This window comes from Heptranchias perlo, chromosome 4 (genome assembly GCF_035084215.1).
Source record: "Heptranchias perlo isolate sHepPer1 chromosome 4, sHepPer1.hap1, whole genome shotgun sequence".
NCBI lineage: Eukaryota > Metazoa > Chordata > Chondrichthyes > Hexanchiformes > Hexanchidae > Heptranchias > Heptranchias perlo.
The window spans coordinates 33,728,566-33,872,744 of NC_090328.1; the positions used below are offsets into that span (position 1 = coordinate 33,728,566).

Here is a 144,179-nt window from a genome sequence, read left to right on the forward strand (position 1 = left end):
TTCCTCCTAAATACTGGATGTCATTTCCAAATGGACAGATTGAGATTCTGTAGAGGTACAATTTTTGATGTAGCAGATGCAATAAATCAATAAAACCACGGAGGTTTATAACACTAAAGGAAGTTATTTGACTCATTGGGGGTGATTTTAACTTTTGACAATGTTGTAAAATGGATCAGCTGCCCATTATACACCCCGCCCGATTTTCCTCTCAATTGAAGTCAGTAGAAAGGAAAATCGTGCAGGGTGTATAATATTTATGTACTCTTCTCTTAAATAATGCCTCAACTATTCCCTGTGACAAGGTATTCCATGCTCTAATGACTCTGCTTAAAGAAATTTCTCCCAATCTCTCTACTCATTTTCTTGGTCATAACTTTAAATTGATGACCCCTCGTCACTTAATTCCCAACCAGAAGAAATAGTCTTTCCCTATTCACGCTATCAAAAACGCTTCATTATTTTACAAACCTATATTAAATCTCCTCTTAGCCTTTTCTGCTGCAGTGGGAAGTCCCAGTATCTAAAGACTCATCAAAGCTATGATATGTCATCCCTGGTATCATCCTGGTGAACCTTTGCTCTACTACTTGCACTGAAGTGTCAGCTTAAACCCACAACTTTTTGACTCAAGAAGTAAGTGTGAACAAGTGAGCCAAGCTGGCGCAGGTCAATTGTAATCAAATGTTACTCTATGGCCTTTCTGTAATGGGGATAACTGCACACATACTTTAACTGTGCTATAACCAATGTTATGTATAAATTCATCATTACTTCTTTATACTTGTATTCTGCCCCTATTTATAAAACCCAAAATTCTATTTGCCTTTTTAATGGTTTCATCAACCCACACTTGCACTTTCAGGGAATTCGTTGTTTTGAGCTCCTAGGTCTCCCTGTTCATCTGTATCATTCAGTGTCTTTCCATTAAACATATGCTTCAATTCCTTGTTTTTTCTCCCAAAATGTATCACTGCACATTTATTCACATTAAACTGTATCTACCACCTGTCTGTCCATTTTGCTAACCTGCTATCTATCTCCTGAAGTCTTTTACAGTCATCTCCACTGCTTGCCAAAACCCCAGTTTTCTCAGCTTTTCTTGAAAAGGTGTTAACTCATGCTGGCACTTCCATAGACACTGGCCACATGTCAGTACCTTGTCCAAATAGGCATTCCTCGTATGTGATCCTAGTCAGTGGATGTTGGTAGATTTTTCAACCATGGGGTCATCACAGCCAAGCCCATTTTCTGCCCTCACCTGACATTGACCCTGACTGATTTCTTTCCCTTACCAAGGCAGTAAGGCCAATTGTGTGGCCCCTGCTGTCACCCAGTTGAAATCAAATTTAATAATATGTTTCCACCTCTTGCCTCCAAGTCAGAAGTTCAAGCCCCACTCCAGGATTGGAGCAGATAATCTAGGCTGACGCTTCAATGCAGTACTGCATTGTCAGAGATGCTGTCTTTCAGATCAGATGTTAAACTGTTGCCTTGTCTGCTGGTTCAAGTGGCTATAAAAGATCCCATGGCACTTTTTCAAAGAAGAGCAAGGAGCATGCTTGGTGTCCTGGCCAACATTCATCCTTAAACCTATGCCTTCAAACAGCAGGTTTACTGGTTATTCATCTTATTTGCTGATTGTGAGACTTACAAAACAGCAAAGACTACACTTGAAAAATATAGTTGGCGTGAAATGATCTTAGAATAAGGGACTATATAAATGCAAGTTCTTTCTTTTAATGCAGTGTGTAAGGTGTTAATGGAATTCTCCTCTTAAGGATCTGTAATGGCTTTATCAGAAGTTTATTTCTTAAAATCATAACCCTGTTCTCCTGCCAGATAGGGTTTAATGCACTCTATTTATTCAAATATGAATATATATTTAATTTTCCTGTGGTCAGTCTCTAACAGAGCATCCACACATCACACATTTAGTGCCGGTGTGAAGCTGCATAATTTGAGTGTGAAGGCCTGAACTGGCTCCAAAAGAATTTCCTCCTCCAGGGAGTCTCATTCTGCTTCTTCCAGTGTCATGTCGGACCTGGACTCTGATTTAGGCTGCATTTAGACTGTAATTGCAGCATCAGTGCAATGTCAAACCACTGCACCGACGCTAAATGCACCATAAGTGGAGCTGCCAATTTGTTTTCTCATTTTAGAAAGTATAGGCTACTTTAAACTAATGTAACAGTCAGCCAGATCTGCTAGTCTCCCAATTGCTGACCAAATTGGAAACCTTCTTACAGATATGAAAAAATTGTGTCTGATAATTGCTTTTTGAGGAATTCCTGATTTATTTTTTGGTATATTCTTGCTTTTTTTCTATGTAGGAAATTAATTTTTAAAAATTATTTTTAGTTGTGTTATGTTTTCAAAGCTGTGTGCTGCAATATCACCCTCTAAAACAGGAAAAATGGCAGCTTCAACTGGGAACCCAAACTCAGCCAAGTAAAACCTATATTTTTTTTATGTAGATGGCGTGCTTAATATTCTTTGAGGAGAATTCAAGGTTATAATTGAGCTTTTGGAGTCGGCCAACACGAGTTGTCAAGACTCGCACGTGAATATTGTCCACTTGGTGAGGTACCAGAGGGCAATTAACATGCTCCAGTAAGGGCTCAACATCTCCAGGACAGGAAAAGAAAGAATTTGTGTTTATACTACATGTCCTCAGGACATTCTAAGGTGTTCACGCAGCCAATGCGTTACTTTTGAAGTGTAGTGTGTATGCAAATGTTATAGCCAATTTTTTGAACAGTAAGGCCTCACAAACAACAAATGAGATAAATGACCAATCATCTGTTTTTGGGGATGTTAGCTGAGATATGAACCTTGTCCAGGACATCAGAACTAATGCTCTTCTTTGAGTAGTGCTATGAGGTCTTTAACATCCACCTGAACAGGCAGGTGTGGTGTCTATTTCATATCTCATCCAAAAAAAGGCAATTCACACAATACAGCACCAACCTAGATTATGTACTGAAGTCCTGGATTGGTGCTTAGAACCCACAACTTCCTGGCTCAGAGATGAAAGTGTTACCAACTGAAGCAAACTGATACTTTGATTTAGATGGTAGCACTCTTTGGAGGGGAGGGGAGAAAGTTGGCAAGAGAAAGGGGGGGAAAAAATCAGCTGACTTGTAAAGTTAACTTAAGCATGTTCAAAAAAGGAGTCCTGCTTGCTAAGTAGTGCATAACTTTTAAAACATTTTCCAGTAACTGATGGTTGTGATGAATCCCAAGCATAGCAACACTTGCTGCTGGCTGCTTCAGGAATTCAGAAACTGACTGAACTTTTCATGGAAATTATTTGATAATTTTGATATAGTTTGTCATGTATGAATCACTAGCAACCATTCTAATGCGACAATCATTTTCTAATTTAAGTGATGTTACAGGCCACTTTTGTAACTGTGTTTAATGACTGGGAATGAACAAAGGAAATGTTTTCCTTACTTTAATTTGCATGGCATCTCTAACAGCAGGGTCTGGAATTATTGTTTTACCAATCCTGCAGTCACAGCAACAAGCACTTTCCTATCCCTTCATCCCCAACATTATAATTTACTCATTTGTCATACAGCTCACTTCCCTTTCTACCTCCATGAAGTTGCCCATACCCATATGATCTTCTGTGTCTTTAAGGTACAGCTGTTTATGGGCCAAAGGCAGGTATATGGAGTTAGATCACATCAGCCATGATCTTATCAAATGGCGGAGCAGGCACGAGGGGCTGAATGGCCTACTCCTGTTCCTATGTTCCTATGACTGAGATTGCACTTTGTTTTTAATTACATGGAATACTCCTACTTTATTATATGTAGAATAACCTCCAGTTGTATGTTCAGACATGCTAATAGCATGGCAAACCACCAGAGTGAAATTGAAGCAATTTATGGATTCCATTCCGAATTCCAAAATTGGGTCACAGCCTATTGCCACTCTTCTATATGCTGTTTAGCTGCCTAGGCCCTAAGCTCTGGCATTCCCTCCCTAAACATCTCCGCTTCTCAACCTCTCCTCCTTAAAACCTATCTCTTTGACCAAGCTTTTGGTCACCTGTCCTATGTGGCTTGGCATCAATTTTTTTTTGATAATGCTCCTGTGAAGTGCCTTGGGTGGTTTTACTATGTTAAAAGCGCTATATAAATGCAAGTTGTTGTTGTTAAATATGTCTTTTCAGAAAGGAGAATTTTATAGTAACAAGTTTAAGGCACTGTGCAGTGTTTTGAAGCCATGGTAAATTTAGAAACATCCTGCAACTCTCTCCTGTGTTAAACAGCTGTACCTTAAAGACATAGAAGATCATATGGGTATGGGCACCTTCATGGAGGCAGAAAGGGAAGTGAGCTGTATGACAAATGAGTAAATTATAATGTTGGGGATGAAGGGATAGGAAAGTGCTTGTTGCTGTGACTGCAGGATTGGTAAAACAATAATTCCAGACCCTGCTGTTAGAGATGCCATGCAAATTAAAGTAAGGAAAACATTTCCTTCGTTCATTCCCTGCATAGAATATTCTTTTTTTACATGGAACAAAGTGATTTGATGTGGAAATTAGCATCTACCTGTGCACTGGGTGAAGCTGAGAGGAAAGAGCCATACATCAGTTAAAAAAGAGCACAAGTACCTGTGTCAATCTTATCTCTTACCCTCCCATAATTTCTCAGCAGGAAAATGGATCAGTATATCTTAAAATGATATTCACAGTTTTGTTTAAACCAGCTCATGGCTGCTTCTAGAATCATTATTAGTACTAGTGTTGGCAGGAAAGCAAATGGAATGTGAGGATGTTGCTAAGAAAACATGATACCGTCGGGGGCATGTTTCCATTGTGTGGTCTGTGGAGACCTATTACTGCCCTTTTTTTAAAAAAAGAAAAACATTATGCTTATGAAGATGAAGATTGACTTTGCAGCCAATTGACAGTAGGAGGTCAGGATTAGTATCTACTACCTCCGTTTACTGAAGTTCACAAATCTTGGGGCACTTCAGTGCTGAGTTGTGTAACATTCCTTGGACAACAGCCAGCAAATGTTGCATTCAGAGTTTAACAAGTTATACACAATTTTTGAAATCTAATGAAACTTGTATTTACATTAATCCTAAAAAGCAATTTTTTAATAATTTGGCAAGAGATATTCTGAGGCACAGTAGAAAGAACTTACATTTGCAAAGTGCCTTATCATGTCCTCAGGACATCTCAATGTACTTCACAACCAGTTTTATGCTAATTAGTACGTTCTTCATAAATGAATGAACACGCCTGTAATCGTTTTCAGAATGAAAATGCAGATAATTGTATTGCAGTACATTTCCCATTGAGGAAGGCAAATTTAATTTGAAATTGTTCACTGACTTTCACTAGTGAATAGATTTTTAAAGCAGATAAAGCAAATTGTGCTTTCTTAAAAGGAGAATTTTGTCTGCATCAAAATTGATCAAGCTATGCTTAAAATTAATGCATATCTATTTTGATGAGGTACTTTAATTGAAAACCTTTGTGGATTTTTGCATAATTGTAAAATGAAGTTATATTCTTTACAATTACTCATTTCAGGCAGACATTTTGCATAGAAACTCTCTCTCAAATGACATCAGCAGGTTCTAATCCAATGATATGAATATGAACAGTGGGTTGTGGATAGTACTTGCATGATGCCACCTGAGAGGAGTTCCACACAAAGGGCTCGATTATAACTCTCGGGTGGGAACACAGCAAAGCGAGCAGCCGGCCCATCTAGGAGCAGTAGCAGGCAGGCTTGGCCGATTTTAATGGCCAGGCCTCATTAACATGCCACTTGCTGACTTCCTGACCAAAAGGGCCGGAAAGTCGGCGAGAAGCGATTACCCAACCATTAAAATCACATGACAGGAAGCTGCTGTAGGGCACCCAAGGGAACAGTCCTCGACGCAAGGTTGGTGCTTTAGTGGGGTATCCAGGTCAGGGGAGATGGAGGACTCTGGGTCGAAGGAGGCTCAAGGTTTCCTTGTGGGGCCTGGAAGAGCATTCTCCTGCTCCCCCTGGCCCACAAGGAAACTACAAAAAAAATGAAAACTTACTGTGCTGGGCCTCATTTAGTTCTTGCTCCTGTTCCTGGCCAGTTTGACCTGGAAGGGAAGCCACCACTCCTGCCCCACTCAGGCCTTAGGTTAAAATAGCAGATTGGGCCCTGATGACATCAATTAAAAATTTTAAATTGCAGTCAGCCAGATCGGGGCAGGAAAGGAATGAGTAAGTCCCCCACTCAATTTGAACTGCCCTCCGCCTGGTGGAAGTTAAAAACAATGCCAGCCTACTTTTACCCAGCAGTTTTAACAAACAGAACAAGGTAACTAAGAAACATTGATAAGTGCACATGCCTCTGTCTTTATTATCTGAATTATGGGAACAATTTAGTGAATCGTTTTTCCTTCTTAAATAAGTTAGTGCAACACCTACTCACTCCAAATAGGTCCATACACAAACTCTGTAATTGTTTTAATGTAAACTAAAAGTGAACTGCACTATGTAACATAAATTTGTTGTGTAGTTTTGTTAGAAATGAAACAAACCACAAGATGCATGATATCACAGATTCTACCCCTCCCCTTGTAATTTGTCAAAATTAAGTAAATGTTGGGAGACCTACGCTCAAAAATAATGAGAACAATTGCTAATCCTTTAAATATGCAGCTGTGATTGTTTTTAAGAGTAATACATTAAAATAGAGTCTTCCTGTAAATTATTTAGAATTGACAGGGTTGCATATTGGACAAGACAGAAGTGCAAGTGAAACTTTGTGATTGCTGCAAAATTGCTTTACAACTGAAGTAGTAAGAGTTACACAGCTCAATTTGACTTAAATATTTATCTTCAATTTGTTATAATGGTTTAGACTGTGATTATGCCAGAATATAGCTCTAAATAGAACAGTCAATAAATAATTCTAACCAGACACCATTTAATTCTACCAAGGGTACAACCTCATACAATTAGGGTTAGTCTGTTAGCACTGGGCTAATGTGAAATTCCATGCTGCAGAACAGTGAAAGCACTTGAATGATGTGTCTTCTGTAAGAGCACGAGGTGACCACTTTCTCTTCAACTGCCAAGTTAGAAGTGACGTGATTATTTGATGTCTAACAGTATGCGTTTCTGCTGAGGGCCCAATCCCATGTTTATTGAGGACAGTGTTGAGTTAGGTCGTCAACCTTTGCAATATCATATCCCTACCTTCCCAACTAGGTTGGCCTGTCCCTATATCATGGAGTGAGACATAGACAATTGGCCCATTCAATCTACTCCCTTCCAAAGACAATGTACAACCTACTCTATCATGCAAAATCCACATTGTTCATTCATAGTCACATCTCCATTGTTTAGCCTGTCCTCCAAAATTCCCCCGCCCCCCCACCCTGAGGTGCAGGATCGATTGTCTTGTGCAGAGTTTTTTTATTATCTCAATCTATGCCGATGATACTTATCCACCTGCTTTTAATGAATTTAATCCACTTGGTATCAACTGCTTTTGTTGTTCTCAATATTTACTACTGTGTAAGGAAATAGTTTCTAATCTTGCTAATTTTAAACCGGTTGTCTTCTAGTTCTGGTCTCACAGTCCAAGTTAAATGGCCTGATTGTCTAGGTCTCATCATCTAGGTCTCTCGGCAATTCAAAAATTCAGATCAGGTCTTTCAATTGTCTTTCCTCCAATGAAAGCAAGCTTAGATTGAAGAGTGTCTCCTCATAACTTACAACCCAAAGTCGCGAAATCAACCTCATTCCTCCTCTCTGAATCCTCTCCAACATCTTCAAAAAGACATTAATATGAAACCCTAACATGTCCTCAGGACATTCTCAAGCACTTTTTTTAAAGTGTAGTTACTGTTATGTAAACAAATGTGCAAAGTCACACAAACAAGACATCACCAGTTAATCTATTTCTGGTCGATGCTGGTCGGGACAACTCCAGGTTGTTCTTCCATGCAATCGTTTATAGTCACCTTAACAGGCAGGCTGGGACTCGGGTTAACATCACATCTGAAAGATGGCACCTCTAATCATCATTCGCTCAGTCCTGCACTGAAGTGTCAGCCTAGATTACGTTCTCAAGTCCTGGAATATAGTTTGAAGCCGCAACCTTCTGATTTAGAAGTGAGAGTACTACCAGATGAGCCAAATTGACAGATTAATACAGAGCTATTGCACACAATAAGTGACTGTCCTAACAAAGAACCTCAAATTACACATACTAATCCAGGTATGGTCTCACCAGTGAACAAGGTTAGAATAATTAGTTTCAACTTCTAGTCAAAGGTCCTCAATGTGAATCATCTTTAAAACCCTCAACCTCACTCCCTGCCAGATAATTATATTGTTCCTTTTTAAAGAAGTTAATCATCTCAGCTTTAGTTGCTCTTAAATGTAATTACATTAATGGAAAATACAGTAGCATGTTTGTTTTCATTAGGTCTGATTATATTCCATTTAGAATCCTAGACGTTCACAACACAGAAGGGAGGCCATTCAACCCATTGTGTCTGTGCTGGCTCTTTGCTAGAACATTCCAAATCCCACCTCACTGCTCTCTGCCTGTAGCCTTGAATGTTTCTCTGCTTCAAATATTTATGCATTGCTTCTGTAAAAGATGCAATGGTCTCTTCCTCAACTACTCCCTGTGGCAAAGCATTAACTTTCTGTGTACAGAAATTTCTCTCCTCACTGTGACAATTTTAAATTGATGACCCCCCTCATCAATGATTCCCCAACCAGAGGAAAATATCTTTCCCTATTCATTCTAGCGAAGCCCTTCATAATTTTAAAAACCTCTATTATATCTCTTAACCTTCTCTGCTCCAGTGGATTTAGCCCCAGTATCTCACGTATCTCCCCGAACTATAGTTTCTCATCCATCTCTAACCTTGTTTAGCTCACCCTCTCTAACATCCTTTCTATAATGGGGTGTTGAAAACTGCACACATTACTCTAACTGTTGCATTACCATTGCCTGGGACATCAGATAGGAAATGTAATTTGCTCATGCTTGTTGCACATCACAAAAACATTGCTGAGAAAAAAACAACACAATTGTCATATTTCATTTTATTGTGGGTTTTAATTTAATTGTTCCCTTTACATCAAATACTCCAGTGGCAGGGGATATTGCACACAATATCTGAAAAGCACTACATAATACTTTCACTGAAAACTAAGTTCTACATTAGATATGACTGGATAGAATTTTGCAGGATTATAAGACATAAATACCATACATAGCTGCAGTTTGACACATAAAACATTATTCAGATAATGGGAGGATTGTGAGTTGCTGCTCAGCCAGTTGTAAGGCTGGTGCTTTCCATATCTGGAAGATAAAACTGCATGCAAGTGTTTAAGCAGATTCTTTATGTTCGCAGTCTATTCATTTTTACAAGTCATCAGCGGAACTTCTGTGAATTAAGGATGAGAGTAAATTTGGACAGTCACAAGGTTGGTTGCAGTCACTTACCAGGGCATTAGGCATTAACAGTTTTTGGTCACTATTACTTTGTAATGTCACAAACATCCCATAAACAGCATCACTTAGTAAATCAGCTGAAGTATCATCAGGTCACAGCTACATAATGTGGTGTCACACACATAATTCAATGTGTCAAACACTTTTACAATGAGATTTGTTTTAGAAAAACACTCGAAACCCCAAACACCCATTCATTCTCATCTCTAAAAGTGAGCAAGTTCCCTCACCACAGTTGCTATTCCAATTTTAATGTACTCAATTTGTTTTTAATTAAAACAAACTTCACAACACATACCTTTTGATCCACAGACTACCATAACAGGTACATGTTTGTGGTAAGGTGGGAATGAATTGCATTGCAACCTTTAAACCTGCAAGTGGATTGTGAACAATTGTTTCACCAGAACCCAGTACGTTAGTTTGGAATACAGTATATAAATCTGGAAGAAAATTAACTATGGCAGGATATCAGTGGATTGTCTATTTCAAAAAAAAGTTGTTTGTCGGAATGTAACAGGTTCAAACCCACTTAGTTATGGCAATTCATCATGGCTTGTTCTTTGATCCTCAAGGCCCTTGGAAACCATCAGAAATAAGTACGCAATCATTTTCACCTTACTGACATTGAGAGTTTGAAGGCATTTAAAAATACCACACAAAAAAAATGTACAATACATTGCCAAATCCAGGTAAACTTGTTCCACAAAATCTACCATAGAGGTTCCGTGCTGGCCACAGCACAGAGTTTGACTTCTTACCAAGTTCCTTTAATATTGACATTTGTTACCACAGTGCAATCTCACAATTACACAACGTGATTTGTCCAACTCAGTTTGTCTGCAGGAAATGTAAACATGAAACAGGAAACAAACAGGGGTGCAATCATCAAATGCAAATTGCACATTTTTTTTTAAAAAGCACACTTTGACCATCCGGCCTTTACCTCCTCTTCCATATTTGCTGCCCCCACCTTAATTCCAAGTTTTGTTACAGCAATTTAACACTGTTCTCTGAAGGCCAGATTTTCATGTTTTATTTTTTAAAACATTCTATCACTATTCAGCAGAGATGACTGAAAAAAAAGAGCTGGGGGAAGGGACCTGTGGAAAGGTAAGCTTTAAAAGTGCAACAATGCATTTGAAGAACTGCACCCCTTGTCAAAAAGCGTGTATCATTAGGAGAAACTAAATACCACTTCTTGCATATATGCACCTTGTTCTGGGCAAATGACATGCCTCTTCAATCAGAACTATTTGAGAAGGTGTAATGACATAATCAAAGGAACTTGAAGCAAGTCTCCATAAACATTTTACACAGGGACACCAATAAAACAGCATGCCACGTGCACATTCTCTCAGCACTCAACCCATGATAACACAACTATCTGCTTGAGGTTTCATTATGGTTTCAAAGAAGTGTAGGGAAGGGCAATTTATCAGAAACAGTCATAACAAACTCCTTCACATAAACATAAATTTGAACAGCTTATCTTACAATATTTTTAAATTCAACCATTGGCTCTAGACTAGAATTATAGAATCATAGAATCATACAGCACAGGAAGACGACATTCGGCCCATCGTGCCTGTGCCGGCTCTTTGAAAGAACTATCCAATTAGAAAATGGATTTTACAAAAAAGAAATCCGTTACTTTGATTTTACAGTTAGTAATTTTGTACAGTCAGAAAGCTATGGACTAATATGGAACTAAATCTTCAAAAATATTCTTGTACCAACATAGTTGAACACAACAAAGTTACTAGTGTCAAGAAACTGGAGGGTTTGAAACCAGGGCAGTTACATTTTTCATTTTTGTCTGTCTTCAGAGCTGTGCTCGGGACGTTCCTCTATGAAGAACCATTCAAATAATTTTCTTGAATCTTTTGAATTTAGTTGTTTTTGTATCTCTCCATAATTCTAGAAATAAATGCTACTCAGCAACGTAGTGAGCACAAAGAAAGAAGATAGATGGTATGGCATCACATTTGGACCTTTGTAAGATGTCTGAACCACACGCCGCCCCCACCCACCCCTACTATATGCTCCGAGCCTCTACTATGTTGCTCGAGCCAGCTGGTAGGAGATGTGCAAGAGTGGCCAAGGGCTTCATTTATTGATTTTTAAAAAAAAAAATCCTGCCTTGTGGGGAAGTATCAGAGATTTCACTTGGGCCTTCATCCTGACAGTGTGTCTGATAATAGGACCACAGTACATAGAAGCTGAATTCTGCCATCCTGTAGTGTAGTTTGTTGGAGGACCATGACACAGCAACACCTTGCAGTTTCTAACACCAGCAGCTTTGAGCAGCTCAAACAAACCCAATATAAAGTACATGGTAACTGATTTTTAAAACTTCTATATAATTATAATTAGGGTGAGGTCATCCTATAAAGGTACAGTCTTTAATTTAGTTGGCATTAAACCATACAGGTACAAAACAAACACCTCTAGAGTATCTAAAATTTGCTTAAAATTGAATGTTGGCATTAGTCATAAAAGCTAAAATTAAAAAGGTGTTTTTTAAATAGCAAAAACAAATAATTTAAAACCATGTGCCTCAGTAATGCTTCTTAAATAACCTACTTGGAACAATATCTTGAAATAAAATACCACAATAACAAAACTTTATAATACAAATGTAATATTGCATAAGTTGTGTCTGAAGCAACACAATAAAATTTGATTCTAATGAAGCCTGCCCACATTAGGAAAGCTGTGTACAAGAACAGTGCAAACATAATGGTGCTTTCATTTTCTGTTAAAACAATTTTGCATTACATTTTTGTTCACATAAAGTATTTAAAAATAAAATAATCGGCTTTTAAAAAAAAGTACTATACAAAAATGAGGTCATATCTGTGGGAAGCAGCTGCTTAAGTTATATATCTGGCAAAATTACAATCAGTGGGGTCAAAGGGCATCTAATTCCTGGCTAAGACACTAGATCCAACAGTGGACATGTTTGGACAATGGAGAAGAAAGTTAAAACAGATGTGAAGGGTTACTAAAAAGTCAGTAAGTTTTCACTGTCCACATGCATATTTTTTCTGTGCATTGACCAATCATTCTGTGTCTGGGCAGAAATCCCATGATGTAAATAGAGTAAAGATTCACTCTTGTAAATAACTCTCTCTATAGGAATTCTGGCAGGTGGGGCACAACACTATCTACATGTTATGACTGCCTTTCACCAAAGTAATTGGAGGCCATAATATTTAAACCAATCAAAAATCTCCACAAAGCATCCATAAATCTAAATATGACACATGATACCACAGTTTCAATCCAATGTGATTTCTGATCCTGAACATTCAGCTGGAGGTGGAAACATGCAAGTATTACAGCAAAGAAACAGCTGTCATATTTGGTATAAAAGAAAAGTACATTCTTGTCACAAAGATTTACATGGTATTCTGTTCTCAGCTATAAAGGATTTTTAACTGGAAAAATGCAAGCCTTGATTTTGTAGGCAAACAAGAATGAATCAAGGCTATCAGAAAATAATGGGCTTCAGGTTATCATTAATGCTGCACATTCACATCTTGTGTAGCATTGAGTGTTATCAGATTAAAACAGAACTACTGTTGTTCTCGATGCATTTTACTTGAACATTTAGGCATTTGTTGACTTGTGTTTCTCCCAAAATTAATTTCCCCCATTATGGCAAACAAAATATATTTACTAAAATATACACCAAATACATTCTCAACACAAAAATTTAGTATTCAAAAATATACACAAGCTTCCTTGCTAGGTTTTCTAGCAAAGGTTCACAAGCAGGAACAAACGTCTGACTAACCTTTACAGAGAGGGTATCTGGAATCATTTTAGATGCCTAAATGGCTTATGTGGACTCCAATCATACTGCTGAAAAATCCCAAAATCTTCATTGCCGAGTACCTAATTCACTGATGAACTGCTGGTAAACCATTTGAAAAAACTTTGATTTGAAATAGCGTTCATTCTTTTAGCATTACTTTAGTCTTCAACTAACCAATTATTATCATCATTATCCACATTTAAATTTTTTGTTAAAGGTACAAGTTGATTTCTGAAAACTCTCCAATATTTCCAACAGCACCGTCTCCAATTGGGAAGCCAGTTTTATACAACATGAAACTGCATAATTTATTTGCTCAAAAACATGCACCACACCTTCTGTACCTCAAATAATAAAAAATGTCTTAAGTGCTTCCTAGGTTATGACACTGCATTTCCTCACTTTTCATGTCGTTAAATTTGCTGTTTTTAACCTAGTAAAGCAGCACTGTGGAAAAAATGCACTCAATACTTCTAGATTCCTTAGATGACACAAACACTACAATTCTGTTCACCACATAGTCTAGTACATTTATACTTACACCTGTACAATTTGTGTCTTGTGTGTGGGTTTCAAGGTAAAACAACTCAAGTTTTATAATTACAAATGCCATGCGGATACAACTTATTGAAGAAGATACACCAAAATGTCTTTCCACTGTTGGAACCTTGTGAATGTGAATGAAAACAGAATGAATTCAAATTTGGACTGTACAACATTAACAGTATTACACCCGTGACTGCATATTACCAGACCTAGTCAATCTTGGATGTAGTACTATTAAAGATAAGCTTTAAGGGTTATAAATGAGGATCTAGCAAGATAATTTTTAGAACTATAAATGGTCAATAGTTTAGCTGGTTACAAGAGCCACCACCCTTTCTGTCCAAGTCAAATAATGCACCCAGCTAGTGAACCTTTACTTGGCTTTTTTGGCTGAAAAAAGAAATTAATTCATTTAAAAAGAACGGAGGCAACTTACTGATAAAATATTACATAACCAAAACAAAGGAATAAAACTTTCTGCACATTTGTAGTGATTCTTTTTCCTTACTCCAATTCCACCTGATCCTGTGCTTGCTAAAAACAAGTACTTTGGGGGAAAAAAGTATACATCACATTTGTACATCTGCTATGACTGGTCTCAAAGAAATCATGGTGTCGCATACACATACAAACACATCCACACCCATACACATCACTGCGCTACACAAACTACAGTCCTACATTGATCTTCACTACTGATCCATTGTCTGCCTCATACATGTCCCATTTAAAAAAAAAAGTGCAACCTAGATCACAATACATTCAAGTCACTGTCTAAGGCAAAATGACTAGTATGTGTACTCCCAACTCCTTTGGTCTCTGCTTAAGTATATTAGCTGTCATTTTTTTTAAGCATGCAGTTTTATCAAGGCTTAATGGCAATATGCCATGTTCAAATGCAGAATTAAATCTGTCAAGAAGCTGGTACACAGGGAACATGCCTTAGTTAAATATCTCTGCATATTTATGGAGGGGAATGGGCTGGTTACGTGAAAAGGGTTCAAGATACTTGTGAGTTCAGTACATGTCGTGTCACCATGTGGAGTTTTATGTTATATACTGCCACACGCAGCATTACAGAGTCATTAAAAAGTTACATTTCACACTTTTTTAAGCTATTGTTTTTAACAGTTTGTGGTGTTTTGTTGTTGTGTAAAAGTTCTGCTCCCACAGGTAAGAATCATGTAACTTTCTTTCACTAAATCAGTTTCTTCTAAACACAAAGACCCTGAACCAGGATCAACCACACCACAAATGTAACGGATTCGAAGCTTGGCAGATCCAAGTATTTTAAACCCTGTTGTTATTTTTTTTTTTAGGAATACGAAAGTTTTGCCTTAGCATAGGAACTAAATAGTCTGGAAAGTGTTACACGCTAGTGACCTGTATAACAAATCTATCGTACAGTATTCAGCAGACATTGATTTACATCTGCTTTCCCTCTTTTTTTCTAAATTTCCATTTGAGTGCTTCCCCTTAGACAACTGGTTGAATGTTCTGGTTTTATGGGACTCCCAGTTACAGTTCAATCTTGCACGCAGGGAACGATTCGTCTTGCATGACGACAGTGCTGCTGCTTGCTAGCACCATGATGTTGAGGTCCTGTTGCTTCTCGTGAGTTTGCTGGTACCATTCCCTCATGACTTCGGAGTCATGGGTTGGGATCAGGGTAACCTATAATCCAACATAAAACCATGGTGAAAATCTACTCCATCTACTATCTGCTAAACAGTCAGAGTCACAGTCACTCACTATTCCCTTAGTCATTGATAAGAAGATAACAGGCCTATAGATCAAGTTGCCGGCTCGTGTGGTGAATGCTGACTCTTTGCAAAAGTTCAAAACAGAGCTGAACCAGTTCCTGGCTGGGGCGGAGATCACATATTATAAAAAGGTAGATGAAATACCAGGAAATATAAGCAGGGTTAATGTGGTCTCGTGGATTAGTTTAGATCGCCTAATGGGGTCAGAGATGCATTTTCCAGTTTTTCCCCCCTCGTTGGCTTTAGATTTTTAATTTTTAAAGGAGATTACGTGGTTGCTGGTGGGTAGGGGGTGTCTAATCACAATGCTTCAGGCATCACGACTGTGTACAGCAGGCTTGATGGACCAGGTGGTCTTTTTCTGCCCATCATTTTTGCATGTTTGTAGGTTCGTGTAAATCATAGAATCATAGAAAGATTACAGCACTGAATGAGGCCATTCGGCCCATCGAGTCCATGCCGGCTCTATGCAAGAGCAATCCAGATAGTACCAATCCCCGCCCTATCCCCAAAGCCCTGCAAATTTTTTTCCTTCCAAGTACTTATCCAGTTCCCTTTTGAAAGCCATGATTGAATCTGCCTCCATCAGCCCCTCTGGCAGTGCATTCCAGATCCTAACCACTGGTTGTGTAAAAACGTTTTTCCTCATGTCACCTTTGGTTCTTTTGCCAATCACCTTAAATCTATGTCCTCTGGTTCTTGACCCTTCCGCCCAGTGGGAACAGTTTCTCTCTTTCTACTCTGTCTAGACCCTTAATGATTTTGAATACCTCTATCAAATCTCCTCTCAACCTTCTCTGTTCGAAGGAGAACACCCAAGCTTCTCCAGTCTATCCACGTAATTGAAGTCCCACATCCCTGGAATGATTCTAGCAAATCTTTTCTGCACTCTCTCTAAGGCCTTCACATCTTTCCTAAAGTGCGGTGCCCAGAATTGGACACAATACTCCAGTTGTGTTTTATAAAGGTTCATCATGACTTCCTTGCTTTTGTACTCTATGCCTCTATTTATAAAGCCCAGAATCCCGTATGCTTTTTTAACTGCTTTCTCAGCCTGCCCTGTCACCTTCAATGATTTGTGCACATAAACCCCCAGATCTCTCTGTTCCTGTACCCCTTTTAGAATTGTGCCCTTTCGTTTATTTTGTCTCTCCTCATTCTTCCTAATGAAATGCATCACCTTGCATTATTCTGTGTTAAATTTCATTTGCCATGTGTCCGCCCATTCCACCAGCCTGTCTATATCCTCTTGAAGTCTATCACTATCCTCCTCACTGTTCACTACGCTGCCAAGTTTTGTTCATCTGCAAATTTGGAAATTGTGCCCTGTACACTCAAGTCCAAGCCATTAATATATATAAAGAAAAGCAGTGGTCCTAGTACTGAACCCCGGGGAACACCACTGTATACCTCCCTCCAGTCAGAAAAACAATTGTTCACCACTACTCTCTGATTCCTGTCACTTAGCCAATTTTGTATCTATGCTGCCACTGCTCCCTTTATTCCATGGGCTTCAATCTTGATGACAAACCTATTATGCGGCACTTTATCAAAGGCCTTTTGGAAGTCCATATACACCACATCAATCGCATTGCCCTCATCGACCCTCTCTGTTACCTCACAAAAAACTCTTATCAAGTTAGTTAAACACGATTTGCCTTTAACTAATCCGTGCTGGCTTTCCCTAATCAATCCACACTTGTCCAAGTCACTGCTAATTCTGTCCCGGATTTTCATTTCTAAAAGTTTCTCCACCACCGAGGTTAAACTGACTGGCCTGTAATTGCTGGGTTTATCTTTACACCCAGTAAATGATGCTGGTTAACAAAATCTGTATTGTTAGAAAATACTAAGCAAGATTTATTAATTAGGATTCTTTTTCATCTTTACATTATAGAATCATAGAATCATAGAAGTTACAACATGGAAACAGGCCCTTCGGCCCAACATGTCCGTGTCGCCCAGTTTATACCACTAAGCTAGTCCCAGTTGCCTGCACTTGGCCCATATCCCTCTATACCCATCTTACCCATGTAACTGTCCAAATGCTTTTTAAAAGACAAAATTGTACCCGCCTCTACTACTGCCTCTGGCAGCTCGTTCCAGACACTCACCACCCTTTGAGTGAAAAAATTGCCCCTCTGGACCCTTTTGTATCTCTCCCCTCTCACCTTAAATCTATGCCCCCTCGTTATAGACTCCCCTACCTTTGGGAAAAGATTTTGACTATCGACCTTATCTATGCCCCTCATTATTTTATAGACTTCTATAAGATCACCCCTTAACCTCCTACTCTCCAGGGAAAAAAGTCCCAGTCTGTCTAACCTCTCCCTGTAAGTCAAACCATCAAGTCCCGGTAGCATCCTAGTAAATCTTTTCTGCACTCTTTCTAGTTTAATAATATCCTTTCTATAATAGGGTGACCAGAACTGTACACAGTACTCCAAGTGTGGCCTCACCAATGCCCTGTACAACTTCAACAAGATATCCCAACTCCTGCATTCAATGTTCTGACCAATGAAACCAAGCATGCCGAATGCCTTCTTCACCACCCTATCCACCTGTGACTCCACTTTCACAGAGCTATGAATCTGTACTCCTAGATCTCTTTGTTCTATAACTCTCCCCAACGCCCTACCATTAACGGAGTAGGTCCTGGCCCGATTCGGTCTACCAAAATGCATCACCTCACATTTATCTAAATTAAACTCCATCTGCCATTCATCGGCCCACTGGCCCAATTGATCAAGATCCCGTTGCAATCCCAGATAACCTTCTTCACTGTCCACAATGCCACCAATCTTGGTGTCATCTGCAAACTTACTAACCATGCCTCCTAAATTCTCATCCAAATCATTAATATAAATAACAAATAACAGCGGACCCAGCACCGATCCCTGAGGCACACCGCTGGACACAGGCATCCAGTTTGAAAAACAACCCTCCACAACCACCCTCTGTCTTCTGTCGTCAAGCCAATTTTGTATCCAATTGGCTACCTCACCTTGGATCCCATGAGATTTAACCTTATGTAACAACCTACCATGCGGTACCTTGTCAAATGCTTTGCTGAAGTCCATGTAGACCACGTCTACTGCACAGCCCTCATCTATCTTCTTGGTTACCCCTTCAAAAAACTCAATCAAATTCGTGAGACATGATTTTCCTCTCACAAAACCATGCTGACTGTTCCTAATTAGTCCCTGCCTCTCCAAATGCCTGTAGATCCTGTCCCTCAGAATACCCTCTAACAACTTACCCACTACAGATGTCAGGCTCACTGGTCTGTAGTTCCCAGGCTTTTCCCTGCCGCCCTTCTTAAACAAAGGCACAACATTTGCTACCCTCCAATCTTCAGGCACCTCACCTGTAGCGGTGGATGATTCAAATATCTCTGCTAGGGGACCCACAATTTCCTCCCTAACCTCCCATAACGTCCTGGGATACATTTCATCAGGTCCCGGAGATTTATCTACCTTGATGCGCGTTAAGACTTCCAGCACCTCCCTCTCTGTAATATGTACACTCCTCAAGACATCACTATTTATTTCCCCAAGTTCCCTAACATCCATGCCTTTCTCAACCATAAATACCGATGTGAAATATTCATTCAGGATCTCACCCATTTCTTGTGGTTCCGCACATAGATGACCTTGTTGATCCTTAAGAGGCCCTACTCTCTCCCTAGTTACCCTTTTGCCCTTTATGTATTTGTAGAAGCTCTTTGGATTCACCTTTGCCTGATCTGCCAAAGCAATCTCATATCCCCTTTTTGCCCTCCTGATTTCTCTCTTAACTCTACTCCGGCAATCTCTATACTCTTCAAGGGATCCACTTGATCCCAGCTGCCTATGCATGTCATATGCCTCCTTTTTCTTTTTGACCAGTGCCTCAATCTCCCGAGTCATCCAAGGTTCCCTATTTCTACCAGCCTTGCCCTTCACTTTATAAGGAATGTGCTTACCCTGAACCCTGGTTAACACACTTTTGAAAGCCTCCCACTTACCAGACGTCCCTTTGCCTGCCAACAGACTCTCCCAATCAACTTCTGAAAGTTCCTGTCTAATACCATCAAAATTGGCCTTTCCCCAATTTAGAATTTTAACTTTTGGGCCAGACCTATCCTTCTCCATAGCTATCTTAAAACTAATGGAATTATGATCACTTGTCCCAACGTGATCCCTCACCAACACTTCTGTCACCTGCCCTTCCTTATTTCCCAAGAGGAGGTCAAGTTTTGCCCCCTCTCTAGTCGGTCCATCCACATACTGAATGAGAAATTCCTCCTGAATACACTCAACAAATTTCTCTCCATCCAAGCCCCTAATGCTATGGCTGTCCCAGTCAATGTTGGGAAAGTTAAAGTCCCCTACTATTACCACCCTATTTTTCTTGCAGCTGTCTGTAATCTCCTTACATATTTGCTCCTCAATTTCCCGTTGACTATTTGGGGGTCTGTAGTACAATCCTATCAAAGTGATCTCTCCCTTCTTATTTTTCAGTTCTACCCATATAGACTCAGTGGGCGAACCCTCGGATATATCCCCTCTCACTACTGCCGTGATGTTCTCCCTAATCAAGAACGCAACTCCCCCTCCTCTCTTACCTCCTGCTCTATCATTCCTATAGCATCTGTACCCTGGAACATTGAGCTGCCAGTCCTGCCCCTCCCTTATCCATGTTTCAGTAATAGCTATAACATCCCAGTCCCATGTACCCATCCATGCCCTGAGTTCATCTGCCTTGCCCATCAGACTTCTTGCATTGAAATAAATGCAGTTTAATCTAGACTTCCCTTGGTCTTTGCCCTGCTTTCTCAGACCATCTGTCCGGTCATGTTCTGTACACTCTCCCTTACTGCCTTTTGTTTCTGTCACCATTTTATTTCCCACTGACTTCCTGCATCGGTTCCCATCCCCCTGCCACATTAGTTTAAACCCTCCCCAACAGCACTGGCAAACACTCCCCCTAGGACATTGGTTCCAGTCCTGCCCAGATGCAGACCGTCCAATTTGTACTGGTCCCACCTCCCCCAGAACCGGTTCCAATGGCCCAGGAATTTGAATCCCTCCCTCTTGCACCATCTCTCAAGCCACGTATTCATCCTAGCTATCCTGTCATTCCTACTCTGACTTGCCCGTGGCACTGGTAGCAATCCTGAGATTACTACCTTTGAGGTCCTACTCTTTAGTTTAACTCCTAACTCCCTAAATTCAGCTTGTAGGACCTCATCCTGTTTTTTACCTATATCGTTGGTGCCTATATGCACCACGACAACTGGCTGTTCACCCTCCCCCTCCAGAATGTCCTGCAGCCGCTCCGAGACATCCTTGACCCTTGCACCAGGGAGGCAACATACCATCCTGGAGTCTCGGTTGCGTCCGCAGAAACGCCTGTCTATTCCCCTTACAATCGAGTCCCCTATCACTATAGCTCTGCCACTCTTTTTCCTGCCCTCCTGTGCAGCAGAGCCAGCCACGGTGCCATGAACCTGGCCACTGCCACCTTCCCCTGGTGAGCCATCTCCCCCAACAGTATCCAAAACGGTATACCTGTTTTGGAGGGAGATGACCGCATTAGTTAAATATTTTCTATTACGTCACTGATTTCGAGGCCACAATGCCTGGCTTCATGTTCCACCATGTCCCCTGCCCTAATTGTCATGGTGTGGAATAGCACTCATCTCCAAATACCACCTTTTACTCATTCTTCCAGCTCCTTCTCCACTTTAGAACACTTGACTCTTCCAGGCCTCACACCTCTTCAAGATCCTCCTAGTCTAATGACTCGCAGTTGTCTTCCTCTCAGAATCCTCTTCCCTCATGTCTGCCCTCAATTCTCTGCATCGAGAGTCCTCATCTATGGTGATTTCAATCTCCACCTGAACTCACACTCATTCACCCTAGCTGACTTCCTTGCCCTCCCTTCCATCGTCAACCTCACCCTTCAAACTGACTCCCCCATTGATACATGGTCATCCTCTTTATCTCATCACACATGAGGGGAGAAATTGGACTTGCGCCCAAAACGGGTGGCAAGTCAGCAGAGCGATTGCTCTGCCTTCTGGCTCATACTGGCCTGAGGCCCGAACTGGGCCACAGATAGATCCTTGGGTGGGTGGGCCGGGGGTGGGGGGGGGGGGGGAGTGGAGCCTGAGCACACAGTGGCCTGCAGTTTTTTTAGTGGAGCCAGGAGGAGCACTTCTGCTTTTAAAAAGTTTGTGGCTGTTTTTTGAGTGGCCTCCAGTGATCCCTTTAAAGACTGCTGGTTAGGCCATTTAAGATCGCCAACCTACTCCAACCCTAGCCCTTTAATCGGATGATCAACACCTTTATTTTCAGTAGATCCCTGACAGTCTCCATTGCCTAACATTCTACCTGGTATATCAGCCATCTCCATAGCCTAGTACAACTAGTCCTATAACTAGGACCCCAGTTTGTATAGGAAAGCAGTCTGTTTCAGGTGGGCAGGCTGCTCAACCATTAACAAGCCCTCCTGGCATTTGTCTGATTTACGCTTCTGTGAAGAGCCTGGGGGCATTTTTCTACATTAAAGGCGCTATATAAATGCAAGTTGTTGTTGTTATGATGTAGATCTGTTGTTAAAGGTTAAGTGCTTTAACGGAGAAAAGAACCAAGGCAGGTAAATGGAGTTAAGGTACAGAGCAGCCAGGATCTAACTGAATGCAGGTTCAAGGGGTTAAATGGCTCACCCTTGATCCTATGCTCCTAAGTCGAAGAGGAAACCAAGATTCTTAAAGACAATTTTAGCAGTGAAGATATGGGAAATTCATTTGAGGTTAGAGGAGACAGTGATGCTGAAATTAACAATAGATGAAGAAGGGTTAAAGGTGGAGCCAAAGTGAAGAGTTGTAGCTGTTGATTACATCGAATTTTACAGCACAGAAAGAGGCCATTCGGCCCAACTGGTCTGTGCCGGTGTTTATACTCCACACGACTCTCCTCCCACCTTACTTCATCTAACCCTATCAACATAACCTTCTATTCCTTTCTCCCTCATTTAGTTATCTAGCGTCCCCTTAGATGGAACTATGGGCTATGATTAAGCTGGTGAGAAACATGAAACGGTATGTTTCAGGAATTGAAAGGAACAAGATTTTACTGTCTCATTGAAGGGCATGCAAGAAATCAAGCTACAGCGATTCAGCCGTTGCATTGCAAGAAGACAGGGAGGAAGACTCAATACCACATCATATCAATACAGCCAGCAGTGAAGTTCACTGACATGCTTCTGCTGGAAGTGCCTGTTTGTGCTGATTATAACACAAGTGTTGGCTTTAACTTATCAGCAGTAACATCACGGGAAAAGAGAGTTAAATCCAGTGCAAGTATAAATTTAAAGCATATCCTAAATATATTATTTAACTGCGAATCATTACAAAAATTATTTAAAAAAACAGTAAGAATTATAAAACATATTTTGAAAGGAAGAGCCAGTAACCTTACCTGCATGTTACTGCCCCACTGAGACTTGCCCTCCAGCAGAGCATCCAGCACAGCCCTGCTCGGCTCCTCAGCTGCATGGTCATTTCCACTCACTACATAGTAGGAAGATCTCACTCGTTTGAAAAATTCTGCATCTACAGTCTTGGCACTGCAGTGATTTGGAATGTATACCAGGTCAAGGTACACAGGAGGTCCCGGGGGCACCGATGGCATGCCTGCTGCCTTACTGCCGCTGGACCCTTAAACAGAAAGGATTTAATGTTTCACTATAATGGCATTGCAAAAGTCAATTCCCTTTAAGAAGATTTGAATTCCAAAGTTTTGCTAAAAACACAATTTAGCAACAATACTTAAATCAAATGCATTTTCCCCCAATTTCTCCTTGCTGCTCCTGAAGGCACTGATTCATGTTGGATTTTCTGCAGGTGATGGGAGCCCGACAGTACCTTGGCCAAGTCATTCATCATGTGTGAGCCTAGCTCGTACACGTTGGCAGAATATTCAGCCATTGGGGGTCTAAACTGTCCTCACCTGACATCCACATAAATAGGTGTAGAGGTTTGTCACGGGCATTAGAGCAAAACAGGCGGAGTTGCATTGGCGACCTTTTATACACCTCGTTTCATATTAATTTCTATTGAAGTGAATGGAGCTGAATATAATGGGCGGGGAGTTTGTCAGGTGGGGAGTGCGTCGGGCGGCCGATTTGATATCACCTGTTATGCTCTACTGCCCCCGACAAATCTCTGCCTCACTGACTTTCCAAGATGAACCACCAAATAGTGATTAGGAGTGGGAACCCTGGTTGATTTTTTTTGTTGCCCTCTTTAACCTTGGGCCATTGAAGTCAAAAGCACCCTAACTGCTATCCTAGCAGAGATCAGTAAACTCAACGACCCCCGACCCACGATCTCTCCTTCCCTCCCTCCTCTCCGCTCCCCGGCTGCAGCCTACCAACGCAGGCCTTCCCGCCCGACAGCCAGCCAGCCAGCCTCTCAATCTGGCTGGCTGTCGGCCGGGAAACGGAGAGAAAAAAAATTAAATGTGGTCCAGCCGTTAAATTCAGTAGGGCCTCCCCGTAACCCGCATTTAGGGGTTTCTCAGGTGCTACGATCCCCCTCGCCTCCCCGTAAATATCGGGGCCATTGTTTCAGGTGTAGACAAAGGGTCGGTAACTCTTTTCTCTCCATGGATGCTGACTGACTTCCTGTTTCCAGCATTTCGGCTTTTGTTTTAGATTTCCAGCTTCTACATTATTTTGCTTTACATTTATTTCAAAAACTAACTTTGGGGTGACAGACACTTTAAACAGTGGAAAAATATATGTCCAGATGTATTTCAATTTAAATCACACAGTCAAATAGGCACTTTACAGCTCAGAAAACCAAGATGATTGAGTACTTAAGGCCATTTTTTTGTCAGTGTATTAATCTTGATTGAAAAGTACACATACGCAAACAAAGCTGTGAGGCAGGTAGAAAGTGGTAATAGATTGTTTGTAATGCTACCCAGACTGAGTCCTGCTCCCTTCTTAAAATATGTTCAAGGAAATTAGCAACACAGAAAATACATTTGCTTATTAAGAACTTGTCAAAAGCCAATCAAGAGCAACTTGGTCAGAATTATGCAGCCAGGGGAGGAACGGAGAGAAAGACAAAGGAAAAGTAGGTCCTGAATTCCAGTTCAGAATGGTGTTAATCAGCTGAACAAAGGATAAGATTTCCAAGTGTCACCACAGCAGTGAAAAGTGAATGGTGCAGAGGAGTTTTCAGCTCACAGCCAGTGCAATAGCTATCATGGAGTAAATCTTAATACATCAGGGTTGGAAGAATACGGCAGCCCAGGAACTGTTTGTTTTTTTGTTGAATGTGTATTCGGAGGTTCTGCAGGTAACACCTCTCTGTCTGAACACGGTGATTGCCTTGGCAACGGGCAGTTGCAGGGGCAGTCTGTAAACACCATGTATTATTGTTCAATATGTATAAATGCGTAGGCTTCAAGGAGATCTTGAAACATTTGCCTGAGGAAGGAGAAAATCTCCGAAAGCTTGTGAATTTAAAATAAAATTGCTGGACTATAACTTGGTGTTGTAAAATTGTTTACAATTGTCAACCCCAGTCCATCACCGGCATCTCCACATCAGGAACATAGACAGCAGAGGAGCTCACACCTTGCAGAACAAACACCCCACACAGTAGGTCTACCGCAACCGCGTTAACTACCAGGGGGCTTGGCAAAGGTGCAATGCTTAGATTGAACAGGTCATGATGTGGAGATGCCGGTGATGGACTGGGGTTGACAATTGTAAACAATTTTACAACACCAAGTTATAGTCCAGCAATTGAACAGAGAGGCCTTGCAAGGACAATCAGCTACTACTGGCAGCGAAGGCCACCTGTGCTCTCAACTTCATGCAATAGGGTCTTTCCCAAGCATTTTAGGCATCACAGGAGTCAGCTATTTTGCTAACTGCTGCTACATTAAGGCGTTAACTAAAGGCCTGTTATGCAATGCACCCACTTACATATAGTTCAGTAGCAATTTGCAGCAGAGGCAGCTAAAGATTTTGAAAATGCAGGCTTTACCACGCTACAGGGATCATTCACTGTACACGTGTGGTCATTCGTGTCTATTAACAATTCTATGGCATACCCAAGAACATAAGAAATAGGATCAGGAGAAGGCCATATGGCCCCTCGAGCCTGCTCCGCCATTCAATCAAATCATGGCTGATCTTCAACCTCAACTTTCCTGCCCGATCCCCATATCCCTTGATTCCCCTACAGTCCAGAAATCTGTCTATTTCAGCCTTGAATACATTCAGTGACTTAGCATCAACAGCTCTCTGGGGTAGAGAATTCCAGAGATTCACAACCCTCTGAATGAAGAAATTCTTCCTCATCTCAGTCTTAAATGGCTGACCCCTTATCCTGCAACTATGCCTCCTAGTTCTAGACTCTCCAGCCATGGAAAACGACCTCTCAGCATCTACCCTGTCAAGCCCCCTCATAATAGGAACATAGGAACAGGAGTAGACCATTCAGCCCCTCGTGCCTGCTCCGCCATTTGATAAGATCATGGCTGATCTGTGATCTAACTCCATATACCTGCCTTTGGCCCATATCCCTTAAAGTTTCAATTAGATCACCTTTCATTCTTCTAAACTCCAGAGGGTATAGGCCCATTCGACTCAACCTCTCATCATAGGACAAACCTCTCATCCCAGGAATTAATCTAGTGAACCTTCGCTGCACCGCCTCTAATGCATGTATATCCTTCCTTAGATAAGGAGACCAAAACTGTACACAGTAGTCCAGGTGAGGTCTCACCAAAGCCCTGTACAATTGTGGTAAGACTTCCTTATTTTTGTACTCCAACCCCCTTGCAATAAAGGCCAACATTCCATTTGCTTTCCTAATTGCTTGCTGTACCTGCATGCTAACTTTTTGTGCTTCTTGTATGAGGACACCCAAGTCTCTCTGAACACCAACATTTAATAGTTTCTTACCATTTAAAATATATTCTGTTTTTCTATTCTTCCTACCAAAGTGAATAACCTCACATTTCCCAACATTATACTCTATCTGCCACCTTCTTGCCCACTCACTTAACCTGTCTATATTCCTTTGCAGACTCTGTGTCCTCCTCACAGCTTACTTTCCCACCTAGCTTTGTATCTTCAGCAAACTTGGATACATTACATTCGGTCCCTTCATCTAAGTCATTAATGTAAATTGTAAATAGCTGAGGCCCAAGCCTAGATTCCCCTTTTTTGGGTTCCTAAACAGGAAGGAGCATTGTTGCATACTGACAGTTGATGGAATGCCACCAGCAAATAATATACATTAAGGCATGGTTCCAGGGGTGCCTGCATCATGTTTTAATTATGAGGCCTTCAAATGTGACACAGCCGATTAGGGACAAAAAAGGAAATCTTTTTGGAGGCAAAGGGCATGACTGAGGTTCTGAATGAGTACTTTGCATCTATCTTCACAAAAGAAGAGGATGAAGTTAATGTCGCAGTAGAGGTGGAGGGAGTAGAGATATTGGATAGGATAAAAATAGATAGAAAGGAGGTGCTAAATAGGTTAGCATCACTCAAAGTTTAACAAGTCCACTGGTCCAGATGGGATGCATCCTAGGTTGCTGAGGGAAGCAAGGGTGGAGATAGCAGAAGCTCTGACCACAATCTTTCAATCCTCCTTGGATATGGGAGTAGTGCCTGAGGACTGGAGGATTGCAAATGTTACACCCACTGTTCAAAAAAGGGGAGAGGGATAAACCTGGTAACTGCAGGCCAGTCAGTCTATCGTCAATGGTGGGAAAACTACTAGAGACCATTGTCAAAGACAAAATTAATTCTCACTTGGAGAAGCATGGGTTAATAAGGGACAGCCAGCACTGATTTGTTAATGGCAAATCATGTCTGACTAACTTGATTGAGTTCTTCGATGAAGTAACAGAGAGGGTTGATGAAGGTAATGCAGTAGATGTTGTATATATGGACTTTCAAAAGGCATTTGATAAAGTACCACATAACAGACTTATTCGAAAAACCAAAACACATGGGATTAAAGGGACAGTGGTAACTTGGGTAAGTAATTGGCTAAGGGATAGGAGGCAGAGAGTAGTGGTGAACGGGAGTACAATTTCAAAGTTTGCGAATGATACAAAACTTGGCAACGTGGTAAATAGTGAGCAGGATAGTTGCAGACTTCAGGAGGACTTAGATAAACTGGTGAAATGGACAGACAGATGGTAGATGCAATTTAATGTGGATAAGTGTGAAGTGATGCACTTTAGGAGGAACAATATAGAGAGGCAGTATAATCTAAATGGTACTATTTTGAGGGGGGTGCAAGAACAGAGGGACCTGGGGGTATAATTCACAAATCTTTGAAGGTGGCAGAGCAAGTTGATAAGGCAGTTAAGAAAGTGTATGGGATACTTGGCTTTGTAAATAGGGGCATTGAATACAAACACAAGGAAGTTATGCTAAACCGTTACAAATCACTGGTTAGGCCTCAGCTGGAGTGTTGTGCACCACATTTTAGGAAGGATGTCAAGGCCTTGCAGAGGGTACTGAGGATGTTTACCAGGATGATACCAGAGTTGAGGGGCTATGTGGAGTTATGTGGAGAGATTGGAGAAGCTGGGATTGTTCTCCTTAGAGCAGAGAAAGTTAAGGGGAGACCTAATGGTGGTATTCACAATTATGAGGGGTTTTGATAGAGCAAGGGGAAACTGTTTCCGCTGGCAGAAGTGTCGGTAACCAGAGTTCATAGATTTAAAATAATTGGCAAAAGAATTAAAAGGGAAATGAGGAGACATTTTTTTCACAGAGGATTGTTAAGATCTGGAACAGACTACCTGCAGGGGTGGTGGGATGGGCAATAAATGCCGGCCTTGCCAGCGACGCCCACATCCCATGAACGAAAAAAAAAAGAAGCAGATTCCATAGGAACATTTTGAGGGGGGTGCAAGAGCAGAGGGACCTGGGGGTATAATTCACAAATCTTTGAAGGTGGCAGGGCAAGTTGATAAGGCAGTTAAGAAAGTGTATGGGATACTTGGCTTGTACTTGTACTTGAAGAGGACTAATTTGCAGGGGGAAAAGCTGGGGTGTGGGACTAAATTAGACAGCTCTTTCAAAGAGCTGGCACAGACATGATGGGCTGAATTGACTCTTTCTGTGCTGTAAGATTCATTGACTGTATAACTCCATGAAGGAGAGGAATAATGGATAGCAGGCTCATGGGAGATGTGAGATAGGGTTTAAAGCCCTAAAAAAGGTAATGAAAATTCTAACCACATATGTTGAATGCTGCACAATATTGCTAAGGACTTGGATGAGGAGCTGCAGCTAACCATGGAAGGGCAGGGGATAATGGTGTGGACCAGACCAGCCGATGTAGCTACAGAATCAGGTGCATGAGAGTCTCATTGACTGGTACTTCCCGTGATCTCGAACAACATGGATAAATATACCACGCAGTCTTGCTTCAAAATTTGACTGCCCACTTGATCCTTTTCTCTGTGTGTTCCCAGTTAAGGGAAGGGCTGTGACACTGACCTCATCCTTGTTCAATGATTTGCTAATAGGCCTATCAATAATACTGGCTCCCTCTCCTCCCCTCTTTGGGTGTGAGTATAAAGGGACCATCGCCTGCAGTTCTCAAAATGAAAGGCTAACGGGCCTGGGATAAGACAAATGACCCTCAGTGTATCAGCTGTAACATTCCAGAAGCTGGCCTGTCTGCCTCTAATACATATCTTCAATGACTACAGCTTGTGGTACTTTTTAAAACTTGTGTGAATGCACTATTTTAAAACACAACACAAACACAGCTCAATCCCCAAATCATTTCTGTGAGAAAAAAAGATCAAAAATCTTGAAACGTGACAGTCTCATGACCTGGTATTTCCAGTGACCTCTGCAATTAGTATAGCTTTCTATGGGGCATAATTACTATCTTAGAACAGCTAGTTGCTTTACCTGTTTAGTTTTTTGCTAAGAGCGGAATGGATTCTGTTAGCTTTACTTGTAAATAACTGAGACCTTATGGGGGTAATTTTAACTTTTGGCTATAGTGTGAAACAGGCGGTATCGGATCGGCCAACCAATTTTCCTTTCCATTGTGGAACGAGGGGCTGATCTGATATTGCCTGTTTTACACTATCGCCAAAAGTTAAAATTACCCCGTTATACAATAAAAGAATGCCAGAGTGCGAGATATATTGGAAGTAAGGTAATTTTATTCAGTGTCTTAATACCTGTGATGTATATTTTCAATGTTTTTTCTCTTGTGGTTATCTACTGTGATTTGCAACCACCTGCATGTGCCTTGCATAAGTGCCCTACTCCTAAGTCCTCCCTTAGCTGAGTAAGTAGCAGTGGTGGATTGCTGCTCAGCCAACTACCAAGCCTCAGGAATACACAAGACCCACTACCTCTATCTGCAACTAAACCTGATGTAACAGCACCAATGCCAGGAGCTGCTTTTTCTAGAGTTTCTTCAGTGTTCTTGGAGATACCACCTACGATCGCTTGCAGGGCTGTGTGATGTTGCAGAACTACTGCCGACATAAGTGGCAACTGGAAGCTCCTGTGATTCTCCACACGTGCCATTGCTGGCGGATATATATTCATGAGACCCACTGAACTGTATGAGCACAGAATACTGGGCATCTATGAGTTTCCATGGTTGTCTGTAGTCATTCTCCTGAAAAGTTTAAGCTGACCATGACTGCCTCTTGGAATTTGAACCCTAAACATCCACAGTAGCAGTGGGAGCTTACATGAGAAATGCGCCTGATCCTGTGTTTATAGCTTGTAACACTGAGATCAGTACTGTAGTTGCCACTGGTGTTGCTCCCCACACAATGGTAGATGACAGTACAGACCTGAATAATCTAGTAGTTCACTTGCAAGTGATTGTGCAAGTGTGGTCCGTGTGTAACGACATCCTTCATTGGAAATGAGACCCACTAAAGTACATATCCTGAAACAATCCAGGCAGAATAATCAGCATGCCAACCTGTGCTCTGCATTTGCTATTACCACCACTTCCCCACCACCCCCCCTCAATCAAGTCTCACCTCTGTTATCCCTAAAATACAAGTGCTCTGTGCTTCCTTATCCAGATCAATAGATATATATTGGAAAATATCAGTGCTGCTGCCTACTGTATGTTATGATTGGTAGTGATCTGCTGACTATCCCTCTCTGGCTAAAGACCACTTGATTCTACCTACTGTGTGAAGAAAGCAGACAGGACACTATTTTATCGTTATTACACAAACTATTAAGTACTTATGCACAAATCAGTTTGTATGGATGTGCTGATATAATGTGGTGCAAATCATAGAGTATATGATTAGTACAGTGCACACTACTTGGCCCAACACCTTCAGGAGCCTCCCTTTATAATAAATCCACAATTTTCCCTTCATATTCAGTTAAAGGTTCATTCTTGCAGGTTCTACCACTTGTTTCACTTCTTGCCCTCCTATTATGTGAGTTTTGCCTTTAAACAACGAGTAGTCATGGAAATTTCTTCCTGCAATTGCCATCATGGTACATGTAATATAAATGGCATTAGCCTTTTTATTTACACCTGTACTACCCTCCTTGTTCTACCTTTATTAACAGTTCTCTGTACAAGGTTTTACATATAGAATTTTAATTATCTACCGCTTAAGTTCATTTCTATATCTGTCCAATATTGCTATTTTACAACACTATTCTTGCCGTACTTTGGTGCTCTTTCTCAAACTGTGAACCTCGTTCAGTTGTGACCTTCCTCTAGCTCTTCTTGGCAGTGAATTTAGAGTGCAGATGATCTGTATTACCATTATGCAGTTGACAGGAACCTCCACGGTCCAGTCAGTGAAATGGGCTTCACAAATTTGCTGAGCTATTTCTCAAAAGCTTTACATACTCTACAACTGAAGTAACAAACTTTTCCTTACTTATACTGCTTAAGTGGCCTGATTGCTCTTTGAGAAGTGGTAAAAGGACATTACAAATGGATGTTTAGATAGTTTTAGGTCATTCACACTAACAAATTACGCTGCACAAAATTGCTCATTATGAAATCATGTATCAGCCATTTTGAATAAAGATCATTAAAATCATGAGGAAAGACATTTAGCCTTTTTAAAAATAAGAGGAAAATATGGCTCTTAATCAATAGTTTAACCCTTTGAGGAATACTATAGCAAAAATGCACCAAAATCAAAGTACACTAAAGAGCATTTAGTGCATTCCTTACTTCTAATTAACATTTACAGAAATTGAGGTTATATAAGGTGAGAGAATTTCTGCAGGGTTTAAGGTGGGAGACTTTCCGTAGGGTTCTCCCAATTTCCCGCTGTAACTTCAGTGGAAAATCAGCAGAAACCCTGGAGAAATGGCATAAATTTCTCCTGGGTTTCCATCAAGTCTATGGAGGGAGATCAAGAGAATCCCTGTGGAAATTCCAGGCAAATAAATTTATGTATTTCAAAAGTGCTTAAATACTCAAAGAGTTATGTATCATATTCTGGATCTAAATTGAATTATTCAATACAACAGGTCAGTATACAAAATCTAAGCATTTTACCTGGATTTTTAGTAGTGTGTGTAAATTTAGAATTTGTGGTGTTAGTAGCATTCTTTGCTTCTTTATCATCACCTCGAGTAGCCTTTACTTCTGGGTTAGTGCTAGCTTTGGCTCCTTTGTCAACTGAATCCTTCTTTTTAGGAGAGGCTGTTTTTGTAGTTTTATCAGATGATTCTTTAGCAGATGCTAGTGCACCTGTTCTGGAAGGAGCACTGGAGTGCTTTGGTTTGCTGTCAGCTTTTCTAGCAGGAGAGGAAGACTTGGTTTTCGTGGCCTGCTTTTTGGTCTTTGTTCTCTCTTTGACCTCTTTCTTCAAAGGTTTATCTGCCTTTGCCATGCTCTGATCAGTCGGCAATGCTTCAGGATCTACCATGCAAACATCAGGATGTGGTGGAGGAGGACTAGGGTCCTTTAACGGAGCAGGAGGGGGATCCATTTGTCTGTGTACAAGTGTTCTGTCTGTAGGAAGAGTTTCCGACTCATCCTCGGAGTCTAAGGCAGCATCTGCTGTGATAGAAGGGCATTCTTCTGTTCCAGGAGGAAAATCTGAATCAGTCTGTGATGGAGCTGACTCACTGACTGACGTTCCTGGGGTATCATCACATTGACGTGCCTGCTGCTTTCCACCAGATGGGGGCTGGGCTCCTCCACCTTGTGTCAGTGGTCTTTCAAAATCTTCAAGAGTATCTTCTTGCTCAAAAAATTCTAATGGGCTTGGATTGATGAAAGAAGGGGAAAGATCAGCCATATTGTGTTTAAATGAAGTAGGAGTTTTAAAACATATACTGGCACTATGTTGAATTTCTGTTGGATGCACTGTTCTGGAAGCAAAATGTCCATCTCCAAGCTCATGTATATCTTTGGCTTTATCTTGTTTGCTGCTGAATGTCTCCATTTCTTCCATGTCTGACTGTATTATGGGAATTTTACTTTGTGAGAGAGCAGGCTCTTGTAATGAGTGTGATGTATACACAGCAGATACTTGGTCTGAAGAAAACATTGATGATACCACTGGATCATAAGTTGGAGTCTTCTCCTGCAGCAGACCTGAGCTTGGTGAATCAGATGTGTGCAGATGAGACACTTCTTTTGCAAGTGAAGAAGGCTGCGAAAGATCAAACATCTGTAGATCTTCCTGTTCTTGCAGTGGAGAAGTTGTTTGTGGTGTACGAGCAGATGATACCCTTTCTAAGAGTAATGGCTCTCCAGAAATAATTGGTTTTGCAGATGGGAAGGCAGATGGGACTGAAGTACAAACATCATATTCCTCTTGCAGAGGCGAAGTTGTTTGTGGTGTACGAGCAGATGAAGTCGATGGGGAAGCCTCTGTTGGTGGGGTTGAGCCAAATTGCAAATGATCCCTTTCTTGACTAAAGAATGGTCTGTCAAGTGTAGGCAAAACACGTTGGATAAATCCAGGCTCGTGTATATCCGATGGACTATAATCTACTTCAGTAGGCCCATTTTCAGTTATGTGCTGGAAGCTGCCATTAAATGCAGGTTGTTCAGGAGATTGTCTACTGAAGTCCAAAGCCAAAGACTGTTCAGGTGACTCCTGACTAAACTCCACAGACATTGTTGACTGCTCAGGTGACCTAGCTTCCTGTACAGGGGTTCTGGATTTTGCAGTTTTTGGAGAGACCTCAGGTGGAGAAATTGACATCGGCCTTGGGCAATCCTCTTTAGAAGGTGAAACTTCGGCTTCTTGGAAAGCTGTCGGCGTTTGCACAACAGATACTGAAAGGGATTCATCCACTTCAGTTGAATGAGGAGACCCAACTTCTGCATGTAACGAGGGAGATACATCGTCTGCTGTAGGTTCTGGAAAAGAACTTGTAGCAAGAGATGCTGTTGAAGCTGAAGCAACACCTTCTATATGGGAATAAGTGTCTTCTGCTGCCACCTCATCCACAGGAGTAGCTGATTTGTCCGATGTGGTTCCTTCAGAAATAGACATTTTGCTGTCTTCTTTAATAGAACCAATTTGGCTGAGATCTACCAGTGTTGGGGACAGTTCAGCTGCTGTTTTATGTGGTTCAAAAGGACCGAGTGATGGGAAGGTAGCAATAGCACTTTCCTCCACTTTGCGTTCCTGACTAAAACTATCTTTGGGGGTCAACACTTCGAAGGCTGAGACACGTTCTTTTCCAGGTGCAGCAGGACTGGATGAAAAATCATCAAATGGATAAAGACGGGGGGAAGAAAGAAGTTTAAGTTTATCGCTCTGGAGTTCCATTGCACCTTCAAGAAATTGTACTGGGAAATCGTCTCCATCATTTGAAGAGCTATCAACAGGTGAACTGGAACCCAACATTGGTGGACTACGTAGCGGAGACAAAACCTTTTCTACAGGTGATTCTGAATCGGGTACGGGTTCATCCATTGGACTATACCTTGGACTGGTCTCATCGACTTTCATATCATCAGTCTCAATAATAATTGGTGTTGGGAATTTTCCTGTTAATTCAACTGGAACTTGACGGTCTTTCTCATCTATTGGAGACTGCTTAAATGGGGTGTGACCAGCACTAGGAGGACCAGACTGTGCAGGAGATGCCATCTCTAATGTTTTTTCTTCAGGACTAGCACAATGATCATCTGGAACATCATGGTCCACTTTAGGTACAGATGCCGTCAGATCTGTGGATGCCCTGATTTCTGATGGAGTCAAATCAAAGTTGACATTACGCTCACTTAAAGGTGTCCTAGACTGTGGTGACGCCACAACTGGACTCCTTGCCGGGCTGAGTTTGATTTCAAGATCTTCTAATTGATTCTCCTGCTTTTCAGCCTCTCGGTCTTCCCGTTTTTCACATTCATCATGTTTAGGAATATAAATGCCAGTTGATGGACATTTAAAGTACTTGTCTTCTTCCAGAGAAGATGAAGGAGATATTGTTGAGGCCGAAGCTGGATAATCATCACCTTGTGTCACGTCAGTTTTTGAAGTTTCTAATGAGAGTCCATTGTAAGTGTCAGGAACAGGAGAAAGCTTGGCTCCCTCACGACCCTGAGAAACAACAGTAGTTTCAAACTTTGTCGTGCTTACAAACTCCTGAGTAGGAGACTCAGTTTCTTCGTTGTTGGTCTCATCACTCATAATGTCTCTTGGTGTGGACATTTCATCCATTGGGGTAGGCTCACTAGAAATTTCAATTGTAGATTGAGTAAAACCTGATGTAGCTGTAAATTCTTCTGGTGGCTCTTCATGGGTTTCTTCATCAGAAACTGTCGCTTCACTTTCAAAATCTGTAGGTATTGTCTCATTGTGAATGGACAATGTTTGATCAATAATCGAAGGATGATGTGCAGAGAGTTTATCCAAAGTTGCACCGGAGGGTGGAACTTTTACTTTATCTACCTCAGTGCTTTTAGTTTCACCTATATCTTTCTCTTCATAAATCTCAACATCTTCTTTGCTATCATCTACTACCTCTTCTTCAGTTTCAGCCTTTTCAAGAAGAAAGTCTTCTCGTTCTCTATGATCATCTCCAGCTTCAGATTCTTCTGTCTCTTCAACTGGTTCTTCAGTTTCAATTAATTCTTCTGCTTCAATGTCTTCAGCCTCAACCTTTCTCCCGGTAACGACATGCTCATGTTCAGTAGTGCTTGAAAGCATCTTTTCCACTATATCTTCTGCCAGCTCCTCAACATCTTCAGTCTCTGCCTTTTCTTCATAGTCACCAGGTTCAGAAGATTCTTCAAAAGCAGCACCTTCATCCTCAAATCTTTCTAATGTGACCTTATTTCCAGTCTCAATATACTCTTGAGGAGACTGTTCAAATTCGCCTTCTGCTTCAGTGGTTGTTATTCCTTCATCAGGAGATTCATCTGTCTCTAAAGCATCTCCATGAATTACTTTTTCCACAAGTGTAGCTTCTTGCACTTCATTATTTATTGAATTCTCTGTTGGGACAACAGGTTCTTGGATTTCTCTTTTTCCTTCTTCATTAAGTTCTTCAAAGTCCTTAGTTAAATCTTCTGGTGAAGACATTAGTGATCGTTCAACCTCAAGTTCATCTGTAGTCACTGCAGCCACTGCTGCTGCTGCTGCGGCTGCGGCTACTCCTGCTGCTCCCACCATGGCAACATTTTCAATTTTGGTCTCTTTCTTGCCTGGTTTTGGCTTTCCTTTTTCTTTTGGTTTACTTGGGCTAGTGTCTTCCTTCTTTATTGGTTCAGTTTTCTTTTCCACTTTGGGCTTTGTTGGTAATTTCTTGACCTCAGTTGCAGTCACCGTTTTTTTGGCTTCCTTAGCTGGCTTCTTCAGGTCTTTCTTTACATCTTTGTCATTTTTTTTGATTTCTTTCTTTTCTTCCTTTTTTGCTTCTTTTAGTGGTGTTTCTTTTTTCTTCACTTCTTTTTTAATATCTTTCTTTATTTCTTTCTTTATTTCTTCTTTTTTAGGTTTCTCTTCTTTTTTAACCTTTTCTTTTTTAATAACTGCTTTGTCTTCTTTTGCCTCTGGCTTCGCACTCTCTTTTTTCACTTCCTTTTCCTCTTTTTTCTTGTCTTCTGGTTTCTTTACTTTAACCTCTTTCCTTACGATTCTTTCCTTTACAAGTTTTGGTTTGCTCTCGGACTTCTGCTTTTCATCTCTCTGTGTTTTTTCTTCAACTTCCTGTTTAGCAGTTTCTTCCTTGGCTTTTGTTTCCTTCTCTTCAGGCTTTGATTGTGACTCTGTTTTGGGTTTTTCCTTTTTAACCATCAGTTTTTCCTTCTTCTCTACCTTTTGTAGTTTTTCTTTAACAGCCTCTTGTTGATTAACTGCAGCAGGCTTTGCCACCTCTGGTGCTTCTTCCTTGACATCCTTCCTACCTCCTTTACCAGTGGGTGGCTTAGGAGTGGATTTGAGACTTTCCTTGCTGTCACTCCGTTGTTTCATCTTGGCCTGTTTAACTGTTGGGACAGCCAAGCCAGCTATTAGCTCTTTTTGAGTTACCACTGGGTGTTTCAGGAAGTCTAAATGTTTGAGTTTTTCTAATCCATCCAGGATATTATATTGTGGAGCATTTCCTGGGAACAGGGCACGTACTATTTTTTCAGTTGGATTAGCTGGATGCCATACAATCAGTGAGGATATTGAAGTTAAGTATGGAAATGAAATTTCTGCATCTTTGCCATTTGGCAATACTAGTCCAGTTTTAGCTTTGTTGTTGCTGGACCAATGTTGCATGAAAAACTGTAGCTCTTTGCTTCCTTTCACTGGATTTAAAATGTACATTTCCAGTCTTCCCACACCCATTTTCTGGAACAGTATCACTGGATCAATGACATTTCCTACAGTCCTATACAGGGGCTCTGGTTTTATGGACAATTTGTTTAAGTATTGGAGAGTAAGGCAGGTTTCCTCAGTATTTCTCCTGACCCTGAAATTAGGCTGCAGGTTTGTCATATTTTCTGGGACATTAAGAAATACAACTCCCAGCTCAGGTGAGATAAGATTTTTCATCCAGTCACTGTTAGTGGTGGACCCTTGTGACTGCTCCTCTTCTAGTTCTGCTATTTTACGTTGCAACAAACTGTTGACTCCGGGGAGATTATCAGCACCATTGTGGGTGAGTAGAATTGAGTCGACTCTGTCCAAATGTCGAACCAGTTTCCAGAAGCATGACTTACGATCTGAACCTCCATTTATAAGCATGTTAAATCCATTCACAGCAAACAAAGCAGAGTCCCCTCTCCCACCGGGGAAAATGTAGCAGCAAGGTTTTGATAGTTTCAGGAAACCACCAGATGCTGGGGGCTCCAATACGTCAAAGGATGATGGTACCTCTACCGATTCTGAAAGATATTCAGTGAATTCTGAAAGTCCTTCCATTTCTGGTAAAATGGAGACTGAGTTCAGTTTTATATTGATGAAGTCCTGCAGGTTATGCTTTTCCAAGTTTGTGTTTTTCCAATCGCCTTCCTCAGGGCAGAATAATGTGAGGCTGGCTTTATTGGCTGGATGTGTGGTGCTTAGTAGTTCTCCAATCTGACAGCAGAATAAAAGATAATACTTAATTAGTAGTAATTAGTGAAAGACCTCAATTAACACTGAGTTGCCTTTTACAAATAGATTGTACTACAGTCAATTCCTGCCAAATGAATTATAATTACTTATCAGGGATACTCGCATCAGAAAGAAACAATGAAATATTCGTACCTTCCATTACCAAAATAAATGTAAATAGTTTTGAATTGCTAATTTTAACTTGGAGTAGTTAAGATTACAGAGATAACAGAACTCATAACATGTTTGTGTGCAATGTCACTTTTATCTAAGTCCCAATTCTATTCAATAAATCCCCATTCATTTACAGATGTGTAACAACTGTCTTTTTAATTCACATTTTCACAATAAGTATATGTTAAGGCCATTTTCTTGCCACCTCTTGCTTACTAGACATCCAGAGATGTAAGAAATCTGATTATTGTTAAAGGATGATTAATTTTATTGTAACCTGAAACATCAAGTTTTGTAAGGAAATAAAGCAATACATAAATTTATACAAATAACCCGATAAAATATAGACACCAATTTTAGTCCCAATTTTATACGTGGTGCTAGTAATGTCTTTAAAGGAGAAGTACCCTTTGATTGTTTCTTTACAGTCTGGAATTTCTGGCATGCAAGCAAGAAATTCTTAAATGTATGTAAAATTGCCTGTTCATCACAATCCAAGGTGACAGCACACCGTGAGCTTCACTAGCAACATTTATGGCGCACTTAAACACCAGCTCAAAGTAATTGCTGACTACCACCATGTTAGATTATCCATTCCTACTGGTGATGGACTATTCTACTTTTTTTCCACCTCCAAACGGTTTGACAATACCTCTCCAAGATCCAAAGTAAGTTGGTCAAAACAAAGTTTTACTGCAGACCAGTACTGGCAGTATCAAAGTGCAATCATTTGCTGACTTACCTCCTGATCTGTAAAAATTTCAATGAAGTTCTGAAATGAGAATGAACCAGACTGTAAAATCAGTTCCCCTGTGTTCTCACAGCACTGTCCAGTTAACACCAGCAGCTTGTGTCGAGCAGCATCAGTGATCAAGAGGCGTACCTAACGAAAGAACACGTGGCTTAGAAAGATAGTGCAAATAGCTACGAAGGCACAGCTTACAAATTGGCACTCCCAGTGTGGAGCTTCTCACACTTGAGTCTGTTGACCTCCATGTAGGATTTACCCAATGTCTGAAAGTCTGTGCCAGGAGCATGAGTAGATTTTATGAATTTGATATCCCAGCATTGATCTTCATGCGTTGGGAGCAAAAGCTCGTAAAATCTACCCTATAATAATAAGTCAAGCTAATAATCAGTAAAGGAAGAACAAATTTTGCACAGAACATAACATTCTGCTGATGAACACATTGATTCTCCCGACAAATCATGCCATTCTGTACTAGGATACAGCTTTATACCTGCGATTCCCATACAGAGGGTTCCCAATGGGCATGTCATTAGGAATAGTACTGGCTGGAGTCCTGGTATGATGTTAGCAATGATGTTACAGGTGAAATAAAACATGCCAGATTTATACTATAATAACTGCAAATAAGTAACACCTTAGAATATACAAAAAACTGGGCTGCTAAGCAAGATTGGGATGACTCCATGCAACAATTAGCTATGAAGAAATGATTTCAACTTTGATAAATTTAGCCATTATATTTTCAGGTAGTTTTCCATTTGGTTAGTAAGGCAGCAGGCACTATCGATATGAATAATTTTAGATTGATTTGATTGTCTACTCACTGCATCCCATTCTGTTTATTAACCAAGAGCAATTGCAAGCTACGGTGCCTCAAATTTTAATTTTTTAAACTAGTGGATCTCTCATGGTGTTCCCCACTCAAAGGCAAGACAAGCAAATTTCCTTCAGAATACACTAGTGACGGCTTACGGTAAGAGTATAGGGATCTGCAGCTTCTGAAGCTCCATTTAGTGGTAAAAATGTGCAGCTGCATGACTGTGTGTCGCACAATGGCGATTCCCAAATAAGGAATGTGTGACATATGTAGCAAATTTAATATATTACATATTTATGACTTTTCCCATTACTCAATCTGTACATCTTATTTCCAAAAACTTCCCATTCTTTCTATGTCAGTATTTTAAAGAATAAAGTAAATTAACAGTTGTTCTTAGTGTCCACTGTAAACACCAACTCATTTTCAATGATGATATCAATTATTAATATGATTCAAGTGGAGAGACTGTGCAGAGATATCCAAATGCAGCCTGTGAACCACATCTGACCCCCAAATCCTGACAATCCGGCCTTCAAAAGATAGGTAACTCAATCTTTTTTGGGCTTATGTTTCTTATTTGCTGGTTTATCCTCTTGTAATTTTGTAAGCCCAGAGGCTGAGAAGAATTATTCTTCTCGTTGGTGGATAAATTCTAAATTAGAACACCGAGATCTGTTAGCTTGCGTGCACATCAAGTATCAACAGCTTGAAATATATGAAAGTTAATGGTAACACCGATTTAAACTTCATAGGGCTGATTTTCATGACCATTACCCCTGGTGAATGCTTAGTTCTCCAAGTAAAGCTCAAGAAAAAAAGGGCAGAGACCCTGATTGCCCAGTCTCTGTCCCTTTAATGCTGTCCTGTAGCCTCCCTTAGAGTCCCCACCAACCATAGGGTCCACAGGGTGAAGAATTACTCCACAGTTGAGTTTGACATTTTTCCCCCATGCCGTGAAATCCCATTGGCTGCCAATTGAGATCAAGGTGCCTATCACCCAGGCCTGCAGCTGCCTGTTGCTTTCTTGGATCTCCTCTAGGGCTAGGCCCTGCCGGGGTGCCCCAGGGCTATATAAGTGAGCTGGGGAGATGCACTGCTCCTGTCTAGCACTCGAGAGGCAGCCAAAAAAATACTCCCTTATTTGTGTTCCCCAGGGCACCATGGTGCACACCTATGTGACCCATGAAGACAAAAAAGCTTGGGTACCCCTGACATTAGGGCCAGTTCTGGGCAAATGTGGCCTGTACAAGTTGGAACAGAGCTGGGAACAACGTAACTAGTGCAGTGGGGGAGGGTGTCTGCCATTAAATTGCACATTAGGCAATCTCCTCTTGACCTCAGAAAGTACGGTGGGTTCAGCGGCAGAGGTTCCCGGTGGGTGCATCTGGCACATGCTGGAATCACAGACCCATGCATTTTCATCCCCAAGATTAATGTTCCAAAGTACTGGAGTTAGGATTGAGAAGTATATATGTGAATGCACAAAACATTCAAAACAAAACTGGAGAGTTAGAAGCATTAATGAAAGGAGTGTTTAAAATTATGATGGGATAGGACAGTAGATAGTGATTGAAGATTCTAGAATAAGGGGACATAGATATAGGATTTAGTTCACGGAGCAGGAGATTTTCTTTTATAAACAGAGGGTTGTGAGGCTGTGGAATGCACAACTGGAGTTAGTGATTGGAGCAGTGACCATATCAACATTTAAGAATAAGTCAGATAGGTGTTTAAAGGAAAAAGGAATAAAGGGATATGGGAACAAGGTGATCACATAGGATTAAGACAATTGGTCGTGTGGAAGATAAACACCAACACTGACTGGTTGGGCAGAATGGCCTGTTTTCGTGTTGTAGTTTCTATGTAAGTCTATATAAAAAAAGTTTCTTTAATTTCTTATTGGGGATGTGGCAAAGCCATTTTTATTGCTCATCCTCTAGTTGCCCTGAGAAAGTGGTGATGGGGCTTCCTCAACTGCTGCAGTCATTGTGCTGATGGTGCTCCCACAAGTGTCAAAATCCTGGTATTCCAATGATGAGGAAGGATCGGCAGTATATGTCCAATTCAGGATGGTGTGTAACTTGGAGGTGATGGTGCTTCCACGATCTTGCCTCTCTTATCCTTCTTGGATGTAGAGATCACGAGGCTGATGAAGCAACTGAAGATGATGATCTGAGGACACTGCAGATGCTTCCCTTCCACCTCCCCCATCACCACCCCCCAACTCCTGAAAAATGACCTGAACTAACTCCAATTATGACAGTGAATGGCTGAGAGCATTTAGTGCTATGAAATCTACTCCAGCTAAATGGTATCTAGGTATTGGTATCTAGGCCATAAGATTACTTTATGTACCAACTGGATCATTTCTTGACAAAAGGCACAGGAACATGTTTTCCCCCACACCAGATTTTTTCCCAATTTGTCTTTTGTACACAAGGTGAGGGATGTTAGTGCTGGGGGACCCTTCCTATTTCAGGCATCCAGTGACAGTATCAAGCACTTACAGATGGGGTTCAGAGTAAAGCTCCCTCTGCTCCAGTAACGTGTGTAAGCTTCAACCTCGGAAGTTTCCCAATCCCCATACCAGCTATCTGAGTGAGATTGCTAATTTGTGCTGAATTACAGACAGTTTCGGTACCATTGCCCATTTCACATAGAACCCTTACAGCTAGCAGACAGATTAGATTTACATCCTGTCAGTCTGGGCTATATTTGAACCCAAAGTCCTAATTTTAACTCCAGGCGGGTTTTGGGCAGGTGGGTAGCGAGGTGAGTTACAAACTCACCCGCTGCACAAGAAAACAGGTCCAGCATACTTTAACTCTCGGGACTCATTATAATCTCATGGGCAGGTTTCTCATGCAATTTGTTGATACAAAAGGAAACCCGACAACTTTCAATTTCAATTTCTGGTCAGTTATTTAAAGAGGCCTATTTAAAGCAGGAATGCTCCTCTTAAAGTGAGGTTAAGAATATAAGAAATAAGTGCAGGAGTAGGCCACATGGCCCCTTGAGCACGGTCCACCATTCAATCAGATCATGGCTGATCTTCGACCTCAACTCTACTTTCCTGCTCGATCCCCATATCCCTTGATTCCCCCAGAGTCCAAAAATCTATCTATTTCAGCCTTGAGTGAAGTAGTTGAATCCGAAACTAGGGTCCCGAATCTAAATAAAGGAAATTACAAAAGTATGAAGTGTGAGTTGGCTAGGATTGATTGGGGAACTTTACTAAAAGGGATGACGGTGGATAGGCAATGGCTAATATTTAAAGAACATGTGCAGGAATTACAACAATTATTCATTCCTGTCTGGCGCAAAAATAAAACAGAAAAGGTGGCTCAACCGTGGCTTACAAAAGAAAATAGGGATTGTATTAGATCCAAAGAGGAGACGTATAAAATAGCCAGAAAAAGCGGCAAACCTGAGGATTGGGAGCTGTTCAGAATTCAGCAAAGGAGAACAAAGAGATTGATTAAGAGGGGAAAAATAGAGTATGAGAGTAAACTAGCAGGGAACATAAAAACTGACTGTAAAAGCTTTTATAAATATGTCAAAAGAAAATGATTAGTGAAGACAAATGTCGGTCCCTTACAGTCAGAAATGGGGGAAATTATAATGGGGAACAAAGAAATGGCAGAACAATTAAACACATACTTTGGTTCTGTCTTCACAAAGGAGGACACAAATAACCTCCCGGAAATGTTAGGGAACTAAGGGTCTAATGAGAGGGAGGAACTGAAGGAAATCAGTATTGGTAAAAAAAAAGTGCTAGGGAAATTAATGGACTAAAGGGCTGACAAATGAGGCCTGATAATCTACATCCCAGAGTATTAAAGGAAGTGGCCCTGGAAATAGTGGATGCATTGGTGATCATCTTCCAAATTTCTAGAGACTCTGGAACAGTTCCTGCAGATTGGAGGGTGGCAAATGTAACCTCACTATTTAAAAAAGGAGGGAGAAAAAACAGGGAATTACAGACCAGTTAGCCTAACATTAGTAGTGGGGAAAATGCTAGAGTCTATTATAAAGGATGTGATAACAGAACACTTGGAAGGCATTAACGGGATTGGACAAAGTCAGCATGGGTTTATGAAAGGGAAATCATGCTTAACAAATCTACTGGAGTTTTTTGAGGATGTAACTAGTAGAATAGATAGGGGAGAACCAGTGGATGTGGTGTATTTGGATTTTCAGAAGGCTTTTGATAAGGTCCCACACAAGAGGTTAGTGTGCAAAATTAAAGCACGTGGGATTGGGGGGATATACTGGCATGGATTGAGAATTGGTTGACTGACAGGAAACAGAGAGTAGGAATAAACGGGTCTTTTTCCGGGTGGCAGGCAGTGACTAGTGGGGTACAAACTCACCCGCTGCACAAGAAAACAGGTCCAGCATACTTTAACTCTCGGGACTCATTATAATCTCATGGGCAGGTTTCTCATGCAATTTGTTGATACAAAAGGAAACCCGACAACTTTCAATTTCAATTTCTGGTCAGTTATTTAAAGAGGCCTATTTAAAGCAGGAATGCTCCTCTTAAAGTGAGGTTAAGAATATAAGAAATAAGTGCAGGAGTAGGCCACATGGCCCCTTGAGTGCTTGGGCCCCAGCTATTCACAATATATATCAATGATTTGGATGAGGGAACTAAATGTATCATTTCCAAGCTTGCAGACGACACAAAGCTGGGTTGTAATGTGAGCTGTGAGGAGGATGCAAAGAGGCTCCAATGTGATTTAGACAAGTTGGGTGAGTGGGCAAGAACATGGCGGATGCAGTATAACGTGGATAAATGTGAGGTTATCCACTTTGGTTGTAAAAACAGAAAGACAGATTATTATCTGAATGGTGATAGATTGGGAAAAGGGGAGGTGCAATGAGACCTGGTGTCCTCGTACACCAGTCGCTGAAAGCGAGCATTCAGGTGCAGCAAGCAGTTAGGAAGGTGAATGGTATGTTGGCATTCATTGCAAGAGGATTTGAGTACAAGAGCAGGGATGTCTTACTGCAGTTATACAGAGCCTTGGTGAGACCACATCTGGAATTGTGTGTGCAGTTTTGGTCTCCTTATCTGAGGAAGGATGTCCTTGCCATGGAGGGAGTGCAACGAAGGTTTACCAAACTGATTCCTGGGATGGCAGGACTGACGTACGAGGAGAGATTGGGTCGACTAGGTCTATATTCACTAGAGTTTAGAAGAATGAGAGGTGATCTCATCGAAACATATAAAATTCTAACATGACTAGACAGACTAGATGCAGGGAGGATGTTCCCGATGGATGGGGAGTCCAGAACCAGGGGTCACAGTCTCAGGATACGGGGTATGCCATTTAGAACAGAGATGAGGAGAAATTTCTTCACTCAGAGGGTGGTGAACCTGTGGAATTCTCTACCACAGAAGGCAGTGGAGGCCAAGTCATTAAATATATTCAAAAAGGAGATAGAAATATTTCTTAATGCTAATGGGATCAAGGGATATGGGGAAAAAGCAGGAACAGGGTACTGAGTTAGACGATCAGCCATGATAATTTTGAATGGCGGAGCAGGCCTGAAGGGCCGAATGGCCTACTCTTGCTCCTATTTTCTATGATTCTATGCATTATTCAACCTGTAAATAATTCTATTAGTTTTAGCCTGTATGCATGTTTCAATGAGATAACCTATCATTCTTCTAAACTCCAGAATGTATAGGCCCATTCCACTCAACCTCTCTTCATATGACAACCCTCTCATCCCAGGAATTAATCTAGTGAACCTTCATTGCACCGCCTCTAAGGCAAATATATCCTTCTTTAGGTAAGGAGACCAAAACTGTACACAGTACTCCAGGTGAGGTCTTACTAAAGCCCTGTAAAACTGTAGCAAGACTTCCCTACTCTTGTACTCCAACCCCCTTGCAATAAAGGCCATCATGCCATTTGCTTTCCTAATTGCCTGCTGTGCCTGCATACTAACTTCTTGTGTTTCTTGTACGAGGACACCTAAGTCTCTCTGAACACCAACATTTAATAGTTTCTCACCATTTAAAACATATTCTGTTTTTCTATTCTTCCTACCAAAGGGAGTATCCTCACATTTCCCCACATTATACTCCATCTGCCACCTTCTTGCCCACTCACTTAACCCATCTATATCCTGTTGCAGACTCTGTCTTCCTCACAGCTTACTTTCCCTCCTACCTTTGTATTGGCAGCAAACTTGGATACATTACACGCGGTTCCTTCATCTAAGTCATTAATATAGATTGTAAATAGCTGAGGCCCAAACATTGATCCTTGCGGCACCCTACTAGTTACAGCCTGCCAACCTGAGAATGACCCGTTTATCCCTAATCTGTTTTCTGTCTGTTAACCAGTCCTCTATCCATGCTAATGTATTCCCCCTAACCCCTTGAGCTCTTACCTTGTGTAACAACCCTTTATGTGGCACCTTATCGAATGCCTTTTGAAAATCCAAATATACTACATCCACTGGTTCCCCTTTATCTACCCTTCTAGTTACATCCTCAAAAAACTAATAAATTTGTCAAACACGATTTCCCTTTCATAAAACCATATTGACTCTGCCTAATCATATGATTTTCTAAGTGCCCTGTTACCACTTCCTTAATAATGGATTCCAGCATTTTCCCGAGGACTGATGTCAGGCTAACTGGCCTGTAGTTCCCGATTTTCTCTCTCCCTCCCTTCTTGAATAGCGGGGTAACATTTGCTACCTTCCAATCCACTGGGACCATTCCAGAATCTAGAGGTTGCCTTTCCTTCTACCAGATTGTGCTTTGGAGTGGTGGAGGAAGAAACTGATTCAGCATGTGTTGTAGTCAAGCCCCCAGGCTCTCCGAAGCTCCCTGGATGTCCTGCTAGACGAGGTCAGGGCCAGGAAGAAAGTTCTCTTTCCAGCCAGTGGGAGGAGGATCCCAAAACAGTAAGTCTACCTGGCATGGATAGACATTGTACAAATGACAGGGCTAGACAGACTGGATGCAGGGAGGATGTTTCTCCTGGCTGGGGGGGTCCAGAACGAGGGGTCACGGTCTCAGGATACGGGGTAGGACATTTAGGACTGAGATGAGGAGAAATGTCTTCACTCAGAGGGTGGTGAACCTGTGGAATTCTCTACCACAGAAGGCTGTGGAGGCCAAGTCACTGAATATATTTAAGAGGGAGCTAGATAGATTTCTAGACACAAAAGGCATCAAGGGGTATGGGGAGAGAGTGGGAATATAGTATTGAGATAGAGGATCAGCCCTGATCATATTGAATGGCAGAGCAGGCTCGAAGGGCTGAATGGCCTACTCCTGCTCCTATTTTCTATGTGTCTATATCAGCTCCAGGAGCATCACCCCACAAATTGCTTCAATGACCTCACAAGACTAGCAAGGGTGAGTATAGCTCTTCATTTCTCCGAATCTGTCAACAGCACATGGCAACAGTCCTCTCCCCTACTACTCTGAACAATTCCCTCCACTCCATTACATCCTTCACTACCCAGCACAAGGGCACACTATAGCATGCCTCATTCTTATTCCAAACATACACTCACTTCTTCCTTGCAAAATCCCTGGTTCTGCACGCGTGTCCACAACCCAGCTCCAACTCCCAGCTCCATGGGCACGTTTGGATACGCACACAGTCAAAACCCAGAAATCTGTCCCCACTTAATGCCGGCGGGTGGATCGTTAACGGGGCAATTTACCTCGTTGAAATAGTTAAGGTAGGTTTTTTTTTTAAATTGAATATTACTCACCTTTAAATTTAACATCTCCAGGATGGATTTTCCGCAGCTCTTGAATCACGCCAGGTGAAAGGAGGCCAGAAGGGCCGCATCCATGAGGTAAGTGCCTTTAATGCACTGCTTGTGGGTCAGGAGGAGCAGGCCCAACAAGCTTAACTGCCGCGATCAGACTCCCGCAATCAGCCGACCCCCCCGCCACCCCCGATGGGAGACCCCTCCCAACAGCCGATCCACCTCCCTAACTCCGACTCCTCCCGGCTCCGATCTTCTGCCAACCCGATCACCTCCCAGCCCGTGATCTTCTCCATGGCTCCCCAACACCCATGTCCTCCAGGGCCCATGATCTCTCCCTCCCTCCTCTCCGATTCCCTGCTGCGTTCCCTCCTGACAGGAAGCCAGCCTGTCAATCTGGCTGGCTGTCGCATGGGAAACCCGGAAGCAAAATTATTTACCTTCAGTTGAGTTGCGATCACAGATTCCGACAGACTTAATTTGCTTCCAGGTTTCCTACACGAACATCTACCCACCCACTCAATTCCCGACTCTGTGCTAAAATCATGCCCACCAACTTCTCTCATGGTTCCTTCCTCATTTAATACTCCACACACCTGCTTTCCATCAACACCATCCCATCCTCGCTCGATTTACTTGTCCTCACGGTCAGCATATGCATAATAAGCAGAAGCCCCACACATCTGCACACATTTGGTCTATACTTTCTTTTCGTTACAGCTTCTTAGTCTGCATTGTCAGAAACTCATTGACAGAGGTTAGCTAAATGGTTTGAATGTTCTTTAATGCAGGATCAATGGTGTGGTGAAGTAATAACAAGAACTGTTAACATTGAGGGGTTTTTTTTTTACTGACTTTTCAGGTAGAGAATTGAGTTCACCAAAAGCATTGCTCCAATAACTGCTCCCTCCCTAAAGGACATTAGTGAACCAAATGGGTTTTTTCAAACAATTCAACAGCTTCATGGGCCCTTATACAGATACCAGTTTTTATTTCCAGATTTTTTAAAACCAAATTCAAATTTTTAAACTGCCATGGTGGAATTTGAACTCATTAGTCCAGCAATATTACCACTACACTATCATATTTCATGCCTACGCACTGTATATTATGACCCAGAACCTATCAAGATAGGCTAAACACTGACGCTATGTGGAGGATGCGGAAAGATTTTTAATTAGATTGAATGTTCTTCTCGGGTGAACCTAAACACCAAGTGTCGTAGGCTATTTGACCTTGGAGAACAACCAATATCCACAATCGTCCCTTTCCCAGCAACAATTATTTGATAGTCATTAAGAATGGGAACAAGGTCTGATTTCCAATCCCCTCCCCTCCTTGTTGAGGGACACTGACTTGACTTAAATGTGAACATTTTAAGTCAATGCTTACTTTATGATCAATGATGCAATCAGAATGAAAGAAGAACGAACTTGCATATATATAGCGCCTTTCACTGCCTCAAGACATCCCAAAATGCTTTACAGCCAATGAAGTACTTTTGAAGTGTAGTCACTGTTGTAATGTAGGAAATGCGGCAGCCAATTTGCACACAGCAAGGTCCAACATACAGCAATGAAATAAATGACCAGATCATTTTTTTTAGGTGGTGGTTGAGAGATAAATGTTGGCCAGGACACCAGGAGAACTCCCCTGCTCTTCTTTGAATAGCGGTAAAGGATCTTTTAGGGATCATCTAAGAGAGCAGACAGGGCCTCAGTTTAACATCACATCTGAAAGACAGCATCTCTGACAGTGCAGCACTCCCTCAGAACTGCACTAAAGTACTAGCCTAGATTACTTGCTCAAGTCCCTAGAGTGAAGTTTGAACCCATAACCTTCTGACTCAGAGACAAGAGTGATACCAACTGAGCTACAGCTGAATGAACCATCAGTTTATGCTACAAACTCCACCAAGAGATTTGAACCCAGCCATATCAACTCTATCCCACTGCCACCATGACATCACCTGCACAGCATTATACACTGCATTCAACCTACAAAATCCACCGGGAGCAGGTTATAGCACAGGATAATCAGTGTTACATTTCAATACTCTTCACCATCCCATTCCCCCGTGCTCCCTGCCATCTGTCTAGTTCCTGCTGTTCTCTTACCTCAGTGCTCACTGCCTCGTCTGAAGGATTGATGAGGACAACGGTTTCCAAGACATCACTTCTGTGGTGAAGGATTTTCTGACCTATCACAGAAAAAAAGTGTGTGTAAATAAAAAATCAGCAGAATTCAGTGCATACTAGATAATGAATCCTGTAAGAAAGATTTGCCCCTTCTAAGGCAAACCCACTGCCCACCACTTTACACCCGAATATGAGCACAGTTCCCAAATACAGGAAGAATAATATCAAAGACAAATATATATTTGGATATGACCAGTTATTCATTTGTTGTAGAATATTTTACATTATAAATAGCATTCAGGACATTAGGATCCCTGTGTCTCAAATTTGGATCAAACATTTGTTAACTTTCCAAAACTTCATTAGCATAAATTGTAGGAGCTTTTAAAATTAACAGTATTCTGTTCTTTTGGACTACTTCACTGTACCGTGATAAAAGGGAAGCACAGGCTTTCTCAGTCTTCAACACTGAATCTCAGTATGACTTCAAAATCTGAATATGGTTTATACAAACCATAATATAATACACAGAAAACTAAAGTTTCTGAGAAAGTGTCCACAATAATCACCTAAACCATTGAGTTGAAGGTGTATGAAAACAAGAAACCTGTGTTCTCTAATCAAAATGGTAGTAATTCTTACCCATACTCCTTCCTGTTGGTGAAACTACTATATAAATTAAATGGAAAGGTTTACTTACACTAAGCAGTAAGGACTGAACCAATGAGTCAAAGAAAATGAAAAAGCTAAAAGGGCTTGAAAAATGGAAAGGAGTTGTGGGATGGGGTTCTCCAATAGCTTAGTTGAGAAAAAAAATATCAGTTCCCAAGTGGTAATGTCATTGGTGTTTCTGATTTAATGAATATCTTCCCCCAAAGTACATTAAATAAATGTCAGCAAAGCTTCAGAAAAGCAATAGTAATGATTTGGCATTCAAACATGTTAGGGCTATATATTACTTCAAAAGGGTAAATGAAGCTGAGAAATATTTCCCTTCTTTTATGTGAGCGTCTCCAAATTTAACTAAGAAAAGTCTTCCCATTCACTCTTAAAACCTTTAAAAAAATCTCCTCTTTAAAAAACCAATGGAAACAGTCCCAGTATCACAAGTCTTTCCTTATAACTGTAGTTTCCCATCCCTGCATCATCCTGGTGAATCTACACTGAATGCTCTCTATGGCTTTAATGTCCTTTCTATAATGAAGTGCCCAAAACTGCACACAGTATTCTAACTGTAGCCAACCTAATGTGTTGTATGAATTCATCATTACTTCTGTCCTCTTGTTCTCTATACCCCATATATAAAACCCAAAACTGTATTTTTTTTTAATGACTTTATCTGCACTCACCATCAACCTCCACCAAACCCCCGCACCCAGCCCCCATGATTTTTACCCATTAAAATTTATGGATTAAAAATCACGCCCAAACTCTCAATATGCACTCCTGGCATGTGAAACTCTACCAGGATTGATAGACCCACAGAAACCTACAGCACAGGAGGAGGCTATTCAGTCCATCATGTCTTTGGCAAAACATTCTAAAAATAATCCCACTGCCCTGCTCTCTCCCCATAGGTTAAAAGAAATGACAGGGCTACGGGGAAAGAGCAGGGGAATGGGACTAATCGAATAGCTCTTTCAAAGAGCCAGCACAGGCACAATGGGCCGAATGGCTTCCTCCTGTGCTGTACCTACTATGACTTTTAATAAGACATTTTTATGACTTTCTTTTGTTCTGAATTTGGCCAAAGGATTGTTGTTGATTAACTTGTCAGCCTGGCTCATTAATGGGACCTACAGGGATAGGCCAGTCACTGGAGAGTGGGAATCTTTCCACTTGGCTCCCGATATCCCTGCAAACCAAAGCCTTGATGGGTATGGTGGGCAAGCTGTGGGAAGGTTACCAGTACTCTGTGCTGGTAGGCTGCACATTTTTACTAAATTAACCTCAAGCTGTACCTCTTGCCAAGCTGCAGTTCAACTCTCTGGTTTAGGCAAGTGTGATGTGTCCCTTCAGGAAGAGAGTGCACACTCCATCTTAGGCTAACAGAAACACGACCTGTGCGGACTTTTCGGTAGCTTGGTTTGGAGTCTCTTAATCATGGTATTGAATATCTGTGCATATCAGACACTTGGCTGAACACAAAAATTAAATTGACTAAATATTTATTCTCATCAAAGGATGTTAGCACTGGGTAATGGAATACAATGAGCTACAGCCCCAGTCTCACCACCCCAGCAATGTGACATTTCTTATTCTAGACATCTAGTAGCCCTCTGAGCTCAATATAGTGCTAATTAGTGCAGTTTTGTGTCCATTGAGACTGAATGGCAGAACCGGCTCGAACAGCTGAATGACTTACTCCTGTTTCTATGCCCAAAGTCATTTTATGAAGGACCCTTACCAGGAGATAGAGGAAACTTTCATCCATCAGTCTGGGCTGGATTTGAACTTTGGTCCTTGAGGTTGAAAGACCACTGTCTAACTCAAAGTGCCGACCATTACTTTTAAAAAAAAGTTTTTTAGGTTTTTAAGATTTAAATCTTTCTCCAGAAAGCTACAAAAATGTTTAAGGCATAATTTCTCTTGCGTGTATATACAGGGAATTAAACACAAGCATACAGGGAAAAAAATACCATCATTGGCATTCTCTCCCAGTCGTGCCCTATCTCCTTTTATGATGCTTCTCCCAAAAAACTTGCATGAGCATCCAGGCAAATGTTCCAGTCCATTTTGGTATCACTGAGAATGAGCTTTGTTAAAGCTGCCAGATCACTACCTGAAATTTACTGAACTGTGGTACCTCGAGCCCATACCCCTGTAGAATGCTTACTGATAGGGAGATAGCGGCCTGACGTACCGGCACCATAATATCAATGCATGTCATTGTTAGCGCTGTCTTCCACTGAGCTCTGCAGCATAGGCTGATAAATTATCTCCACCGTGCTGTCACTCACTGCCTCTCTGCTGAGCAAGGACCAGAGATTTCCAAGATAATTGATAGGACATTACTACAAACATACGAAAATGATGGGCAAGAAAAGAACAGCTGGTCCACCGAGCCCACACTCATGATGGCTGTGGCATTACATTTCCTACCCCCCGCAGCTATGTAATCTTCTGGGAGAGGCAAAAACCCAGGGCTAATAAGCGAAAGAAAAAACTCTAGAAAATTCCTCTCAGGTGATCAAAACCAGTTAAGGCGATCACATTCACCATGCGTACATTAAGTTATAGAGTAAGCCCACAGTAAAGTGTATTTTCTCTTATATTCTTATCGCAATGTACTGAACTTCATCTTTTATTTTTCAGTTCCCCTTCCTCCTCTCCTTAAGGTAAAGACTTGTGCAGGACTATGGTTCCATAGCACCAACTGAACGCTGCAGCTTCACTCAAGTGGCTATTTCTCATGTAGGTAAACTGTGTTGGCAGGTGACTCTATTCGAGTGGGGGGTGGGAGAGGGAAGGAGGAGGTGCATACACAACCAAAACTAACAACCTTGTCCTCACCGCACATGTCCCAGCAGGGTCACTGGTTAGTGATCAGGAATGGGAACTCCAGCTAATCCCCCCCCCCCCCCCCCCACCCCTCCTCCGTCCCTCCCTCCCTTCCTTCCTAGTCCAGGGCACTGAATTTAATTGTAATGTCAGAGCTTATCAGCTCAGACCGGAGATCAACCCTGGGACCCTCCTAGTCTCCACTGCTCTGTTCATTAACCATCTGAGCCATTACAGGCACTAGCCCTCTAGTACTTCTTAGAAAATACATTTAAACTTGACATGATGGAGATGCAAATTCTTACATAAATTATTAAATAAAACATGAACTGGGATTTTCCACTCTGGAAGCACCCTGACATAAACTCGATAGGTTGGGTCTTGAATTTGTTCCGTGGCTACACTCCTGACCTTGGCTGACTTTCCAGACTAACTAGAATTTCTTTTCAGCAGGCCCATGACATGGACCCTGCCTCAGTCAGAAAGCTTGCCTGAGGTGGAAAATGGCTAAGACAGGCCTCAGTCACCTTTCACTGCGTAACGTGACCAAGGCTGGCCAAAAACGTGAACAAAAATGTTTTTAAAAATTCTGTTGTACTCAATGCAATCAGTTGCCTTGCAAGGTATCCCTTTAAATTTTAAATCTCCCTTCTGCCACCCTAGCAACCCCGGACACAAGGAACGCACTGATATTCCGGACGCCCAACGCAAATGACCAGAAAAACATCATATGAACTATTACTGTCATTTGCACATCTGTTGAACATGCCCATCGATATTTGAGCAGATGTATTCTACTATCCTTCATCATTTCTAGGAGGAGGTTCTGGAATTGGGGCCCCTGGAGAACCAGTGGAACAGTTCCCCTCCTGATTTTCTGACCCCACCCACTGGAGTTACCCCAGGGAACTGACGTAACGCCAGCAGAAAATCTTGACTATGAAAATTAAAATAAGTGGCACTGTAGAAAAATAATACATAAATAGCATGTTACGTGCTTCTGAACACTCCTCAATTCACACTATGGAAGGATAAAGAAAAAGATTTTAAAAACTGCATAACATGGATTGCATTGGAATGAAAACCCATGCAGTACTGCTTAAATAGAATCAGTCACAACACTGATGCCTCAATTTAAAGAGAACTGATATGAGTGATGCAGAATACCTTCACAATTAATTGTTTCTGTGAACTCTTCAATCCATGTTGAGACAATCCTCAAGGCATTAAGGCAAACTGGCCCTTCAGAAATCATCACAGGCAGAGTGCTGCAGTCAGCATAGCTCTGACACTGGTGCTCTGCATTCCGCATCAATACAAACTGAGCTGTCAGCGCGTTCAGCTCCCGGGAGGCCTGCCTCCAGGTTATATTGTAGATGTGCTCAGCAAATTACCAGGCTGTATAATGAACACGCTACCAGCCAGACTGCCAGCACCACCCACTTGCAAATCTTAAGAGGCAAGAACACTATGCATCACATAGTGTTTATTTGAATACTGAATATTCCTCTCTTAGATTTCCAAACAGCCATATGGTTGTGGTTTCACAAACGTTGATTGATAGATTTTATTCTTGATGTGGTCTAAAGTTTTTCAAATCAAATGAAATACAATGTTTAGGTTTATATAGTACAAGAGCCATAAAAAGAATAAAAGAACAGGCCAATGATGGACTTAAACAGGTTTGCTTACCTCACATGAAGTATTCATCAATAACACAAGGAAACAGTGCTATTTAGCACCAATGAAAACATGTCAAAGATTCCTGAGATTTGCAGCTGCTGCGCCCAGCTAACACCGACTGAGACTGTAGACAGCGTCACTGCAATGTCTTTTGAAGGCAAAACATTAGGGATAATTTCGTGATGCTCCACTGCTGACACAGAAGCTCTTTAGCAGTGAGTGCAGGTTGGAGAATTTGGTCTATGAGTAGGTTTTATGAATTTGTATTCCTAGTATGAAGCTGCCTGAAGCAGGAGCACCTACTAATTGGAGTTCAGAGGTCAGTGGTCCTTGGAAAGTCCAGTGGGACCTGCTAATCCCCATGCCCTAAATTTCAATATATGCATCTGGTACATAAGGCTCCTTGTCAGGAGCATAGATTTGTACAATCTACCCTCTACTGTACTAGTTCTATCTTGGACCTATACTCCCATCTAGCGAGCTCTGCACTGGGACTGCAGCCTTGCTGAAATTGCCCTTAAAGCCCCATCTCTGAGCTGTGCTCATGCCTAGCAAAGCTCTGTACTATTAATAGAGCCTCATAAAATGACCCCTATTATTTTTCAACCTATTCCTTGCTGTATCTGTGTGACTGTGGTGTCTATTTCCATCAGACTTTCTATCCCAGTATTTTTAGCCCACTGTTTGTTTGTCAGCAAAATCCTTGGACAATCGAAAAAAGTAAATGACACAAGATCTTTCATTTTTGGCCAAAGAGTGTTAATAGCATTAACCGATATACTAGAAATTTAGAAGCTCTAGCAGTATTAAAACAGACATCCATAAGATGAGGGCAGAAACTGTTAATGAATGTGCTGTACACCAGCAGAAAAAGGCTCCCTTACTTTGGCAATTATTTATTTTCTGTTGGGTTTAACTTGTTGATGATTGATATACACAAGACCTTGCAGATAAGGTGAGCGGGTTTCTTTAGCACAGATGGATCCTCATCCTGGTTTGCCAAGAATATCTTTGCTTGGATTAGGATTTCTGTAAACTGATTAAATCTTTGATACCAATCATTTTTTCAGCAACTCAACTGAATATATCATATTGTATTCAATAAAATGATATATTTTATATACAAGCGATCAAGCTTCCATTTAGTATGTTACAACCTCAGGTTAAATGTAGCAGTGATTCATTTACCTATCTGTTGCATGCTGAGCATTCAAAACTAGATTGCTTAGTAACATTTTATTCTTGGATCATGACATCGTATAAGGCTGGATTGGAACCTTTATGCAATGGAGATAAATGGGATTTTGGTTTGGTGCATTGGAATTCTCTGCTTGGATTAGAATTATTCTTGGATGTTATTAATTGTATTATAATGAGCTTACTTTAAACCAACTGAATATATAGATCAAATGAATGACCTGTCTCTAAAGACCATTGTGAGCAACACCAAATATCAAATACTTACAATATATCTATTCCTCATTCCTCACCCCGACGACTTTATAAACATATAGTTTCATGGAAGCATAGAAAGGTTACAGCAAGGAAGATGTCATTCGGTCCATCAAGTCCATGCCGGCTCTATGCAAGAGCAATCCAGCTAGTCCCACTCCATTGCCCTATCCCCATAGCCCTGCAAATTTTTTACTTTCAAGTAGTTATCCAGTTCCCTTTTGAAAGCCTGTCTTTGAATCTGTCTCCACCACCCCCCCAGGCAATACATTCCAGACCTTAACCACTCGCTGTGTAAAAAAGTTTTTCCTCATGTCACCTTTGGCAAAAGAACCAATCACCTTAAATCTATGTCCTCTGGTTCTTGACCCTTCCGCCAATGGGAACAGTTTCTCTCTATCCACTCTGTCTAGGCCCTTCATGATTTTGAATACCTCTATCAAATCTCCTCGCAACCGTCTCTGTTCCAAGGAGAACAACCCCAGCTTCTCCAGTCTATCCACAAAACTAAAGTCCCTCATCCCTGGAATCATTCTAGAAAATCTCTTCTGCACCCTCTCTAAGGCCTTCACATCTTTCTTAAAGTGCGGTGCCCAGAACTGGACACAATACTCCAGTTGTGGCCGAATCAGTGTTTTATAAAGGTTCATCATGACTTCCTTACTTTTGTATCTATGCCTCTATTTGTAAAGCCCAGGACCCCGTATGCTTTTTTAACTGCTTTCTCAACCTGCGCTGCCACCTTCAATGATTTGTGCACGTATATCCCCAGATCTCTCTGTTTCTGTACCCCTTTTAGAATTGTGCCCTCTAGTTTATATTGCATCTCCTCGTTCTTCCTACCAAAATGTATCACTTCGCATTTTTCTGCTTTAAATTTCATCTGCCACTCTCATACTCATTATCAACTTGAAAAGTAATGTTGTTCAGCTGCACTCATTCAGTATCCAATTATAATTTTTTCTTCCTAGGGTTGACTTTAAATATTTGAGTATAAATCTGCTTTTGGAACAAGTGCTAACAAACATTTGGCAGTCGTTAAATTCTCTTCCAATAAGCGTCTTAACACGGAGATTATGTGGCATTCTCTTTTTATGCAATCTACTACAGCAGACAAAAAACTTGATTTTTCTTTTTATTTAACAAACAGGCGTTTTAATGCAATGATCTCCATGGGGCTCTGAAAAGCTTAGCTATGTCATTAGGTTAGCAGCGGCCTCCTCACATGATGACTCACATCAGTAATGATTCCCTGTGGTGCTGTAGTAGGAGGCATCCAGACTTGGTACACTCACGCTTTCCAACAGCCAGCATATCTCTACACAGTGTGCGGGTTCAAAGCAATAGGTCTTGCCCCATTGTCCTGCTGGATGAACAAGCACATTGTGACCAGGACTTTGTCTGACCCCAGACATGGTCCACAAGTGCACATTCATCACCTTGGAACAAGCATTGTTCTGTTAATTCAATCAGGCTCTTGTCTATAAATGCACAATCATATGTTTGGTATGAGTGCAGATCAATCAATCCCTTCTTTTCTTGCTGTAGGCTACCAAGGGGCAGGCAGCCTTTAGATGACATCACATTGATTCCCAAGCTCGGAGGAGGATTTACTTAACGCTTTCAGAACTTTGGTAGATTTTAGTTCCATCAATAAAATACTTTGAGCATAAAAATGCTCTGTTGTTCATTATCATTAAGGCCATATTAAAAGAAACTTTTAAAACCCTTTTGTTCTATCCTTTATCTTATTAAAATGAACTTGAAGTTGAAATGAATGTTTCCTACAGTGTTTGTAATTATACATTGAAACATTATGCTAATAATTTTGGTAGCATTCTTTAAAGAAAGGTCCATGGTACTTTGTATAAGAATCAAGTACTACTTTTTTTTTTCCAGTTTTCTTTCTCCCTTCTCTTGAGGGTGTTTATTCTTGATGGGGTAGATTCATGGGCAAAATTAGCTTTCCTGAGCATGCTATCCTCTTTCTCCCCTCACCCAGCCAGGCCATCCTTCATCTTCCCCTTCAGCATCAGGCCCATCCCAATCCCTACTCACCCAATATTACTCCTCCTTACTTTCTCTCCTGCCATCGTCCCAGGCCCAAGTCCATAGTTTTCTTCAGTTGCCTCCCTCAGGATTCTCCTCTGGGCCCATTGCTCCCTTCCTAAGAGCAAATGTCCCATTCTCTATTCTTCCTGACTATGTTGGCCAGAACACTACTCAGGAGTTAACCTCACCAAATTCCTTCTCATTCCACTCACACCAACCTCAATGGCAGATCAACAATCACATCACAATAAGTTGTGAACGAGACCCTTGCCATCCACAACCTCATTGTGGGTGATTGTATTGTCATCTTAGCGCTAACAAAAACATGAGTCATGGGCAGAAACTCACAGAAGCCCCCTTGTCTGGCTATTCTTTTCACCATCTGCTCCAATAAATTAAATTGAAAATCTCCTGCCACACTATCTCTGCATTCTCCTCCAGCCCTATAATTCTAGCCCCCCCCGACTCCGAACTCTCAGTTCTTCTGACTCCAGTCTTTTATGCTTCTCCCCCATCTCTCTTTCATTCCTTCCCTAGACTGTACCTTGATGTGGTGGGAAGGCTTCTGTGCTCCTATGACCTTGAGAGCCATGCTTATGGGAGTAGAACTCCTGGTAGGACTACAAAAGTCAGACACATTGAAAGGCAGGAGCCAGTCTAAAGGCAGTCCACAGTCCACCTGGTAGGGGGTTAGAGTCAGGGTAACGATCTGACCACGCAAAAATGTATTTCATCACCGAAACAACCCAGAGACAAGACAAGACCGTTACAGGCTTTCAAATACAAACGTCAACTGTGGAAAACCACGATCCGCTAGATAGAAGGCAAAATGATACTCCGATCGAAGTCAAGTATCTTGGTCTGGACAGACAGCAGTGCAAGAAATGGATTGCCTTTGCCTAGGCAAAGAAGAATCTAACTAACTAACCACCCAACCAGTGTCCCATTGGTTGTGGAATTTTAAGCCACCTGGGTCCTACTCCCTGGAATTCCCTCCTTAAACTTGTCCACGGCCCTCTTCTTTTAAAAATCTTCTCAAAACTCATCTCTTCAACTAAGTTTTTAGTAACTTTTCCTAAGTGCTCCAGTCATGTCACAGTATCTGTTTTCCTTATGCCTATTTGTGAAGCACCATGGGATAAAAAAAAATATTAAAGGCACTACATAAAAACGAGTTGTTAACACAAGGCTTGGAATGAAAGCTCCAGGACTCCTGGGCACTAAAGGGTCGATTTTAACTCGTGGCGCATTTGAGGCAGGAAGAGAACCCCAGGCGGAGAGTTCAGCCTGATGCCTGGGCCATTTTATTTCCCGGGCCTCATTTCAGTACTCCACCATTACCTCCTGCCCGAAACTGGCAGGGGACCACTGGCCTGTGGTTCTTCAGGCAACATCTCCTCCAGGCCCAATAGTATAGGAACCAATGGCCACCTCCAGTAATTGATCTCAATTTACAATGCTCACTATCCACCAATCCCATACTCAAATAGGGGGTGAAATTGCTGTCATTAATTTTAGCAACAATTTCAGTGGAAATTCCCTTTTGAATTCACACCAAAATTAAAATTAGCAAAGGCAGAAGTTTGACCATATCCCCCCCAACAGATATTTGCCCACCTTTCTTTTTTAAATTGTCTCAGTCCCAACAGTTGTTTTATACTTATCATAACAAGACAGCATTGCTTCAAGGACTAGGTTTAGAAGGTGACATTTATATTGGCCAAACTGCAGCATTCAGATCAGTATTGAGAATGGAGAGGGGACCAACTGCAAAACTTAACAGAATGCTACCCTTACTAAAACATATAGGCCACCATAGAAATGAACACAGGCGTTTTTGTTTGCCTATCTTACTCTTTTCTTCTCTCCCCAGAAAACACAATAGCACAAAAGCAACAAACGCCTCATTAATACAAGGTATGTGCTATGTAGACTACATTTAATTCTGCCTGTTTTTTATTAGGAGACTGTCTACAGCTGACAGCTTCTGAATAAAGATAAACTCATCGGATCAAATCCATTTCACCATCGTGTTATTTTACTGTATCAGATCCCTTTAACTTCAGCATTTTGCCTTTTAGAAATCCTTAAATATTTTCTGATCTTATCAATCAAGAACATATTTGGGTATACAGACCACAGCTTTAGTCATTGCATATTTGGTCATAAAAATCTAAAGAAACATAGATCTTAATGTCCTACTAAGAATCAAGACACAAATCCTCCTATTTAATCTGTACAAATTATGATTTAAACAGTACGATGTCGCAGACTGTTACTCAGACTTGAAAAATAAGGATGAGTTAGGAGTCAGACAATGAATTGATTTGTTATTTTATTAGCAGTAGTTTTCTTCCTTGGCTTACAAAATGCAATGTTGTAACAACCTATTTTCTATAACAGATAGATATAATCATATAACAAGTTCTCAGATGTTGCACATTCATAACCTGAAATAAAATTTCATGTGTTCATAATATTGTTAGAATAGACATAATCCAGCTCGTGCTACGCCTGTCTGATGTTGCTTGGTTATAAGCAACTGATACCTCCTAGAGGCGATGGTGTTCACTTCACTTCAGTATTGTTGCTTATGGAGTGTGGTATCAGGTGTCTATGAGCAGATGAGATCTTTATTAGCAAAGACTTAAAATCAGCTTTGATGGCTTGTGGGCAGATGTGTTCAACCACATGGAAATCAGATATATCTTCGTCAAACGTAAGGCATTTTAAAAAAAATTATATGAGTGCAACTGATTGAAGACATGCATGTCACTGTTCATTGGCTGAACTCCACAGGTTTAATGTCCTCATGCTCGGGGAACTGATGATGTGGAGATGCCGGTGATGGACTGGGGTGGACAAATGTGAGGAACCTTACAACACCAGGTTATAGTCCAACAGTTTTATTTGAAAATCACAAGCTTTCGGAGCTTTCGGTATTGGGGATCCATGATTATGTGGGTCTATGAATAAACTGTCAGATTAAAGGGTGCTAGTTTCAGGAAAATAAATGTAGGGAGCTAGTCAATTAGCCAATACCTAACTTCCTGAAACTAACATAGCAAATAGGTTTCTTTAAACTTGAAAAAAGGTGACTGAGATGGAACCTTATAGAAGGACACAAGGTATTAAATGGTGCAGATAAACCTCTTTATGCAGAAGGGCATGGAGCATAGAATGCTTTTCCACAGGGAATGATTGAGACAGAGACCACTGCAATATTTAAGAGCAAACTGGAGGAATATTTGAAGCAGAGGAAGATATAGGCCATAGAAAGAGTACAGGACAGGGGGATTCGTTTCGGATTGCTTAACAAAGAGCCAGCAAAGACACAATGTGCTGAGTAGCCTCCTTCTGTGCTGTAAACTTCCACGTTCTATGGGTATGGAACTGGCAGGAACACATTAAAAGGGCGAACAATGGAGCAAAGATTAGATTCGTTCAAGATACAGTCAAATGAGGTGATGCAGGAATGTAATTTTTTTTCCTGCATAGTTGAGCCAAATGACCTCTCTCATCTGTATATTTCCGATGCCACTTCCTGTATTGCAGCAGTGATGCAATACTAAAGACCACTGGCTGATCTCAGATACTTGATTTGTTATGCAGGTTACAATACACTGTTTACAGGATACATGTAAGATACTTAATAATAGATGTGACTGAATTAGCAGCTTTTACTCAGTGTCAGTGGTTGAATATGGAGTCATGGTTGCCGGTTGCCCAATCGTGACGAAAACCCATATTCACCCAATCCACAGTGAATGTCTGTTTTGCCAGTAAGTACTGTTTAGAAAGAAGATGAAATGTTGCCAAGTTGCTGGGCACCTGCTGAAAAGACAGGGTAGTGTCTCCCTTTTTAATGTTGCCGTTGCCTGAGGTGGGAATTGTTAGCTGTAGAATCACAAACAATGTTCTTAATGAGATTCTATTGGTTAAATCTGCTTGACTCATTACCATTTTTTTCAAAATGAATTAAAAGCAGATTATCTCCCATTCTGTAACTTTCACTATGTGGAGGATGAGAGAATTGCAGCTGTGTGATTTCGCCTGTCTGCATTTCCTAGGTGATGTAAGGGCAGGTTATAACAGCCTTGACCTAGAGACAGAGAGAGGCAGCTGCAACAGTGAGGATACTGCAAATATTATGTGTAATCAGTTGCCATGGATCAACCAGGAATTCACTGCTTTGTATTGGGATTTATGATCTGTACAATAATACTGCAAGGTTGCAGTGTTGTACTTGAGGTAGGCACCAGCCAATTTCCTTTACATTAGCAACAATTGACCTTCATCTAATAGTGCTTTCAGCCTGCACTGTCTGAGACATAGAAACATGAGTAGGCCATTCAGCCCCTCGAGCCTGTTCTGCCATTCAATGAAATAGTCTCTGATCTGTATCCCAACTCTATCCACCTGCCTTTGCTCCATATCCCTTAATACCCTTGGCTAGGAAAAATCTATCGATCTCAGATTTGAAATTATTAATTGAGCTAGCATCTACTGCTTTTTATGGGAGAGTGTTCTACACTTCTACCACCCTTTGCATGAAGAAGTATTTCCTAACTTCTCTCCTGAATGGCCTGGCTCTGATTTTAAGATTATGTCCCCTTGTCCTAGACTCCCCCACCAGAGGGAAAAGTTTCTCTCTATCTACCCTCTCAATTCCTTTCAAAATCCTAAAAACACTCAAGCAAGTCACCCCTTATCCTTCTATATTCCAGGGAATACAAACCTAGTTTATGTAATCTCTCCTCATAATCTAACTCTTGGAGCCCTGGTAACATTCTGGTGACTCTGCGCTGCACTCCCTCCCATATCCCTTTCTAAGGTGCGGTGCCCTGAACTGTACGCAGTACTCCAGATGTGGTCTAACCAGGGCTTTATATAGCTGTAGCAAAACTTCCTCCCCTTTATATTCTAGTTATAAAGGCTAACATTCCATTAGCCGTTTTGATTATTTCTTGTACCTGACTACTACATTTTAGTGATCTGTGTATAACGACCCTTAAATCTCTTTGGAACTCCAATTTTCCTAGCTACACCTAAAATCCTACAGCAAGTTTGTCTTTCTTCCCTCTTTTTATTTTTCATACCATTTCATACCAAATTTTTAGTACTGTTTAATTCCAAAACTGTAAACGCTCTGATTTCTGAAGAACACGGATGACAATTTACCATTCTTAAGCAGCTGATGGCCACTCTCTGCACTTAGTCAGTGAAGGTGAAGCCCATCTGTTACAGAATGCACTGATGCTGCAAAGAACCAGACCCTTTCAATGTTAAACATTCTCAAAATCCAATTGTGCTTTCTACTTCTGAAAAAATGACTTTTTCCACATTTCTAATGCTGTAGATTTTTTTAAAATAAATGTAGCACCTCATAAATAAAGTAACATATTTATCAGTTGATGCAAAAATGCTATCACAACACACAAAGGGTTAGGACTGGTCTAGACAGAAGCCATTATGATGTTTACAGTAGCTAGGTGTTAACCTTTTTCCCTCATCTCCACCACTCACTCAGAGACAGATGGGTAACCTGCTTCCAGGCATGTGCCTATGTTGCTTTTGGGCATGATGTCAGAAAGTGGACGACAGCAACACTGATTGTGGTTCTCTGATTTTCCTTCTCTCTCTCTCTCTCTCTCTGTGAGGAAGTGCTTTGCCAGAACTGAAGCCTCCCCTTGACTGCCTGTTTCAGATCAGGGACTTAGACATGAAGAACTGCTGGTGCAGATCTTAGTCCTAAAGCTTTATTTAAGGCACAAGACAATAGCACATTAATGTGCTGCACCTAGACCAGTAGATTTCTATACCTATGGGGCTGAAATGCGATGCCCAAAGCAGTGCAGTGCTTCAAGTATCAGGGCCCTGTACTATCAGACAAGGAGGGCTGAGGCCTATCAAGCATCCAGTGTGCTCAGAGCACCCCCATGCAGTCAGCCAAGGCATCGTGCTCTGGGAGCCTGTACAAAATGTGTGCAGTGCTCATTAATACCTCAGAACTTATTTAAATTAAGGGGCATCCCCACAACTTTCTCCTTAATATAGTGTCCGCCTTCCTTGTTGCCACTTTTTGGCCAAATCTAGCAAGGGGACATAATTCCCTCGAAGCTGGAAAAGAAAAAAAAAGTTACAGCAATGTAGCTGTGGAAGCACTGCATCTTCAGCCCTTAAATATTACTGGAGCACCAGCTCAATATTTGAGGAGGGGGAGTGGAGAAACAAAAATGATATGATCAGAACATTTCAACTTGAGGGGGGAAAAAAAATAGTATTTTAAGCTCTGGATAGTAAAAAGAAAACAGCACGCATTTACATAGTGACATCACATCTTTCAGAAATATCTCTGTACTTCATTGTATATGAAGCACTATCACTTGTTATGCAGGCAAATGTTGCACACAGCAAGATCCCACAAACAGCAATAAATGATCGGTTAATCCATTTTTCAGTTCATTGGTTGAAGTAATGTTGGCCAAGAGACTAGGTGACAAAGCTGCTATTCAACACTGAACAGGACACATCCAATTCCTGGATGACAGTGGCAAACCCCTTACAATTCACAACAGTTAAAATTACTCTGTGAGCTAAATGTCAGGAGAGTCAGACATAATCATCTAGCAGCCAGCCCTACTGAGAATAGAAACAGTTGGTTGAGTCTCTGTCACTACCACTTTGTGCAGAAATGCTCCAGGAAAAAGGTTAATCAAGGACAATAATGTTCATTTCCTCTCGAATAAAAAATAATAAAACCGGATACAAGTGATTTCTTGCATGAGCAATCACCTGGTCTGATTATGTGCCATTAATAATTTCTGCCTGATGATGTTAGCACTCTTTTCCTTTTATGACCTTCATCAATAATCCAGAAACTGATTTCAGGCACTTTTGATGAGACTTGTCCTGACTCCCAGCGATCCTTACCTGGTAGTTACAAGCAGAAGCTGGGAGCAAACAAAGTAACACTGGGAGGAGATTTGTCCTGGAGAGTAAAGATACATTACAGAATATCTAAAATTTAGCTTGAAAAAGAACATTAATAAAAAGGTAGAAAAATAAAGGTGATTGGTGAGGGAGGAATAAAATAATGAACTAAATTTATCTCTTTGCAGGTACTGAGGGCAATTAATTCTCAGGCTTCCCCTGAGTTTAGGTTCTAAATGTGAGTGATCTCTTGAAGAGACGTCTCTCTCTCCTCTGAGGCCATTAGGTGATTCACTTAATTCATCACTCATCTGTCCATTTTCACTGGCTTCACTATACAGTTTGATCTGATTAATAGCACTGGGACCCTTCTCTTTCCTGAAGGAGTTTAAGAATTAGACATTTTTGAAAGAAATCATGCAGCATTTCAGAGTACCCAGTTAATTAATAGAATGTTTACCAATATCTTACAGGACCCAGTAGAGCCCTGGAGAACAATGTGAATCATTCCAGTTTCACTTTTGGCATATATTCCAAGACATAACCTAAGCTGACACATCTGTGCAGTACCGAAGGACTGTTGTGCCATCAGCGGTGCTGTCCTTTGGATGAGGCATTAAACTGGAGCCCTGTTCAGGTGGGCATTAAAGATCACATGGTACTATTCGAAGCAGAGCAAGGAATTCTCCTGGTGTCCTAGCCAACATTTCTCCTTCAAACAGCACCAAAGGCACTGGTCATTTATCTCACTTGCTGTTTGTGGAAGTGTGAAAATTGCCTGCTGAGTTTACAACAGTGACAGTAATTCATTGGGTATGAAGTGCTTTGGGGTATCCTGAAACATAAGATTAAGGTGCTATATAAATGCAAGTTCTTTCCTCATTTCAGATGTGTGCCACAGGACAATCTAAGCCAGTTGAGCGTTCTTCATAAACCAAAGTGCCCACTAAATTACAGTGTACTTGTGAGTGTGTTTATTCAAGTACCATTTCAACAATTTGAAGCAATAAATGAGTAAAACTGGAGAACTGCCATGTCATTCATTTCCTCCAGGCTTTCACTTTTTCCTAAGCAGAAAATAATTTCAAGTATTTCAGGGTCACTCCCTTTCAGTAACATGTTGACAACAATGAAAATAAGAAATTAACCAGTTCTATGCATAAATAAACCTCTCATAAATATGATAAAAATAGTGGGGGTTAAATTTGATAATCCCCGAATCCGGGCTCGGATGTCATGGTGCACAACTAACCCGCAGCCGTTGTTTCCGGTGCAGGCAGCACGTGGAATTTGTGCTGCCGGCTCATTACCATGATTTGTACCAGCCAACTGGTTGAGTGACTGCACGCACCAGCAGGAGGCCCGATATACAGCGTGGCCAGAACTAGTTAAAGGCAGCCTGCGCCTCTTAAAGGAGAGGTGCGCAGTCAATACAAGCAGGGGAGGATGACAGGTAGAATGGTTGGAGCGGCAAGAGAGCATGCGCCGAGGATCTCCGACAACGCACTGGAGGCCTTAGTGGAGGGAGTGGACAAACGGAGAGCCATCCTGTACCCGCAGGGTGGCAGGAGACCCTCCAGACACCAGCTGCGGAGGCAGTGGGAGGAAGTGGCCCTGGAGGTGAATGGCAGGAGTATTGCACCACGCACGTGGACGCAGTGCTGGAAGAAGTTCAATGATTTGACACAAGTGGTCAAGGTGAGTGAATGCAAGTGTCAAGTGGCACATCCAACCAACCACAAAACTGCTCCATGCACGACATCCCCCCGCCCCCACCCCCGTCACCCACCGACCAACAAACGCTGCCCATCCATACGCAACGCTGCATCTCACCCTCACACATTACCACACTTGCAATCCACACACCCACCACAGGTCTCACACACTGGCAGCTATTCGACCATGACAGGCACATCACCCAAACATCTTGCAGGACACTTACTGACACACTTCCCTCTGTCTTGCAGGAAAAGGTGGCGCACAACAGGGGGCAGAAGGAGAGACCTGATGGAGGACAGGCACGCCTACACGTCCTCACCCCCATGGAGGAGTCAGTGCTGGGGATCAATGGGAGGGCCATCACTGCGGTCGTGGTCACTGGTGGTGCTGGAGGTCCCGATGATTGGGATCTCTGCATACCTAATCCTCCTTCTCGTTTCCCACATCTCCCACATCCCACAATCTTTTCGGACTCACGTGATGCAGATGGTGTCAGCAAGCTCCTCTCCCCGCTCCACAACTCAATCCGACTCCCTTTGTCATTGCAGATACCCAAGAACTGGAGCCGGCACCGTCCGAGGTGGAGGGGGAGGAAGACAGTGAGAATGAAGCCACACCGTCACTTGATCTGACTCTCACATCCACCAGCTCAGATACTGACACTGCGCATCATTTAGAGGTTAGGTTAGAGAAGGGATCTGCACGTGGTGAGACACAGTGCGCAGGAGCCGGGGTAGGGTAAACGGTTACCACAGGTATCAGCTTGCCAGAGGGCGAGGTCACACAACTGGTTCTGTTGCCAAGGAATCAGATGATGACTTCGATGGGCCAGGCTACAGAAGACAGCTGATGGGCGTACACCATCAAATGCTCGGTGCACTGGAAAGCCTGCCAGAAAGCCTGCGCACAATGTCAAGGGGCATGGAGGAGTCTAACTCCAATTTGGCACAGGGCTTTGTGCAGAGCTTGGAGTCCATCCTTTCCAACATGGAACAGGTGGTCACCTCAATCGGCACACCTGTGGAACCCACCATGATGCAGCGTCTGATGACCGATGTCGCAGCTTCCATTGCAGCACAGACCGATGTCAAAGATCTGCATGCTTCAGCTGAAGCTCAGACTGCTGCTATGGAAGCTCAGACTGCTGCTATCATGGCTCTGGGGACCACTGTGGAACGAGGCTTCCAGAGCGTAACAGCGCTCCAGCAATCTGTTCTCCAGCTCATCACCAGGATTGCTGAGGCGTCGCCCCGTGCGAGTGGCAGTGGCACGTGGCAGTCGAACCTGCTGTCCTCTCTCCAGAGAGCAGCATTCCTGCTCCCACCCCTGCCACTCCACCAGTGCCCTTGCTGTTGCCCGTCAGCCAGCCAGGCCAGACTGCTGCAACCCACGCCAAGATGGTGCAGTCTCAAGGCGGGCCCTCCTGGCCCAGAGTCGCTCGAGGTCGTCCTCCAAGGCCATCTGCACACTCCTCCGTTGAAGGTCAGCAGCCTTCCACCACCCATTCTCCAGCCACTGAGGATGCAACTTGTAGGAACATTAGGAAAGGTAAAGGCACACGAACAACAGGCACTAGGGGAATGCACAAAGGTGAATAGTTTAATGTTTTATACTAGAGTTAATGTGTTATGTTATAAATATGTATTTGAAGTCGCAGTTGGTGGTGGTTTTTTTGTATGCGATGACCTGCAGGAGGAAGCAATGTGTAATCATATGGAGGGTGATTTGATGATCATGTGAGAGAGAACGGGTGGGGAGTGTAGGACAGTTGGTGGCTTAGGAAATGTTGTTGAGGTTACTGATATCGCTCATAAGTTGGGCACGCAGAGCCCTGGCAGACAGGGCCTGTGTACCTTGTTGCCACCTTGCCTCTTCCTCCTCCTCAGCCTCTGGCTCAGGGTCTTGGCGGACAGGCAGTAGCAAGGGCTGTTCCCTCATAAGGGCGAGGTTGTTTGGCATACCACAATGAATCTTGACACCCGTTCAGTGGAGTACTGCAGGGCTCCACCAGAGCAGTCCAGGCAGCGGAAGCATTGCTTTAGGACGCCTATGGTGTGCTCGATGACGTTCCGTGTGGCCGCACGACTCTCATTGCTTGCCTGCTCCACACGTGTGTGCACATGCCTGACCAGAGTCATGAGCCACTTCATGAGGGGATAGCCCTTGTCACCCGGTAGCCAGCCTTCGACTTGCCGAACCAGATCAAAAAGGTAATTGGGATGTTGGACTGCCGCATAATGAAGGTGTCATGACTGCTGCCAGGGTAGTGGGCAGTGACCTGTATGATGCACTGCGTGTGGTCGCACACCTGCTGCACATTGAGGGAGTGGAACCCCTTCCTGTTCATGAAGATGGCCGAGTTGAGATGTGCAGCACTCATGGCAATATGCATGCAATCAATGGCACCCTTCACCATGGCGAAGCCAGCAATGCGAGCAAACCCTCGTGCTCACACGTTCTGCTTCTCTCCGTCAAGAGGGAACATGATGAACCTGTTGAGCAGTTTGTACAGCGCCTAAGTGACCTCCCTTATGCAGCAGTGCACTGCAAACTGCGAGATGTTGCTCACATTGCCAGCAGAGGCCTGAAAGGATCCAGAGCTGTAAAAGTTAAGTGCCATGATTACCTTGACAGCCACAGGCAATGTTATCCTTGCCCCGCTCTGAGGCTGCAATTCTGGCTGTAGCAGTTGACATATTTCCATCATGACCTCTTTCATGAACCACAGCCATCGGATGCACTGATCTTCGCTCATGTTGAGGTAAGAGAATAGTTCCTTTAAAGCCCTCATGGGATATGGCCTCCTGCTCAGTGCCCTGCGCCTCCTCCTCCACCTCCCTCTCCTCGCACTGTGACCTGCTCTGCGTGGCCTCTCTGCATGCTCCCAGTCGTGTTCTATGCCCAGCGGGAGCCTTAGCAGGCCACCCATGGTTGCCAAGAATTTTGTTCAGCACACTGTTGTAAATGACATCAACAGTAATGCAGAAGCTGCCAAACCACTCTATGTACTATGGCAACTCTCTCCAAGTACTGGAAGCTTCAACAAACACCTACAATTGTACCAGCAGCCAGAAGCAAAAATCGAGCAACTAACCCGCAAAACCTGCATGATCCCTTTAAATAGCGTTGGTGAAGGGCCCTTCAGGCCGTCTAAAACATGTTTAGCTGTTTGTGGTTAAGACAATGCATTGACTGGAGAGTTGATTGCCAAAATTGTATCTATCCCTTTAAATCAACGTTGCACACTGATCTAACGCATATTCACCTTACTTTACATGATGCCGGCGTTCGTTATCTGCGCATGCGCAAACGCCTTTACCAAGATGGCGTCCTGCACATGTCGCGCTAGAAGCATGCGCACACATTCCGGACGCCATTTTAGGACCTTAGGAGGCAGCGTAGCACTGTAAAATGGGTGCTACACGGCCCAATTTATAGCCCAGTAAGCCCAATGTGCATTTCTTATCCCTTGTAAGTAAAGTGTCACACTCAATTTTCTGTGTTACACTTCAAAAGAAACAAAGAACCTCTCCAGGAACAGAAAATACTGGAGCCAGCATATATAGTCTCTCAATTCAACTCACCTAGTGTTTACTTAACAACAGAAACGTCTGATCTTAAAGGGTCACACACTCACACTTTACATGTTAAAATTTTTCTGACCTCATAAAACAGCACATTCTCTGAGTTACCAAGAGCTGTGCCATGAGAGATCTGCTATTAATATATTAAAAACAATACGTATCCACATATTTCCTGTCTCTCGCACTTTAGTCACATTTCAAATGTCACATGCAAATTTCTGTGCCCGATTTTTGTAAAACAATTATAAAGAAACAAGGAAACTCTGCTAAAATATTAATGAATGCCAAAGGCAGTATTAGCCATTATCCTATATTTCCACACTACTCTGTCAAGTCTTCATGATAACTAGCACAAAAGTCCAGTTGTTATTGCAGTCACGTGATATCAGAACAGATGTTCTGATTCATCTTCTGAGACAGCAGACAAACCCAGAGGGGGTGATTTTAGGAGGCAATTGTGGATGCATTGTGGGCGGGGGGTGTCTCCGAAAATCACGGAAATCCCGTTCAGGTTTGGAAGCTGGCTCCAACCCGCCGACTTCCGAGTTTCCCTGGGACCCACCAGTGTGCGCGCGGGTGAGCCGAAAACGGAAGTCCCACCGGCAGTTAAAGCCGGCAGGATGACAGTTAAAGAGCCAAATGTACCTCATTGGGGTACTTAAGGCACTTTACCTGTGACAGAGTAGGTCGTTAAGAACGATTTTTAACTTACCTGGGCGGCTTGCCCACCACCTCTGAATGACGTCTGGTGAAACCAGGCGTGAAGGGCCGGATCAGGGAACAAGAAACCAAATAAGTTAAATGAAAAACCATGGAAGGAAGTGAAAACACTAAATGAACCTACCTTTTACACCCCGCTCCGATGTCCGGCATCTCCCGCTCCAATGTCCCCTCTTCACCTCTCCACCTCTCCAATGTCCCCCTCTTCAACCCCCCCGCAGTCTTCCCCCAATGTCCCCCTCTTCACCCCCCCCGACCTTCCCCCAATGACCCCCTCATCACCCCCCCGATCTTCCCCCGATCTTCCCCTCTTCACCCCCCCCGATCGTCCCCCTCTTCACCCCCCCGATCGTCCCCCTCTTCACCCCCCCCCGATCGTCCCCCTCTTCACCCCCCCCCGATCGTCCCCCTCTTCACCCCCCCGATCTTCCCCTCTTCACCCCCCCGATCTTCCCCTCTTCACCCCCCCACCGATCTTCCCCTCTTCAACCCCCACCGATCTTCCCCTCTTCAACCCCCACCGATCTTCCCCTCTTCACCCCCCCACCGATCTTCCCCTCTTCACCCCCCCACCGATCTTCCCCTCTTCACCCCCCCACCGATCTTCCCCTCTTCACCCCCCCCACCGATCTTCCCCTCTTCACCCCCCCCCACCGATCTTCCCCTCTTCACCCCCCCCCACCGATCTTCCCCTCTTCACCCCCCCCACCGATCTTCCCCTCTTCACCCCCCCCACCGATCTTCCCCTCTTCACCCCCCCCACCGATCTTCCCCTCTTCACCCCCCCCGATCTTCCCCTCTTCACCCCCCCCCGATCTTCCCCTCTTCACCCCCCCCCGATCTTCCCCTCTTCACCCCCCCCCGATCTTCCCCTCTTCACCCCCCACCGATCTTCCCCTCTTTACTCGCCCGATCTTCACCCCACCGATCTTCCCCTCTTTACCCCCCCGATCTGCCCCTCTTCAACCCCCCGATCTGCCCCCTCTTCAACCCCCCGATCTGCCCCCAATGTCCCCCTCTTCACCCCCACAGATCTTCCCCCAATGTCCCCCTCTTCACTCCCCCGATCTTCCCCCAATGTCCCCCTCTTCACTCCCCCGATCTTCCCCCAATGTCCCCCTCTTCACTCCCCCGATCTTCCCCCAATGTCCCCCTCTTCACTCCCCCGATCTTCCCCCAATGTCCTCCTCTTCAACCCCCTGATCTTCCCCTCTTCACCCCTTCACCCCCACAGATCTTTCCCCAATGTCCCCCCCTTCACCCCCACCGATCTTCCCCCAATGTCCCCCTCTTCACTCCCCCGATCTTCCCCCAATGTCCCCCTCTACAACCCCCCGATCTCCCCCTCTTCAAACCCCCCCCCCCCGATCTACCCCTCTTCACCCCCCCGATCTTCCCCCGATCTTCCCCTCTTCACCCCCCCCGATCGTCCCCTCTTCACCCCCCCCTCTCTCTCTTTCTCACCCCACCCCTCCTCACGTTGCAGCTCCTGACTGCAGCCAGTCTGTCAATCAGGCTGGCTGCCGGGCGCGAAACCTGGAGAGGATGTTAATCATCATTATCAATCAACATGCAATCGCACCGGAAACGCTAAGTTTTGTTCATGCAGGTTTGCCACACGCACCTTCAGCTCGCTAGCCCCCCACCCCCCGGCGCCAACCCGCCACCATTGCAAAATCGAGCCCAGAGAGTCAGAGAAAATAATCATCACTACTCCATTTTAATCTCATTGTGCATTAAAGGTTACATTTTTTCATTTTGGTATCCAATGTCCAGCTCCAAGCAAAGTAATCCACATGTCTGCTTTACTATCTTGCAAAAATAGAATTAATTTAACTTTAATCAGTTCTTAAAGGTTTTTGAAACTTGAAGCAATCCATTCATATCTTTCAGAACAAAATGCAGCTTCAAGGACTTCTATTACATTGTGTATCATAGAACAGAATTCTATTCGGGTTTAGTTTTGTTTACAAGCAATAGTATATAGCTTAAAAAAGTAATACAATACATTATTTTGGTAGACTATGTTACTCAGATAATTTTACTGGTACTCAGGTGGATTTAACTAACATGGGCCCAATACACCAACTTTAGTCTGACATATCACAAATTTAAATTTAATAAAAATCTAAACAGATTTTGAAAGAATACTCTATGTCACTGAAATCTATACATGGTATGGATTACAAATGCTAAAAACATTAAATGTTATACCCGCAATTTATTTTTGGATAAGGTTGTTGGATTAGCTACAAAACTGTCCTAAAATGGCAGGAAAAAATTTCTAAAGATGGTGAGAAGCAATTATTCAGTGAAATTTGCAATGAAATCTGTTTGAAATATTATTTCATATGGCTATGCTATCTGACTTTTGAGTCATTTGATAAAAAAATGGGTACCTTCCAGGGACCGCAGCTAGAATATGATAAAATGAAGATCGATCTTAGGAAAATAGGAATGTCGTGGGAACAGACATTGGCTATTTTGGTTGATCACAACCCTACCTTCTCATCGTAGCCTCTCAACCCCTTCTCACTGTCGCCTCTCAATCCCTTCTCATCTTCGCCTCTCAACCCCTTCTCATCTTCGCCTCTCAACCCCTTCTCATCTTCGCCTCTCAACCCCTTCTCATCTTCGCCTCATTTATAATTTTTGCTTTAATACAATTATTGGAATAAACTATGTCTCGCTGAACTACGTTAAAGGCACTATATAAATGCAAGTTGTTGTTGAATTCCCTACTTACTCTTGAATTCCTCATCTTTAAAAAATGTTCCCTAGTTTTTTAAATTCTCGCCATGAACTGACACTGCAGAACCACATGGATGTTAAAGGAGGAACTCATGTCTGTTAAAGACACAATGCTAGATTTGTGAACAGAGACATGTGCAGTGGTATGATGACACTGATTGCAGATGCCTTTTAAAAAGTGTTACATTTATATAAAATTTAACTAAAGCCAGGAGAAAGACTAGGAAATAACTAGCCTCCACTACAATGCATATTTACCACATTGACAGACCTAGCCATGTCTCAACTCAGCTTTATGAGCAAGTTATCATTGGCTGATCCAGGAACTGAGCTTGCCTGAAAATTCAGGTAATAAGGGAATACCAAACCTACTAAAAGATTTGGCCAGGGTTTCTGCTCCAGGTGTCCAGTAATTCCTACTGGTGAGTGCCTCTAGTGTTATTCTTCATTACTGTAGACAGTAACCGTTGGCTATTCAAATGTGTAGATATCGCACTGTACCTTACTCTGTCCTCACACACTAATTTTCCAGCAGGAATCACTGGATTGGAGTGGAGCAGGATTCCTGAGTGAATTTTTCTCCTGACCAGCCCAGAGACACTAATGCCAATTGCAGGTCACCATGGTTGAGATCAGCTAACTGAGAAAAGATCAGAGAGCAAACAGGGGCCCTTCCTGATCTCCGTGGTTTAGTTCTACACTAGGCAGTGCATTTACTCATTAAGCCACAAGCAAAGCCCATTGGGAGAAAATATTTAAAATAAATCACCATTATTCAAAGGCAATTTAAAAAAAAAATTCGTTCATGGGATGTGGCAAGGCCAGCATTTATACAATATCATTCTTCTGTGATTATAACCAATGACTTTGTTTATGGACTGTGAATTATACAGAAGTTTTACTCTGAATATATGTTATACAGTACCGCAGCAGTGCACCCTATTGTATATCATAACTGCAATGTTAACTGTGTATACAGCTCTGATTTGATAAAAACAGAGTTCTTTGGTATTGCAATTGTCCATCCAAATTTATCGCGTTTTTAATAAAGGTTAGAAGTTAACTTTTAAACATTTAAAGATGAATTGCCGATGCATTTTTGATCTTTTTTTCTCATAACATGACCAAAAATATATAACAATGCAATCCATTAAAGTAATATCAGTACCTAAGTTCAATGTTGAAACACTACACTATAGCAGAAGAATAGCTCAGCAGCAATTCAGATTCAATTCAAATTTATTATTTGATAATGCAGATTATAAATTGATTTACCCTATTCAGACGTTAAGAAACTCATCAGTGTTAACCACAACTCTGCACAGTTGAAATAAGCCAATTAAAAGCACATCCTGCAACCAGTTGCTACTGAAGCAGTTCAACTAAGATTACTTAATACAGCATTATTGAAGCAACAAAACTTTCTAAAACATTATTTTGAGAGGAGATAGCAAGACGTTCTCCTTGACAGACTGAAGCATTAGAAGATCTATGGTTCCAAAGGCTTTAGGCCACATCTGTGGCTCTTGCTATAATTAAATGTGCCAAGGATAGGGGGCTTATAGTAATTTGGCTTCTCTGACCTACGGTTTTGCTATGGGCTGCGTTTATTTATTGCGTTTTTTTGCTACAGGCTGATTTCATTTGTACAGTCCACTATCAACCTTGGGATGAATTCAAAGTAGCAACTGGTCTCCTGCTTTCATTAAAAACATTTAAGCAGCAAAAACATCAAAAGAAACGATTCCTTCCATATTAATTACATTTGCTCCTTCGTGCAGGGCTTCAGTTTTGTACATAATTCTACTGGCAAAATATCAAATGAAAATTACTTACTAGTTACAAAAAACAGACTCAAATGAAATAAATGCTGCTTAATATACAGAAGAGAATATTTATCCTCTCATCAGGTTCTGTGAAATACCCTGAAAGAAGATCTGCAATTTAATTTAAAAATGCGTTTATTTTACAAATTATTTCGATGTATTTAGAATGCAGCTCACCAATTATGAATAATTCATGAACCTGCCATTTTGCAAGCAGCTTGTACTGTCAGCAGTGCATCCAGAACATTCATGTCACACAAGCTGCAGCTTTTATGCCTTTGCACTCAAAATGGCAGAGTTACCAATACAGAGGTGACGAACTGAGAGGAGCAACTGTCCCATTCAACCCAAGCTCTCCTGTAAATGTTGGTTGGGGATGGGATTAGACTGAAACAAGACCATATGAGCTCTTATAGCTTGATTCAAGCTTTGTAAATTTATTTCTATAATATCGCAAGCAGCTCCACACACTTGGGTTGTTGCACACAGCAACTGGGAATATCACATGGCGGGGGGGGGGTGGGGGGGGTGGCTGTGGGAAGACATTACCTGAGCATAGGGTACAGCAAAATCATAAACCCATTCTTTATAAACTGGTTTACAATTTCACTATATCTATCATACAATGGAAATCGTCACCCAATATTTTAGACCATAAAAGGTAACTGTTTCCTAGGATTTTTAAACGCTTAGAATTTTCCTTTGTGCTGGGACAAGATTTCTGTCCACGGAGTGGGTGTCTGGCAAAATCCATACTTATTTTGGGCGTAAAGCATGAATTTTCTTCAGTATCACAATGGCCTCGACACAGCAGTGCTGATTAGATAAAACTATACAATGGTATAGTGCTAAGATTGTACCTTTGCATTTGACCTTGTGCTCCATGGAGGAATTAAAAAAAAGCTATGAAAGGACTAGTTCTCCACCCTTCAATGTTCTCTACCTTTTTCTTCTTCTTTCCTAAAGGTGGTGACTCATGCAGGGGTCTGGTCCATGGTGGCGAAAAACCCCTGGGACCTTGCCCAGTTGGACATTCTTCAGCCATAAGTCTAACAGTGTGTCAGCAAACTATTTAATCATAATGAACACCATAGCTGAACCTGATCCTGTCCTTACCTGTCATCTGCACACAAACAATTTCAGGGGAGTGGACGGAAGGGGCGATCACTGGATATCAATCAAGAGTGAGAGACCTGGTTGATGTTTCCCCTCTCTAAAGGGGGGGAACATTTATACACAGTTTCATGTGGGGAGCACATGAATGACCTGGACTAACCTGTACTGTTTGTTGACCATTTATACCCAGTATCCAGGACAAATATGATTTTGTCGGGCTGTAAGTGCATAGAAATTCCATATGCACATGCCGATTCATTACTTCACGTCGTAGGATCTAATAGAAAGCTGTTTTTGAACCATGAATCATTTAGTGAACACTAGTGTCAATAGTGATAACATTTCACCATTTTGCTCTATGGTTTTACTGGGCAATGATGTCCCATTAATATATCGGGATCTGCAAAACAAGTTGACAAATACAAATGCGTTAACAAAAAATAATGTTGAACAGCTGCAAAGGATTGACAAAAAATAATATTGTCAGCATTTCCATTTTTCCTGTTCCTCGACCAGCGTCCAGAATGCACCCATTACAATACAGGCCACCGGCACAACAACTTTGGGGGGAGGGGAGCAAAGAAGGAAGCAGATGTCTTCCCCCAATTTCTTTGTCATGTGTAATGCTCTCCTACTGCACTCTAATTACCAAAACTGCCCCTGATGCCACCCTCAATTCTTAATAGATGTTTGTGTCTCTTCACTGCCGCTGTTAGAAATGGCTTACATCACGACAAAATACCAACATTAATTATACAGAAATCCTTTATCATTCGGAAAGCTCACTGAATTCTGATGAGCCTTAAGAAAAACAAGCAAGAATCCGTGTAACTAATCCGTATTCAGCTCCCTTGATGGATCAGTGGGTAAATGCAGTTGCTGATTTATGTCTGAGTCATGCAGGCCAGGAACGTTCCACAATTGATTTCCAGTCTGCGCTGAGTTAGCGGATTGCTGCCAAGACAGTTGCGGAGGTACAAGAATTAGCCTCAGTGTCACTGCTGTGGGGGGAGGGAGGAGGGGGGAAAATCAGCCAGATTTCCTGCTCCTATCCAGTGAGCCTTTTTGTGGCATCTCAATGTGGGGAGGACAGATCTCCACCCCTATTTGAATGGTCATTTGGCTGAGGTGCTACACAGCTGCTAGCACCCATGGAACCATATCCCAGTTTGGGTCACTGATCTCAGGACAGGATTGGAAGATTAGGGGGAAAATAAGGTAAGCAATATTTACAATTAGACATGCAGCATAATAAACAGCAGGAAGTATCTTAAACAAAATTTCATAGTTCAAGTATTAGAATCTATTTGTCTTCTCTGAAACAGGGGCTTTATCCATTTTCTTGACTACTTGTTTTATTTAAACAAATGAGTATCTTTAAAATAATGTTTTTAAATTATAAAAGACAAGTTTAGAAATTAAAACAGTAATAAGGCAATCCACCATTTACAAATCTTTTTCTGCTCCATGAGAAAATGCATTCCAATTGAAATGTTCAATTTTAGGGCAAAGTTTAATATTCATTATAAAATGAAAATGATTAAAGTAAATTAAAAGGTTGTCCATTTGTTTCTATTAAAAATTCCACTGATTCTCCTATATCAAAACACATCTTATCAAATAAGTTGTATAATCTTTGAAAAGAAATGTAATTATTACAACATGAAAAGAGATGATTTCTTCTGGTAGCCATATGTTGGGAAATCACAGGCATACTACTAATGATTGACTGTCCATTAAAATTAATGGTCAGAAAAAAGTCTGATGTGCAGCCAGCGGGTACGTCTCTCACTGACAGTATGAACTCAGAAAAGCAGCCCTTCCTACCATCACAATTTCTGGAAGAATAATGGGCTGGATTTTGCTGGAAAAATAAAGGTGTATTAATGACACATGCCATTGTTAATGCGCAAATCGGCCAGCAAGTTCAGGCGATGAAGAGATAAGCCATGAGTTGCAAATCTCTGTAAATTTTGGTTGATTTACACCGCTCTGCCGTTTTCTTTGCACAAACAGCATCTCGTCCTTAGCCTCCCCGTTATTTTTAAGAACTTGCTGGATTTGCACATTACTTGTCCATTAAATTTGCTGCAGAAAGTTAGGGCTGGTAATTAAGAGCGCAAGTACCCTTTTAATCACGTGATAATTGTTAATGAAATGCCAATCAACCTCTCTGGCACAGAAAGGGAATAATTTAAACTGTTCGGTCTCATTCCTGCATGTGGTAAATTCTTCTTGGAGATTTTAAACATTTTAAATTTTACATTTTTTTCATACTTTTTCTTTGTCATTTTTCTCTCTCTTTTAATCTAATCTTTCTTTCCCTCGCTATTTCTTTCTGTACCTGATTTGACTCTAATTCACACACCTCTTCCGCTGTTCTTCTGTTTTTTTCTCAATCCTTAAATCTCATTGATTAAGGAGATACACTGTTGGTCCCATCATTCACTAAGGTCCCAGATGTCCCGTTGCCCTCACCACCCCATTATCAGCTCGCACTTCCAGCAAGTTACCGCACAAAAAAAATTGAGCTGAAGGATGCAGGAAAAAGTCTAACTGATGCCGTACACAGTGAGGTACCCCACTCCAGCAAGATTTGGCCCAATGAGTGCATTCTAAAAGATGTTTGAGATTTCACTAGAAATAGTAATCAGAGACATTCATAACCTAAACCTTCTCATTTTGAGCCCAAATTGTAAGTCAATTTATGAACTGATTTGAGGTTTTCCTCTAAAACTGTAGAGATGTAGCTGAGGGGGAAAATATTCAACATGGATCTGATTGCATACAGGTATTTATTCAGAAGGGTTCCATTAACAAGAGGTGTGTACTTATAGCTAATTTGGTGTCTATACACTTTTTGTACAGTACTTTTAATGCATCACCTCAAATCACTCTTACCATTACCATCACAAGTACTTCATACCCACCTTAGAGCTCAAAAGTCTTTCTTCAGATTCTAACACAAGTATAGAAAGATACTTTCTGAATATTTCTCCAAGAATAAAAGCTACGACACTCACCCTTACATTTAACTGAATCCCGGTAACAACACTGTAATATAACGATCTCCCACAGAGTGGAATATTAATAATCCGACAGGACAATAGTTCTCACTAACTACCGCATGCCTCTCAGGTCACTGAAATGCATTACCAAAGCTTTTCTTTCTGATTTCAACAAATGAAGTGATGGGAAAAGCTCAAGAAATGAAATAAAGTGAGAGTATTAAATGTACAGTTGACATAATGATAATTAGAAATGTTTGCTCTGCAAATATATGCAAATTTCAAAAAAATAAATGAAATTACTCTACCATATATGCAATTAAATGTGTTCAAGCATGAAGGAAAACTTGAAGATCTCAGGCAACAAAATCAATTAAAAGAAAAAAAACTGCTTATACTGACATCACAAGATTTCTGTTCATATTTCAAGAAAAATAAGATATAGATGTAACAAAGTGGCATTTCACAAATTTTCACAAATCAATTGTATGCCACGACTGAATAATTATTTCCTAATCCTTTGCTAAATGGTACTTAGGCTCCTTCTCGGGTTGAAGCTGATGAGATGGCCCATTTGCTCAGACTAAATTGCCAGTTCACCTAAAAGCAGCTCGCAGCTGGTTTCTATATTTCCATAGGCCCGGAGGCTACATGCAAGCTCCCATCTGTGCCCTGACATCAACACAGGTCACCTGTTCTGACAGCTTCATTTCCATCTCACTGTTTATCTTACAGCTTTGATTTGCACAACTGTTGCATAATTCTTGCTTAATCTGCATATCATAGAAGAGGACTGAAACTCAAAAAAGGTGGTAGGCGCAGATGTTTCAAAGTCTTTAATGCATCAAACACTAACAATGATTCTTTGGACAAAGTCTCGGGCTCGCTAAATAACAGAACACATTTTATCTTACCTTGGATTGCCCACTAATGGAGCATAATTGCATCAGGCACCAAGTTATCATTTTTACTGTTGTTTCCAGATAGGTACATACCAGCTCATAAGTTGCATGTAAATGATATATTCCTAGCAGTTCTCCCATGGCGTTGCTAATAGTAAGTCAGAGAATACACTGTTTTACATGTAACATACAGTGTATTATTCTGCAGCAAAGGGGTAGCTCTTTGTAACCTGGCCTACCCTTGAGGGCTGCACGGTCTAATTGCAGACTCCAGAGTCAATTAGAGCCACTTTTTCTCAACTACTCCTGAAGTCAATTAAAGGCTGATTGTTGCTCTGGAGATTGATGATAGCAGGAAATGACTGGCTGTCTTTCTTTTATATTTTTTAAAAAGATTGTTCTGGGATGATTTTCTCTGTCTGCTATGTGTAGGGAAATCATAAACCTGTTTATGACTTTCTCGCATATAGCACACAGGCTAGTTGAGTAGAACTTTATTTTTCATTCCTATATTTTTTTCAGAAAAGGGAACCATTTTGTTGCGTATAGTTTTATTGCACAGAATTTATAGGAGGATATATTAAATTAGTTGGTATGGTCATGCATCTGCTAGGAGTTACATGTTAGTTGGAGATCAAGATAACTTGGCGATGTCCATGGGGGATTTTGGAAAGGCTGACAAGAAGCAACACCAATTCTGGCTATGCCGCTTCATTCAGCTATTTTGGCAGCAGTCCAGGAGGCCACAGAGAACATGACGAGCCTGACAACTCCTGTCAAATGGGCCTGCCCTCTGGAGAATCGGCTCTAGCCAGGCAACATGTAGGCTGGCACATCTGTCACAGCTAATTGTAGGACAATGTATTCTGATTCGTGGCAAAGTGTAACCCTCCCTGCACAAATATGTTGGTGAAATATCGGTAGAATGGGTGATGTGCTCCATCTGGAGCTCCAGAGGTACCAAACAATCTGTACTGGGTGAGGTGTGCACACACACACACACACACACACACACACACGTTCCACCAGTATCAGCTGGTGATCCAGCCGAAGAGGAGACCACAGGTAAGTCTTTGTTTATTTTTGTCGGACCAGGAGCGAGAATGCTCCTCCATGCTCCATGAAACCAGCATAGGCCGCTGACGCTGCAGGACCCTCCCCTTAGATCTACCTTCTCCCAACCCGGAGGCCAGCCAGGCTGGTCTGGGGCACTTGGTTCTGGCCTGATGCTAATGAGGCCCGGCCCTCAAAATGGACCGGGTCTGCCACTGGCACTCCGCCAGTTGGCTGCCCAATAGTTCAAATCTACGTCATGAATTCTCTACTGTCTTTTGTTACTAATGATTTATCCACCATCTCGTGTTAAAGAGCTATCATTTTGAGCTTGAGGAGGGAGTAAATCCATGCGTCATGTCTACCAGGTGACATCACATGCAAATGATGCAAAAATCCTTTTCCAGGTACAAAAATACAAATGGGCAAACAAACAAAAAATGGCTTGTCCCGCTCATTTCAATAAAAATAATGGGGGTGAACATTCTCGAGGTTTTTCGCACTCCACCACCATAACTCCAGCGGAAACCCGTTTATACACGTAAACGGAGTTTCCACTGAACTTCTGAAGATACGGTGGAGGAATGGGAGGAGTCCTGAGGAAATTCACCCCAATGCCTCTTTAAAAGTAGAGGGACCAAATAGTATATCATTACCACATCTATTTTAAAAGCTCAAATAATGGACACATAATTGAAGCAACATTTTTAATGATGTATGTGCAATATAAAAACAGCAGATTTTCAGTCCAAATAATTTTCTTGAGTGGTTCCACATTTTAACTTCATTCCAATGTATTGACATCTATATCCTATTTTTGGGAAACTTATGGGTAATAAACAGGTGTAAAACTGCTGGAAACACATACTCTAATCTATCAAATTTTATCCAGAAGGATTTGAGCAGAATCTTGTGCATCTTATTGGCTCCCAGTCCATCAGCCAAGTGCATCACAGTGGCAATCAGACTTTGTCAATCACAGGTCAGCCACAGTTAAATCTCAACATTAGTCACCCTGTCCCGTTCAAAAGAATGTTAATTGTACTGACATTGGATGCGTTGCATGGTTGGAAAAGCAAAGCAAATCAATTATAATCGAGACTTGAGTCAGAAAAGTCAGGACTTGAGAAAAATCTATAGCAGTGAAGAGTGAAAGGGACACACAGGAAAACAAGCAAACTCATCAGGACTGAATGAAGAACAACTATCTTTCCTTCCCTGTGTCCCCAATTTCCTCCTAAAGAAAGTGAGGCACACTTCCACAAGCACCTGTTGGCCTCCAGTACCGTGCCCAAGTGGCCATTCTTCATGCAGGAGCCATGGCAGTGACTGGTAATAGGTTATTTAAATATTGAAGGCATCACAACTGAACTAATCCTGCTGTAGACCGATGTCCATAAATGCACACTTTCCAGCAAACATCACAGGGACCTTCATTGATTTATCCCCCTCCCTATGCCAGGGAACAACCTAATTGCTGCCCAACTGAGATTAGTCATTTCAGTTCGGGCCAAAGATTAAACTTGGCACTTTTGGCTTTGTATCACATCCGGCATTACATTTAGCCATTTGGTCACCAGGGGAGTTGAGAGGTAACTTTCAAGCATTCTTTTCTTAAAGTACCTGAAGTGAAACAATACTCCATTGTCCTGGAAAAACCATGATTCCAATTGCAGATGGTCATGAGTAATTAATGTTCTGTGAATTTAAAAAAATAATTCAGGCTGAAATCTTTTAATGCTGAATTACACCAGCAGATACAGGTTACCTAACATAAATACATTTCATTACAATTTGACTCGGATGCCCCTGTGCACTCAAGTACAATATTTGATTTCCATCAAAAGTCAGGGCCTTTGAATGAGGTAAGTGAATATCAATCATGGTTGGGTATCAGAATGGCTTTTAATCACCTAACCACTATAGGTTGCGAGACAGAATACCTTAAAGTTGCAGAGTGCTCCCTGTGAGGGATTGTAGCAGAAGAAATATCAAGACGACTGTTTCTATAGTTGCAACACAGAGTAAACGTGACAACGAAACAGTATAATTTAGACCATCCTACCCTCCAAGCTGAAGGAAACAATGCAGGCTAAAAGTTGGAATATGAAAAACTGGAGAGGTAATGGCTAAATAATTGCAACTTTCACCAGCTGCGTTATGAGATTACGTAATCCTTCTATAATATAAATCTACAATTATATGGATGATGTCAATGAAAAAAGGCCAATTTTATAGTAACATTCTGTACAGAAACTACTTGACCATAATATCATACAAGAAAACCTGTTGGACAAATTAGCAGCAGGTAAATTTTTTCCAACACAGTAGAGGTTAGATTCTTGCTCTACAGCCTGAGGTCATGGTTTCAGGTGTGAGAGCTGCTCTGTCAGCTACATGCGTTGAGTTTCCTCAGTTCTTCACAAGGTTGTGTGGTGCATAAAGTATTGGACTATAGGAGGAAGAAAATATGGACAGTGGCTAAAGCGATTTTGAGCTATTTTGTGCTGAGTTAGTTGACCTCAGCCAGAATGGTGGTCGAGCGCATTTAGTCTTGATGTCCGCAGGCTAGGGGAAAGGAACAGCCAGAGTTCCTTCTCCTGACCAGTTCCATTGGCCCCCGCTGAAAGTCCATGTATCTGGACATTGGGTTAGGAAATGATCAGGCTTGGCTGTGATGGTCCAGAGTTAGTTGAATAGCCTGTCAATACACGCTGTCTAGGCTCACACCTGAAAAATGGTCTCTGACAGAGTATTGGAGGGCTGACTTCAGTAGAGGGGAAAAGAGGGATAGTTGGGGAAAAACAACCAACTGAAGAAAAAGTAGCTGTATGAGGTTCATGGGGGGAATCTTAACCCCAAAGAACGGGTGGGTTGGGGGCAGCTGGGAAGTAAAAATTTTAAATTACTCAAACCTGATCCCAACCCGCCCACGGTTTAACGGAGGCGGGTCAAGGGTCGGGTGATCAACCTGCTCTCAGGAGGTGGTCAGCCAGTAAAATCTTTTAAGGAGGCTGTGTACCTCCATTTTACCCAAATTTTAATTTTAAAACCCATGGAGGCCGGGTTTCCCGGATTGCGGGAAAATTGTCAAGTAAAAGGCGGCAAGAAGGGCTGGATCCATGAGGTAAGTACGTTTACAGCACGGCTTGTGGGCCAGGAGGAGCAGGAGTGCTTCCCCCAGTCCCCCAAGCTAACCTCTTTATAAATCCCGCGATGTCCGACTCCCCCCAACTCCCACAAGATTTCCGACTTCCCCCTGCAACGATGTCCGACTTCCCCCACCCACCCCGCGATCGCTACCCCCATCCAAACCCCGAAGAACCTGACCTCTCCCCAACTCCCCCCCCCACCCCCATCCACACCCCAAAGACCCCAATCGCTCCCCAGCTGCTTTCCCACCTGACGGGCAGCCAGACTGTCAATCTGGCTGGCTGTCGGGCGCGAAGCCTATTGAAAAAATTAAAAAAGACATCCTACCGTCAAAATCGTCCAACATGCGGGAAATCCTTACTTCTGGGTTTCATGACCGAAAATCCTCCCCCCCACTCCCCACTCCCACTCTCTTCCTGGCTCCGAGTAAATATCGGGGCCATTGACTTCGATGGTTCAAAATTCATTATGGTCAAACCTACTCATTCCACCAAAATCCATTTATTATTACTATAGAAAGGGAGAAGTCCAAAACATCACAACATTTCTATTTGATTTAATTTTATAACATCTGCATAATATCACACATTATCCTAGACTAAAACACCTCATCTAACCAAAATCAGGGTGCATTTAGCAAACACCAAAACTAACGGGCCGAATGGTCTCCTTCTGCACTGTAACCATTCTATGATTCTATAAATGTGAAAGTCCTTATTTCATTCCACTGATGCAATTGATAACTCTAATCTTAACATCTCTGCATGCTTTTTTTCCTTGCTGCCCATTTGGGCTCTCGTTCATATATGGCTGGTACCCAAACACAGTGTGATCACTGACTACAATGACTCATGAGAGCCCGAGGCCTAATCTGTAGCCAATCAACATCCACAGCAGAGCTGCAAGCCGATGCAGCAAGAATACCGAGGAGGAGCCATTTCACTGCAGGGAATCAATGGGGCAAAAAGCACTTTTATAAAATATATCTGGTTTACAGTGTCTGACAAATGACTCATCTCTGAATAATTTATCCAGAAGGTAGCTCAGTGCTGGAAGTACTGCATACAGAGTACTGCTGAATATCTTGGGTATCGCCTCAGATACTTGCTTTCCACCATCTGGCACTAGTGCCAATAAAGATGGATTAATGATGTCTCTTTGCAACTTAATATTTAACAATCTCAGGCTTGGCTTCCAAATAGCTGTACCATTTTCATATTCCTATCATATTCTGCCAGTATTTTCATTAAATGTTAAAGAGTTTTACATTGCTTTTGGAATGCATCTGATGTATTATTTTATCTTAGTATATCTTCACAACATTGCATACGACAGCACAGAAATGGTGCAAGGAGAATCAATCCTTTGAAACAAAATTAAGTGAAAACTATCCCCAGTAACCATTACTCCTTCAGACTCTAACAGCTGCACTCAGTGGGAGCTAACAGCAGTTTCCAGATGGGTTGTTATAATTGGTGTACTAACATAATGATAAAAGGTGAGGTCCAACTTTCCAGATGACTATTAATAAGTGGACAAATTCCATGTGTGATGATATTAATCCCCAAGTAAAAGGAATTAAAAGGGAAATCCTCAACCTCAGCAACATGATATTGTGTGCTTAAAGAAAGAGCCTCTCATCCTGATTTACCTTCTAACCATTCTAACCTTCCAATCCCAGAGTTAAAGGGGTGAAACTAACTTGATCTTAAATCAGAAATAACATACCATCTGGATATCAAAATGTTTTGTATCCCTACTCTGAATCCTAAAGTGCACCTAACAATTACAGTAAAGGATCCAGCGCCAATACACAGCAGGGTAAGTGGTGTGGACGGGAACTGAATGTTCCTGGGCCTGCCAGTGCTGTTGAGCCTAACTCTTTAATTTTAGTGTAAAAACAGTGAATTAAAAAATAGTATTTCACAACTTTATACTCACGTCTTTTTGGTTAAAATTAGTAATAAAGGGTTTTTCACCCTTTGTGTGTTTTCTAGCCCAGTTCAGGTATAACAATACTCTGTTTTTCTTTTTTTTTTAACTCTATCAGTCTTCATTTAAAAGGATTTAATAGACCATTAATCACTAACGTGGTTCATTAACTATCGCTTCCAATGTTGTCCACTGCACCAGCTCTCAGTGCAATGCAAAGGTCGTTGCACTCCAGTCTAATTCATTCCATTTTTCTTTTGCATTTGTATCAAAAATATAAAGGTTTCACAAATTTTTTTTTAAATATATTTTTCCCCACACTATTCAAAATGTTTTTGCAACATTACCCCCCCAGTATGTAATTCCGGATAATTTTCTGTCTATTGGTTTAACCGACTACAATCCGGTGATACTGAACAACTCTTCATTCAGCCAACCTGACATGAAGTAGGGTAATCTCTACATGAAATGACATTGACGGGTATCTACATGGAAAAATCTATATTACATTCGCAACAATGTATTACCCCTGAGCCTGTGCTGTAGGCCAATAACCTTTCCAGAAGCACTGTATGCCTTCTCATTGTAGCAACATAAGGGTGCATTATTTAAAAGTTAAAATCATTACTATTGCCCTTAAAGTAACAGGCTATAAAACGGATTAGCAAAAGTGTTATGTGTTTAGGTTTAATACTGTTTCACTTCGTTTTAAAATTCTCAATTAATGCACTTATACCGGAGCAAATATGAAAATTTTCCATTATCTGTTCTCTATGTGGTCACTTGGGAATGTTGCAGAAATGGCTTTTTCTTGTGATGTGACACAAGTAGATTAGATTGCATATGGTTAAAATACAATAACATATAAAACAATTGATTTCACGGCTCACTGTTCAAACACTGCACCTAATTTTTCCAAATAGCTCCTTTACAAATATATTGCCAGATCTAGGCTGTCTGTCTGCTGCTACGGGTCCAGCCATATCTTCCCATTCTCAGCTGATCTTATGGAGAATCATTTTCATGGGCACTGCACTTGATTAATGTGACCTGTGTGCTTTGTGCTGCTCCGATAAGAGCAGGCAACAGGCTCTCTGCAGGAACCAGCCACACAGGTTCAATATATGCGACTACCACCTCAGCAATTTCCAGAGCATAAATTACTCTGGGGGCCCAGCCAATGATTCTAATGCACCATCACTTGTAATATTAAGTCTGCTTCACTTAGACAGTAGCACTCTACATCGAGGAGAGTGATCTAATTACACATTTCAAATTTAATTGAAGTGGTAGTGAGCCATATTGATCAGGAAGTTCCCAGGTCTGTACTGCATTAGTTGATTTCAAGCAGGGTACAAAGTGGGGCTAAAATTTCATAGAATCATGCAGCACGAGGCCATTCGGCCCATTGTGCCTGTGCCAGCTCTTTGAAAGAGCTATCCAATTAGTCCCACTCCCCTACTCTTTCCCCATAGCCCTGCAGTTGTTTTGGTTTCCCAGGGCAGGGAAGAGGGAAAAATAGTCTGGGTTCCCACCAATTGTTATTCAGTAACCTCTAATGGAATGTGAGTATTTGGATGTTGGGAGCAGTCAGGAGTATGAAGGAAGGATAGAGGCAGCAGTCACCTTGGGACAGGCACATTGACTGGGAATATCCCTTTGTTTGAGTTGTTCAAAAGTATATGATAAAATGGCCTGCAGCCACTTACACATCAAGAAGAGCCACTTGGATACTGGAGGATTGTTATCGTGTCAACATTCTTACAGAGGGTAAATAAAGCAGAGGAGAATTTAACTATTATTAAACAAGACCAAAACAAAAGAAAATTAATGGCACCAGTAGCAGAAAGATCAAATAAGATTTACACATTAGACTTAAATAATTCAGATGCTTATATATGAAAGATAGCAGTATTTGTAACAAGATAATTGGACTTGAGACTGTAGTTGCAATTGAGAACTATGATTTAATAAGAATCTCAGAAACAGGATTGACCCCTAATGACGGAGATGAGTACAACATGGAAAGTTTGAGAGTGTTCGTGAAGGCAGAAAACGAGCTAGAATAGCAGGTACACCTGGGGGGGTAAAGGTATAGGATAATCTTCCCAATGAGTTAGTCTGGCCGGAAGTATATAATACAATGGCAATGGTGATAACGAGCAGGATTTATAATGAACCACCTAGTCAAATCAGAATGTAGGACAGGTTACTGACTGAAGAGACAAAAAAAGGTAGATACACATAGAAAGTTCATACTGATGACAGATTTTAACTAACCTAGTTTCTTCACTCAGAGGGTGGTGAACCTGTGGAATTCTCTGCCACAGAAGGCCATGTCATCAGATGTATTCAAGAAGGGCAGCAGAGTTTTGGATGAGCTCAAGATTATGGAGGGTGGAAGATGGGAGGCCGGCCAGGAGAGCATTGGAATGGTCAAGTCTAGAGGTAACAAAGCCATGGATGAGGGTTTCAGCAGCAGGTGAGCTGAGGCGGGGCGAAGATAGACAATGTTACAGAGGTGGAAGTAGGCGGTCTTGGTGATGGAGCGGATATGTGGTCGGAAGCTCATCTCAGGGTCAAATAGGTTACCAAGGTTGCAAATGGTTCAGACTCAGAGAGTGACCTGGGAGAGGGATGGAGTCGGTGGCTAGGGAACGGAGTTTGTGGCTAGTTAACAAGCACTGACACGTAAACCAGGTTCCAAAATGTCAGTGTGAAAGTGATTGGTGACATGTATGAAGAGTAAAGGAAAGGCATAAAGTAGAAAGCCTAGGCAGCATTTATAAGGAGTTTCAGGGGAAGAGCGGTGACCCATGTCGCAGGTACAAGGCTTCAGAGGAATGCAGGCTGAGAGAGCAGATAGAAAGGATTTGGGGGAGGATCCAAAATTTATAGAACTTAAATATAAGACTTAGGACTTCAAGATGTTGGATTCCAGTGGGAGATTGCTTTTATAGTTATCATAGAAACTTTATTATTTTCACAGATTGTTGATTATAAATTTCATTTTATGGCTTTTGAAACCACAACATTATCAATTTGCTTTAAGTTTTTGCTGCAATTTTTTCCTTCATCTCATCTATTATGAATCATTTTTTTGGTAACTTTTGCTTCTGTGATTCCACACATTTCACTTATGCTGAGATTGAAGTGCTTCACGCCATTTCAAACTCATCAGGCCAGCTTAAAATAGGAAAGATGTGATCACACTACTTCAAATACAGCCTCGCTTTCACAGAAATGCTGATGGACTGATTGCAAACATATAAAACATCAGCTTGTACTAGCCCCTTTCACCCAGTACTGGGTACTGATGGATTTTATTGATCATGACTCATTCCTGTACTGGCAGTGATTTCTAAAATTGCAGCCAAGACACACACTGCATTCTCACAGATCTGCCGAACCTGGGCATGTGACCATTCCCCCTGTTGACATAGCCCAAAATCTCAAATTCACTGCCAGCGTCACAAAGACTGAACAGGCTGGGGCACTTTCCTCTAGAAAAGAGAAGACTGAGGGGCGACCTAATAGAGGTCTTTAAAATTATGATGGGGTTTGATAGAGTAGACGTAGAGAAGATGTTTCCACTTGTGGGGGAATCCAAAAGTAGGGGCCATAAATATAAGATAGTCACTAATAAATCCATTAGGGAATTCAGAGGAGCCTTCTTTAGCCAGAAAGTGGTTAGAATATGGAACTTGCTACCACATGGAGTGGTTAAGGCAAGTAGCATTGATGCATTTAAGGGAAGCTAGAAAAACATATATAATTTAGAGGCATGGAAGTTATATTGAACTTTTATAAAACACTGGTTCGGCCACAGCTAGAATATTGTGTCCAATTCTGGGCACTGCACTTTAGGAAGGATGTCAAGGCCTTAGAGAGGGTGCAGAAAAGGGTTACTAGAATGGTTCAAGGGATGAGGGAGTTCAGTTACGTGTATAGACGGGAGAACCTGGGGTTGTTATCCCTAAAGTAGAGAAGGTTAAAGGAAGATTTGATAGAAGTGTTCAAAATCATGAAGGGTTTAGATAAAATAAATAAAGAGAAGCTGTTCCCATTGACAGAAGGGTCGAGAACCAGAGGACAGATTTAAGGTGATTGGCAAAAGAACCAAAGATGACATGAGGAAACACTTTTTTTTAAAAACGCTGCGAGTAGTTATGATCTGGAATGCGCTGCCTGAAAGGGTGGTGGAAGCAAATTCAATCGTGGCTTTCAAAGTGGAATTGGATAAATACTTGAAGGGAAAAAATGTGCAGGGCTACGGGGAAATCAGAATAACTGGATTGCTCTTACAAAGAGCCGGCACGGGCTCGATGGGCTGAATGGCCTCCTTTTGTGCTGTAACCATTCTATGATTCTACATAAGGGAGAAAGCAATAGAAGGATATGTTGATAGGATTATACGAAGTAGGATGGGAGGAGGCTCATGTGGAGCTGTTGGGACGAATGGCCTGTTTCTGTGCTGTAGATTCTATGTAATATTTTTGTTATTAGCAGCCTAGGAGTGCATATACTGCTACCACATCATAATTAAAATAGCAACAACTGCACAAACTTCAAACTTATGGTGAATAAAAGGGTTCTGATCTGTTTAAGGTTTCTTTCAATTCAACCGTTCTGTCTCATAGTTAAAACTTGTAATATTGTAATAATTACTACTCAGAATAATTAATTTAAGTGTAATCACTTTTAAGGTCAGCCTTTACTGTCTTTCATTATGTGCATCAGAAGTGCCAATTTGGGCCTCAGATGATCAAAGAATAAAATTCTGTTCCATAATATGTTATATTATCCAGACTTGCCACCTAACTGAGTAATGACTGTCCTACATACAGGATTACATTTCTTTTTCCCCCAATTTTCTGGCCCCCACTCGCAAACATGCTGATTCGCAATGGGGTACAATTCCATAGTCGCCAGCAGCCCTCAGGTATTTCACCCAAATGGCCACTCTTCATGTACGAGCCTAGTTAGTTAGTGAGTTTACTCGACCATGGAGGGCTTCATAATGGAGCTCAATCCTGTCCTCACTCAATGTGTATTTCCAGCAGGGGTTGCTGAATAGAAAGTTAGGAGTGGGAACCCTGGATGATTTTCCTCAGGGGTCCTAAGGCCAATCACTGAGTTTCTATTGCCGCCCAGCTGAGATCCACTATCTGTACAGGCTGAGGATCGAACCTCAAAACATTCCTGGTCTGTATGGTTCAGTACTACAGTGGGCAGTGCATTTATGCACTAAACTATTGGGGAGCTGCATAATTAAAAAAATAATTGTTTAGAACTTTGTATGTGTCACGGAGTCCTATGACTGGTGACAAGATGGGTTCGCATTTACAAAGGTCTGATTTCATCCTTCCAGGATACCAACCCAACTGCCTTCCCATTATAACATCAAGCGATTTCTTAAATAAGTCCAGTATCCAGGCAGGCCTCAGCCACTTTCCCAGGCGAACTGCTCCAGCTGTTAATCAACTTATCAGTAGAAATATTTCCTGCCGTCTGCCTTAAGTTTTCCTTCGACAACCTTCAGCACTTTTCTCTGCTGTCCTCACATATCTGAAAGTATTATTTCAGGTTTTCTACCCCACATACCTCTCAGTAACTCATAAACCTCTATAGGTGTCTCTTTACAAAGCTGTAGAGACCTAACTTATCAAATCAATCCTCATAGCTCTTCCTGCTGACATTGGAGATCGAAGCTCTCTTCTGCATTGCCTCTAGTTCCTGGATGGCCTTCTTGTGTAAGGCTAATCAGGACTGTAAGGAGTACTCCAAATGCAGCTTAACTTGAGCACTTTACAGCTTCAGCATGAACTCTGGGGATCTCAATTCAGCTGGGAGTCAATTTTAACTGTCCCCACCGGGCAGGAAACGGGCGGCAGCCGGTCAATGGAAAGGAAAGTCGGGCGAGGTATAAAACGGCCCGCTGCCACTCGTTTCCCCCTGGACAGCGACAGTTAAAATCAACCTCCTCATTTACCAATATCGTCCAGCACCCTATTTGCTTTGTTTATCACTACCTCCCACTGTTTAGATACAGTGAATGACAAGTTATCCAACGCCCAAAAGTCTGTTTCAACTCCTCCATTAGTATGTCTGTCCCAACTGTATAGCACATACACCTCCTATTTGTGCTTCAATATATATTACCTTGCATCTGTCTGTACTAAATTTCATTTGCCAGTGATCAGCCCAAGGGCAGACCCTGTCAAGCCCTTTTAGTAAGATCTTGGCTGTTTCCTCCTAGTCTACAGAACCCTAAACTGAGTCTGGTCTGTAGTTGATTTTGTCAACTCAATGTCCATAAACTGAAATTACAAAATGAACTGTAAAGCAAATCAGGCTTATGATTCACAGCAAGTACGTATATTATAAATATATTGTATTACATTTTTTTATTCTATATTTCAAAGTGCTGTGTAATATCACATAGGAAACAACCAGGAGATTGTGATTGTGATCCTGAGTCACGTGTTATGAGCAGCAGAAACCCTTTCTAAACGACGTATAATGAAATCCATCTTAAAGAGCTGGCTGGAGAGGCTGCCTATCTATAATGACCAACTAATGTCAGTCCCAATCACAAATTAGTGACTTTATTTGTCAATAAAGTTAGAAGCCATCTGCAATCAGTTCTAAAGACTGATGCCTATCGACAGGTTTCACCCACAGTCAAATAGTCATTAGTTCAGAGCCATCCAGTGATTTCTGAATCAGGAGAAGTGTTGAAGAATTCAGATTTGAAATGGGTAAATACCAATTCAGCCACCTTCTGCCGTCACGCAACTCAAAGACTGAGTAGCTAAAACAAGATAAACTTGACCTTAATGGGGATAGTAGAAGCAACACTGCAATTGCCAGCAGTTAGGGAAGGGTTTCTGCTACTGATAGTGACGCCAGTTGGATTGCCTGCCAACACTCACTGTCAATGTTCACATAGAATAAGAAATCACAGCACGAGTGGAAATAGTCTCTGGTTAAGGGTCAATGCCTTCAGGAGAGGAGAGAAGAAAATAATAAAAGATAAAACTGATTAGACTTTGCAGGGCTCACTTCCGGTCACACTGCACCACAAACACTGTACCATGTCTGATGTGTGATACAAAGATAATGCATAATGTTTTGTAAGCAAACAACATTTGCAATAAAGAGATAAACTTGTTGACAGAATCATGCTGCATAATTACACTGTGTACATTTTTAGTCATTCCAAAAGTTTTGCTTCTTTGCTCCCCTACTTTAAAATAGTGGAGAAATAAATTTGGTTAGAATGTGTTAATATTTATATAATAAAATCACCAACAGCAATTCCTGTGTAAGTTGTTTGCACTGTCACCTCAGTAGGTTCGATTTGCACGCCGGGATTTGAGAATGTAATCCAGATTAGTACTTCAGTGCAGTACTGAGGGAGTGCTGCATTGTCAGAGATGCTACCTTTCAGATGAGATCTTAAACTGAGATCCGCTTTGCTAGTTGACATGGATGTAAACGGTCCTATGGCACTAAATGAAGAATTACTGAGTTAGAATATTGTGTCCAATTCAGGACACCACACTTTAGGAAGGATGTCAAGTCCTTGAAGGGGGTGCAGAAGAGATTTACTAGACTGGTACCAGAGCTGAGGGACTTCAGTTATGTGGAGAGACTAGAGAAGCTGGGTTTGTTCTCCTTGTAGCAGAAATGGTTATGGGGAGATTTAATAGAGGTGTTCAAAATTATGAGGGATTTTGATAGAGTAAAGAGGAAGAAATGGTTTCCATTGATTAAATTCAGTCAGTATCAGCTGTGGCTCAGTTGGTAGCACTCTCACTTGTGAGTCAGTATGATTGTGGGTTCAATTCCCACTCCAGTGACTTGAGCACATAATCCTGGTGGACACTCCAGTGTAGTACTGAGGGAGTGTTGCACTGTCTTTCAGATGAGGTGTTAAACCAAGGCCCTGTCTGTCCTCTCAGATGGATGTAAAAGATCCCATGACACTATTTTGAAGAAGAACGGGGGAATTCTCCTGGCCAATATTTATCCCTCAACAATCATCACTAAAACAGATTATCTGGTCATTATCACATTGCTGTTTGTGAGACCTTGCTGTGCGTAAATTGGCTGCTATGTTTCCTACGTTACAACAGTGACTACACTTCAAAAAGTACTTCATTAGTTGTAAAGTGCTTTGGGACGACCTGAGGTTGTGAAAGGCGCTATATAAATGCAAGTCTTTCTTTTCTTTCTGATGCGTGGATCAGCAACCAGGGGACACGAGATAATTGGCAAAAGAACTAACGAGGAAATGATTTTACGCAGCAAGTTGTTATGATCTAGAATGCACTGCCTGAAAGAATGGTGAAAGCGGATTCAATCGTAACTTTCAAAAGGGAATTGGATGTATACTTGAAAAGCAAAAATTTGCTGGGCTATATGAAAAGAGCAGGAGAGTGGGACAAATTGAATAGTACTCTTTCAAAGAATCAGAAGAGGCATGATGGGCCAAATGGCCTCCTTCTGTGCTGTGGGATTCTATGATTCTACAATCCTGGCCAACATTCCTTCCTCAACTAACACCACCAAAAACAGATTTACTCATTTGCTTTTTTGTGGAATCTTGCTGTGTGCAAATTGGTCACTGTGTTTAGCTATACAACAGCAGAGATTATAGTTCAAAAGTAATCCCTAGGGACACCCTAAAGATGTGATAAGGCACTACCGTCTAATTTGAAGTTGTTTAATTCAAATTATTCGATAATTCAATTTTTTTAGTACGATAAAAAGCCTTGTGTGCTTTGTTATTTCAATTGCTGAATTCAAACGACTGGACAATTCAATTTTTTAATCCAAAAAATGACCTTGAATTATTAGGATTAGACTCTATAAATTCAAGCTCTTTCTTTCTACCCTTTTTGTAAAGTTGAATCTCTCCAACAGAATAAAATGAAGGTATGTGGAACTCCAAAAATTAAGCAGCAAACTAAAGCTTGTTTCATTAGTCACCATAAATATAAGTTTTAACATGTGCATCACTGCTGTCTCTGAAATAATGACTAGCTCTCATAGGACTGTCCATTTTCTGCTAATTGACTGTAAAGAATTACATTCTTGTCATGGCCTAATAATTAACTTTGATTAAATGTGGGTATTTAAATGGTCCATCAAATTTAAATACCGTCTGATATCAAGTACTAAATAAATCCGTTTATTTGACTAGCACAAGACAGGGTCTAGTTATGAGCAGCCTTCCGTTGTCTCATGAGATCAGTGACAGCGTGATAATGAATGGGGGATGGATACCACAGGCAACAAACATCCACACATTCATTCCCAGCATCCTCTTGATGAGCATACGTGTGCGACAGACAATTTTTGTCTGCACAGTGAGGTTTAACCCTTTGAGGACTGCACCAAAATCAGTCACTCTTGTTTAATTTGAGAATATTTAAAAATAGAAAATAATCACTCATGCTCTACAGTTCTCAAGTTCTACTTTATTAAAAGGTTAATCTTAAAAGGTATGTAAATTATTAAATCAATATTATGTGAAAGATTGCATTTTGAAAACTAAGAAGCTTCTGAACGATTGCAGGATAATCAAACCATGATTCACTAAAATCTTTCCAGTCCATGACTGTCCAAAAAATATTGGCAGTTAAAATGCTGTGTCATTAGTTCTTTCTGGATTACAAGCTGAAAACTCCCAGTTACACAAGATTCTAAATCAGATTGTTGCAGATGACTTCATCCAGCTATCACATCTCTGTAGCTGCTCAGCAATCCACTAGAACATAGCAACAGAATATAAGAGACTTACAATAAAGACTTGTCTTCAGTCTGAAGAAAAAGAGCTTCAGACTAAAGCTTTTAAACAAACATGTTTTTCTGAAACAATACATTGCATATCGGGGTTGTATTCTCTAGAGTTTAGAAGGTTAAGGGGTGATCTGATCGAAGTTTATCAGATATTAAGGGGAACAGATAGGGTGGATAGAGAGAAACTATTTCCGCTGGTTGGGGATTTTAGGAGTAGGGGGCACAGTCTAAAAATTAGAGCCAGACCTTTTAGGAGTGAGATTAGAAAACATTTCTACACACAAACTGTGGTAGGAAAAAAAAACAGCAATTGATACTAGCTCAATTGCTAAATTTAAATCTGAGATAGATAGCTTTTTGGCAACCAAAGGTATTGAGGGATATGGGCCAATGGCAGGTATATGGAGTTAGATCACAGATCAGCCATGACCTTATCAAATGGCAGAGCAGGCTCGAGGGGCTGAATGCCTACTCCTGTTCCTATATTCCTATGTAACAGCACCAGAACATTAGAACAAAGCAGGAAGACAGACCTTAGACTATACAGCACTTGATCACCTCCTCAAAATGTCCCAATAAATTGTTTTTGACGTGTAGTCACTGTTGATATGTAGGGAAACGCAGCAGCCAATTTGTGCACAGCAAGATCCCACAACAGCAGTGACATGGATGACCAGTTTTTTTTTGGTGATGTTGGTTGGGGGAGGAACATTGGCCAGGATAACAGGAGAACTTCTTGCCCTCCTTCAAATAGTGCTGTGGAATCTTTAACATGTACCTAAATGACTCAGATAGGACCCTAGTTTAAAGTTTCACAAAACGGATGGCAGGTCCTACAATCGGACGACCCTGCACTTTCAATCTGGATTTTATGTCAAGTCCTTGGGCCAATAACCTTCTTACTTAGGAGGTGTTGGTGCTACCAACTGAACCTAACTCAATTCTCACAACATTCCAGTTCCTTATTGGTTTGATCAGTACAATGTAAAGCCTTAGTATATCTTCTGTGTTTGTGTATTCAATTGTTCTGCCTGTAGATTCCAGCACCTTTTTTTAAAAATTGTTTCACCACATTGTCTGGTCATTAAAAGTGTTATGTCTACTTTTCTAAGTCTCACTGTGTTAATTCTATTCCAATCATTGTACATTTGACCTACTATTCTTCTCTCACCCACATCATTCTCTTGGTATAGCTCCCACCTCCGTGTCCTAAAGTCTGAGGGCTACCTGTTGCATGAGTGTTAAATATCGTTTGATCATGTCAAGCATTACCACACTCCTTCTCCACACCCAAATCCTCCCACTATTCCAGGATTCTCCTGATGTGTAAGGACAATTCACAACTCATTTTTTCTATAGAAACTGTCACCTCAAAGCCCTTTGCCCATCCCCCTCCACGTTCACCTCTAACACCAAGTGCGAGGAGCTCATGGACCTCTTCTGGGAAAAAGTTGAGACCATCTAACAAGCTTCCTCAGCTGCTGCCTCCTTCTCCTCATCCCTGCCCCAAATCATCCCCCACCCCTCAATCATCATAGACCACCCCACCACTACCCTCTCCGTCACTCTGCAGATTATTTCCAATTCTTCCTCTGCTATTGCCAAACACACAGGAAGATAGAAACAGGGGTATGCCAATTAGCCCCTTGAGCCTGTTCATGACTGTGACTTGTACCTCAACTCCATTTGCAGGATTTGTACATAAAGGGACAGAACAACTTTTGGTGGATATATTTATTCATCCAGAGCAATTCAATGTACAGTAACTTACCAACTTCAGGCATGTCATTGGTGACACACTAAAAGTCCCCCTTCAACACAGTGCAATGTGATATTCAGGCAGACCTACTATTCGTTTACAATCTGAAAGGATATATGCTGCTTCTCCAGGGCAACTGCAAGTAAAAATATCTACGTTGATGAAAGGGCTTGCCCTATTTCTACATTTTATTTTGTAGCATTTTTGCTAAGCTGGATAAACATTTATGACCTTGTGTACTCTGGAAAATTCTATAGTTATGCCAAATGCACATATCAACCTAGTGATAAATTGTACACTTAAGATAGTTTCCATGCAAAATAAAAGACAAATTGAAGAAAGAAAAAAATAAAATTGTGAATTTATGTTTGCTTGCTGTACAGTATTAGGTGGGAAAAGTACCAAGTTTATTTCTTTACAAGGGAATACATATTCTAAAATAAACAAACTAACATGTTTCGGCTTCCATTAAAACCAAAGAGCCTCTCTGACTTTCTGGTATGTATTATTCCCTGCTGGTCCTGCAATGGCATTAGCCTGTCCCACCAGTGCACAAATAGTGGCTCAAGTTGTAATTACAGGGCTTGTAATTTTCATAAGCTGCACAACAAATGTTCTCACTAGGGAGGCTCCAAGGACAAAGACCAGCAACCTCAAGGGGCATTTGATGAAACAAGCAGTCCTTTACTCCAGCTAGAAAAAAAGACTTTAACAGATTATTATGAGAATTGAAATAATCTGCTTCTGCTATTAAAGCACAATTTTGATTGCAAGGAGAGAGCATATTATGGGCAAATACATAGAAGATTCTGAAGTAGAACTATCCTGTTCTCTGGGGTTCCCTGTTTTTCTTGATTGATGGTACTGCTACAGTACCTAAATAAAAGAAAATACTGCTGTTGTCTTTTGTGGCTAGATAATGAATAGAATTTTCTCACATATAGTGAAAAGAATAAAAATTGCAAAATGTTAGATAATACAACCCATTAAAAGTTAAAGATATTGCAGTAAGATCAGTAACATGTATGTAAAAGGCAAAAGATTTATATAACATGAAACTGCAACAGGAGACGTTCATTGTCAGCAAAGTTGACACTTGCACCTACAGAAAAAAACAGAAATATTCATGTCTGTGAATTCTCCTCACATTGTTTCTGTGAAATGATATTTTGTATGTTTGAATATGCAAATTTAGGGGCTCCAGCTATCAATGAAGACTGCACAGGAAATTGAACATGAAATAATACAAATCATGTCACAGATACATCATCTAGGATGTATATGATCAATCCTGCACACAAGGGGATTTTTAAGGCATTATTAAAATGCATCATATATGCGACTTACTACAAGCATGTTAATACAGTACACGCCAGTATTAACAGAAACCACATAAATCATCCTCTCTGCAACACATCTCAATAATAATATTTTTTATATGTCTCCCAAAGGCACATGTCTGTTGTGCTGTATATGCTTCAGAAGGATCTTGACTGTTTTTTATGTGAGGTGCAGGTGGATCCTAGTATAGTTATGCCCTTCCCCCTTCACAGGTAAGGGGCCATTAAAATACATCAAATGCATATAGACAACCACCGGCCTTAAATACAACATTGGGAATTTCTTTCCCCTGCGGAACTGAACATGCTTTTTTTATTGTTACATGTCTTCCCATTTTCTTTTCGCCCAGTAGGCAATTCATATCACATTAAGGCAAAGCAATCTGGTACACTATTTTCATTTTAAGCCAGGTGGCCAGGATGCACTGGAGGCAATTTCATGACATCTTACCTGCCACAATAGTCAACAGCACTTCATAAATCAGCCAACAGGAGACGCAGGTGGTGAAAATGATCCTCGGCAATAGCACAAGACAGGCGGTAATGAATCGGCACTCCATCTAACACACTGCCCAATTTTCCTTTCCATTGACTGCAATGGGAAAGAGAATCGGTTGGGATGTAAAATGGACCATTTTGTGCTACTGCCGAAGACCAATTTCATCCCTGCAGTTTTGTAAGCTGAGCTTGGTGCTGTCAGCTGTTCCTCCTCATGGAATAGAATGTCTTGCTTTGTATAGTGATAAACTAAAAACCTAAGGGATCAGGCTTACCCAAATGGGAGTAAACAGATCTGAGTGACAGAGAATGCTGGTACTCAAAGCTGTGATTTTCTGGTCAAAAGGTAACATCCCTTTTTACTGCTTGCACTACTGTGTTAGAGTTAATAGTGCCTTTAAAGAAAGATTACTATTAAAAGGAGAATTACTGCATTTTGGGAAAGAAAGTTGTCTAACTCGGATTAGTGTATCACAATGAATTAAATCACATTGTAAAGAATGCCAGAGTAATACAGTGGCAAAATCCCTACTAATAACTTTTCAAGAATGATAATGCCTCTTTAAGGCAGCTTGGTAGCACACAGTAATGATGCAACCAATGGTCCATGCTGTGGAATGGTAAAAGGTTCACACCCATAATTTCCTCAGCTATGCAGAGAGTTGTGGCAAGCAAAGGCTGGGTGCTTCCTCTAAGGGAGATCGTGGTAAAACTTGGCAGCCACTCTCGTACATTTCCTCATAACTGGATAAGCAGTCACATCAGCAGAGCCTAGGAGTAGCTGTCTGTGAAAGGATGCAAAGAATAGGAAGGCCCAATAGGGGAGGAGAAAAACAAAAAAACAACAATGAAAAGAATTGGAGTCTGTACCTCTTCTCAGCCAGAGAAGCTGTAACGAGACTTAATTTATCTCAACACTCGTGGATGGGGAGGCAGTGTGAAGAAAAAGCAATCATCCAGGGTTCCTGCTCCTGATAATGTGTGCATGTCAGGCAAGGACTGGACTGGAGTCGACTGTGGTGTCCCCAAGATCAGAATGCCTGCAGACATTCACTGTCTAGACTCATACATGAAGAATGGCCAACTGAGCAAGATGGTGGAGGGCTGCCAGCTACTGTGGAGCCAAAACCAGGGTGAATTATTGGGGAAAAATTAAAGGAAAATTTAAGAAAATTAGAATGTAGTTTGTTGAAGTTCAACAGCTGCATATAAAAATCAAATGGATAATTCTCTGAATTAGAGATTACATAAATTATGTGTAAAAAAAATCATTTAAATTTTACTTAGAAGTATTTAATAAGCTATATATCAGAATGTCATAATATTAATATAAAAAGTGTTATTTGTCCTAGCTCCATAACCTTGTAAGTGCCTCCTCATTAAAGGCCTTTGTCACTCCTATATCTGAATGTCAGGTCACTCACTGCACTGCTTGCTGCACGCATTTTCAAGATTTTCAGCAGAACTGATGGAATAATTTATCACTGCTGTCAGCTGGGACAACACATCCTACATTAAAATAACAGCTGCTTTGCCACCACATTCTGTTCATCTCACTTTGTTTAGATTTAAACTGTAGATGTATTTTTTCCTCTCAGTGACAAATCCTAAAATATAAACCAGTTAAATGAAGCAAAGTTACTTAGATCACACCTGCTTTAGAAAAACTATTTCATCCTGCAATAAACACATAATTAAACACTCGTTTTTTTTTACACTTTATATTTACCCCCCCATTTTGTTTTGGAAAGTGATTTCATTTATCCTTCTTTATATCCCCTTTTGCCACATATCATTTGCTGACTGGCGAGATTGGCAGACAATCTGTATCTGTCCATAGCGCTCTATAACCAGCGAGCAAGAAGGGTTCAGGAGCAGTGCTGGATGATAACCACGCTGATTTTATCCCTCTTTCTGTGTCGAGCCAGGCAAGATTGGAACTGCACCATTTGGTTAATCAGTGGCACAAATCCTAATGCCAATACAACACATTAATACACCAATCTGCTACAACACTAGGATACCACTTTATGTGGATCTGAAGGCACCTAAGAAAAATCATCTCTTTATTGCATTAAATAGAGAAAATGCCATCTTTCAGTCACCTTACAATGTCTACAGTGTTTACAATCCCAGAGCTGGCAGTACAATACATTAATATTGGTCATATATTCAAAGCAAAAATCTCTCATGAAATTCAGCATTTTCAATAACAAATGGCTATAAGTGTGTACAGTTGGTAAGTGGCTTTGCTTAATACTGTATTTAAAATCCTTAAGAAAGCACTTTCTGGGTGACTGCACCCTTAATCCTTGAAAAGCTTCAGTAGCATTTGAACATCAACATTAAATATAGCTTTTTTTCCAAACTTACTTATTAATCTAGTTTTTTTTGTATGTTTAATTCTACCTCTATAACATCAATCATTAATAGTGATCTCAGTTGGCTATTAATGATTTTACCCCCTTCTCATTTTTAAGAAAATTTAGAACACAGGAAAACCATGACTCCTAAATGTCCATTAAAGTTTAAGTCCATATGTATTTTAGTAACACTAAACCAAAATCTGCTTTGTAATTTACGGCAGTAAATAACAATAATAAGACTGTCTTATACCAAAATTTGTTATGTTGAATAAAATCTTGGAGGAAATAAAGATTAATTCCTGGAAAATGTGCTTTTTGTACATTACTATCATTGGACTGGGAGAGTGCTCCTTCATAATAAATTGTCAGTTTGGAACATGAAATAATGTTTTGCAGGATTAGTCAAGTTAAAACATACAATAAATAACAAGAGAGAAGGCTGAAGAAAGTAATATAAACAGAGTCTGGAGAAGCTTAGGAAAAAGCAATAAAACCAGCCAGAAGACTGAAGATTTACAACAGCGTAAAATGTAAATAAGAAGTCTGGATCATCATGAAATTGCCCAATATGGAAGCCCAAGGACGATGAATGTAATGACGGAATCTGACAAGAATACTTAATGTGAGTCTACACGCTCAGAACCCTTTTTTTATTTGTCAAACCCGTTTTTAATTGACCAGCTCCAGGAAATGAGTGTCAGTTCAGTGCTCTTTGCAGACACGATACTGATATATTTCCTTCTGATCATTTCTTATTGAAACTGAATTAAATTAGAGACAGTGATACCCATGCTTTACATAGACCCTCCTATAGAAAGGCACAGAGCAGAACTCTACTATCCTGGCAGGTTCAACTTGGATATCACTCAGGCACATCAGTGTTACTACTAATGCAGGTCAACTCGATTCATGTCCACTCATCCAGGCAAGTGGAGAGTATTCCATCACACTCCTGACTTGTGCCTTGTAGATGGTGGAAAGGCTTTGGGGAGTTACTCGCCGCAGAATACCCAGCCTCTGACCTGCTCTTGCAGCCACAGTATTTATGTAGCTGGTCCAGTTAAGTTTCTGGTCAATGGTGACCCCCAGGATGTTGATGGTGGGGGATTTGGTGATGGCAATGCTGTTGAATGTCAAGGGGAGGTGGTTAGGATCTCTCTTGTTGGAGATGGTCATTGCCTGGCACTTGTCTGGCATGAATGTTACTTGCCACTTATCAGCCCAAGTCTGGATGTTGTCCAGGTCTTGCTGCATGCGGGCACGGACTGCTTCATTATCTGAGGGGTTGCGAATGGAACTGAACACTGTGATGTTAGCTAATATAATGTGATAGTGTCAAATTAAATGAATCTTCACTGATCTCAAATATTTTTTTTTAAAACGGAAGGAATATATTGATTTATAACGGAACAGCAGAACAAGGGCATAAACCTTGAAAAAGTATCAATTTCAATAGGCGCCATTACTGTTGTGGTAACAAGCTGCACCATTGAGCAGTGGGATGCTGGTTTCTTTTCCCACATGTCAATGAATTCCCAATCCCTGCAGGGTGATGCTGAGTGAAGACCAGGCACCTCTTCATGATAGAAGGTGAAAGACAAGGGAGCATCAGTATTGGGTCACTATATCATGCCTCATAGTAATTGGCTGAACAGGGCACAAGGCCCAGGAACAGGCTGGTCTTGGGAGTTTTGTGACCTGACAAAACCAGGAGCTAAAGGATAATCTAATCTCGATGTTTATCTATTTTATAGTTTGTCCATAGCCTTTATCAGCTCCTGCTTTTTATAAATACTTTATAATCTATAAGTACTATTTATCACAGTAAAAAAAGGTAAACAGATTTCTAAGAAACTAGGGTTGAGATCTAAATGAAATTGCAAATCCATATCAAGCCAAATTGCACATTAACTGGGAAAATATCCAATTTTGCCTATAGTTGGATGGTTTGAACGTACTCATTTCTTGAAGAAAATGGTGCAATTTTGTAGCAAGACAATTCTGTCTATTCTACTGCTAAAGCAATACCATTTTGCTGGCATCCTGCAAATAATTTGCATGCCGCCACATTTTGAGTGTTTCTTATGTCAGTAGATAGAAAAGAGCAACTGTCAAGGACATAATTCTCTACTTTTTTTTAATAAAAACGACAGTTTGATATTGATTTAGTCTAAGGTGTCCTAGATGGCCATGCGTCCAAGGATTCATTTCTCTGCTACTCTAAGGCCAATGTCTTTGAAGTTTTGTTTCACTGGTGATCTGGAATCCATTCAATGAGGTAATCTGTCTAGGAAGCTGCCCCTACGGACATGCTTTTCTATTTTTGATTCAAATATATGTCTGCTTTCCATAATAGACCCCAATCTCCATAAAAACTCACAAATGTGGGGAAAAAATGAATTAGAAAGATTTTAAATTTCTCAGTATTGACCTGGTTGAGAAAGTTCAATAATATACATCAGATAACTTCTACAAACCTTGTTCTACATACAACTTTAACTGAATTCACCTTTGTCTGACACTAGCATCTCTACTTTATGAGCTAGTGTAGGTTTTATCCCTCGATTTTTTCTATACACTTTTCCTCAAGGTAGTCAGTCTTGCTCCACAGGCAGTGGTCACCCTTTGGTACCTTGCTTAAACAGCCATTCTTTGCATGTGAGCCTTTTTCTGATTACAGTGTGAAATGCCTTGGGACATCTTTCTATGTTAAAGGTGCGATATAAATGAAATCTGTTGTTATATTAGTAGAAAGTGAGTGTTGGCTGGTTTTTCACCATGGGAGGTGTCACAGTCGTTCTGTTCTCACCAGATGCCCACACATGTGAATTTTCCAGCCAGAATCACTAGATAGCAATGGGAAATGGCAATCCTAGCTCATTTTCCCCTACGTATCACAAGGATGTTGAAACCAGTTGTAATAACCTAACTGTTTTCCTGGTACACACTGCCAGCCAGGCATCAACCCTGGGACCTTCAGGTCTGTTTAGCTTAATGGTACACCGAGCAGTGTTTTCAGCCCGTAAGCCATTAAGGGAACTGCTGTGTGGGGTTTTTTTGGCCACCATGTTCATGTTATATTCATCACAGGAAAATATAAAAAAGGCTTTTAGCTATTCAGAAGAGGATTCAGGCAAATCATAATCATTCATCCTTTAATATAAATAATACCATACTATTAAATGCATGATTTTAGAGACTAATTCATCAACATAGCAAATCTTTCCTGTGGGAGATGCTACTAAACTGGAAGGATGTGGATTATTTTTTCTCCTGCAGACATATTTCATAAATTACATTATATCACAACTGTCACAAAATAAGTGGGTGACCATGGAGTACAAAAAACATTCCATGATTGCATAAGGCACAAGTTTGGGGCTAGTTGTGCCACTTGTCATCCTCATAGCCTGTTTACACCATAAAGATGTTGCAAGCCACTGACAGCATTTTAAAAGTCACTTTTATTCATTTGCTTTTTCATTTAATACTTGGTTTCACAAACTAGAGCAGTGCCTACTACAGCTGGCAAATGGAACTGAACATACCCCCAGTAGCCCCACTTACCATGATAGTCAATGAGTGTTATTCAGTACTTGCAGGCTGTGGACATCTTGATCCTGAAATTCCATGGTCTTCCACCATAAATCCAGCAGAACTCCCAGGGAAATGATGGAAATGGCTGTTTCTGGCAGAGTTACAATGGGAGACCAGTGGCACCCCCGTGGAATTTCAGCCCCATTATGTAAAACCAAATTGAATCCACATACCGTTATTTGCATCATGTGCTACATGATTCTCCAAGAAACCAGTTATAACTGATTAAAAATAAATAATTTCTAAATCATTAATTTGTTTGTTGCTCAATCAAAATACTTGTCATATGGAACTAAACCCAGAGGAATTGGTGAAAAATGAATAGCATTACAGTCCTACAGAAGATTTATATAATTCACAGTCTTGGTGGGCATGGGTTATTGGGTCATGCAATCTAATATCTCTGAATATTCTTTGAGTATTTGCTATAAACATATTTAAATGCTATTGGTATTATAAGAGGTTAGTGCATTTTTGAAAAAACTAAATTAATTTTGATTTTCCTACTGTATCAAATGAACTAGTAAATAATGTGAAGGATTTATCTGTCCAACCTCATGGTTATATTAAACAATCCAAGATAACCTGCCTTATTTTTAAAGTCTAGTGTTTCACAAACAATTACTACTTACAATTCTGGTTGCTTTTGCAACAAGCCTTACCTCTAACATCTGCTGAAAATCTAGCTGAATGGCGTGATACAAAGAGCTTGAGTTCCTGGTCTAAGTTGCAGGCTATCAAGTCTGTGTCCCAGGAACGGATACCTGGAAAGAAAAGCAGCAACATGGGATTATATCTGGCATGTACTAGAATCCATAATAAAGAGCACTCGCATTGCCTTGTCTCTATAATAGATTATATTCTTGAAATGATGGTAACAAGCTGGTAACCCTCAGGTGCCAGACTTAAAGGGATTAGCTTGTTGCAATGGGATCATATAGAGTCCGAAGAAAACTATATTTCCCTGTGACTGCCCAAAAACATGAAAAAATTATGTCATAATACACTGCATTGAGATAACTCAAAAATAATTCATTTACATTCAATGGGCACTGTCCAGTACTGAGCCATACAGATCAGGAAAGTCCTAAGTTTAATCTTCAGTATGTGGTGAGTTAGATGATCTCAGAGACACAACATTAGTCGGAGTGCTACTGCTGGTCTCAGTCTTCCTGCTCTAGGGGGAGAAAAATCAGACAGGGTTTCTACACCTGACCACTAGCCAATTACCATGCTAGTGAATGCATGTGTGTAGACATCAGATCAAGAAAGGATTGAGCTTGGTTCAAATGCCCCACAAGACCAAACAGCCTGGTGAAACTGCCTGTCTTGCTTTACACATGGAGAATGAGCACTTGGCTGAGATACTAACCCCATTGATCCATACTTCAACATAAATCAGTGCCTTCAGGAGAATGCAGAATAAAAGGGGTAAAAATACTTAGCGCATATCATTTCAGTGAGAAGATTATATCCAGTTCAATATCAAACCTCATTTAATATTGATTAAATATGGCGTGGTATCAACAATGCAGCGATTATCTCACATGCATTCATGATCATTCATTGAACATGTGGGTGAGAAACTGAGCTGTGTGGGAGGGGCAGATAAAGCAAGCCTACATTGTTGGCACATACACATGTGGGCTCAGTGACCAGTTGCAAGTATTTTTGTTACACCACTGACACATCATCAGGTGGCACATTTCTTCAAAATAAATTTATTTTGATTCCAGAAGTGAAATTTCCTACTTATTTGCAATAAATACCACTGATCAATGATACTATACAGTCCTCAGCCCCTGGACCTAAAGGAATTGTTGAGAAGTGTTGAGACTCCAGGCATTTTCACAGTAATTCAATTGGAACAAAAAGATGCCACTGTCCTTGACTGGGGGTGCAAAGATAGCTTCCAAGCATCATAACAAGCCAGTACTCTTACTATCCCATCTGCCCTCATGGACCAGAGTAAACAATTCTATAGTGAGTAACAAAGCAGCCAATGTTCAGAAATGCTGCACAATTCCCATTACATCTACTTCTTGCAATTAAATAACTGAAGTTTCTTAATACTCTGAGTTTAACCCATCTCATTCAAGTCTTGATGAAATTCCTGAAAATATTCATTTAGGTCCTCAATCTGTCCAATTTTTTGTGTGTGTGATTGCTCTTTAAGGAAACAGGGGAGAATGTTCCCATTCGATCAAGCAGTGCAAAAGGAATAGTGCACACAATAGTGCCTCTCGCCCTATGAGGTGAACAAATCACGGTTATTTTTGTGCTATCCAAAATTTTTGACTGGCTCCCACAGCCAAACATTAAATTGCTGAATTGGTCCCAAGCCAATAAAATCCAAACCATGGAGTTAATCTACTCTTGTATTTATTTACAGTTAAAGTTGCCTGTGCCAAACTCAGATACATTTGTTTCTACTTGAGAGCCATAAAAGCAGTAATAGGACATTGTGTCTGATTAGTTTAATGTCAAGGCATCAATCCAATTCTTAGCTCTAATCACTGCAATGAAAAGGATGAGTCACCTCAAAAGGCAGTACTTTGGGACCAAAGCTAGTATCTGCTAGGTTATTGCCGTGAATTTTTGTTTGACTGCCCTTATCAGCTGGCTCACAATACTTCCCCGAAGATGGTACCTGCTTCTTTCTCAGCGTGTATCTCCCCCTATCTAACAGCTACAACTGGCTCTCATCACTTCATTTCACCTATGCATTTTAATCCCATATGCTTGAGTGGCAAATATATATCCATATGTCACAAGAGCTATTTATATACCTGTTGAAATGCCATGTTCATTGAAAATGTAGAATATACTGGAAAACATCAAGAAATTACATTTTTTTAAAATTCATTCTCGGATGTGAGCACTGCTGGCAAGGCTGGCATGGCTGGCATTTATTGGTCATCCCTAGGTTTGATACAATCGAATGGCTTGCTAGGCCACTTCAGAAGCAGTTAAGAGTCAACCACGTTGGTGTGGAACTGGAGTCACATATAGGCCAGGCCAGGTAAGGACAGCAGCTTTCCTTCACTAAAGGACATCAGTGAACCAGCTGGGTTTTTACGACTATCTGACAGCTTCATGGTCATTTTTATTGATATTAGCTTTTTTTATTTTCAGATTTTTTTAAAAAATGAATTCAAATTCTCAAATTGTCATGGTGGGATCATTAGTCCAGAAACATGGCCACCACACTAACATACCCAATCCGATAATAATGATGTTGCCAGATTACAAAAAGGTGGACAAGAAAGCTTTGAGTTATATTTATTTTTGTATGAAATATTGTAATTAGTAGGAATTTAATTTATCTCTTATATTCTTCAACACAATTTCCTAAATATGTATTATTTTGCAGCATGATGTTTATTTAGGAGGTACAAAATATGTTCTTTTGGCCATCTTCAATTGACCACACTTTAAATCATGACTGCAGGATTGGGAGGAGTCAGTGATGCTGACATTGTGGAAATGGAGGACAAGCAGGAAGAGACAATACATTACTGTACACTGAAAATATTTCTATTCCATTGATTAAAAATCTATATTTTTATACTGCATTTATGAAAATTAGGGAAATATGATAAGCAAATATTCACAAGGTATGGATATCATAACACCTGTTTCCTGTTACAGATGGAAAGCACTATAATTAAACAAAAGCTTATTTAAAACTAATACAATCATACAAATAAGTTTAAAAAATAATTAGCCCTATTGATTACATTTTTCTTTTGTGAATTGCTCTTTGTAATACATCGTCTCCAGCTTCAACTTGCTTTGTCTGAAGATTGATGGGAATCATGTCTCACTGTCACTCATTTTATTCACGATCGCAAGCATACACTTACAGTTAATACTGTAAAGTACATGCTTCCCTTGTTCTCTGGTTTCAAGAATACTGCTGTTGACTCCACATTCTTGACAGCCACAAATATTCTTTGTCAAGCCACTAGCTGGAGCTTTCTACTCTCAATTGGTGGCAGAGGGGAAAAGGAGGAGAAATTAAAACTAATCCCAACCTTTGAGCAGGCATGTCCCCTGTTGACTGAGCACGTAGTAGCAACCAGTGACTATGGAGAAATCTGCTGCTCTAGTTGCCCCACCCATCTGAATGAACAAGGAGACATGGAGTCCAGAAGCCTAAAGAAATGTAAATATGGAAGCGGGCCAAAGAAAGGTGTGGCTGGGGAAAATGTAAACACAGCAATAATTATTAATATATATAATAAAAATTGAATTATGCCACTATGTTCAATTCAACAGTGGGGAGGGGTGAAGGATGTATTCTTGGAAATATAATTTGCTGTCCATTCTCCCATTAAATTATACCTAGACAATGTTTAAGGTTAAAACAAAGCTGCAATAATCTGTAAACTAATTTATATAGCTTTGCATCTGAATTGATTCACAATCCTGTTTGCAATGCAAGCTTTGTTTCTGGGATTGCTGTAATTTTTCAGTATAAAATCTAAATCTTTTTACACTCACAATATTTGCAAATTATACTGTTACTACTCCTGTCACACTAATTCATCCCAATCGCAGAGGTCGAATCTTGTGAACACGTATTATGCTTGGCAACGGTTCCATTTTTCCAGAACAATCTAATTTATGTGGAATTTCTCCTGTGTCGATCTCTAAATGAACAGAAAAAAATGCACCTCCATCTCTATTAAAAGGAACAGAAAAATTCTGGAGCTCATACAACCTCCCTCCCCCCCCCCCCCCCCTTTAACACACCCTTGACTTTTATGTCTGCTACAAATCACGGTTAAATCAAACGCTTTAAATTCTTAAGTTGCGTACATTAATTTAAAAGGTGCTGGAGCTTTAAGAACATTTTGTGGCCTCATGAAAGTTATAGAACTACAATTCCCAGCAGGCGCCTCGCAGGTTCAGTCGAGCCCAGTGTCCCTCCCTTTGTCTGAATGCTCGTTTACAGCTTCCGTAGAGACCGCAGTGCGGACAGCGTGCCACGCCCACGAGCCGGTACCGGCTAAATGAATGAGAACAAGGCAGCACCAGGGATTGCAAATCACATTTCTTATCATTATTATTCTTTATTTTTTCTTTTATTCAACACTTCCCCCCCCCCCAATCATTAAACTCCCCTGTTTTTTTTTTGGTGCATTTCTTCCTTGGGTACAGAAACCTGCATTTGAAATTGATTGAATGGAATTCTGATACCTCTTCCATACAGTTTCAATTTGAGATTCAATCGCTTTTACAGATCGGGTGGGAAGGACAACGCCTTTAGATTCACTAAACTCGCGCAGCGCCTCGATGTCCCCACTCAAAGAAAAGCAACGAACGCATTGATGCGAAATATCAAATACAACATATTTTAAAGAAACAAATGTGAACATCTGCCTAAGTTTGCAGCAATTACAAAAAAAAAGGTTTCTGCTGCCCATCGTACAAGCCTGGTGGATACATTGTTATACATTCTGGTGAACTGTGCTGATTCAATACCATTTTTGTCGTTTAGCTGCTTTGGCAAAAGATCTACATGCAATGAAGAAATAAAAGCAAATACAAGTGGATTTAATTTACTATTCGATCAAATTTGTCTCTATGTTTGGGACGATATTTTAGTAGTAACTATTAAATAAACATTGTGCACTGGTAACAATTTTATCTGCTCAAATAAGTACGCTTAACAAAAAAAACAAGCCAACGATGCAGATTTCCGGAATTGCCTTTAATGGTAACTGTTAGATCCGCAGCGCCAACAGATTTAATGTGGGGTAGACAGGGAGGGGTGTGATATCGTTCAGCTAGAAAGTATATATATATATATTATCCATAATATAAAACGGCGCCCCTTAAATGCATCGGTGCTGTGCATCTTATTGGTTTCTTCAAGGTTATCTCTAAGTCGCAAATACAGTACAGGCTAAAATTCCCAAAGCAAGACCAGCTAGCCTGCAAATCATTGAGATGTGATTTTTTTATGTTGCAATATTACACTTCTTTGTTACTAAACAATTTCCCCTGCGTTTATCCCTAATGCTCCGCATTATAATATCAGTTAACGCTGCTGGCAAGCCCCTTACCTCGCTCTATATCTGAAATGGCACATCTCAGATGGTCTTCTGTAACAATTTCCCCAATAACCACTAGTAAATAGAACTTATTGTCGAGGAATCGGTGAGTCAGGCTTGTGTTTGATGGCGATGGGCTTAATTTGCTACACGAAGCTTCTGGGTCCACGTCTATGGTCGCCATCCTCAGCCTCTCTGTCCGTACTCGGCACTAGACAGGGAGGGAGTGAGCCTGGGAGGCGAGGCTCGTCCGCTTTTATAGCGCAGACGCTCGCCTGGTCCTGGGGAGGAGAGACAACGGAACTGCCTACTTCACATCGCCAACTGATGTCATCGGCAGCGAATCAGACCCTCCGCCAACAGAAGCTGAACGTCCTAGAGTTTGCAGCAATCATTACATTACAGTGCAGGGAAGATTCCGCCAAGTTTTTGTTTTGGTCTCCTAACAGCACGGTACTGTATTTACTGTCTTTTCCTTCTGTTAGAATGAAATCTACTCGAGGTCAGAATATATCCAGGATTAACGCCTCCGATTTCCAAATGTTTGTGCGGGAATAACTGGGATAATGTTGAAATGAGTCATGACATTAGGGATGTTCCACTTATTTGAACAAGACAACTAAAACTCATAATTATATACTTGAACCATTAACTATTGACTGTCACTCAGTGAACACAGTGATTACACCAGTCAGCTAGCATGGATGTCAACACGACAGTGACACAGAGCGTACTGACAATCGATGTCTGAGCCTTCGTCTTCCATTGGGATACTCCCGGTACAACGTTTTACCACGTGGCGTGGGCAAGGATCCCCAGGAAGAAAGTTCCATTTTCAGGGATCCTTCCTGGCAATATTGGGAACTTGGGTTGGTAAGTGCTGTACGGTGTGGTGGGATTGCACACCTATCTGAGCTACTTTATGGATGTCCTACCCACATGTCCATTCAGTGGCTAGGACAAAACCATCAGGTCAATCCCCTGAGTTGCACTCAAAGAGTGCCCCATGTGGAATTGGGCAAGTAGTCCTGAGCACCAGTGGCTCTACCCTCCAGATTTGCTTTCCAGATAGTTTTTCCTGCTGAATCTTTTGCAATTCAAGACTCCTTTGGTATTGATTTCTAGCCACAGGATTGTTGCTGCCACCAGCTGCCAATGTCAGCTCTAACCACACTGCTCAGCCTCAGCATTTCATTGGCCTGCCAGTGGCAACCACGGGCTTGGAGGAGGAAGAGGAGTTCATGCAGAGGAAAGATAGGCAGGCGTCTGGCAGCAACTCAGAATCTGCTCAGGAACTAAGTTTTCAGATTCAGACACTCAAAATCGGGCCATGTCTGAGGAGACCTGCCTTCACTGCCTCCGCTGCACGAGAGTGGCTGTGATGGAGTTATACCAACTAGTGAAGCCTGGCATTGCGGACTAGATCTAGCATAGGGACAGTCCGGTGTGTTGCTGTGAAAGTCACCAACACATTGAATTTGTTACAACCAGACCCTTTCAAGCCACTACTGGTGACATTTGCAAATTAGTCAGATTTTAGTCCAACAAAGCCACAAGCAAGTCACAGAAGCCTTGGTTTCCAGGACCAACATTTCTGTCACCTTCCCTATGGAAAAGAAGTAACAGCAACATGGTATTGGGTTGTATTAATAGAACCATTCAGTACAAGTCAAAAGACACCATTCCATCATTATACAGGATGCTGGTTCGACCGCATCTGGAGTATTGCGCCCAGCTTTCATCCCCTCACATGGTGGGTGATATAGTGGCCTTGGAAAAGGTTCAGAGGAGAGCTACGAGAATGATTCCTAGCTTAAAGAACCTTAGTTATTCAGATAGGTTTAAGAACCTCCAAATAAACTGCCAAGAAGAGGCAGGTAAAGAGGTACAGGGAATGGAGTATTTACAATGTGTGCAGGACTCCTTTCTTACCCAGTATGTCAAAAGCCCAACAAGAGAAGAAGCACTGCTGGATCTAGTAATGGGAAATGAACCAGAACAGATAAGAGAAGTAAGCGTTGGGGAATATCTAGGCAATACTGATCACAACATAATATGGTTTAAGATAAAGATTGAGAAGGACATAAGTAAGACAAAGACCAAAGTAATAAATTGGAAAAAGCTGATTTTAAGGGGCTGAGAATGGAACTAGGGAAAATAAACTGGAAAATGCACTGACTAACAAAGATATAGAACAGCAGTGGGAAATATTTAAAACGGTGATCAATAGAGTCCAGGAGAAATATATCCCACTAAAAAGCAAGAACAAACTAGCCAGTAATGACACACTATGGATGAATAAAGAAATAAAGGCAAAATTGAAACTAAAGAAAAAGGCATTCACTAAGTACGTAGACAACAAAGGAGAGGATGACAAAAGGGAATACGAAAAGGTTAGGAAAGAAGTCAAAAAATCAATTAGGAAGGCAAAAAAAAACTATGAAATTAAATTATCAAGGAATATAAAAAGAAATAGTAAAGTATTCAACAGGCACATAAACAACAAAAGAAAAATCAGGATAGTGATAGGGCCACTAAGGGATATACACAATAAACTCACAGGTACTGACAGCGAACTAGCAGAAATATTAATTAATTAAATTGCCTCCGTATTTACCAGGGAGAGTAACATGGTGGGTATGACATTAGAAGACAAGATCAAAAAATATATAAAGACATTTAAGATAGAAAGAGGGGAGATAATTGAAAAACTAATCAAACTTAGGATAAAAACCTCCCAGAAATATTAGAGTACCAAGGGTCTGGCAAGAATGAGGAACTGAAAGAAATTGATATTAGTTAAAAAATAGTACTAGAGAAATTAATGGGACTGAAAGTCGATAAATCTCATGGACCTGATGATCTACATCTCAGGGTTTTGAAAGAGGTGGCTGCAGAGATAGTGGATGCATTGGTTGTCATCTTCCAACACTCTACAGATTCTGGAATGGTTCCTGCAGTTGGAGGGTAGTAAATGTAACCCCACTATTTAAGAAAGGAGGGAGTGAGAAAACAGGGAGCAACAGACCTGTTAGCCTGACATCAGTAGTAGGGGAATTGCTAGAATCTATTATAAAGGATGTGATAACAGGACGCTTAGAAAATAATAATAGGATTTGGCAGAGTCAACATGGATTTATGAAAGGGGAATTATGTTCGACAAACCTATTGGAGCTCTTTGAGGAAGTAACTAGTAGAATAGATAAGGGGGAATCTGTGGATGTGGTGTATTTGGATTTTCAGAAGACTTTCAATAAGGTCCCACACAGGAGGTTGGTGAACAAAGTTAGAACACATGGAATTGGGGGTAATATACCGGCATGGATTGAGAATTGGTTAACAGACAGAAAACAGAGAGTAGGAATAAACGGGTCTTTTTCAGGTTGGCAGACTGTGACTAGTGGGGTACCGCAGGGATCGGTGCTTGGGCCCCAGCTCTTCACAATCTATATCAATGATTTGGATGAGGGGACCAAATGTAATATTTCCAAGTTTGCTGATGACACAAAGCTAGGTGGGAATGTGAGTTGTGAGGAGGATGCAAAGAGGCTTCAAGGGGATAGAGACAGGCTAAGTGAGTGGGCAAGAACATGGCAGATGGAATATAATGTGGAAAAATGTGAAGTTATCCACTTTGGTAGGAAAAACAGAAATGCAGAGTATTTTTTAAATGGTGAGAGATTGGGAAATGTTGATGTTCAAAGGAACCTGGGAGTCCTTGTACATGAGTCACTGAAAGCTAACATGCAGGTGCAGGAAGCAGTTAGGAAGGCAAATGGTATTTTGGCCTTTATTATAAGAGGATTTGAGTGCAGGAGTAAAGATGTCTTACTGCAATTATATAGGGCCTTGGTGAGACCGCAACTGGAGTATTGTGTATAATTTTGGTCTCCTTACCTAAGAAAGGATATACTTGCCATAGAGGGTATGCAACGAAGGTTCATCAGACTGATTGCTGGGAAGGCGGGGTTGTCATATGAGGAGAGATTGAGTGGACTAGGCCTGTATTCTCTAGAGTTTAGAAGAATGAGAGGTGATCTCATTGAAACATACAAAATTCTTACAGGGCTCGACAGGGTAGATGCAAGGAGGACGTTTCCCCTGGCTGGGGAGTCTAGAACCAGGGGTCACAGTCTCAGAATAAAGGGTGGGCCATTTAGGACTGAGATGAGGAGAGATTTCTTCACTCAGAGGGTGGTGAATCTTTGGAATTCTCTATCCCAGAGGGTGTGGAGGCTCAGTCATTGAGTCAATTCAAAACAGAGATCCATAGATTTCTGGATATTAAAAGCATCAAGGGATATGGGGATGGTGCTGGAAAACGGCTTTGAGGGAGAAGTTCAGCCTGATCTTGTTGAATGGGTGGAGCAGCCTCGAGGGGCCAGATGGCCAACTCCTGCTCTGATTTCTTTACTTCTAATATTCTAAAACCCCTGGTCTGGATGGATTGCGTACATGCGTATTAAAAGAAGTTAGGGAGGGTACGGTAGCATAGTGGTTATGTTACTGGGCTAGTAATCCAGAGGCCTAGACTAAAATCCAGAGTCATGAGTTCAAATCCTGCCACGGCAGCTGGCGAATTTAAATTCAATTAATTAATTAAATTCAATTAATTAAATAAAAATCTGGAATTAAAATACTAGTATCAGTAATGGTGGCCATGAAACTACCGGATTGTCGTAAAAACCCATCTGGTTCACTAATGTCCTTTAGGGAAGAAAGCCTGCCGCCCTTACCCAATCTGGCCTATATGTGACTCCAGACCCACAGCAATGTGGTTGATTCTTAATTGCCCTCTGAAATGGCCTAGCAAGCCACTCAGTTGTAAAATCTCGCTACGAAAAGTCATAATAAGAATAAAACCCATCGGACCACTAGGCACCGGACACGACAATGGCAAAACACCAAGCCCAGTCGACCCTGCAAGGTCCTCCTTACTAACGTCTGGGGACTTGTGCCAAAATTGGGAGAGCTGTCCCACAGACGAGTCAAGCAACAGCCTGACATAGCCATTCTCACAGAATCATATCTTTCAGCCAACGTCCCAGACTCTTCCATCACCATCCCTGGGTATGTCCTGTCCCACCGGCAGGACAGACCCACCAGAGGTGGCGGTACAGTGATATACAGTCAGGAGGGAGTGGCCCTGGGAGTCCTCAACATTGACTCTGGACCCCATGAAATCTCATGGCACCAGGTCAAACATGGGCAAGGAAACCTCCTGCTGATTACCACCTGCCGTCCTCCCTCAGCTGATGAATCAGTCCTCCTCCATGTTGACCACCACTTGGAGGAAGCACTGAGGGTAGCAAGGGCACAAAATGTACTCTGGGTGGGGGACTTCAATGTCCATCACCAAGAGTGGCTCGGTAGCACCACTACTGACCGAGCTGGCCGAGTCCTGAAGGACATAGCTGCTAGACTGGGCCTGCGGCAGGTGGTGAGCGAACCAACACGAGGGAAAAACTTACTTGACCTCGTCCTCACCAATCTACCTGTCGCAAATGCATCTGTCCATGACAGTATTGGTAGGAGTGACCACTGCACAGTCCTCGTGGAGATGAAGTCCTGTCTTCGCACTGAGGACACCATCCAACGTGTTGTGTGGCACTATCATCGTGCTAAATGGGATAGATTCAGAACAGATCCAGCAGCTCAAAACTGGGCATCCATGAGGCGCTGTGGGCCATCAGCAGCAGCAGAATTGTATTCCAGCACAATCTGTAACCTCATGGCCCGGCATATTCCTCACTCGACCATTACCAACAAGCCAGGGGATCAACCCTGGTTCAATGAGGCGTGTAGAAGAGCATGCCAGGAGCAGTACCAGGCGTACCTAAAAATGAGGTGCCAACCTGGTGAAGCTACAACTCAGGACTACATGCATGCTAAACAGCGGAAGCAACATGCTATAGACAGAGCTAAGCGATTCCACAACCAACGGATCAGATCAAAGCTCTGCAGTCCTGCCACATCCAGTCGTGAATGGTGGTGGACAATTAAACAACTAACGGGAGGAGGAGGCTCTGCAAACATCCCCATCCTCAATGATGGCGGAGTCCAGCACGTGAGTGCAAAAGACAAGGCTGAAGCGTTTGCAACCATCTTCAGCCAGAAGTGCCGAGTGGATGATCCATCTCAGCCTCCTCCCGATATCCCCACCATCACGGAAGCCAGTCTTCGGCCAATTCGATTCACTCCACGTGATATCAAGAAGCGGCTGAGTGCACTGGATACAGCAAAGGCTATGGGCCCCAACAACATCCCAGCTGTAGTGCTGAAGACTTGTGCTCCAGAACTAGCTGCGCCTCTAGCCAAGCTGTTCCAGTACAGCTACAACACTGGCATCTACCCGACAATGTGGAAAATTGCCCAGGTATGTCCTGTCCACAAAAAGCAGGACAAATCCAATCCGGCCAATTACCGCCCCATCAGTCTACTCTCAATCATCAGCAAAGTGATGGAAGGTGTCGTCGACAGTGCTATCAAGCGGCACTTACTCACCAATAACCTGCTCACCGATGCTCAGTTTGGGTTCCGCCAGGACCACTCGGCTCCAGACCTCATTACAGCCTTGGTCCAAACATGGACAAAAGAGCTGAATTCCAGAGGTGAGGTGAGAGTGACTGCCCTTGACGTCAAGGCAGCATTTGACCGAGTGTGGTACCAAGGAGCCCTAGTAAAATTGAAGTCAATGGGAATCAGGGGGAAAACTCTCCAGTGGCTGGAGTCATACCTAGCACAAAGGAAGATGGTAGTGGTTGTTGGAGGCCAATCATCTCAACCCCAGGGCATTGCTGCAGGAGTTCCTCAGGGCAGTGTCCTAGGCCCAACCATCTTCAGCTGCTTCATCAATGACCTTCCCTCCATCATAAGGTCAGAAATGGGGATGTTCGCTGATGACTGCACAGTGTTCAGTTCCATTCGCAACCCCTCAGATAATGAAGCAGTCCGAGCCTGCATGCAGCAAGACCTGGACAACATCCAGGCTTGGGCTCATAAGTGGAAAGTAACATTCACACCAGATAAGTGCCAGGCAATGAACCATCTCCAACAAGAGAGAGTCTAACCACCTCCACTTGACATTCAACGGCATTACCATCACCGAATCCCCCACCATCAACATCCTGGGGGTCACCATTGACGAAACTTAACTGGACCAGCCATATAAATACTGTGGCTACGAGAGCAGGTCAGAGGCTGGGTATTCTGCGGCGAGTGACTCACCTCCTGACTCCCCAAAGCCTTTCCACCATCTACAAGGCACAAGTCAGGAGTGTGATGGAATACTCTCCACTTGCTTGGATGAGTGCAGCTCCAACAACACTCAAGAAGCTCGACACCATCCAAGATAAAGCAGCCCGCTTGATTGGCACCCCATCCACCACCCTAAACATTCACTCCCTTCACCACCGGCGCACTGTGGCTGCAGTGTGTTCCATCCACAGGATGCACTGCAGCAACTCGCCAAGGCTTCTTCGACAGCACCTCCCAAACCCGCGACCTCTACCACCTAGAAGGACAAGAGCAGCAGGCGCATGGGAACAACACCACCTGCACGTTCCCCTCCAAGTCACACACCATCCCGACTTGGAAATATATCGCCGTTCCTTCATTGTCGCTGGGTCAAAATCCTGGAACTCCCTTCCTAACAGCACTGTGGGAGAACCGTCACCACACGGACTGCAGCGGTTCAAGAAGGCGGCTCACCACCACCTTCTCGAGGGCAATTAGGGATGGGCAATAAATGCTGGCCTTGCCAGCGACGCCCACATCCCGTGAATGAATATAAAAAAAAGATAGCAGAGGCACTATTAGATATATGTAAAAATTGATTATAAAAGAGAATAGTGCCAGAGGACTGGCGGACAGCTAATGTGATTCCTATATTTAAAAAGAGAGATAGAACAAGTCCAGGGAACTGTAGACCAATTAGCTTAATGTCGGTGGTAGGAAAGATAATGGAATCTTTACTGAAATATGTAATAGAAAAACATCTAGAAACCGAAATTATAGTAAAGAGTAGTCAGCACGGGTTTCAAAAGGGAAGGTCATGCTATTCTAAGAAGAAGTAACAGAAAGAGTAGACAAGGGAAATGCAGCCGATGTAATATATTTGGATTTTCAAAAGGCCTTCGATAAGGTAGACTCATGACTATGGTCAGGGCATGTGGAGTCAGGGATAAGTAACAGAATGGATAGCAAGTTGGCTACAAAACAGAAAACAGAGAGTAGGGATTAAAGGTACTTATTCAGACTGGCAAAAGGTGGGAAGTGGTGTTCCACAGGGATCGGTGCTGGGACCACTGTTGTTCACCATTTACATAAACGATTTGGACTCGGGAATCGGAAGTACAATTTCAAAATTTGCAGATGACACCGAGGAGGACTGTGACAAAATATAGGAAGATATTAATAAACTTACAGAATGGGCGTGTAATTGGCAAATTAATTTCAATATAGATAAATGTGAGGTGTACATTTTGGTTGGAAGATTGCAGAACTCTGAGGTACAGAGGGTGTCCTAGTACATGAATCACAAAAAGTTAGTATGCAGGTACAGCAAATGATTAGGAAGGCAAATGGAATGTTGTCATTTATTGCAAGGGGAATGGAATATAAAAGTAGAGATGTTTTGCTACAGTTGTACAGGGCATCGGTGAGACCACATCTAGAATACCGTGTGCAGTTTTGGTATCCTTATTTAAGAAAGGACATAATTGCTTTGGAGGCAGTACAGAGAAGGTTCACTCAACTGATTCCTGGGATGAGGGGGTTATCTTATGAGGAAAGGTTGGACAAGTTGGGCCTGTATACACTGAAGTTTAGAAGAATGAGAGGTGATCTTATTGAAACATATAAGATCCTGAGGGGACAAGAAGGGATAGATGCTGAGAGGATATTTCCCCTTGTGGGAGAGGCTAGAACTAGGGGCCACAGTTTAAAAATAAGGGGTCTCCCATTTAAGATGGAGATGAGGAGAAATTTTTTCTCTCAGAGGGTTGTGAGTCTGTGGAACTCCCTTCCCCAGAGAGCTGTGGAAGCAGGGTCATTGATTATTTTTAAGGCTGAGTTAGATAGATTCCTGATTAACAAGGGAGTCAAAGGTTATAGTAGGTAGACGGGAAAGTAGGGTTGAGGTCACAATCAGATCAGCCATGATCTTATCAAATGGCAGAGCAGGCTCGAGGGGCCGAATGGCCTACTCCTGCTCTTAACTCATATGTTTGTATGTTCATAAGAATAAGGAGGCCACATATCACTTGGATAATAAGAGTCTAAATGGGGTAGAGAAGCAGAGGGATCGGGGGGTACAGATACACAAATCACTAAAAGTAGTGATGCAGGTTAATAAGACCATAAAAAAGCAAATCAAGCACTGGGGTTCATTTCTGGAGGAACAGAATTGAAAAGCAGTGAAGTTATGTTAAACTTGTATAGAACCTTGGAGGAAAGATTGAACAGGAAAGATTGAACAGGCTGGGGTTCTCTTACCTAGAAAAGAGAAGACTGAGGGGTGACCTGATAGAGTCTTTAAGATTATGAAAGGGTTTGATATAGTAGAAATGGAGAAGATGTTTCCACTTGCGGGGGAGACAAAAACTAGGGGCCATAAATACCAGACAGTCACTAATAAATCCAATAGGGAATTCAGGAGAAACTTCTTCACCCAGAGAGTGGTTAGAATATGGAAATCGCTACCACAAGGAGTAGTTGAGGCGACTAGCATAGATGCATTTAAGGGGAAGCTAGATAAACACATGAGGGAGAAAGGAATAGAATGATATGCTGAAATAATTAGATGAAGTAGGGAGAGAAAAGACTTGTGTGGAGCATAAACACCAGCATGGACCTGTTTGGCCGAATTGCCTGTTTCTGTGCTATTTAATTCAATGTAAGCTGGGTCTATTTACTTTAGAGCAAAGTAGACTTGGAGATGACCTGATAGAAGTTTATAACATAATGAAAGGGCTGGATAGCATGCCTATTGATAAATTATTCCAGTTTGACAGATTGAGGAGGACCAGGGGACTTGCATTTAAACTACACAAGAGTAGGAATAGACTGGGTGTGAGGAGGGTTCTTCTTTTCCTAGATAGTAGTGAGCCTCTAGGATACGTTGCCGACTGGTGCGGTGGGTATGACTCTCCGTGTGCCTTCAAGCGGGAACTGGACCACTTCTTGACTGGGGCAGAGATCGCATCTTATAGAAGATAAATGGTTTTATGGATAACACATGGTTCATGTGATCTCATGGACTGGTTTTGATCGCCTGAGGGGGTCGGAGAAGAATTTTCCAGAGTATTTTTTCCCTTATTGCCGCTGGGAATTTTTCTGTTTTTTTGCCTCTCCCAGGAGAATACATGGCTGCGGGGGAGTAGGAAGTGCCTAATCACGATTCTCCAGCCATCATGAGGTTGGGGCAGGCTTGATGGACCAACTGGCCTCTTTCTGTCCATCACTTTCGTATGAGAGAACGCAGCATTTTTAAGAACATAAGAAAAAGGAGCAGGAGTAGGCCATCCAGCCCTCGAGCCTGCTCCATCATTCAGCAAGATCATGGCTGATCTTCTATCTCAATGCCATTTTCCTGCACTATCCCCATATCCATTGATGCCTTTAATATCTAGAAATCTATGGATCTCTGTTTTGAATGGACTCAATGACTAAGCCTCCACAACCCTTTGGGGTAGAGAATTCCAAAGATTCACCACCTTCTCAGTGAAGAAATTTCTCTTCATCTCAGTCCTAAATGGCCTACCCCTTATTCTGAGACTGTGACCCCTGGTTCTAGACTCCCCAGCCAGGGGAAACACCCTCCCTACATCTATTCTGTCGAGTCCTGTAAGAATTTTGTATGTTTCAATGAGATCACCTCTCATTCTTCTAAACTCTAGAGAATACAGGCCTAGCCTACTCAATCTCTCCTCATACGACAATCCCACCATCCCAGGAATCAGTCTAGTGAACCTTTGTTGCACTCCCTCTATGGCAAGTATATCCTTTCTTAGGTAAGGAGACCAAAATTGTACACAATACTCCAGTTGCGGTCTCACCAAGGCCCTATATAATTGCAGGAAGACATTTGTTATTTATATTAATGATTTGGATGAGAATTTAGGAGGCATGGTTAGTAAGTTTGCAGATGACACCAAGATTGGTGGCATCGTGGACAGTGAAGAAGGTTATCTAGGATTGCAACGGGATCTTGATAAATTGGGCCAGTGGGCCGATGAATGGCAGATGGAGTTTAATTTAGATAAATGTGAGGTGATGCATTTTGGGAGATCGAATCGGGCCAGGACCTACTCCGTTAATGGTAGGGCGTTGGGGAGAGTTATAGAACAAAGAGATCTGGGAGTACAGGTTCATAGCTCCTTGAAAGTGGAGTCACAGGTGGATAGGGTGGTGAAGAAGGCATTCAGCTTGCTTGGTTTCATTGGTCAGAACATTGAATACAGGAGTTGGGATGTCTTGTTGAAGTTCTACAAGACATTAGTTAGGCCACACTTGGAATACTGTGTACAGTTCTGGTCACCCTATTATAGAAAGGATATTATTAAACTAGAAAGAGTGCAGAAAAGATTTACTAGGATGCTGCCAGGACTTGATGGTTTGACTTATAGGGAGAGGTTAGATAGACTGGGACTTTTTTCCCTGGAGAGTAGGAGGTTGAGGGGTGATCTTATAGAAGTCTATAAAATAATGAGGGGCATAGATAAGGTAGATAGTCAAAATCTTTTCCCAAAGGTAGGGGAGTCTATAACGAGGGGACATAGATTTAAGGTGAGAGGGGAGAGATACAAAAGGGTCCAGAGGGGCAATTTTTTCACTCAAAGGGTGGTGAGTGTCTGGAACGAGCTGCCAGAGGCAGTAGTAGAGGCGGGTACAATTTTGTCTTTTAAAAAGCATTTGGACAGTTACATGGGTAAGATGGGTATAGAGGGATATGGGCCAAGTGCAGGAAATTGGGACTAGCTTAGTGGTATAAACTGGGCGACATGGACATGTTGGGCCGAAGGGCCTGTTTCCATGTTGTAACTTCTATGATTCTATGATTCTATCTTTACTCCTGTACTCAAATTCTCTTGTAATAAAGGCCAATTTGCTTTCCTAATTGCTTGCTGCACCTGCATGTTAGCTTTCAGTGAATCATGTACAAGGACAACCAGGTTCCTTTGAACATCAACATTTCTCAATCTCTCACCATTTAAAAAATACTCTGCATTTCTGTTTTTCCTACCAAAGTGGATAACTTCACATTTTTCCACATTATATTTCATCTCCCATGTTCTTGTCCACTCACTTAGCTGTCTATATCCACTTGAAGCCTCTTTGCATCCTCCTCAACTCACATTCCCACCTAGTTTTGTGTCATCAGCGAACTTTGAAATATTACATTTGGTCCCCTCATCCAAATCATTGATATAGATTGTGAATAGCTGGGGCCCAAGCACCGATCCCTGCGGTACCCCGCTAGTCACAATCTGCCAACCTGAAAGAGACCCGTTTATTCCTACTTTCTGTTTTCTGTCTGTTAACCAATTCTCAATCCATGCCAGTATGTTACCCCAATTCCATGTGCTCTAACTTTGTTCACCAACCTCCTGTGTGGGACCTTATCGAAAGCCTTATGAAAATCCAAATACACCACATCCACTGGTTCCCCCTCATCTATTCCACAAGTTACATCCTCAAAGAACTTCAATAGGTTTGTCGAACATGATTCCCCTTTCATAAATCCATGTTGACTCTGCCAAATCTATTATTATTTTCTAAGTGTTCTGTTATCACATCCTTTATAATAGATTCTAGCATTTTCCCTTCTACTGATGTCAGGCTAACAGGTCTGTTGCTCCCTGTTTTTTCTCTCCCTCCTTTCTTAAATACTGAAAGAGGGCCTGATAGATTTGGTTACATTTGCTACCCTCCAATCTGCAGGAACCATTCCAGAATCTATAGAATATTGAAAGATGACAACCAATGCATCCACTATCTCTATAGCCACCTCTTTCAAAACCCTGGGGTGTAACATTCGTGCCAGACAAGTGCCAGGCAATGACCATCTCCAACAAGGGAGAGTCTAACCACCTCCCCTTGACATTCAACGGCATTACCATTGCCGAATCCCCCACCATCAACATCCTGGGGGTCACCATTGACCAGAAGCTTAACTGGGCCAGCCATATAAATACTGTGGCTACAAGAGCAGGTCAGAGGCTGGGTATTCTGTGGCGAGTGTCTCACCTCCTGACTCCCCAAAGCCTTTCCACCATCTACAAGGCACATGTCAGGAGTGTGATGGAATACTCTCGACTTGCCTGGATGAGTGCAGCTCCAACAACACTCAAGAAGCTCGACACCATCCAGGACAAAGCAGCCTGCTTGATTGGCACCCCATCCACCACCCTAAACATTCATTCCCTTCACCACCGGCACACCGTGGCTGCAGTGTGTACCATCCACAGGATGCACTGCAGCAACTCGCCAAGGCTTCTTCGACAGCACCTCCCAAACTCGCGACCTCTACCACCTAGAAGGACAAGGGCAGCAGGTACATGGGAACAACACCGCTTGCACGTTCCCCTCCAAGTTACACACCATCCCGATTTGGAAATATATTGCCGTTCCTTCATCGTCGCTGGGTCAAAATCCTGGTACTCCCTTCCTAACAGCACTGTGGGAGAACCTTCACACACGGACTGCAGCGGTTCAAGGCGGCGGCTCACCACTGCCTTCTCAAGGGCAATTATGGATGGGCAATATATGCCGGCCTCGCCAGCAACACCCACATCCCATGAACGAATTAAAAAAAATGTCGATCATCAGGTCCTTGGGTCCTTGGTATTTATCGACTTTCAGTCCCAGTAATTTCTGTAGTTCTATTTTTTGTACTAATACTAATTTCTTTCAGTTCCTCATTCTCGCCAGACATGTGAGCATGCAGGCAGCATGCTTCCCTAAATTGCAGGGCCTCACGATGGCGCACTATGTAGTCATCAGGGCCCCGAGCAATAACTCATGGCATATATGAATAGGGAAAACAGAACCACAGGAACAGAATAATTTAGGTGAAAGCGTGATATCTTGGGAGCAGGCACAAAGTAAGCAGGGAAATAGCCCAAATATTCCAAATCTATCAGGCCCACTTTCAGTATTTAAAGAGCGGCTCATCAACATTTGGTTGCACTTAACCCCAACTATGTTGATCATTAGTCACCCAGTGTACAGGGTGAGCAGATTGCAGGATTTCCTTGTGGATCTGCTCGTGGGCCTATCAAAATCCACCATGCTAAGGTCCAGGATGTGTCGATTCACTGGGGAGGCTTTCACCGACTGTTGTTCATATTTTGATCTCTGTTATGCAGAAGGTTCACCACAGAATACCACCACATGGTACCCACTGGTTTTCGAGAAGCTTTCTGTAACTGGTTGGCACCACAGATAATCGACTGTGCTATTGATCCAAGTTTCCAATTGTTATTTAAGAGTGTACTAGCACACATTTTTGATTTGGACAGGTGATTCATTTTGATCAGTGGTGCTTTCATGCAGGGCAGTGCTTGTGGAATTGGCATCCCCAATGCCATCCCGTCGGCCTGAACAAAAGAGGACAGTTAGAGTCTGCCATACCAGCCATTGCTTGGGATTTTTTTGACTGAAATCAGAATAAAACCACCATTATGCACTTCACTATGCCGATATACAAATAATACCTTAGAGCAATTTCTAAGTTGTAATCTCATCTAAAGTTCAGATAATAGTCATAAACTGCATCTTTATAATTACTAAAGTGCAATCTTCATTTACGGCATTACTTCATCCAAACCTCAGGTTTAAACTAGAGTGGCAGGGGGATGGGAACCTGAGCAGGGAGACAGAGGAGGGGGAAACAAGGATAGAAACAAAAGACAGAAAGGGAAGAAGCAATAGTGGAAGGCAGAGAAAACAAGGGCGAAAAACAAATAGGGCCATAGTGCAAAATAATACTAAGATGACCAGCAATCTTAAAAAGACAAGTCTAAAGGCATTGTGTCTTAATGCGCGGAGCATTCGCAATGAGGTAGATGACTTAACAGCGCAGATAGATATTAATGGGTATGATATAGTTGCGATTACAGAGACATGGCTGCAGGTGTCCAAGGGTGGGAACTGAACATTCAGGGGTATTCAATATTTAGGAAGGACAGGCAAAAAGGGAAAGGAGGTGGGGTAGCGTTGTTAGTAAAGGAAGAAATCAATGCAATAGCGAGGAAGGATGTTGGCTCAGAAAATCACGATGTGGAATCTGTATGGGTGGAGCTAAGAAACACCAAGAGGCAAAAAATGTTGGTGGGGGTTGTCTACAGGCCCCCAAACAGTAGTGGAGATGTAGGGGAGGACATTAAACAGGAAATTAGAGACGCATGCAAGAAGGGTACAACTATAATCACGGGAGACTTTAATTTACATATAGGTTGGTCAAACCAAATTAGCAATAATACTGCGGGGGAGGAATTCCTGGACTGTGTGCGTGATGGATTTCTAGACCAATACGTTAAGGAACCAACTAGAGAACAGGCGATCCTAGACTGGGTATTGTGCAATGAGAAAGGATTAATTAACAATCTTGTTGTGCGGGATCCCTTAGGGAAGAGCGACCATAACATGATAGAATTTCTCATTAAGATGGAGAGTGAAGTAGTCAAATCCGAAACTAGCATCCTGAATCTAAATAAAGGAAATTACGAAAGTATGAGGTGTGAGTTGGCTAGGATTGATTGGGGAACTTTACTAAAAGGGATGATGGTGGATAGGCAATGGCTAATATTTAAAGAATGTGTGCAGGAATTACAACAATTATTCATTCATGTCTGGCGCAAAAATAAAACAGGAAAAGAAATTAGGGATAGTATTAGATCCAAAGAGGAGACATATAAAATTGCCAGAAAAAGCAGCAAGCCTGAGGATTGGGAGCAGTTTAGAATTCAGCAAAGGAGAACAAAGAGATTGATTAAGAGGGGAAAATAGAGTATGAGAGTAAACTAGCAGGGAACATAAAAACTGACTGTAAAAGCTTCTATAAATATGTCAAGAGAAAAAGATTAGTGAAGACAAATGTCGGTCCCTTACAGTCAGAAATGGGGGAAATTATAATGGGGAACAAAGAAATGGCAGAACAATTAAACACATACTTTGGTTCTGTCTTCACAAAGGAGGACACAAATAACCTCCCGGAAATGTTAGGGAACCAAAGGTCTAGTGAGAGGGAGGAACTGAAGGAAATCAGTATTGGTAAAAAAATAGTGCTAGGGAAATTAATGGGGCAAAAGGCTGATAAATCCCCAGGGCCTGATAATCTACATCCCAGAGTACTAAAGGAAGTGGCCCTGGAAATAGCGGATGCATTGGTGATCATCTTCCAAAATTCTAGAGACTCTGGAACAGTTCCTACAGATTGGAAGGTGGAAAATGTAACCTCACTATTTAAAAAAGGAGGGAGAGAAAAAACAGGGAATTACAGACCAGTTAGCCTAACATCAGTAGTGGGGGAAAATGCTAGAGTCTATTATAAAAGATGTGCTAACAGAACACTTAGAAGGCATTAATGGGATTGGACAAAGTCAGCACGGGTTTATGAAAGGGAAATCATGCTTAACAAATCTACTAGAGTTTTTTGAGGATGTAACTAGTAGAATAGATAGGGGAGAACCAGGGGATGTGGTGTATTTGGATTTTCAGAAGGCTTTTGACAAGAGGTTAGTGTGCAAAATTAAAGCACATGGGATTGGGGGGAATATACTGGCATGGATTGAGAATTGGTTGACAGACAGGAAACAGAGAGTAGGAATAAACGGGTCTTTTTCCGGGTGGCAGGCAGTGACTAGTGGGGTATCGCAGGTATCAGTGCTTGGGTCCCAGCTATTCACAATATATATCAATGATTTGGATGAGGGAACGGAATGTAACATTTCCAAGTTTGCAGACGACACAAAGCTGGGGTGGAATGTGAGCTGGGAGGAGGATGCAAAGAGGCTCCAATGTGATTTGGACAAGTTGGGTGAGTGAGCAAGAACATGGCAGATGCAGTATAATGTGAATAAATGTGAGGTTATCCACTTTGGTTGTAAAAACAGAAAGACAGATTATTATCTAAATGGTGATAGATTGGGAAAAGGAGAGGTGCAACGAGACCTGGGTGTCCTTGTACACCAGTCGCTGAAAGCGAGCATTCAGGTGCAGCAAGCAGTCAGGAAGGCGAATGGTATGTTGGCCTTCATTGCAAGAGGATTTAAGTACAGGAACAGGAATGTCTTACTGCAGTTATACAGGGCCTTGGTGAGACCATATCTGGAGTATTGTGTGCAGTTTTGGTCTCCTTATCTGAGGAAGGATGTCCTTGCCATGGAGGGAGTGCAGCGAAGGTTTACCAGACTGATTCCTGGGATGGCAGGACTGACGTATGAGGAGAGATTGCGTCGACTAGGTCTATATTCACTAGAGTTTAGAAGAATGAGAGGTGATCTCATGGAAACATATAAAATTCTAACAGGACTAGACAGACTAGATGCAGGGAGGATGTTCCCGATGGCTGGGGAGTCCATAACCAGGGGTCACAGTCTCAGGATACGGGGTATGCCATTTAAAACCGAGATGAGGAGAAATTTCTTCACTCAGACGGTGGTGAACCTGTGGAATTCTCTACCACAGAAGGCAATGGAGGCCAAGTCATTAGATGTATTCAAGAAGGAGATAGATATATTTCTTAATGCTAAAGGGATCAAGGGAAATGGGGAAAAAGCGGGATCAGGGTACTGAGTTAGACGATCAGGATGATCGTTTTGAATGGCGGAGCAGGCCTGAAGGGCCAAATGGCCTACTCTTGCTCCTATTTTCTATGTTTCTATGTTACTATCTTATGACACCATGAATGCAGAACAAAGCGAGACAGGTTTAAACTGATGAAAGGCCAATGACAGAAGGCCTTCGGGCAAAGAATGAAATGTCAATATTAAAATGTCTTCCTACAGAGAGCAATTAACACTTGCAATGTACTTATAGGTAGTGTAGTAGAGGCTTTATGTCATCTAATATACAGTTGGATGGTATAATGGAGAGGGGTAGGCTTGTAGGTTTTTTATAGATAGACGGGCAGAAGAACCTTTCTCATCTGCCCGTATCTTGTGATCCATCCCAGAGTGGAAATAAGAAATAACAAGGGGCTGAAAACTCCGGTGGGAGTAGTTTATAGGCCACCTAATAGTAGCTATACTATTGGACAGAGTAATAATCATGAAATAATAGGAGCTTGTAACAAAAATAATGCAGTAATCGTGGGGGACTTTAATCTTCATATAGACTGGGCAAATCAAATTGGCAAAGGTAGTCTGGAGGACGAGTTCATGGAATGCATTCGAGGCGGTTTCCTAGAGCAATATGTCGTGGAACCAACCAGGGAAAAGGCTATTTTAGATCTTGTATTGTGTAATGAGACAGGGTTAATTAGTAATCTTACAGTAAAGGATCCTCTGGGGAAGAGTGATCATAAAATGATAGACTTTCACATTGAGTTTGAGAGTAACATACTTAAGTCAGAACAGTCTTAAACTTAAATAAAGCCAATTACATAGGAATGAGGGGCGAGTTGGCTAAGATAGATTGGAAAATTAGATTAAAGGGGATGACGGTTGATAAACAATGGCAAACATTTAAAGAAATATTTCAATATTCTCAACAAATATACATTCCGTTGTGAAATAAAAACTCCACGGGAAAAGTGATCTACCCATGGCTAACTAAAGAAGTTAAGAATAGTATTAGATTAAAAGAAGAGGCCTATAATGTCGCCAAGAAAAGTAGTAAGCTTGAGGATTGGGAGAGTTTTAGAAACCAGGAAAGGACGACCAAAAAAATTTATAAAAAGGGAGAAAATAGAATATGAAAGTAAACTAGCAAGAAATATAAAAACAGATTGTAAGAGCTTCTACAAGTATGTAAAAAAGAAGAGAGTAGAAAAAGTAAATGTTGGTCACTTAGAGGCTGAGACAGGAGAAATTATAATGGGGAATCAGGAAATGACAGATGAGTTAAACAAATATTTTGTATCTGCCTTCACAGTAGAAGACATAAAAAGCATTCCAGAAATAGTTGGGAACCAAGGGACTAATGAGAGTGAGGAACTTAAAGTAATTAATATCAGTAGAGAAAAAGTACTTGAGAAACTAACGGGACTAAAAGTCAATATATCCCCTGGACCTGATGGCCTACGTCCGAGGATTCTAAAAGAGGTGGCTGCAGAGATAGTGGCTGCATTGGTTATGATCTTCCAAAATTCCCTAGATTCTAGAACGGTCCCAGCGGATTGGAAGGTATGAAATGCAACACAGTTATTCAAGAAAGGAGGGAGAGAGAAAACAGGGAACTACAGGCCAGTTAGCCTGATATCAGTCATTGGGAAAATGCTGAAATCCATTATTAAGGAAATGGTAACAGGGCACTTAGAACATTATAATATGATTAGGCAGGGTCAACATGGTTTTATGAAAGGGAAATCATGTTTGACAAATTTATTAGAGTTTTTTGAGGATGTAACTAGCAGGGTAGATAAAGGGGAACCAGTGGCTATAATATATTTGGATTTTCAAAAGGTAAGTTGCCACATAAAAGGTTGTTACACAAGATAAGGTCTCACAGGGTTAGGGGTGACATATTAGCATGGATAGAGGATTGGTTAACAGGCAGGAAACAGAGAATAGGGATAAGAGGGTCATTTTCAGGTTGGCAGGCTCTAACTAGTGGGGTGCCACAAGAATCGGTGCTGGGGCCTCAGCTATTTCCAATTTATATTAATGACTGAGATGATGGGACTGAGTGTAATGTATCCAAGTTTGCTGACAATACAAAGCTAGGTGGGAAAGTAAGCTGTGAGGAGGACACAAAGAGTCTGCAAAGGAATATAGACAGGTTAAGTGAGTGGGCAAGAAGGTGGTAGATGGAGTATAATGTGGGGAAATGTGAAGTTATTCACTTTGATTGAAAGAATAGAAAAACATAATAATTTTTAAATGGTGAGAAACTAGTAAATGTTGGTATTCAGAGAGACTTGGGTGTCCTTGTACAAAAAACACAAAAAGTTAGCAAGCAATTAGGAAAGCAAATGGCATGTTGGCCATTATTGCAAGGGGGTTGGAGTACAAGAGTAAAGAAGTCTTACTATAATTGTACAGGGCTTTGGTGAGACCTCACCTGGAGTAATGTGTACCATTTTGGTCTCCTTATCTAAGGAAGGATATATATAAGGACTTGCCTTAGAGGCGGTGCAACCAAGGTTCACTAGATTAATTCCTGGGATGAGAGGGTTGTCCTATGGGGAGAGTTGAGTAGAATGGGCCTATGCTCTCTGGAGTTTAGAAGAATGAGAGGTGATCTCATTGAAACATATAAGATTCTGAGGGGGCTAGATAGGATAGATGCTGAGAGGCTATTTCCCCTCGCTGGAGAGTCTAGAACTAGGGGGCATAGTCGCAGGATAAGGGACCGGCCATTTAAGACTGAAATGAGGAGGAATTTCTTTACTCAGAGGGTTGTGAATCTTTGGAATTCTCTACCCCAGAGGGCTGTGGATGCTGAGTTGTTGAGTATATTCTGGACTGAGATAGATAGATTTTTGGACTGTAGATTTTTGAATCAAGGAATATGGAGATAGGGCAGGAAAGTGGAGTTGAGGTCAAAGATCAGCCATGATCTGATTGAATGACGGAGCAGGCTCGAGGGGCCGTATGGCCTATTCCTGCTCCTATTTCTTATGTTCTTGTGATCCCGTACTCAGTATAAATTAGTCTTTCAGGTGATCCTTCCCTGTTAAAGAAAACCAGTTCAGAAGGTGGAATACTGTTTTAGCTCTCCAGCACAGCCACTAAACATTCGCATTGGTTTCACTCTGGTGATAGTGCATGTGGCATTCAGACCCTTTTCAAATTTTAATTTTATGAATTTGGAGGCACGGTCTATATGATAAATATAAATTTTAATTATTTTCAAGCTACTTATAGAAAATAGATGCCAGTGCTAATGTTTAGCCACTTTTCTTGCAGGTCTCCTTTCTCAGTACCTGTCTCCAGATCTGACTCATTCCACATGGATTCTGGCTCAAATTTCACCCTTCCCATTTCAGATCCAACCATGATATCGACATCTCTGTGATATTCAACGTTCCTCTGACCACTGCTCTTGCTGATTCATGAAATCCACCATGACCAACAAGCACCACATACATTGTTTCAACCTCTCTTCTTCAGCCTAAATCACTTTATTTTAGAGCTGTTTTGGTCCTCAGTTCTGTATCATCCTTCCTCTCATCCAGCACCTTAACACAAAATTTCTCCCTTTCAGGTGGCAAAGACCGTAAGCTTCAACAACTTTAGGACGTCAGCTGAAATATCCTCCAGTTCTGAAACGTCAACTCCACTGTTCTCTTCACAGATGCTGTCTGATCTGCTGAGTCCAGCATTTTCTGTTTTTGTTTCAAATCTCCAGCATTGGCAGAATGATAGTTATTGTATATAAAATAGAACTACCAATTTATATTTATCATGTGGACCGTGCCTCCAAATTCATAAAATTAAAATTTGAAAAGGGTCTGAATGCCACATGCACTATCACCAGAGTGAAACCAATGCTAATGTTTAGTGGCTGTGCTGGAGAGCTAAAACAGTATTCCACCTACACCACCAGTTCCTCCCTCCCAATTCCTCCCCACCCATAACCCTTACCAGTAGAAGCTACCAGTTCTAATGTATCCAGATTATTTATCTGTGAAATACCAAACCCTTTGCTTTGGCCCAGCAACCACGTTTTGCTCAGGTCAATAACAATATGAATATTGGATACATAACAAAAGGTAAGCACCAAACATCCTTTAGTGTTTTATTTATCCTAAAACATTTTTAATACTTCAGTGGCAATAATGCCACCTGTGACAGAGTTCTTTTTGTTTCTTATTTTGTTACATTTGTGGGCTTTGCTGTGCATTAACTCATCACACAGCAGGTGTGACGGGAAGCTCTTTATCTCCCACTTAGAGGGTAAATTTGGAAGAGTTTTTCCCAAATGTTGCTCTTACAACAATAATAATATATAGTGCCTTTCATATCAAAAATACTGTGCAAACGTCAGCTCCTTACTATATCTGTTACTGGGGAAGCAACATTTCAAGTTGTAAAGAAGTTCAGCCTTGGCTCAGTGGTATTCTCACCTCTGAGTTAGAAATTTGTGTGTGAGAGCTCCACTTCAGAGAGTTAAGCACATAATCTGACATAATTCTTCAATATAGTACTGAGGGATGACTACTCTGTTGGAAGGGCCATCTTTCAGTCATTAAACTGAAGCCATGTCTGCCCTTTCAAGGAGAAGTAAAAGATTCCATGGTACTCTAAGTATCCTTCAACTAACACCACAAAAAACATATTTTCAGGTCATTTATCTCAACATTAAATACTGGGATCATGTCACCCCACAGTCTTCTTTTCTCTAATTTGAAAAGCTTTGTGAGCTTCTCCTCATAATTTGGAGCTCTGAGTTTCAGATTCATTCGTTGCGCTATCTGCTCTCTCTCCAATGCATCAGTGCCTTTCTGAGGTAGGATTCCATTTTGAATATGTATCATTGATGGTAAGGAGCCCAAAATTGTAGCCACAACAATGTATGAAGTACAAGGTTAGAAGAACTTGTTTCAACTTACAGCCAAATGCCCTTGAGATGTATTCTAGTCTTTGATTAGCTTTGTTGACAACAGCTTCACATTGACCAGAAATGTTCAGCTGATAATCAATAATTACACCCAGATCTCTTTCCCGTTCCACCCTTATTAACAGACACCTTGGGCCCGAATTTAGCAGGCCTGCGGGTTCCCAGCGGGTGGTCCTCCGGGAGCGTGGTCAACACGCTCGGCGAAATTAGTGGGTTGCCCGCGCGATCGTAGCAGGCAACCCACTAATAGGAATCAATTACCTGCTCCTCCGGGGTCCACGGCGCTGGCCTGCGCGTCGGTCGGGCTGCGCATGCGCAGTACGATCTGTCAGCTGGAGGCTCTCTAGTTAAAGGGGCAGTCCTCCACTGACAGATGCTGCAACCAATGGGACAAATTGCAGCATGGAGCAGCCCAGGGGGAAGGCTGCTCCCAGTTTAATGATGCCTCACCCCAGGTATCATCAGATGAGGTGAGGAGGAGGGGGAGGACACAGATCTTCCCCCTGGCGGGCGGGAGGAAGCGGCCTGCCTCTGCCACCAAGAAGGCCTGGCTCAAGGTGGCAGAGGGGGTCACCTGCGCCACCAACATATGGCCCACCTGCATACAGTGCAGGAGGCGCTGCAATGACCGCAGTAGGTCAGCCGCAGTGAGAACACAAAGTCTTTCCCCTACACTCCGTCTGCCACAACACTGCCCCCACCCCACATCTCCTTCGGCACCGCCAACACTATTCTGTCACATCACCCTTCATACCCACTCACACCCCATCCTCATCTTACCTCCACCTACTCACCTCGCCAGTACTCACCCTGCCACTAACACGCAACCCACTCCTCATACAATCTCATTGCTCCATCCCATACTCACCCTCTCGTGCATCTCCCTCACGGCCAGCCTCACTCAACCTGCCACCACCTGTGCTGCAGCCACAGGGCATGCATCACATATGTGCAGTAGGCAGCATAAGGCAAACGTCTCGTCAGCATGAAGGGGGTGCACAAGGGTGTCTGAGGGTTTGTCATGGGTGTTACCCATATTGAATTTCAGAGCTACAAACAGCACACATTATATTGACACCACCACTGCCATGTCTCCGCGAATCCTGTCCGTTGTGTCCAATAATGCCCGCTCCTGGGTATCACTATGAGGACCCACCACTGATGCCACCCATCGTGTTACTGCAGAGTAGGTGCAGGTGTATTTGCAGGGCTCGTCCGCGCAGACGACTGAGAGACATCGGCGGTGTAGCCGGCTGCACCCTGGAAGGATGCGGAGGAGAAGGTGTGGAGGGCAGTGGTGACTTTGCCAGCGACAGGTAAGCAGTTGGTGCTGGGGCCAGCCAGGAGCAGCTCGGCATGAAAGAGGCTGCAGATCTCCACGACTACATGTCGAGCGAATCTGCGCCTCCCTGTGCACTGCTGCTCGGAGAGGTCCGGGGAGCTGCGCCTCGGTCTGTGGACCCTGTGGCGAGGGTAGTGCCCTCTGCGACGCGTCTCTCTCTGCGGTAGCCCTCCCTCCTGCTGTGCAGGTGGGCGTGCAACAACACCGTGTTGGGGGGATCCACGTCCCTGCGGCGGACGGCGTGGACTGCGAGGCTGCTGGTGCTGGTCATGCTCTTCGTCCTCCGAGGGTCTCCACACACCACCCATCTGGCAGGTGTTGGTCTGAGGGGTTGTGCAGGGTAGGTGTGTGGTTCCTCGGACTGGGGCTGCGGTTTCGTGTCGGTCTGTCCTCTGGCTTGGCGGGGGGTGGTGGAGGGCAGGGGTTTCCCTATGTGACGCGGTGGCCTCCTGCGTGGGTGAGGGCTCTCCCCCGTGGAGTGCACCTTGGCACCTGCCACAGGCTGCTGGCTGCAACACGCCTGGTTGGAGGGAGACTGTTTCCCCCAGTGTGGGAAACTCACTGCCTTGAACCTAAAATCCCACACTTCCTCTTTTGACAGCTGCTTCAGCTCATTAACTGACCACAACGAGCAAGGTAAGTACTCTCAAGTGGAACCCCGCTGGCTTTAATTGCCTGCGGGATTCCCACCAGCGGGGCTTGCGCGCGCAGCCCCGCACGTCAGCGCGGTACCCGGAAGTGGCCGGGATTTCGTCGCGATCCGGTCACGTGACCGGAGATCAGGATTTTCGGGGCCACCCCGCTGGGAACCCGCCGGAAACACGCTCCTAAAATCGAGCCCCTTGGTATTAAGGGATATGGGCCAAAGGCAGGTATATGGAGTTAGATCACAGATCAGACATGAGCTTATCAAATGGCGGAGCAGGCACGAGGGGCTGAATGGCCTACTCTGTTCCTATGTTCATTGACTGTGAAGTTCTTTGAGACATTCTGAGGACATGAAAGGCATTTTATAAATGCAAGTTTTTTTAATTCTCTAGGATATCTGCTCATTTGGTCTAGATATTTTTGAATGTTATTTATCTCCCTTATATTTTTTTACCTGGCCACATATATTGGTATCATGTAGTGTGCACAGCAGGTAACCTGAAACAAAACCTCGAAGAACTCCAATAGCCAATATCTCACAGTCAAAGCTTTTCCTGTTTAACATCACCTTATGCTTCCTATTGCCAAACCAGTTTTCAGTCCAGTTATCTAATTTGCTATTAATTACATGAACCATAACATTCTTTAAATCTCACATGTGGGACTTTATCAAATGCTTTCAGAAAATCCAAGTAAATTATATGCGCTAGAAAGCTCTCATCCATTAGTTATCTCCTTAAAGAATTCCAAGAAATGTGTGAGACCGCACTATTGCTTCTAAGTCAATGCTTATTACTCTTTATGGTCTTTGTGATTTTAGATGAACATTGATTACATCTTGCATAACATTTTTGAGTATTTTCCCTGCCACAGGTATTAGATTAACTGGCCTATAATTTCCAGTTTGATGTTTCTGTTTTCTTGAATTTTTTTTTTATTCGTTCATGGGATGTGGGCATCGCTGGCAAGGCCAGCATTTATTGCCAATCTCTAATTGCCCTTGAGAAGGTGGTGGTGAGCCGCCTTTTTGAACTGCTGCAGTCCATGTTGTGGAGATGCCGGTGATGGACTGGGGTGGACAAATGTAAGGAATCTTACAACACCAGGTTATAGTCCAACAAATTTATTTTAAAATCACAAGCTTTCGGAGATTATCTCCTTCGTCAGATGATTGAATGAAAAGGTTCTCAAATCGCATATCTTATACGATGTTGGGACAGCATCACACCAATCAAAAGGTGTCGTTGTTATTCAAACAGGCCAGTCACGGAGAACAGCACGTCCCAGTACACTCGATATACATTGTGTCTTTTACACAGGCAGGCAGAAAGAAACTCAAAATGGCAGAGAGAGAGAGAGAGAGAATTTTAAAAAACATATAAATTTTTTCCCCCTTTTTGCTGGTGGGGTTACGTGTAGCGTGACATGAACCCAAGATCCCGGTTGAGGCCGTCCTCATGGGTGCGGAACTTGGCTATCAACTTCTGCTCGACGATTTTGCGTTGTCGTGTGTCTCGAAGGCCGCCTTGGAGAACGCTTACCCGAAGATCGGTGGCTGAATGTCCTTGACTGCTAAAGTGTTCCCCGACTGGGAGGGAACCCTCCTGTTTGGCGATTGTTGCGCGGTGTCCGTTCATCCGTTGTCGCAGCGTCTGCATGGTCTCGCCAATGTACCATGCTCCGGGGCATCCTTTCCTGCAACGTATGAGGTAAACAACGTTGGCCGAGTCACAGGAGTATGAACCATGTACCTGGTGGGTGGTGTCCTCTCGTGTGATGGTGGTATCCGTGTCGATGATCTGGCATGTCTTGCAGAGGTTGCAGGAAAGGATGCCCCGGAGCATGGTACATTGGCGAGACCATGCAGACGCTGCGACAACGGATGAACGGACACCGCGCAACAATCGCCAAACAGGAGGGTTCCCTCCCAGTCGGGGAACACTTTAGCAGTCAAGGACATTCAGCCACCGATCTTCGGGTAAGCGTTCTCCAAGGCGGCCTTCGAGACACACGACAACGCAAAATCGTCGAGCAGAAGTTGATAGCCAAGTTCCGCACCCATGAGGACGGCCTCAACCGGGATCTTGGGTTCATGTCACGCTACACGTAACCCCACCAGCAAAAAGGGGGAAAAAATTTATATGTTTTTTAAAATTCTCTCTCTCTCTCTGCCATTTTGAGTTTCTTTCTGCCTGCCTGTGTAAAAGACACAATGTATATCGAGTGTACTGGGACGTGCTGTTCTCCGTGACTGGCCTGTTTGAATAACAACGACACCTTTTGATTGGTGTGATGCTGTCCCAACATCGTATAAGATATGCGATTTGAGAACCTTTTCATTCAATCATCTGACGAAGGAGATAATCTCCGAAAGCTTGTGATTTTAAAATAAATTTGTTGGACTATAACCTGGTGTTGTAAGATTCCTTAGAGCAGTCCATGTGGTGAAGGTTCTCCCACAGTGCTGTTAGGTAGGGAGTTCCAGGATTTTGACCCAGTGATGATGAAGGAATGGCGATATATTTCCAAGTCAGGATGGTGTGTGACTTGAAGGGGAGCGTTCAGGTGGTGGTGTTCCCAGTATCAGGATAACTGTCACCTTTTGAGATATTTTATAATTTTTTTCTTCACAGAAAAGATTTTGGGATTGAGTTATGTTTAAGTGAATTCATAGAGGATTAAAAAAAAGCCATAGGCGGCATGCTTTGAAGATATGTATTCAAGCCAAATGGGACAGATTGTGGAATGTCACAGCTCACAGTCTATTTAAAACGGATACAATGAGGGTCTGTTGTCTCATCCCAGGCCCATTATCCAGGATGATCGGGGGCGTTAAGCAAATCGTTGCCACCCTTCAGACAGCTAATAGATAGTCACATCCATTGGATTGAGAACACTTTTATTCATGTAGACACCACCCCTGTTTTCTGGGGTAAGAATGAACAAAATGAAGGGGAATAAAACATGTTTTTGGGCAGTGAGGTTTTATCCAAGAGACTGCAAGGTGTAGGACTAGGGCTCGGAGCTAGAAGCTAAAATGCAGGAGGACAATTTTTGTAGTTAGAAGCTATCTATAATACCAAAAACAAGTAAGTCAGCCCACAAAAGGGATGGGACATATAGTTTAATATTTTTTCCCATTTTTAAAGGAGAAAAATAAGATTTAGTGAAATAAGCGAAATTTGCTGTCTATGTTCACTTGCTGAGTGTGGATTAAAGCAGCTTAATGATTTATATCTGGACTCGTCTCACCAAATGGTTTTCAGTCTGCCTTTGAAAAGATTGGAAAAGTGCATACAAGGGCACATGTGAAAGACACAATGGTCATTTCAGTTCACAGAGAGATACTGTAGCTACACTTCTGTGTTATACTATCGTACAATTAGATAGTGTCACTAGGGGCACACTCCTGAACATAAGATGCTCAGACCACTTATAGAAGTGACCAGCAGCACTGTACCTGAGAGAGTATCTAAAGCAGACGGAAACTTGTAACAATAACATTTGTCATCGTCCAGTCTCGGGTACATCTCTAATGTTTCTGGAGTTCCTAAAAATATTTGTCAGAGTCTCACTTATTTCCTCCCTCATTTCCTTAAAGATTCCAGAGTGCATCGTATCTTCCCTCAGGCACCTCGCAGACATTCAATTCTTTGAGTTTTTTTCATAAGTAACACTTGCTTGACTAATGCCTTCTTGTGTTCAGATTTCTGAGCCAAGAATGACTGGATCTGGAATTTGGCCATGGTGTTTGTGAAATGTATCTGAAGTTTAGAGTGAGTTAGTAGATGACCATTGCTAATATGACTAAAACTTTGTACAAAAACATTTTGGTGTATGAATTGTATTTGCACGATCAAATAAATGCAATGTCATATACCCAGCCAGGTAAAGAAAAATCTTTCACTGGTGATTGTTGGCTTCATATTAGATTTATCTGAAATGAAATGGCATGCATGACATCTTCATTAATATATAAGTGAATGGCTAGAATGCACTGATGGTTTGCAAACCAAACATTGCTATTAAGTGAAAAGGTACATTTACAAGGTGAATTTGATAGTGGATATATACAAGACACTTGAAGACAAGGAGCCGATGAAGAATCAATAAGGTGAATTGTGTCTGATACATTGATACTGCAGCCCAGCCAGCATTTACATCTGCACATCAGTCCCTGCAGCTCTCCAGATTTTCTAGAATGTATATATACCTTTCACTGCAGGCATCCAGCCAGAAGGAAAGTGATCTATGTGCAGTCTGGTTAGTGAAACAGATGTTTCATGCATAATGATAGATGGTCATTTCAAACTAAGATAATAAAATCATATTATAAGTTTCAATTTCAAAGAGTTTAAACACTATATACTCCAGATATATTTAAAATGTGTAATGATATGGTTATTCATTTTTGATTGTTGCTGAACTATAAATCTAAATTATTTACACTGTAACATTCTTCAGATCACTTTTAGTTTCACAAATTCAGAATGTCCTGCTTTTCTCTCAAGTAAAATACTTCTGATCCCAAAGAAGTCAATTAGCATCAAAGGGGATGATTTTTCCAACTAATGGTGATTCTTACCCTGACTTTCTACAATGTAAGTGACAGTCGAGCATTAAAGTTTAAAACGTTGAGAAGTATTGGTCATGTAGATGTAAGTGGCACTAGGGATTAGAAGGAACCTTTTATTCCCACAGAATGATGAATAATTGAACAGACTTCCACAGAAGCAATTGAGGCTGAAATGATGAACGATTTTAAAAAGGTATGGTTAAGAATGGGATCAGTGATTATAGGTATAACTGGGTAGGCTATATATAAATAGTGGAGATGTGTGGACGAATGAATATTGTGGAGTTTTATTTAGTTACTTTTAGTGATAAGGCAATATTTCTGTGAATCTTTCCTTAATGATTTGCCTAAAATTCCACTCTCCTCCATTTATTTTAAATGGATTAACACCTCCATTAAAATAGCAGACAGAGAAATTTCAGATGAATGAGTTAAGAATTTGTACATTAGTGTTCCACAGCATAATTGCAGGGCTAATACGATTGAAGTCATTTATTATAAATATTGTTCAGACTGTGTCACTTTAAAAATGATTATAGATATCGTTCTGATGTACGTTGAGACATCATGCAGTAATGTTGATGAGTTTTGCCTACACTGGTGTAACAAAGTATGTGTAACAGAACCTCTTTGCCACCCATTATGCCAGTGCACTATTCCGAATGTCTACATTAGAAATGCAAATGTGAAATTTGCATAGTGGAAGTTTTTCACTGTTGTAACTAGCACATGCCAAGATATCTTTCACATGAATATATTAATGACAGCGGGACCCACAAGATAAAGAGCACTACATGTGACGGAACATTTCAGAAACAGTTGTAATTGTACCCAGGAGATTGAACAATGACCAGAATGAAAGGCCCCCACTACATATAAGCTTGAATTGGAAAACTGAAAATGATAGGCAAAGACGACACTGGAGACATAAGTGAGAAAAATAAACAATGTTTGCTTCAAGAACACAGAAAACATTGGAGGCAAATTAATTCTCATCGTGCATTATAAAACCAACATACACCGTGTGTTCACTACAACCTCAGCTAATGAATATAAAGAAATAAAGTATAATACAAAAAAATTACAACTATGTTTGTTCAGTGTTCTCCTGGCCGGCCTCCCACCTTGCACCCTCCATAAACTTGTGCCCTCCCACCTTGCACCCTCCATAAACTCTGCTACCCGTATCCTAACTCGCACCAAGTCCCATTCACCCATTGCCACTGTGCTCACTGACCTACATTGGCTTCGCCTCAATTAATAAATTCTCAACCTTATTTTCAAATCCCTCCAAGGCCTCACCCTTCACAGAGTGAGATACTGAATAGGAGGGGGGGGGGTCATTTTAGTCACAGGAGAACTTCATTCTAGCCCCAAAAAGTCCTTCAGAAGACTTATTGGAACTATGAGTAACAACATCCCAAAGCAGAATGAAAGGAAATTACTGCTTGTGCACTAATGGGTGAGCAGGTTGACTGGAAAGCCAATATGTTCAGAGAACTGATGTCAGCCAGTTCCATAATACTATGCAAAATGACTACATCAGCATGCAGCTGGATGTTACCAGGCTGCCCAATGGCATGGACTGTCAGTACTGTGATGTAGAATGCACATACCAACTTGTAGTAGGCTCTGGGATGCGGGTGGTAATGTGAGAGATCGCTAGACCAGAACACAGATTTGGATGAAAAAGTCTTTTGAACCATTTCCTCCCATCCTTGCAGAATGTTAACTTTACTATCTTCTCAGTGAAGCATTGAGTTGCTTTTATATTACCACTTTCTTCTTTCTGGCGTGAGTCTACCCACCACTCTCCCTTTTATGCTGCCATTTTGTTCCTGTAGTCTCTTTATAGGCCCATCAGAAACTGGTTGGGGGTTGGGCCTGGAAATATTGCAACATAATGCAATTATGCATCATTGCCAGTAGGCCAGTTTTAAAAAGAGGAAAAAATATGGTACAAAGCCTATCTGGAACATCCACCATATCAGCTGTGCAGCATTTTTTAAAACGGTAATAGTAACCCTTTGGTATATTCAGGATGACTTTATTTGTGACTCAGTGTAATACCACAGAAATGATAAGTACCATATTTTAGGTTCTGTCTCTTTCTCAGCAGAACTTCACTAAAATCCAGCAGCAAATGTAACAGGGGAGCAGGGGGAGAAATAAAATATGCATTTGGCTGACAAATATATTTGACATCATCACCACATTCATGGAGTTCAGTCCA

General features: G+C 41.8%; 1 protein-coding gene across 1 annotated transcript; it reads right to left on the reverse strand.

The window, feature by feature from the left end:
- Positions 1-12,091: 12,091 nt before the first annotated feature.
- On the reverse strand, positions 12,092-112,861 carry map1b (microtubule-associated protein 1B). Its single transcript, XM_067982750.1, has 7 exons — positions 112,665-112,861; positions 107,253-107,354; positions 49,815-49,897; positions 39,117-39,257; positions 32,206-38,182; positions 23,102-23,340; positions 12,092-15,546 (listed from the first exon to the last, which is right to left on the reverse strand). The coding sequence occupies exons 1-7, from the start codon at positions 112,834-112,836 to the stop codon at positions 15,391-15,393; spliced, it is 6,870 nt and encodes a 2,289-aa protein (XP_067838851.1). The 5' UTR covers positions 112,837-112,861; the 3' UTR covers positions 12,092-15,390.
- Positions 112,862-144,179: the final 31,318 nt, after the last annotated feature.

Excerpts from the sequence above, each read along its gene's own strand:
- map1b (XM_067982750.1), bottom strand. The coding sequence starts at position 112,836 with ATGGCGACCATAGACGTGGACCCAGAAGCTTCGTGTAGCAAATTAAGC. Across the intron at positions 107,355-112,664 it reads CATTTCAGATATAGAGCGAG|GTATCCGTTCCTGGGACACA; the intron begins GTAAGGGGCTTG and ends TTTTCTTTCCAG. Across the intron at positions 15,547-23,101 it reads AGTGGGGCAGTAACATGCAG|GTTACCCTGATCCCAACCCA; the intron begins GTAAGGTTACTG and ends GTTGGATTATAG.